Source organism: Rissa tridactyla, chromosome Z, assembly GCF_028500815.1.
Source record: "Rissa tridactyla isolate bRisTri1 chromosome Z, bRisTri1.patW.cur.20221130, whole genome shotgun sequence".
Taxonomy (NCBI): Eukaryota; Metazoa; Chordata; class Aves; order Charadriiformes; family Laridae; genus Rissa; species Rissa tridactyla.
The window spans coordinates 58,494,188-58,599,170 of NC_071497.1; the positions used below are offsets into that span (position 1 = coordinate 58,494,188).

General features: G+C 41.4%; 1 protein-coding gene across 1 annotated transcript; it reads left to right on the forward strand.

Annotated features, from left to right (window-relative positions):
* Window positions 1-17,718: 17,718 nt before the first annotated feature.
* On the forward strand, window positions 17,719-98,145 carry PGM5 (phosphoglucomutase 5). Its single transcript, XM_054184707.1, has 11 exons — window positions 17,719-18,066; window positions 26,828-26,990; window positions 29,505-29,651; window positions 32,541-32,666; window positions 35,566-35,756; window positions 36,666-36,820; window positions 66,750-66,865; window positions 75,969-76,104; window positions 77,064-77,247; window positions 84,804-84,938; window positions 96,543-98,145. The coding sequence occupies exons 1-11, from the start codon at window positions 17,806-17,808 to the stop codon at window positions 96,630-96,632; spliced, it is 1,704 nt and encodes a 567-aa protein (XP_054040682.1). The 5' UTR covers window positions 17,719-17,805; the 3' UTR covers window positions 96,633-98,145.
* The last annotated feature ends 6,838 nt before the right edge of the window (window positions 98,146-104,983 follow it).

A 104,983-nucleotide genomic window follows, 5' to 3' on the forward strand; every position in this document is an offset into this window, starting at 1 on the left:
AAACTTCTTTTTAATAGGAATGAGCAGCTGATAATGATTTTTGCACTCTTAAAATTACTAAAATATTGGTATTTTTATAATTTCATTTTCAGTTGAATGCAACAGGAAAGACTACAGTTCTCTATGTTTTGTCCAGTGGAGAGGTTCGTTTTAGTTCACAATAGATTGCTCAGAATCACAGTCACTGAACATTTCCTAATGGAGAAAGTAGTTTGAAAAAACCTGACGCTACAATTAGCTGCTCTCAATGTATAACAATGTAATGCGATTATCACGCTGTAACAGGGAGAAGGAAGGGGCCTGGTCATACAGCCAAACCCTGCGAGCGGCAGCAGGGCAGGGCAGCGCAGCCTGCGGGTGGAAGGGCTGGACTCCCGCACCAGCGGGTCTCCCGGATGATACTCCCCCTTCTCTCCCAGCAGATCCTTCCTCCCCCTTTCCTCTCAGCATGTTTTCTTAGGATGCACTGACATGGTCATTTCTAGGGGAAAAAAAACCCCAAAACGCTGTCATGGTGTGAATAGTTACTGCTGCCCTCCTGGAGATGCCCATCTTCCCTGCAGAAGGGATCCAGCCAGCGCTGCCAGGTCAGACCAGTGAGGTCAGGCCGTCCTGAACATCAGACTGGTCTGATACATGGCTGGAAAGGTAACATTTTCAGCCATGCTAGCTGGAAGAGGTGATCTACGTTACAATAGCTAAATTCACTACAACTGCACAATTCTCTCTGTGGCACTGTTAGCAGGTGCCGTTTTTTAAAACCAGCTTGTCTTCTGGAACCTCTCTTTGTCAGAAGAGAGCACAGAAAAATAAACTGGCCGATCAAAGGGAACATGTGAAAGTCGATTAAAATTCTTTCCGTTTGTTGGTACTAAAATATGCTTTGGAAAACTCTTCAATTCACTGGAGAAATGAGAACGTTTTGCCCCATGAGAAAGTGGAGGTTGCTGGTCTCTGTTTTTTCTGCCATGAACTAAGATGAACTCACAGCTCTAGAAATAACATTTAGCTGTCAGAATCACCTGAAGGCTTGTGCTATCTATATTTAGTTTGGTTTTCCCTTTTAATGCTATGCTTTTACTATTTTTTTTTGTCTGCACCATTTGTCAGTTATTTTAATCACCACTGTGAAAGACTTTTCACAGATTAAAGTGTTTTTAGTCTAGCAGCAGAGGTCACAATCAGAGCTGAAGACTACAGTTAGGTCTACACACATTGAGAACAGAATTAAAACTAAATGAAAACTTCAGCTTCAGATATTTAACTATTTGAAGCAACCTGGAGTCTCAGTTACCTGAGGTCCTTAAATCAAAGTAGGATATCATTGTAGAGTATACTTCATCATTTGTATTCCTTCTTTTCATATTCCTGGAGCTACTGGATGAAATGCAACAGGTTGCTTTACTCTGACACGCAGGAAAGTCAGATCAAATATCATATAACTCTGTTTTTTGACCTAAGAACTTACGACTTCTGGTTTTTTTCTGTCAAGTTTTTTTGGCCTATCAAGTCAGTAATCTTGCAAGAGAAGCAGCAGAGAACTAAAACTAAGTTGTAAAATTATGGTTTTCACTAAGTTGTAAAATCATGGTTTTCACACTTACTGTCTTTGACTTACATCATTAAATACCCCCAAAACCTCTTTCTCCAGCAGTCCAGAGGGACAATACGTGTTACAGTAATGTCCAGCATTACTAACATCCAGTAACATCCACGTCTCGTGCAGGGTGTGGATTTTGCACTGAGTAAAAAGAGCAGTTGTCCCATTGCCAGCCTAGGGCTCTTCCCTTCCTGGGGCAGCGAGCCCCAGCCAAGGACAGTAGCCAGCAGAGTTTAGGAATTTCAGCAGCATAGTTGCCTCTCTTGCTTTTTAGGGAGTGTCAAAACCACATCCCATTACAATGGCAAATGCTGCCAGGTCCAAAATTTATATTGCCTTTGAAGAAAACAGTATTGAAGGTGGGTACTCTGCCTGTACTGGAGGCAGAAGTGAGCCTAACTGGGAATGAGTGGCAAAAGCATCCCATTGTGACTGGCCCAGAGGCTCCATGCATCCTTGGTATAGATTACCTCAGGAGAGGGTATTTTAAGGACCCAAAAGGGTACCGCTGGGCCTTTGGCATAGCTGCTTTGGAGACAGAGGAAGTTAAACAGTTGTCTGCCTTGCCTGGTCTCTCAGAGGATTCTTCTGTTGTGGGGTTGTTGAGGGTCAAAGAACAACAGGTGCCGATTGCTACCACAACGGTGCATCGGCGGCAGTATCGCACTAACCGAGACTCTCTGATTCCCATCCATGAGCTGATTCGTCAACTAGAGGTTCAAGGAGTGATCAGCAAGACTCGCTCACCCTTTAACAGTCCCATATGGCCGGTGCGAAAATCTAATGGAGAGTGGAGGCTAACTGTAGACTATCGTGGTCTGAATGAAGTCACGCCACCGCTGAGTGCTGCTGTGCCGGACATGCTAGAACTCCAGTACGGACTGGAGTCCAAGGCAGCCAAGTGGTATGCCACGATTGATATAGCGAATGCATTTTTCTCAATCCCTTTGGCAGCAGAGTGCAGGCCACAGTTTGCTTTCACTTGGAGGGGCATCCAATACACCTGGAATCGACTGCCCCAGGGGTGGAAACACAGCCCCACCATTTGCCATGGACTGATCCAGACTGCACTGGAACAGGGTGAAGCTCCAGAACATCTGCAGTACATTGATGACATCATTGTATGGGGAAACACAGCAGAAGAAGTTTTTGAGAAAGGGAGTAAAATAGTCCAAATCCTTCTGAACGCTGGTTTTGCTATAAAGCGAAGTAAGGTCAAGGGACCTGCGCAGGAGATCCAGTTTTTAGGAATAAAATGGCAAGATGGACGCCGTCAGATTCCAATGGATGTGATCAACAAAATAGCAGCTATGTCTCCACCAACTAGTAAAAAGGAAACACAGGCTTTCTTAGGTATTGTGGGTTTTTGGAGAATGCATATCCCAGATTACAGTCAAATTGTAAGCCCTCTGTATCAAGTAACCCGGAAGAAGAATGATTTTAAATGGGGTCCTGAGCAACGACAAGCTTTTGAACAAATCAAACAGGAAATAGTCCATGCAGTGGCCCTGGGGCCAGTCCGGGCAGGACAAGATGTTAAAAATGTGCTCTACACCGCAGCCGGGGAGAACGGCCCTACCTGGAGCCTCTGGCAGAAAGCACCAGGGGAGACTCGAGGTCGACCCCTAGGGTTTTGGAGTCGTGGATACAGAGGATCCGAAGCCCGCTACACTCCAACAGAAAAAGAGATATTGGCAGCATATGAAGGGGTTCGAGCTGCTTCGGAAGTGGTTGGTACAGAAGCACAGCTCCTCTTAGCACCTCGACTGCCGGTGCTGGGTTGGATGTTCAAAGAAAGGGTCCCCACCACACATCATGCAACCGATGCTACATGGAGTAAGTGGATTGCACTGATCACGCAGCGAACTCGAATGGGAAACCCCAGTCGCCCGGGAATTCTGGAAGTGATCATGGACTGGCCAGAAGGCAAGGATTTCGGAATGTCACCAGAGGAGGAGGTGACGCGTGCAGAAGAGGCCCCACCATATAATAAACTGCCAGAAAATGAGAAGAAATATGCCCTGTTCACTGATGGGTCCTGCCGTATTGTGGGAAAGCATCGAAAGTGGAAGGCTGCTGTGTGGAGTCCTACACGACGGGTTGCAGAAGCCAGTGAGGGACAGGGTGAATCGAGCCAGTTTGCAGAGGTGAAGGCTATTCAGCTGGCTTTGGACATTGCTGAGCGAGAAAAATGGCCAGTACTTTATCTCTACACTGACTCATGGATGGTGGCAAATGCTCTGTGGGGATGGTTACAGCAGTGGAAGCAGGGCAACTGGCAGCGCAGAGGCAAACCCATCTGGGCTGCTGACCTATGGCAAGATATTGCTGCCCGGATAGAGAATCTGGTTGTGAAAGTACGCCATGTAGATGCCCACGTACCAAAGAATCGGGCCACGGAGGAACATCAGAACAACCAGCAGGTGGATCGGGCCGCTAGGATTGAAGTGGCTCAGGTGGATCTGGACTGGCAACATAAGGGTGAACTATTCATAGCTCGGTGGGCCCATGACTCCTCAGGCCATCAAGGGAGAGATGCGACATATAGATGGGCTCGTGACCGAGGGGTGGACTTGACCATGGACACTATTGCACAGGTCATCCATGAATGTGAGACATGCGCTGCGATCAAACAAGCCAAGCGTTTGAAGCCTCTTTGGTATGGAGGGCGATGGCTGAAATACAAATATGGGGAGGCCTGGCAGATTGATTATATCACGCTGCCACAAACCCGTCAAGGCAAGCGCTATGTGCTCACAATGGTGGAAGCAACCACTGGATGGCTGGAAACATACCCTGTGCCCCATGCCACTGCCCGGAACACTATCCTGGGCCTTGAAAAGCAAGTCCTGTGGCGACATGGTACCCCAGAGAGAATTGAGTCGGACAATGGGACTCATTTCCGAAACAGCCCCATAGACACCTGGGCCAAAGAGCATGGTATCGAGTGGGTGTATCACATCCCCTATCACGCCCCAGCCTCTGGGAAGATAGAACGATACAATGGACTGTTAAAAACTACACTGAGAGCAATGGGTGGTGGGACTTTCAAACACTGGGATACGCATTTAGCAAAAGCTACCTGGCTAGTTAACACCAGGGGATCTAACAATCGGGCTGGCCCTGCCCAATCAAAACTTCCACGTACTGTAGAAGGGGATAAAGTCCCCGTAGTGCACATGAAGAATATGCTAGGGAAGACAGTCTGGGTTAGTCCTGCCTCAGGCAAAGGCAAACCCATCCGTGGGATTGCTTTTGCCCAAGGACCTGGGTGCACTTGGTGGGTGATGCGGAAGGATGGGGAAGTCCGATGTGTACCTCATGGAGATCTGATTTTGGGCGAGAATAGCCAATGAATCAGATTGTGTGCTGTTAATTGCTAAGTAACACTGTCACTGTATGTCCTCATTGCTATCAGTTGTACTACAAGTAAGGCACAGGGGTGATGGGATAAGAACTGATCTCAGCAGCCGGCGCCCAGCAGTTTCCTCAAGATCTACATCTTCAGCCTACAGACTGCGTGCATGAGCCACACCAGGTGCACCAGTCACAAGCTCCGAAAAATACAGCATGCAACAGACCAGCACCACCCAGCATCTCACCTGCCCTGAGAGACTGTTCTAACAGATGGAGCCCAAAGCCGTGGATTAAAAGAACTCAACGGACACTTTGGAGGGATGACCCATAAACTAAGGGTATTATATGTGTGTATATATATATATATAACAGGGGAAAGTGGTGGCAATTCATTGGAACCTGCTGGGCATGGCATAGATGGTATGGAATAAGGGGTGGATAATGTCCTGGTTCCGGTGGGGATAGGGTTAACTTTTCCTGGTATTCCATGCCATGTGAGCCACGCCCACCCTGAGCTGCCGGGGGAGGGGGCAGGAAGTTGCTGCTTAAAAGCGGGCTGGGGCGGCCCGGGTCCGGCCGGCGAGCGGCGAGCGGCAGGGGGAGCGGCGGTTCCGTAATCGCGTTTGTATATTCCCCTATCCGTGTTGTTGTTGTTGTTTGCCTGTTCCCTTTGCTGTTCTATTAAACTGCCTTTGTCTCAACCCAAGAGTCTTGCCTTTTCTTACGATTCTTCCTGTGTTTGGAAGGCACGAGTGAGCGACACGTGGTTCTTTGTTGCCGTCTGAGGCTAAACCACGGCAGGGAGTAAGCTAGAGCTAGGAGCAGCATAATCGTTATAGGCGTTGTGCTAGCACTCAGAGGTAGGTGTCTTTTCTGCCTCCAGCATTTTCTTCTGCCCTTGCTCCATCCCTGGAAACATCCACTGTGTCTGCCCTCAATTTTGTAAGCCATAACTGACCACATTCATTGCTTCTGAAGGGTTTCGGGGTTTTATGGATTGAAGTCCTGGAGGTTTCAAACTTTGTTTCACTTACACATTTCTGTATTTTCCTCTACAATATTATCCAGAAAAGTCACATATGTTATACAGTACCTTTTAAAATTATGTGAGTGTCGATAATTCATGAGTTCCTTATTTTAGCTGCTGTCAAACTGATTAGTTTACAGGGCAGAGGAATGGATAGTCTCATACATGACGGCAGACTTTGGGGACAGGGTAAATATGAGCTTAAAAAATACCCATTTTTTACTTTCAGTTTTATTAGAAAACTATTCTTCAGAAATCCAGGTGTAAGGCAAATCCGCTTGTGTTAATTTACTCTGCTTTCCTAAGAATTAACTTTACTTTCCTAGGTTATAAATTGCGTTACACTTCCCTCTGCTGGGAACAACTTCTCTCTTTTTTGCAGAAGGCAAGTAGAGAAGGTTGCATCTTTGTGGATGACTCTTCCTGTTGCCAAAACTGTGCCAACCTTATAATAAGGCCTTATTCTGCAGTTTTTTTCTTTAAAAGGCCTTTCTTCTATGGACACCTTTAGTAGCAGTTCCTTCCCTAATACAAAGAAAGGTCTCTTAGCTGAAGTAAAGTCCCATTTCCTCTAGAATCTGAACTTAGGTAATATCCATTTACATTTGCTTGGTTTTTTTGAGAAACTCTGATGCCATCCTCACACTGATACAGCTGCCGTCAATTTATTGGGGGTTATCTGATCAAAGGCTGTGCTGATATGACATTAAAATAATGTTTTCCAGAAGGACCCAGACATACTCATAGAATTATAGAATTATTTGAGTTGGAAGAGACTTTCAAAGGTCATCTAGCCCAACCCCCCTGCAGGAAGCAGGGATGTCTTCAACTAACAAATAACAGCCTGAATAAACAAAGCTTCTTAATTGCAATATTTTTATTTGTTTCTTTGTAAAAATTCTGCTGCTTGTTCCTGAAAACATCATAGAATCATAGAATCCTCATGGTTGGAAAGGACCTTTGAGATCATCAAGTCCAACCATACATCCCTGTGGGATCAACAGCTGCCTTGAAGGAAATGAAGAAAGGTGAGTAAAAACCAAAACTGACAGTTTTTGGAGTTCTGCTTTGCAAACAAGAGCATCGAAAAGCCTAATATCTCACAGGACATCTCTTCACAGTTAGGACTATAAAGCAGCAACCTATTTGAGCTGAAATAAAGAATTTACAGCCCAGTAAGTGAATTTTACTCAATGAAGAACTCTGTTGTTATCTCCAGGGAGAGTAGAATTTGTTTCCAAATGGGGATTTATCCCAGCTCCTCCCTTAACACGGGATTTCTTTGCTTATTTTTGCCTTCTAACAGATGAGCAGATCTCATTAAAGAAAATGTCACAGAAAACGAGTATTTGCTGTCATCTAGTGGTAACATTTATTTTAGCAACTGTTTGTTCTGCAGCAACTCAGTTTTACTTTTCTCCTAGGAAATTCTATATCTGATTTTGGCTTTATGCTCTTTTCCAGGTACTAAAGGAGAGGATTTATGAAGAATAAAAAGCCTGTATCCTTTTACAGATGGTCCGGTCTAAAATCATACGGAGATTTTTTTCCTGTCAAATGCTTTTCTCTTTCTTCTAAAACTAATAGAATTCTGACCTCATTTTTTTGATGAAGGACTTCGCTGACATCATTGCAAGATCTAATGAAGATGTCAAAGGTGCCTGAGAAGATAAGCTGTAGCTTTCTGCCTCCACCACCATAGGAAGCGGGATAACTTTAATCATCTTCTTCAAACACAGTGGAGAGAGTGTTATCTTTATAGTTCATTTCTTTCCCCCACAGGTATTCCTGGTGCTACAGGATGGACAGTGATGCAGGAAATCTGGAGGTATCACTCACATCTATAATATACCATGCACGGTGCGCTGAGTTACAGCTCCTCTTGCTCAGTTGAGCTCTGTAGATATCAGTAAAGCTGCATCAATTTGTACTCTTTGAAGCACTGTCAAATAAGGCACCTCCGCTTTGCATCACTTAGAGGCAGTTACACTGATGGCTGTCAGAAGGCACACACTCTGGACAGGACTGTCCAAAAATGCAGCAGAAAACCAGGAAAACCATGTGAATCTGCGTTGTGCCCGAGGTTTGGCATGCAGGAACGGATGCACACAGTGCTGTTGGGAAAGGGTAGGATGGATGAGAAATGAGGCTACGCCACAGTACACACTTGGTTAAGCGATAACACTAAGTGATGTGGGGTTCACAAAGACCCGCTTCCAAGTTTATGTGAATGTCTTTTTAACTATCTGTGTTATAACCATGTGTACTATAAATGAGAAAGGTAAATTGTCATATGTTTTCAAGTATGCTTCCAGCCCTTTCCACTTCAGTGTGATCTTAGGAAGGCTGAAAGACAAGCTTGTAAACTTTGGACCAAGATCCCCCCAGAATAATTATTTTATTTTAAGGCAACACTGGAGAAAAGCTAAAAATACAGGTCTGGAAACCCCACGAAACTGCCACTTTGGTAGGGTGTTTGCTGGTTAGTCGTGTAGCCATGGGAGAGGCTGGAAGGGAATCACAGAATCACAGAATGACGGGGTTGGAAGGGACCTCTGGAAATCATCTAGTCCAACCCCCTGCCAGAGCAGGGTCACCTAGAGCAGGTTGCACAGGAACGTGTCCAGGCGGGTTTTGAATGTCTCCAGAGGGGCAGACTCCAACAGCACCATTGACACAACCTGATTCCAGGTAAAACCTGACAGGCAAATGCCAACAAGAGCAAGTCAAACCAGCACCCTTGGTAAAAGTGGTAGGTAGAAACAGTCCTCCACTTCTGTGCAAGGGGAGCCTCCTGGCAGAAGGAACTTGTAATTCTGGAGTAAAGAAATGAAGCGGCATGTTACTTTTCTAAAAGCATTGTGGTCTAGAGAAGACAGACTTGTTCAAGCCAGTTCCACGACAGATTCCTTTCTGCAGCAACAGACTCCAAAGACCTCAACCCAGATGCAGGCTGTGGGTATAAATAGATACATTAACCCAGTGTTTCTGTCAATCTTAAGGAAATGCCCTACTTAACACCTGCAGTTGATACTTTATTTTATCTAACTTTCTATTGCAACTGCCAAGAACAGCTATACTCATTTTACAGAGTGCATCAAATTTTTGTTCCACTTCTTACACTTTGACAGAACATAAATAGGAAAATCTGAAGTTACCCTGGATTTATCTGAGGCCAGAGAAAGGTCAGGCAAGACCAGGAGCAGAAGACACACCAAAACCAAAAGGCTACTTTGTCTGATTACCAGTGCCCGAAGACATACATCCAAATGGATGCCGGTAATTAAGAAGCTTTCCTGGCCTGCAGCTCACGAGAACCGAGAGCGAACTTCTCAGAGATGAGACAGAGGATACGGTAGGTTATGAAAGGGAAAAATAAATCAGTCTGCTCCTGCGGACAGGCGCTAAGATAGACCAGGCGTGCCCACAGAAGGAGGCGCTGCTCGATCACTTTCCACATGGCTGGTGGCACCTGCAGCTGGGCGGAGGTCTCAGCCGCAAATCAGGACTCAGACGCAGATGTCTTGAGGCGTCTTGAAACTATACCTTTCATTTTGTCTGATTTTTTTTTTATGGATCTTAAAGTCAATGGTTCTTTCTGGATTATTTTTGTCAATTTAAAGTACTGCTTTTATGTCTATCTGGCCTCACTGGTGGACAAAGAAACAACCAGAGCCACTTGAATATGGAGAGGCTGTTTAGCAGACACAGTATATTGCCATAAGATTTTTTTCTTTTTTTCATCAGCTACAGTCAGAAGATACAATAGGTTTCCTGGTAAATCAAGTTGTCAGCTAGAATTTAGAGCATGTATGCTGAAAAATTACTTGATCCTTGACATGTGATAGAGAGGAACTCTTAAAAAAAGAGAAAAATCCCAAGTGCTTTATCTAATAGTATTCTCCCAAATGGCAGGGCCAGAAACAGCGGACAGTGGAGAGTAATGTTAACAATGTCTTTTTCAGTGGGTGTAAAAACAAACAAAGGAAACCTTTAAGCAAATATGCAAAGTGATCTAAATCATGATATTGACACTTATTAAGGAATTGCTGGAATTCTGTCTGGGATCTTTCCTTGAAGTAGGGCTTTTTAATCCCTAGATCTCAAAGTACTTTCTAAAAGGAAAGTGAACTTGGTGGGTGAACTGTGGGACTTCAAATATATGTTGACTTCCCCAAAAACTCAGAAAGAAAACTGGCATTAAAATCCCTTTGGTTTTTTTTTTTTTTTCCCCCATATTCCAAGGAGCTATTTTTCCATGCTGATTTCTTCCATTTTTGTTGTATCCCTGAGTAGTTTCAGTCTTGAGTCCTTGTCAGAGATGCTGTGACTCAGAGCAGGGGCGATGATGGTTTGCTTTTCCTAACTTGATATATTGTTGTGGAAGCCAGTATATATAAGACAAGGAATGCTTGTACCAAACAGCTCTTTCTTCAAATGTGTATCTTCCTTCAGATATGTTTGTTGTCAGAAGGGGTGTCAGGGGAACACTTACCGCTCTGTAATTTTAAAATTTAGTACATGCTTTGACTTGATGTTAAAAATCCCGGGCTTTTAAAATGGATAGGCATTGTACTGTACTACAAATTCAGTCTCTTCTTCATGTACCAATCTGCTAGTTTGGCAAGAAACCCTGCATTTTCTCTTATTACCTTTACTGCCTGGCATCCCTGGGGCTGGCAGGCAGATTGCCAGGATGTATTTGAGAATGTATGCTTCACTTCTGTACTATCAGTGCCCATATCCCAGGACCAAACCATTGTGTCTCAGCTGAGATTTTAATTTTCCTCAGTAATTCCACCACTGAAAAGGGCAAACACACATAGAGAACGTGCTGGCTTGTAAGGAGTGGACTTGAGATCATGCAGTTAATTTGTCTGCCAGGATCCTGCTGCGCACAAGCAGGTGATCATGTGGAAGAGGCCATTCAGTTGGCAGTGTTTGTGAGGCGTATTTGGTCATGGTTATAGAACATGGTGCCACCTGAGCATCACAGCCTGGAGGGGCTGGTCTTGTGTCCCTCTCACCAGATGCAGCGGTAGCACCTATTTCTCACAACTCTGAAAATCAGACCTGAAGTCTGCAGGTCTGCGGCAGTACAAATGGTTTGTAGGTCGTGTTTTGCCCTTTGCGTATCGTGTGCCGGAATGCTGATCCTATGGGAAAAGTTTCCACCCTTAACTCATGACACAATTGGTAAACAGCCATAAATGGAAGTGCAAGGCTTCCACGGTGCCTATGGAGTAACCTCCTGCTAAATCAGGCCTTGACGACACGGTGCTTACTTGGCAGGGCAAACAGCTTCTTAAACAGACTATATCTATCTCCATCACACAGTCTGGCAACACTGCGGTGACTCCACACTTAATTTTACATACAGTAAGATTAATTACCTTGCTTATTTGCAGTTAGAAAAAAAGAGTATGTGTCTCCTGACAGTGAGCGAAACGAAGGGTGTGAAGCATCCTTCCATATTCAGTATTTCCACACTGAGCTTGTGTTGGACTCAGAGGATCTGTCACTTCCTGAGCAGCAATTTAATGAGTTAATTAAAAAATGTTAATATTTAAGAATTTTAGTATTTTAGGTGGCTTACATACATTTCCAGGGTTTGTGAAGGACTCACGTGGGATCCATGTAAGATGTCTGTTTTTTTGGGATTGCATCTCTGCTGCATTTGTTCTGGGCATTAACTACATTGAAGTATGTTTATAGGGTAGCAGAAGGGAATCGTATTGCAGTGTCCTCTCCAACTGCCTTCTCCTCCCATGAGAGTGGAGACCGTTAGACGGTGTAGCTCTTTCCTGTCCCCAGCCTTTCCCTTTTTCCCTTCCTCATGCCCATCACAGCTCTTTCCACCCTTGAGTCATGTTACTTCACAATCTGTACTTAATTAAATGACAGCAAGAAACATTGCATGTGCTTGACGGTTCATTGTTCGATGCTGAACTTTCTGGTATTAATTTATTTTAATTCCCCCACAGAAAAAAAATAATCCCACATCTGTATATAAACCCCAACATGAACTCAAGTGAAAAATACATACTTTCTTCCCAGAAGACGCCCTCTGCAGATGTCCTAACTCCTAATATTGGTGGTTAGCGTGTGTCCAAAGAATTGTACAAATTTTACAGCTTATTTGAATGATTGAATCTAGCAGCTGTTAAACAAGGGTAACTGAACAATACTGGGAAAAACTTGAATCATATATTACTTACAGCCTTTTTATCAATGCAGCATTTATACCACCCCTTGCTCCTCCCCCCCTGCCCCATGCCAGTCCAGACAGGCTGCCTAATGAGAAGTTGTAATTTGTGCAGAAGCATATCCATGATATCCTGAATTTCAGACACCGAGCAAAAGCCATTGCACAGCAGTGCCTGTTTTGGTCTACACAGCCATTTAGCAAACCTAGCACGTGGCGTAAGACTTTAACACATCTGTTATTATTTCCCTTAGTCTACAAGGAGCGTGTAACAGGTGACGGATCTAAGGAAGCTGTGTAAATAGGTAGAACGGTGCTCTCGCTACTGAGGTGACGTACTCAGAGGAGAAGCATTGCATAACCCCTTGCAGGACCAGAGGCTTCAACTCCCGGGAATTACATTTTGTTTCCTCTCCCATGGTGGTGAGTCGCATTCCGAACTGCTGTTAAGTCGATAGAAGAATTAGAGTCAGCTGCTTCCCCAGCTCCTTCCAGTCCTGGCAGCGGAGGCTAGACCAACAACTGAGCTGCGGAACTAACCGTGGCAGGACTAGAGCGGGGACCAAGACAGTTGCTTGGGTTCATGCTCAGGTTCTGCTGCTTCCCCACATTGGCAAGAACCATCACATGGTGACATTCACTTTGTTCACACACTTCGTAACACCTCGTGGCCTGGCATTCCATGTGTTTGCCTGGGTATTTCTATGGAATTACCTGTTGAAAAAAAGAGTGATATGGGACTGGTCTGTTGGTAAGACTGGAAAATGAAAAATTGCTAGTGATTTTAAGATATCCAAAGCACTAAATTGAGTAGGCATATTGCTAGAATTTTGAAAAGGATATTTATCTTGATTTACTCTGCTATGCACAAAACTATCTGAATAAACTTTCTGCAACTGAGTCTTTGGGCATTTTGGGGGGATGCTCTTTTCACAAAAGTTGCTCTCCCTGTTAGGTTAATGATCGGTGATCTTCCTTCCTTAGTCCTTGCCTTCCTTCCTTGTTTCTCTTGATTTGATGGATAGTAACAGGCAATTTTGTAAGTCAGACCTGATTTACACAACATCACAGTTGCTGATATAGCAGTAAATCAGTTGTCAATTATGAGAATTATGTTTTCAGGGAATGTGTCCTGTTTGGGCTTTGTAAATCCATTTGCATGTTAGTTTGTGTGAAAATGTTCCTTAGAACAATTGCCCTGTTTTACAGTAATTAGAGACTGCCAGCTGTAGTGAAATATAGCCTTTTCTGGTGATTAAGTATAATTTCCAGAAAACAACCTCACTGAGCTGTGATATCCACCAGACCATAAATACTACTTCTCAATAAAGCTCTGCTACAAGGGAACTAATTTTCCTGTAATAGTATAAAATATACTTTCTCTGCCTTTTCTAAACAGTATAGCAAAGCTTACATAGAAAAGCCTCCATCTGTGAACTGGAAGACAGGACATGCCAAGTCAGTCAAAACATCAAAAAAATTTTCAATTTTATTTTCTCTTTTAATTTTTTAAACTAAGTAATTTACACTTTGAAACAAAGTCATTGCAAGTCAAGGAAAACAAAGTATTCACAAGTAGGACACGCCTCAACTGGAAACACTGGGCTTTAAAACTATTTTTGCCTTTATTAGCAAAACAATATATTAATTGAAATTAGCCATTTTCTTTGAGTGGTTTTCATAGCCAACTTTTTATTTTTAGAACTTTTTTGCAAAATGCTTTTTTCAATACCTCAGGTTAACAATCTTCATCTTATAATAACACTACTGTATGCCATTCTTCATTAATATGATAACTACACTACAAGAGTAATTGGAAAATACAGTTCAGTACTAGAATGAGAATTTGAGCTGCAACATAGGGCACCATGGGGAATGGCTGAACTAATTTTGAGTATCCAGATTTCTATCACAAACACATACTGTATAAAACAACTGTAAAAATACATTTCCCTCTAAAACCCGGGCATTATACTAGCGCTGAGTTGCGAATTTAGTAGTGCAACCAAAGGAGCAAAGCTTGTTTAGTTAATGGTGCTGGTACAGTTCTGCCGCAACATTTGCAAGATTTTTCCTTAACAGAAAGTAAGCTTCAGGTCCACAGCAATTTCTTGTATATCAGCATCAAATCAGAGCTGGGCTGGGCTTCCATAATCTACTCTTCAGCAGATCCATATTAGTTTCTGCCATCTTGCAGAAGTGACACTTCTGGTCACCCGGTCAGATGAATTAGAAGTAATTGTGTGGCTACAGAGGGCTTCTGTTGTGGCAGGACAGGTTTCTTTCTTTCCAGTCAGCACAGACAACAGCCCAATGCCCAGCTCAGGGCATGAAAAAATTGGACCTAAAGGGACAAAGAAATGCACCAGTATAATGCTGGTAAAAAAGCTGCGCAAACACAAAAATTATGGCTCTTAAAGTGATTAACATTGACTCGGTCAACTGCACAAAACAAATGAGTTATGGTAAACATCTTAAGGCTTGGGTATTAAAAAGCTTTAAGAATCAAAGTAAGGGTTGAAAATGTTCCTGAACTAGATAGCATATGTCAAACCAAGCTTGCAAAATTGGCAGTCAGAAAGCTAGTTGTTTTACTTGGAAATGGAACAAATTAAACATGTATCCCATCACTCCATTAAGTTGTTTTTTATCTTAACAGCCTTGTAAAAACTAACTCACAACACACCATGGTAATACTAAGAATATATTTAGCTGTTGTTTCCCAAAAAGACATTCCAGGCTTTTAATATCATCCCATATTGTTAAGTATTCCTTTGTTAGAGATACATAGCAGTAATCATTTAATGCACTGCAACATTGGCCATTTACAGAGACCTCCACTTTTCAACGAAATCTGCTGAGAGCAGAACTGCTTGTGGGATTTGCGTTGGTATAAAATAGAATTTGAGGTGCATCCCCAGGTATAAATGTACCAACATAATGCTAACCCAGGTGCTTGAAAATGGAAGCATTTATTTTAAAAAGTAAAAAATTACTACTTTTCTTCAGCTTTTGTACTAGAATGTTCAGGCTCTCTACAATAACTTTTTCATGCTTTGCACTGCTACAGTGAAGGCTGCTGATTTTTTTTTTTTAAATAAAACCTGAGCTTCTCATGAAATAGCATGACTTTGGGAACCTGGATTTTGCAAAGTAGTACAGGAATCACAGTAAAAGAGGGGTCACATAAACTTTTGCTTGGACTTATCTCAAGCAGAGCCTGAGTTTGAACTAAAACATTTACAGTGCTCTTTACAACCCATTACAATCCTGATAGAGCCATTGTCAAGGTGAGGCTTGAAAAGACTGCAAAACACATTTTTTGTTTATTCTTCAGCACTGTTTATGTAAATGATATGGGTGAAGACAAAAACTTCTGGAAAATTGTCGCTGATTGTCCCTCTTGTGAGAATGTCAGTGTTTGCAGTGTTTTTAAAACTGATTTGAAATGAGATCTTTTCTTCCAAATGCAAAACAGTTCCCCCATCCATATGAAAAATGCAGCCAGTTCTCCATTTTGAAGGTTATTACCTTGGTTCTTATGTTGGTCATGTGCTTTCCTTTATTTTGCATTTGGAACTTGCCATACATTGTTTCTAACGCTTTCAACATTTGTGGCTATTTTCTTGATGGATGCTTGGTGTGGTAGATACCAGTTATCTGATTCCATTTCAGCTTTCACTAATGCAGACTGTATGTCATGGCTTCACTGCTGGCGGTGCCCCTAATTATTCAAGGTTAATTATTTAATTATGACCTCATCTATAGCCGTGCACATTTACATTAGGGATGTGAGAACTGGCATTTCCATACTGCAGAATTTTTCCTTTCACTATTTAAAATTCTCAATCAGTGCAGGAAGCCACAAATGGGACTACAGACTAGGAGGTCTAACAAAAGAGGAAGAAGAGATTACTGCTTCCCTGTACCTTTTCTGGCTCTCTGCCAGAGTATATGGCCCAGTATATAGGCGTTCCTTCAACAGCACTAGAATTCTTGTATCTGCTTCAGTGGACCAGTCTATTTACACAAAACTGTTGGCCCTTGCCTACTGTAGCATGTATAGTGTTCTACTGTGAAAGCAGCGGTCACTGCCAAAGAGATGGATGAGTAGCAGACAATCGCATCTTAAATCGTCATACTCCATCTGCTACAAACAACTAAAAAGTCTGCAGAGATAGCATTTTACCCCCGTTTGCCTGGCCACCTCCTGTCATGCAGCTAACACACACGTTGTCTTGTTGAGTCGTAACACTCCATCATGCTCCTGAGGAGATGCTTTATAAGCAGACTTCTTCGTAGAGACCTGAAGAATGCATTACAAAATTATTTTCGTCTGCTTAGACGCAGGTCTACACCAGGGATTTCTTAAGCACAAGAATGACATGTAGGTTAAATGACTATTTTTTCCAACTCTCCAGCCAACAGAGTTGCACGGCAAAATATTGCCGTGTGGGCCCAGTGTGAAACAAGCATTTGGATGGAAAATGTTCAGCTGATGTTTGACAGTCATAGGCATCTGTAAACACAGCCTTTATACTGGGAAATGTCAGACATCTTCGCAATTGCCAGTGCCACCACCTCTGCGGAATGAACTTAAGCAGAATGGACATGTATGTCAATGAACTCAGCCTCACCACATCCGTATGAAACACCTCACAGGGTTTCAAAGGGAAAGACACCTTCCGTTGGGTTGCTTGGCCCCACAGGGAGCAAGCTTGGACAGAAACCAGCACGATCCATCATCCTAGGGACCAGACCCTTCCTGTAGTATGCATCTCCTGCTGTGAAAGAAACAAACAAGCCCAAAACACCTCTGTAAGCTTGCTTACTACATAAAAAACTTGCTTTTGAGCAATAGAGTAAAATAAGTAAATAAATAAATAAACACAATAATAAAAAAACCCTATGCCCTTCGCTTAAGGTTTAGTAGGGCTTGTTCATTCTTTGGTTGCCTGTTCTTGGGTTTTCTCGCCTGCCAAGCGGGACGGTACCACCTCCCGGCCTCCCTCCGGCCCGGGGCCGGCTCTCTGCCCCCTGCGGGTGCTGCCCCGGCCTCCAGCCGGGAGCTGCTGCCGAGGGGCCGAGCCCGCCGGCCCCTTCCCTTCCCACGCCGGCCCCCGGGCGCCCCGGGGCTGCCCCTGTAGCTGGCCGGCGGGGAGGCGGCGGGCGGGGGTCCGTGGGGAGGGCTGCAGCGCTGACAGAGGGTGATCCCCCCGAGCAAGTGTGCCGCGCCGGCTCGCCCTCTCCCCCCTGCCTCCGGTTACATCCCTGGCAGGAGACCGCGATCCTCGGCTTCCCTTTCCAGGGTTATTTTTGGCCGGGGCCGCCGCATGCTGATGGCAGCGGACTGCCCAACCCCGGGGCGCCCTTGCGGGGCGGCAGGCGCCGGCGGGCCCCGGCCGGGCGGGGCGAGGAGTGGCCAGCGAGGGGGCCGAGCGAGCCCGCCTCCGGCCCCGCGGGGGGCCGGCCGTCGGGGAGCCCGACCCCGCGGCAGAGGAGCGCCCGCCCCTCCGCCCCCCCGTCCCCCGCCGCCCGTCGGCCAGGCAGCCGGTGTGAGGGGCTGCCGCTCCCCAGCGGAGCCACAGGCGGGCGGGCGGGCGGGCGGCCGCCGCCATGGAGAGGACCCCCATCCCGGTGCTGACGGTGCCCACGGCCCCCTACGAGGACCAGCGGCCGACGGGGGGCGGGGGGCTGCGGCGGCCGACGGCGCTCTTCGAGAGCCAGCGCAACTACCTGCCCAACTTCGTGCAGAGCCTCCTCTCCTCCGTCGACCTCCGCGACCGCCAGGGATGCACCATGGTGGTGGGCAGCGACGGCAGGTACTTCAGCAAGACGGCCATCGAGATCGTCGTCCAGATGGCCGCGGCCAACGGGGTAAGCGGGGCCCCTCGCCCTCCCCTTCGGGGCGGCCTTCCCGCCGACGGCCGCGGGCGGCGACCCCCGGGCGGGGAGCGCGGAGCCGCCCCGGAGGGTCCGGGGAGAACCTCGTCGTGGCATAAGGCGGGCCGTAAGGCTCTACAAATAAAAATGAGGGGAACTTCGCACCCGGCGGTCTGCACGGCCGGTGGCCGGTTGAGTCCCGTGCCGGGTCGTACGTCCTTTGGGCTGTAGCGCTTGGGTGGCTGTGGGCAGCGGAGGTGGTCGTGATAAGCTCAGGAGGCATCACACCTTATTTTAGTCCGAGGAGGGAACGGGAGCTGAGAAACGCGGTTGGCTCTGCGGGAGAAAATGTGGCACAATTAAAAATAAGTATGTGGGAAACGAAGGTATCAGATGCGCATCCGCTGCTGGGGATCTTCTAAAAATATTCAAGGAAAATGGTATTATTGAAGCAACAGGAACTCAGCATTTTGGCTGCATCTTAAGAAAATAGTCCTTCATTGTTCGCTTGCAGACACATTACAAAATGCAAGTAGACAACAGGGGCAATCACCTGTGGATCAGATGGGGTTACAGCTTTTCTTATGCAGTTTTGAAAATAGGAAAGAACTCGGGAAGAAAAACTGTCTTCTGATAGGTGCATGCACATTCATGTGTCGGTGTGTCTGTATGTACAGAGAGCCAGAAATACCAGCAAATGTAGGCTTGAAGTTTCTACTTCAAGACAGAGTTGAAGCTTCTGTCTTTCGTTATGATGGCTAAATTGATTCTCCAGACCTAGCAAAATAAGTGATATAATTTTATAGGTTTTTTTTTTGTGTAAAGTTACTTTTTCTTAATTTTGTTTTCAAAAGCTCCATTCCTTAAATGCAGTCCTGTTTTATACCCGGGAGATCATTCAACTTTGAAGCAAATCTCTGCACGTGTCTAAATTTTCCCTGTTGATTTTTTGTCGTGTACAAGCTGTGTGGTTTGGCCAGCCTGGTATAAATAATGAGCATTTAAAACTTATTTTTACTGCATATTCTCACCGCGCAGATGCTATCAAGCAGATGCTGAGTGATAACCTGAGATTTCAGAGAGACTGGCTGCGTCACATGCCGGCTCGCTTTTGCAAACTCGCCGTCCATGCAGGGGCTTGGTAGGGGCCAGGACTTACGGAGGGCTGTTGTGGGGGACACTGGCGAAGGTGGGGACACTGGCGAGCATAGCGCAGTCATGTTTCGTCTGCAGCGATGGGTGCAGAGCATCGTGAGCGGGGTGGTGTGTGGGCCCTGCGAGGAAGGTAGGACGGGGCCCGGAGGAGTGCTGCTCCGTAGCCCCTTCTCCCGCGTGGCTCGGTGGAGAAAGCCTCACTGCTGGAATTGCGCCTGTTGCTCAGGCGGGATAAAGCACAGCAACAGCTAAAGCAAGAGGTGCCCCGCCGAGGCTGAGGTCCTTGCTTGCCCTTGCACAGTTAGGAGCTACAGAGTGGGTTACAGCCACAAGGTGACCGCAAGGACGGAGGTGCTGAGGAAGGCAAGCAGTTTAGGGTTTGGAAGACCAGGGTCTTGTCAGCCAGGTTATGCTGTATTCAGGACTCCTTCCTGACTAATTTTTCCTGTCGGCTTGCCTCCTTCCTGCTGCATCTGTCGTGTTCCTCGTTTTGCTCCTTTTCCCCTGAAGATCAGGTCTTTTTGACCTCAGGAGATTTCCAGTTTCACATGTTTCTGGCACCTTGCTGTAGTAGTGCCTCCCCCCCTTTCTTAAGTTAACTGCAAGTTTCTTGGAAACACAGTTTCTCCCTAGTGTTTTCTTGGAAACACAGCTTCTCCCTAGTGTTTTCTGAAGCCAAAACCCAAGCTTTTCTGCTTACGGTTCCCACAAATGTCTGAATTCAAGCATGATACTCTTACTAACCATACAGTCCTCACAAATTCAGTAGGCCAGCTGGTAGGGTGCTACTGTCATCTTATTGCAGCCTTAATACTTAAAGGGGACCTACAGGAAAGATGGGGACAAACTTTTTAGCAGGGCCTGTTGCAATAGGACAAGGGGTATTGGCTTTAAACTGAAAGAGGGAAGATTTATACTAGATATACGGAAGAAATTTTTTAGGATGAGGGTGGTGAAACTACTGGAGCAGGTTGCCCAGAGAGGTGTTAGATGTCCCATCCCTGGAAACGTTCAAGGCCAGGTTGGGCTCTGAGCAACCTGGTCTAGTTGAAGATGTCCCTGCTTATTGCAGGGGGGTTGGACTAGACCTTTAAACATCCCTTCCAACCCAAACTATTCTGTGATTGTATACTGAAAAGGTTTCCCGTTTCCCTGTGCTAATTCACCATCCCCTCTCTGCCCACCCTCACCCTGCTCACCCTCACCCGTGTTTCTCTGAAGCACGCTGTAAATGCATAAACCTCACATTTACACATACACAAACAATGAATACTGTTTGTATGTTTTATTCTTTGGCTGTTAAAATACATCTGCTGGGAAAATACCAAACCTCTGTGAAGGCATTGTTTAGTGCTGCGCTATGTAAGTAAGGGGAGAGGAAGGGAATACTCCTGAGGGCAAAGATCTCTGCCTTTGGATGAGGTTAATGTCATTAGAAGGCATGTGGCCAGTATCACAAGGAAAAAAGCGAGCTGGTGTAGGCAGGATCGGATGAAATGTGTGGCAGCCTTGAAGTTGCATTCAAAACCTTTAGCCACCTCTGAGTGCCAGGAGAGGGATGGCCACATAGTGCTGATAAACTGAACTTGAATCTCCTTCCTGGAAGACACATACCATGTCTTATGGTTAATTGTGCCTGCCGAGTACAAAAATAAAAGGGATTTTCTATTATCAACTGTAAATGTATTGCCCTTTGGAGTCGCTAGGTTCCCCTTGTTCTAATTTGGTGACTCACCCTGCATTCCCCCTGCGTTAACGGCCTAGCACAGTTGGCATGGGCCCCAGTGCAAGGAATGAGATGAGGCCCCCTGCCCGGTCAGCTGCCGGTGCTTACCCTGCCTTCTTCTCATCTTCAGTCCCTCTGGCTCCTGCCCTCCAGCCGGGGGTTGCAGGTACACACTCCAGAGCTACAGCCCGCCTGGGCTTCCACTGGTGGCAACACCTACAGGCTGCTCCACGCTGGGCAGCCGCCATCAGCACGTGCTCCACCAGAACCTTCCGTTAAGAGCTGAGGGCTCCGAAGCCTCCTCCGAACCAGGGTGGCCCTTTGGTGGGTCACGCAGCTGGGGCAACAAGCAGTTTTGCCAAGTGGGGTGGTAGGAGGGTATCTGAGGCTTTGTTTCCCTTTTCACCCGTGTCCCGTCAGTAGTAGTGTCCTTGTACCTTAAAGTCTGGAAGAACTGAGGTAAAAGGCTCTATTGTTTATAACACAGTTCCACTACAAATTAAATGCAAATATTCCGCTCGACCAATCGACTGGATGTGGTATCTCATTTTTTCACGCGAAGTTTAGGATACATTTGAATGAGAAGCTGCTGTGTGTGGGTCTTGGTGGAGATCAGAAGCTGATGATCATATTCAGAACATGGAAAGTCATAGCAAGATCCTAGAGGGATCCCGGAGTATTGCTAGTAATGCTGTAGAAGTTTCAGATGGCAAGGAGTGTTCCAGTTGTCCTCTTTGTAATACCATCTTGTTTTTATTTTCCATGGTCTTCCAGGCAAATCTTGCCCTCCCTCCCTGGACCTGTATGATCGATATATTTGCTTCTACACTGAACATGGTGCTCGGTCATCTTTAAGATACTGTAGTAAAAGATAGGAAGGCACAGCCCCATGCTGTCCAGGATGTAATCTGCTTGCTTCATATTCTTCCAGGTTTAATTGACTGAGGCATGTGAGAGATTGCTGGGCAAAATAATAAAAAAAAGCATTAACTGACTCCATGGTAATCAGCTGAATTGTCTGAAAATGCACAGCTGCAAGTGGTAATATTGCATAAAAATGTTCTCGTGAAGTACTTGTCAGGGTGACTGCTCTTTCAGCTGTAACAGTTTGCTGAGGATCATGGTCTTTGTTTCTGCTGTTGCTGCTAAGAGCAGAGTGACAAAATAGAACGTGGCGTAGGGGCGCAGTATTAGAAGAGACATAACATGCCTGCGATCTCGTAGCCATGCAAGTTTTTGAATTCCAAAGATAATCTTTCCATGCTATGAAACTGTCCAAGATTTTCAGAAGGGTATTACTGGAACTTTAATTGTGAGTGGGGTACCTGGACTTTATTTGGTTACTGTTTTAGCCCAGAGTCTGAGAAGTCTGTAAATGTAAGAGTTCATTACTTAAAATTAATTAAATGTCAGTTTAGTATTTGGTTCAGAGACAAAATGAACAGCTTCTAGGCCAAGAGAGGATGAGGTTGTGTATTCTTGCCATGGAAATGAAGAAAGCAGAGGAAGATGAGTAGTGTGTATACACTTAGAAGGTGTGCACTATCCTCAGCACAGTTTTTGTAAAAGCACTGAAGACCTTCACATAAGGTGAAGCTCTTTGCAGTAGTCGCTGCAAATAAAACATCTGTGTATCATTAATGTAATTTCACTTTCAATATCCTTAATTTAGACTACTTAATTTAGAAATATTGTGTATTTCTATAGTATAGAAATTAGTATAATAAATAATATTTCTAAGTAGTACAGAAATAATAAGTAGCCTTTTCACAAATGCTGAAGGCAAAGCAGATTACTCCGGTTCATATTAATACTGGGCACCCAGAAAAATAGGAAAATTGGTTTGTGCAACATCTATTGAATGTGAAAAAAAATGAAGGTACGGTGAAGAGATAATGCCAGGTAATTTGTACATTCTGAATAATCTAAGTATTCTAGTTACTTTAAAAAAGCAGTTTCGGTGTGCATGAAGGCAAACCTCACTAGTTTAGATTTAGAAGTACAGAGAACATGTGCTCATGATAAGCCTGTATGCAAGTGCAAATGCATTTATACTTGAGTACCTCAAGATAGATTCAGTGTCGTTTTCAAGCATTTTGCAAAGTGTAATTCCTGTCGTCTTCCTTGTGCTTACCCACACACAATACTGTTTTAAGAGCTGGCACCCATTTCTGACAGCTGTATTTGGAAGACTGAGTCATTGCCCTAGCTTTCTACATGCTTCATAGTTTAAAAAAGCAAGAGACAATATTAAAAACAAACATTTTCAGTATTTATTTTCATCATGCTTTTCTTTCCATAATAAAGATACATGGGCAGACTGTTGTACAGACTGGAAAAAAGTTTGTTGAAGTCTATTTCCAATGTTCTGTGTTTTTTCTAATGCTTTGGTACAATTGGCAATAGTGATTAAATGACAGCATTAATACAACAGTCTTGGCAAGACATGGCACGTTGTCCAGAAGCTGATTCATGGACTGAAAAGAAGCCATAAAAGGACACGCTCAAATTCATAACAATTTGAAAAACCCCTCTATTTCTCTTTCAAATTATTTACATGGCATTGGTTTAAATAAAACAGTAAATTATGTGGCTAATGGAAAATTTTCTTTCTTGAGCTTGGTTCTAAAAGTGTATCAGGGCCTGTCATAGAGCTCCTGTTGACTTCAGTGCCTCTCACGATAGATGGAGTTTTACCCTGCACATTTTCTGAGGTAAATGTGTGTCTTTCAGTTGTCAACCCCCAACAACTGGAAATGCTTCTGCTTTAAAAAAAATAATCCCTTATTCCACAATGTAGGAATTGCACTTCTGTGGTAACGAGTAGGGTTGTATAGAAAGCACTTTTGAACCAATTTAGTATTCAAACCAGAAAATATAAATGTTGCATTTGGAGATTTAAAAGAGTTTTAAAAGACGGTAGGAACGTTACATAAATGTGAAGAAGTCTGATCAGTAAGAGAGAGACTGATTTTATTTTGTAATCAGTGGAATAAGATTTAATCAGCTGCTTCACTTGGCTTGGAGCTAGGAGTGGAGGAAATACACCTTTACTGTTGCTCCTCAGGTCTGCGAATTATTATAAATGGAGAGATTTACAAATACATGTGCTGTAAATTACTGCTTAATTTTACCTTCAGGGAGAAGCAAGAGTGGGAAGGCGGGAGAGACATAAAGTCAGAAAGTGTTACAGAGTCTCGCAAGTAAATGCTGTCACAGTGCACAAGCATAACATTTAATCCATTATTAAAGGAAAACTGTGTCCACTGTTATGCTTTGTTCTACAAATAATCAAAGTATTTACGTTATCATCGGCATCAGGAAGATGGTATTGCTCTTAATCATTCAAACATAAATTAATGAAACTGTATTGCTAGTCTTAAGTAGGAGATAAAATTGTTCCGTACCACTGGAGTGCGCAGAAATGAGTTTCAGCTGTGTGGTATATGTGTTAACTGTGTATACACTCCACCTTCACCAACTCACCATGTCAGTGGAAGCTCTGCTTTAAAATAATCTGTTGAAACAGAAGATGTGGCTTCTGCTGATTTGCATTATTTTTTCTCCTGGAAAGGACACTTATTTTCCCTGGAAAATATTTTCATTATAGTAGGAAAATGAGGAACCAAAGTTTTTTGTTTCGTACCTTTTTCTTTTTTCATTTCCTTCAGAATTGTTCAACCTGGGAGAAAAAAAGACAGTGAAAAAACCCCATTTTTCCAATAAAAGCAAGAGCATGTCAAAGCACTGAAGATTTTCCGTGACCTGTACTTATAATTTTTACAGCTTTCCTGTTTTCTAGCAACAATCCATAGGCTTCAAAATTGCCTGCAAAAACTGTGAAAAGAGAACCAGGTAGAAAAGCAATCATCCTATCATCAGATCTTGAGGTAGAAATCTCAGTTAATAGAATGCATTGGGTGAGGGTTAGCAAAAAAATAACTTGTGCGTGCTTTAGAAGTAGATAATTTCAGTGTTGAAATCTTGACTTTTTTTATTAAAATAGTTCACCAACAGGAAAAATCCAGATGTTGGATGTAGCAAACAGGCTAAATAAATCATCTATTAATCCTTTGCTTTTCTAAAATTATTTGGAACCTCACTTCTAAATAACTGTTAAGGGCCTCACACAAGCGCTGGACCCAGAAGAAGGTCATCTGTATAAGAAGGAACAGCTTTTTATAGAAAGGAGGCAGGTAGTGACACCTCCTCTGCTGTTGCTTTGCCACACAGACAATAGAGCTACCAAATCTTCCTCAAACTGGATAAGGAAATCTGAAGTTGAACTCCCTGTCTGCTTTTTAGGTAGGGAGCAGGAAGGATTCTGTGTTCTGCCTCTCCCTCCCCCCACCCCCTGCCACCTCTCTCCTTCTCTCTCCTTCCCAAACTACTAATCGATAGTCCTGGTTTTTTTTTGTTTTTGTTTTTTTTTTTAAAGTGAGGATATAAAAAAAACCCCAAACTTTGGTAATATCCTTTTAAGCTCTATATGCAGCTGCCTCAGTTCTCATCTGTGACACTAACCTTCTCTTCTCCCCTCTTTTTTTTGTGTCTGACTGTTTCCCAGGAACTGGAACTCTTTCATATTTCTTTGTAAATACATTTCTGGTTGGCTCCTAGATTATTTATGTTGAGCTGAAACTGTAGTAGCTGTGTAGGGGATGAAGGCAAGGTTTTGAAATTGGAACCTTGCAGTGGAACTGCGCATAATACCAAACACATTGAGTCAGTGTTTAATAACACCACCTGAAAGCTTTTTTTACTTTAAAGAATGGTGGGAACTTCCCCTGCTTGGCTGTGCCCTGGGAAACGCACCCCCTTCAGCAGGAATAGCCAGGGAGTCACTGATGGCTGGAGGACTAGCAATATTTTCTATAGGGCAGGACATCCAAGGGTCTCTTGGTGGAAGAGATGTGGCTCGCAGAGATTACAGGTCCTAGTATGTGGCGGTATTTGTGATTGCACTGAAAGGCAGCTCAGTGGAAGGCAATTTGCTTGCTGTTCTCTTTTATGCTAGTTAAAGCCCGAGCCTTGCAAACTGCATCTGCACAGTCAGCCCTAAACTGTACTGATATTTGAGGGGATTTGCTGGTTCATGGGGATACCTGCGAAAGTTTGATAGCAGGATCATAGCCCAGTGCTATGCTTGAGAGCTTTGTAAATCACTGCCACGGCAGTGCTCTTGCTTTGCCGTCCATACACAGGCCACTGGGGTTAAATGTGCCAGGTTACAATATTTTTTTGTCATCACTCCAGATTAGAATCATAGAATCATAGAGTTGGAAGGGACCTCTGGAGATCATCTAGTCCAACCCCCTGCCAGAGCAGGGTCACCTAGAGCAGGTTGCACAGGAACGCGTCCAGGTGGGTTCTGAATGTCTCCAGAGATGCAGACTCCACCACCTCTCTGGGCAGCCTGTTACAGTGCTCTGCCACCCTCAAAGTAAAGAAGTTCCTCCTCATGTTGAGATGGAACTTCCTATGGTCAAGTTTGTGCCTGTGACCTCTTGTCTGCTGGGCACCACTGAGGAGAGCCTGGCCCCATCCTCCTGACACCCACCCCTGAAGTATTTATAAGTGTTGATAAGATCCCCCCTCAGCTGTCTTTTTCCAGACTGGAGAGACCCAAATCCCTCAGCCTTTCTTCATAAGAGAGGTGCTCCAGTCCCCTAATCATCTCGGTAGCTCTCTGCTGCACAACATTAGCATGCCACCAAGTAGTGTACATGTATTTCTCTGCAAAAAAATAGGTTCCATACTAGGACTCACAATTTCTATCTTATACCCGTATACCTATATGTGTGTGTGTGTTTATTTATTAATTTTCAAAAGTTCAGTACCACTGAGAGTGCTTCATCTTCCTTTTCCACTTAGATCGGCAGATTGGTTATTGGACAGAATGGTATCTTATCCACACCTGCTGTTTCGTGTATCATCCGAAAGATCAAAGCAGCTGGTGGAATTATTCTAACAGCAAGCCACAGTCCTGGGGGACCTGGAGGAGAGTTTGGAGTCAAGTTTGAGGTTTCCAATGGAGGTAGGTTTTTTTTTTAATAACACATTAAAACATTGCATCTTGGTATGATGAAAATATACTGACAAGGATAACTGTCAGACTTCAACTATGTGTTTTTCATTTATTCTGTTAAAACTATGAAGAACATATGCATTTTTTTTCAGTAACAGGAGTCCATCTATTTACATGTTTATGTACAATAAGCATTAACTGTTCACCAAAGTCCTTGTGGTAGCTGTAAGATTTCTATAAACAAGATATTTGCCATCCCATTTTTATAGCATTTTATGTAGTCTGCCAGATCATTGTAACAGTTCTGATGTTTTTATAAAGATGCCTAGGAGGGAGCTCAGTTTTGCCCATATTTCTGTGTCGCTTGTCTTGGCATTTACTTTAAAGTGTATAATTTCAGAAGTGCTGTAAGCAGTATAACTCATTGTCTTGTATGGAAGAAAGCACTTCTCATGTTTGCCCAGGAAATAACTGCTCCTATCCAGGGAGAGGGTGGTACCATTTTAACTACTGCAATTCCACTGTTGAATAGTGGAATTTGTGTGTGTAGCAAGGTCTTGTTTTCCAAAACTGACAAACTAACACGTGTAGGTATGTTGTATTTTATGTATGTTTTATGTTATAAATCTGTGTACACCCATAAAACATCATGGTGACAGTTGCTGGCACCTTGCATACGTCACACATGTAGAGTGCTTTCCATCTGAAAAAAACTGAAAGTGCTTTTAAAAAGTTTCCTCCCTCATTTTGAAGGTGGGAGAACTTCAGAAGGGGATGCTTCCCCCTTGCCCGTTCTTTAATTGAAAAATGTGCATGGTTAAAGTAGTGTGATTTTATAAACAGAATAGGCTTGAATCCCAGAGAGGTTAAAGGGACTGCGTACGGTCAGGCGGTGAGAAAGCCAGGGTCACAGCACAAACATACCAAAGCCAAACCATTAGATGCATTAGCTCTCTATAAAACTTTAAAACACCATGTACACCTAAAATCTGTTTCATAAATGGGTAACAGTTGTTGGGGCATTCTTTTTGGTGTGCTTTGCCTTTTTAAAGAAAATTCGAACAGGCTGTAAAGCTTTAAATATGCAACAGTCCTTGAGCACAGGTCACAAGGTTCAATTATTTATGATAATCAGCAGGGACATAATGAAAAGTAGATGGTTTAAGTTGCAGCTGAGAAAATGTGGGTTAAGTATTAGGCGAGGCTTTTGAACTAAGAGCATGGTTAGGCACCACGACAAGCTGCTAGGGAAGGCTATTGTTGCTCTGCATTCTCGCTCAGTCTGTTTTGCAGATCCAGATCAGGCAGAAGCGGTTTGTTTCTGTTGCTATGGGAGAGAACGCAGAGGGACACTGTGGCATCTCCTTAGCTGCAAATAATCAGTAGACAATACATCCATCTATCAAGGATGATCTGGAACTAATGAAACCTGTCCTCAACCCTTGGATGAGTTTGGATTAGATGAGTAAGAAGTCATTTTCTAAACCAAATGAAGAGTTAAGTGGCTGTTACTTATTCTATTGCCTTGGACCATCTGGTACCATGCATCTGAGATGGAGCACGCTGATTTACATGGCAAAGCTGCACCGAATATAGCAGCATTGCTATGGGAATGGGAAGTTAACACTGAAAAGCCAGAGGCTTTGGATTAGGAGAGAGAGCACGTAAAAGAGAATAGAGGAAGTAATTTTTCAGATTGGAAGCGTGGCTTTAATATAAGCTATGAAGAGTCAAATAGCCAGAAAGGACTTTTGTTGTAACTCAGACTCAACTCTCGCACTACATATGGCATAGCTCATCCAGTAATTTTTGCACCAAGCTTGCAAATTTTAATTGGTGTTCAAAAATAGAGCAGGATTTGGCAATAAAAGAAATGCACAGGTGAGATGTGATTTCTGTTTCTGAATGACATAGCTGTTCCAGGTCATAATTACTTGTTAAACAATTAAGGTATTTTGAGTTCTAACAAAGATACATTTCATTAAGTCATTGGAGGAAAACTGGAAGAGAACACCACTCTCAAACTGGTAAGACTTTTAAAAATGATAACTGTGTCTAATGAAATAATGTGAAACACAAAGCTCTCTCACCTTCACAAGTGTGCATTTGCAGAAAGCCCTATGAAACACCAGAAACTGCTGATGGAGGCTTTCCTTTAATATATATGTTGAGATTCTGTGTAGAGTAATAAATGGCAGTTTTTGAGCAATAAACCCAAAGAAGACGGCGTTGTGTTTTTTGTTTGCCTTATCCGCTCTGCCCAGGATAATGATTGATTTAAATACTCTATGGGAATCAAAATGTTGTGAGTAATGCACTGTATTTCCATGTTACATTTTTTCAAAAAATGTTTTAAACCTGTGTTACACTGAGAGAAAAGACCTTATTTACTATAGTTCTTTGTTTGGGTTTGTTCCTTAATAACTCCAGTATATTGAGAAAAATGTTTGCTGTAGCACTCACTTTTTAAGTGAGGAACCTTAATTTCAGAGAAATGACCTACCACATTCCTTTTTCTTCTAGGACCTGCTCCAGATATAGTTTCAGACAAAATCTATCAAATCAGCAAAACCTTGGAGGAATATGCCATTTGTCCCGATCTCAGAGTTGATTTGTCACGCCTAGGAAGACAAGAATTTGATCTGGAGAACAAATTCAAACCTTTCCGAGGTATCAGTGTATGCTTTTATGCATGCTACATCCATGATTCTATATACTAGAATTGCTACAGAACAGAACTTTCATTCTTCAGAATGCCTTACTACAAGCTTGTGTGTCCAAAGAAGGGCAACGAAGCTGGTGAAGGGTCTGGAGGATAAGTCTTATGAGGAGCGGCTGAGGGAACTGGGGTTGTTCAGCCTGGAGAAAAGGAGGCTGAGGGGAGACCTTATCGCTCTCTACAGCTACCTGAAAGGAGGTTGTAGAGAGGCGGGGGTTGGTCTCTTCTCCCAAGTAACAGGCGACAAGACAAGAGGAAAGGGCCTCAAGTTGCATCAGGGGACGTTTAAATTGAATGTTAGGAAAAATGTCTTCACTAAAAGGGTTGTCAAGCATTGGAAGAGGCTGCTCAGGGAAGTGATTGAGTCACCATCCCGGTTCTTATTTAAAAGAAGTGTAGATGTGGTGCTTAGGGACATGGTTTAGTGGTGGACTTGGCAGTGTTATGTTAACAGTTGGACTTGATGATATTAAGGGTCTTTTCCAACCTAAATGATTCTATGATTCAAAACAGTAGGCAATATAGGTTAAGTGTTGTGTTTGTTTTACACATAAGGAAGCTGAATTGTGGACTTTAAGTGCACCAGGCCTCATCATTTAGCCAAATATCTTTGCCAAATATATATGCCTAGGTAGTTAAACACCAAACACAAACATTTTGGACTAGGAATGATTTGCTTGTGCAAGTCTAATTGACAAAAGAGTTCTTGAGAGTCTTAGTTTAATCATTCTTTGCTTGCACTTTCTGAAAGGTTGTGGGATGTGTAAGACACTACACATCCAGTGACTCCAAATGTAAAGGGACTGCTTAAACATGCATTTAATTTTAAGCACTTGAATACATTTTATGTCTACACTTGATTTAAAATAAGCTAACACAACCGTTTTGTCCTGAAGGAGTCAAAAGCAGTGGAAGGGGTCGAGGCAATATTTCAAATTCTGTAAAACTGTGTATGGCCTCAAGAACTGTTCCTCATTGCTGATGTCATAGAATTAAAGCCCGTTTATTTTCCAGCAAAACATTATTTTCTGAGACATTTTTTGAGATTGCAAAGAACATGTTTGACTTTTTAGGCAAAAAAAAAGCAAAGAAAATTCAGCTCCAGCGGCACTCTGGAATCATATGATTGCCACAGATTTACGTTTTGCTTTCTCAGCTTTTTAATATCTCCAAATTTTGTTTTTCTAAATTAAAATGGGACACCCCTTCCCCTCAACAGGTAGTATGAAAGTAGATTAAAAATAATTGCAATTTGCCTCTATGTTTTTCTAAGGAAAAATCACTTCCCAGTCATCTTACCAGAACACTTCATCCTGGGAGAGTAGAGTTCCCAGGGATCCCTGCTGAATGAATGTAACTCGCTTACAAGTGCATGATAAATACAGTTTACACAGGTATGAATGCAGAATGAAAGTGCAGAAAGAATGAAAATAATTTGAAAAGTATTTTAAGATACTCTCTGATGTATTTAAAACTTCTGCTTTTTCAATTGTGTCAACTAACTGCTGTGAATCAAGGCTACAGAGGTGTTGGAGGAACTGAGAGTTAACCCAGTTGGGTTTGGCAGGAGCTAAAATAATTTTTAGACTTTAATCCTACATACACATTGTCTTAACATGTGCGAGCGGCTCCACTGAAGTTGAGGCATTTGTTCATGTGTGTAAAGCTTAGAGCCTACTTAAACATCGTTAAGGAGCAGGGCATAGAAGATAGGCAGTAATGTAATTTTAAGGAATCCATGAGACTTTCAACATGTACCATAGAATGAACTTATTTTCAAATAGGTTTTACAGTTGTTTTTCAGTCTTGAGAATCTATTTTTTTTTTTTTTTTGGTTTCTTCATTCAAGTGTCTTTTCACGATCTTTTCTAAGTGTTATTCTCAGGCTCAAAAAATGTCTGTGTCATTTTCATGTTATCCTAAAGAAGAGCATTAGGGTGAGATCAGTGTGTCTGAGGAAACCTGGCTGATATTCTAAGTAATAATTTAACTTGTAACTAAAATATTTCAAGATACTCATTTAACCAGATAAAAAGACATTTGTGTAACATATGCTTTTTAATTTAATCAGGAAAAGTAATATGTTCCACGATGACTGAGGAGCATGGCTTTTCACAGTTGTTTGGTAACCGTTTTAATTATGACAGACTTAGTTTCATTAATTCATTTTAGTTTAATGTTTTACATCCAAAAGAACTAGAAAAAATATAGTGCTCTGCATTTATGAATTTAGAATTGAAATTAGCAAGACCTTAGCAAAAACCAGATGTATCTGAGGCTAACTTCCCTAAATCAGTGAGGTACAAAATGCCAAAGTGTAGTGGTAGATTGACAATAAACTGGAGGCAGATATTTCAGGTGCCCAAACCAAGAAGAACAGGCTGTATGTCTCTCCTGATGGAATGATGCAGTTAGATACTGCTGTCAGATAGAAGAATAGAATGTGTGGCTTCAACTCGGCATGGATGTCTTCCATCCTCTTGAGAAGAAACCTGCTTAGTTTGAAAAGCTGTTGAGTGATTTCAGGAATGATAAATAAAGAGTACTTCGATATAATTTACTGTCATGAATATTTGCAGTGAAATAGGAATTGTCAGCTTATGTTATCTCTACAGTCCTTTAGCAGGCAAACCTGTTGATCTTTGCAAGGCTTAAAGCTTGCCATGCTGAAATCAGCAGAAGTCTTTGGCTTTTCCTCTATGGGCTTCAGAACAAATCCATGTCATGTAGAGGTTGCGCACTCTGATTTTAGTTGAGGTGTGTGGCTGGTGGGAGTGTGCTGAAAGAGTTATTTTCCCATGTGTGAACTGTAGTGATTTTTTCCTACCTGTTTTTTCTAGTGGAAATCGTGGATTCTGTGGATATCTACCTCAATCTCCTTCGAAGTATCTTTGACTTCAATGCGATCAGAAATTTGCTGACCGGACCCAACCAGATTAAAATAAGGATTGATGCCATGAATGGAGGTATGAACTTAAGTTGCTATCAGGAATAAATTTCAGGTACACTGCAATAGTTTCCCAGTAAAGATGGTACACTGCAATAGTTCCCCAATAAAGGTACAGCATATAAAAGTCAGACTTTTAAGTAAGGTTAAGGGTAATAAGAAAGGATTTGAATATTATACTAGTAAAAAAGGCAATCTTAACAATGGGTTAGGTCCCTTGCTAACAAGCAAAGAGCTCTATCTTTCTTGATAAAGAAGTGAAAGCATATGTGTCCAATAAATGTTCTCTTTCTGCATTTGGAAGTATGCAGAATGAGGTAATCTTGCCATGAGAGGGTGATGAAGTATGTTGCAGTAACCAAGGAGGTTACAAGGCAGTCTCTACTAAGACTAAATTCTAAATGGTTTAAGATTAGTTAAGTCTGAATAAATTGCACCCAAGAGTCCTTAAAGAGTTGGCGGAGACCTTTGTCTCACTAATTTTAAATGTTAAAAAATTTCAGTGTACTGGGGGAAAGATGAAAGAAAATGACACAGAAGACAGCAAGGGGACCAGTTTTGTGCCAATATTAAAAATTTTAAGCTCTGTTACTTGGGGAAACATAGATCAGTATGAGATCTATTTTAGACTACATCATGAAAAAATAAATAAAGATTTCTACAGATAATGACATTCAACATTATCTTATGGAAAACAAATTCCATCAAACAAATCAGGTTTCATTCTTCAACGGGATTACAAAACCAGACTCATAAAGGGGGCTGGATAGACTTACAAATGTTTTGTAAAGCATTTTATCTAGTACAGTGTAATAGTCATTGTTCAGAAGATCATAGTGGGCATACAGTCAGTGTGAACACCCAGTTCACAGGCTGGGGCAAAAGATCATAGTGGGCATACAGCCAAGTGTGAACACTGGATTTGCCAGGCTGTGGCAAAAGAGGAGATGATGTCCTTGAACAATGCGGAGGGAGCAGTGAGGGAGGCACTGCCTCCTGGAGAACGTTACTCAACTAGTGTTTAGAGCTAGTTGAGTCCGGATCTACAACTAAGTGTTGAAAAATTTTACACGTGGTCAAAAAGATGCGTAGTCCGGCTCATGGTTAGAAAAACTGATGCGTCACAAAAAGTTTAAAGAACTGATTTTGTTTACTTTATTTACAAGGTGATAGAGAATTGCCTTTACGACTTTGTATCTTGGTGGAGAAGTAGCCATACAATAATACATAGTACACATACAATAAGTGTATACAAGAATATTTGTTTGTACAGACAAAGATGGGTTTTTTGACAAAAATTATTTCTCAGTCTTGTATTCCCAAAAATGCCAAAAAGAATCAACAATGAGAAGTTGAGGCCAGAGAAATTAAAATTGAAATGGGTAACGGTGAATAACCACTGGAGCAATCTACCAAAGACAGTTGGGATTTGTCCTTCTTTTGGTGGCATCAGATCAAAAGACTTTCTTGATGAGATGCATTAGCCAAAAGTAGTCACCAGCCACAATATTAGAACATTAGAGAGGACCACATGTGTACGTGGACAAACTGTCTTCTGAAGATTGTTTTAGCTCTGCAACTGTGGAATATGCTTTTAGACATCGGTAGTTTAACATTGGCATAGAAAAGAATAATTTGTCAGGAGTCTACTCTTGGTAAGAACTTTAATAATTGTTTACTGTGTATTTTACAGAATTAGCATCTAAATTTTCTTGAATGCAAGTTTCTCACATAGTTTTATCTTGGGTTATAGTTGCTACAGGTAGCAAGATTTGGGAGTAAGGCAGGAGAAAGAGAGAGCGAGCAATCACTCATGAATTTTTTACCTCTGAGTGACGTGTTCACACCTGCCTCGGGGATGCAGAGAGCTCAGTCAGTTGTGAGTGTCTGTTCAGCCGCCCAGTGCACAAGTGTAGATTTCATACACAGCGAGCATTGCAGTTTCTCCATGGAAGGAAAAGATTTGATTGTGGGGTTGAACAATGTTCTGGACGGTTTGATACTGACTGCATTTCAAGGTGCATATGTATTCAGGATCCTTTTATTTCTGGACTGAAATGATAGAAATTTGCTATTAATACTTAGAAAATATTCCGTACAGTTGTTTAAAATGAAAATTCATTGGTTAGAGGATAGAAGAGTACGTACTTTCATTCAGTGGTTAAAATAAGGATGGGAAGTTCCTGTCAGGACAGAAAGAAAAAGTCCAGATGTTAATCTGGAACGCAGGTGAAATAAGATGCTGCTCCAAAATGAACCTGTGTGATGTTTTGGGATACCCAACAGCTTTGCATATAATCCTTGTGATATATAATAGCATGAGCTGGGGTCTTAGTTGGCCATACCTTTAACAAAATAAAGAAGTTATTTTGAAGTTAGTTTTTGAGAAAGTTTTTATTTATTACCTACACGGTAGTAACCAAAATGTGATAAAATTCTTTGGTGGACAAACCAGTTATAATTTTAATATGAATTGGAATGTTGAGGTAAGTTTATTTGCCATTTGTATTCCCCTGTTGTTTACTTTCCTTGCTCTTATGTGTTAAACTGTTGTTTGCATTCCAGGACACATGGAACAGAATCTTATTTTTATTCCAGTGAAAAAAATACCCCCTATGTGTGTGATAATTTCTTTACTTAATAGTGCGTAAAGAAAACTTGTATCTTTCCTCATTCAGTGATTACCCTTTTCACTTCCACTAGTGAGAAACTGTTTTTTAGTGCTGAATTGCCAACTGGTTGTTTACTGAGGGACAATCACATACTTCTCTGTGAAATAATAGTTTGGGTTTTTTTGCTTGGACAGATGTATAGAATTGCTGAAAATATGTTTTGTATCAAGTCTCTATGGTGCTGTGAAAAATTTGGATGTCAAGCATACGCTTTTGTGATTGCACGGCAGATTTCTGTTTTTGCAGTTATGGGACCTTATGTGAGAAGAATCCTGTGTGATGAATTGGGAGCTCCTGCAAATTCTGCCATAAACTGTATTCCTCTGGAGGATTTTGGCGGACAGCCTCCTGATCCCAATTTAACATATGCAACTGCCTTACTGGAGGCTATGAGAGGCGGAGAGTATGGATTTGGAGCTGCTTTTGATGCTGACGGAGTAAGTATTTTGATCTGTCTGGAGGTTTCACCATAGTTGTTATTTTGTCTGGGGTCAGGTATGGGACACGTAAGTATAATTTATTTGCTTTTCAGTAAGCCCTCAAAGCATAAAGGATATTACTTTCAGGTACAGATGACAGCATTTGCAACGCATAAATCAGACACATATGTTGTAAGTTGTCTCTGCAGATGACTGCAAATTGAGCAGGATTTGGATCCAGAATGAGAATTCTTTAAATATTAGGCTGGTTTTATCTTGTACTGGTGTAACACTTTTATTCCCTGGTTAGGAAGAGACAGCATATATAGATGAAATGGACTTGTCACAGTAAGTATTAACTAAGTTAAGTCCCTTTTGGTCAACATTGTAAATTGAGGAATTTTTTTAGCTAAATAAAGCACTGGATCATAATCTCTGTTTGTTTAAAATTTGTTTTTAATGCCATATTATCAGCATTATAAACAGCAAAGTATTACAGAAACAGCTTTCTGCCCTGACAGGGTGGGAGAAAGATTAAAAGCTTCTGAGGAACAGAACAGAACAGTTTTCTGATGTCAGTAAACACAAAACACCCTCCTACTCCCTGCATAGTGTGTGTCATTGGCAAAAAGATTCTCCTACACAAGCATTCCCTGGCAGGAACAGACCTGCTGAAGTAGCATGTAGGAGGCTGACTGAAGCTACTACGGACTGATCTCGAACTTTGATTTGCAAGGCTGGAGGGAGGGCTGGTGTGACAGTGAGATTATATGCCTGCCAGGATGATGCCAATAAATTATTTTGCCTGAAGAGGGATGCGAGTAAACCCAAAGCCCGTTCTTTTTCCCTATCTGTGGTGGATCTAATAAAAGAAATTACCAAAACATAGGATTTAAAATGCCTTTTTTAATTTCTTGTCTTCTCCAGGACCGCTACATGATCCTTGGACAAAATGGTTTCTTTGTTAACGCATCAGATTCATTGGCTATAATTGCTGCCAATCTGTCTTGCATTCCATACTTCTGTCAGATGGGAGTCCGAGGATTTGGTAGGAGCATGCCTACCAGCACAGCCCTTGACAAGTAAGATTAAACATTTATTTGTATCACCTTGGCCATTACACTACTTATTTCCTTGTTTTGTTCTCCTTAGCAGTACCAAAATTGTGAAGTCATTTGATAAGAGCTTCTAATTTTCACAATCTTTATGTGCTTCGTTGTTTTAACTAGTTTCAACGATATTTGGATCTTACCTAGACCAATTTTACCAACCTTTACTTGGATGAAAATAGTTTAAGTCATCCTGGAAAAGAAATAAATAGGTTAAATCTTTTTAAGAGCACTAACGCTTGTCTGGTAATTCCTTTTGAAAATAACTTCACTCTTTTTCTTAGCATGGTTTACAGCCTAATCTAGCATCCCTTCTTAGGAAAGTCATGGAAGTTTAAAACAGATAAAGTATCAACTCAGTACTAAACCAGCATTAAAAAAAACCCAACAAACCCCCTCCCTTATTTTAGGCAGCTGAACTATATCATCTATTATGACAGAAAATGTCCCAGAAGGGACTGCAAGAAGTTATGAACTCCATTCCCAGTTCCAAGGCAGGTTAAAAGAATACCTAAGCTATTTCTGCCAAGTCCAGTCTGCTCTTAAAAGATTTGCTGAATGTGCATCCTGTGTTAGCAGCTGAATTTTGAACAAGCCTCAGCCAGGACTAAATGTTCTGTAAATATCAGCATAAAAGGATTAAGCTAAATGTTATTGCCTTATATATTCTGTGTGGAAAGAGCATTCCCTGAGACGACTGTGTTTCAGTGTTGATCTGATTGCATAGCTTTGCTAAAACAGGAATGATCTGCTGCCCCTATTAAATGTGTCTGATCAGGAAACAGTGATTTTAAAGTGAAATGTTCCTTGTATGAAAAGATTGATTGCTCTTTGAAAAGCAAGGATATTAGCGTGCTTCTCTATTCATGAAATTTCTAAAAGTTACTAAATTCGGAGCTAGAAGCTTCCTCTAATGATTGACAGAGTCTTTGGGGAAATACTCCTTACTTGTAGGTGGATGGTCTAGGTTAAGGAAATACTGTTAGATCAGAGTTTGCTGTATTTTGTTTATTCTGTTTAGAGATCCAAAAATCTCATTGTTTAAGTGAAAGTTGCTATTATATTGAAATACAAAAACAGAGGTTCGTTTTGGATATCTGGATTCCTGTAAGACTTGAAGAAACAGTGACATTTAAATATGTTTGTCTGTCTTCTTTCTTAAAGTTCGGTAAATATGTCAGAAAGTATGAACGTGCTGAAGTCCCCTTCAATAACACTGGGACTATTTGAATTATGTTTACTTGACCTTATGGGTCACAGATCGTCTGATGGTGATTACTTCCTTATTTAGTTCTGTGGAGCTAAGTCTGATTATTAAATAAAACTGAGCAATTGATAATGATGCAAGGATGTAAATATTTTCCCAGCCATTCTTACAAATATTTATTATTACGAAGTTTGCTCTCTGTATGCTGTCTGCACTTGTTTTTTTTTTCCTTTCATTTTGTGGTTGTCTTTGTTTTCTGGAAGATGTAAATTTTACATGTTTTTAGATTTTACATGTTTTCAAAGTTGCTCAGTTTTGTTTTGTGACTCATTTACATGCATGACAATCCCAGATACCCAAATTTTAATTTTCTGTAAAAATGCCATAATCTTGCCCAGGTATTCTCATGCTTTGGTGGCCAAAATTCTGTAACCTGTGTAACTTCTGAGTGCCAGTGCTGAACTCACTCACTAAGGAGCCCCACTTAGGCCTGAAATCACATGCAGTAGTTCATCTTAAGCAAGTCAATTTTCCTGTATAACGGCTAGCTACATGGATTGGATCACAGAAAGGAGTATAATAAATGACTTCCTTAGAGGTTCACTGCACAAATTATTCAGCCATCGTGTTTTCCAGGATTCCCAGTGAAGCCCACTATAAGGAACTGCTGAACTTCCAGGAAAGATGGTTGTCTATAAGAGGAATTTTCCAGTAAAATAGTAGAATGTCATTGCCTGAAATACAATATATTGCTTGAAGGAGCGGATAACAGAGAGGTTGATTCTCAGTATAGGTTTCATGTTGAACTGAATTCCAATTTCATGTATCTATAAACGTAAGGGACAGTTCCACTAGTGTCAGCAAAATCTTACAGTGGGGCAGTGGGTGTAAAAGAATATGTGTAAGGCATTCATGATTCCATTCCTATGAACTAACTAGCCAACCTGCAAGGAAAAAAAAAAAAGAGCCTTTTGGAAGAACAAGAATATTCCCAGTACAATGAGGGAAAAAGAAAAAAGCAAGAATAAGAACTTCTGTGTGAAATTAACACACCAGTATAGGGCTTAGTATAAAAATTCTAAAACCTCAATCTGCTCTTCTGCAATAGGAAGGGAATTCCATTCTTTTCCAGAATGTGATGTCTGATACTAGTCAGCATGTTGTTTAGGGATCCTCTCAGTGTTTGTTGCAGCATGTCTCACCTGCAGTATAGTGAAATCAGTAAGGAAAATATTTTGTGCTCTGAGGAGAAAATTCAGAAAAGAATGGAAAACACAGCTTGCTTAAGTCCTGCAGGAGGTTTCAGGTTACTGTTTACAAGTGTATGCTTTAAATCTATTGTCCTTTTTGTTTCTTGATCCCTTTTATTCCTTTCTGATGGACTAGTCTTATCTGCCCCAGGGACAATTGTCACAGAACCCCTTTGTATATCTGCCTATAAAGCTCATGCTTCAGGCTCATGCACTGGAAAGAAAGTGTTAAAAAGTTAATTTAAAAAGTGTACTAAAAATATTAATTCTTTCAGAAAAGAAGGAAGTAGTCACAGAGCAGCAGAGGCTGGAAAGGATGCTTGTACATCATCTAGTTCACCCTGGTTCAAAGCAGGGTGAACTATAGTGGGTTGCTAAGAGCCACGTCTGCTTGGGTTTTGCGTATATCCAAGGATGGAGACTCCACAGTCTTCCTGGGCAACTTGTGCCAGTATTTCACTCTCAGAGGAGAAAAGTATTTTCATAAGTAGAAACAAAATCTCCAGAATTTCAGTTCATGCCCATTGTGTCTTGTCCTGTCACTGGGCACCATTAGAAGACTGTCTCTATCTTCCTTCCTTCCTCCACCCCCCAATGGGTATTTATGTACATTGATAAGATTTATGTACATAAATTATCTTATCTTATGTACATAAGATAAGATAAGAATCTCTCTTTGAGATTTAGCATCCCATCTCTCTCAGCCTCTCCTACTGCTCCAATCCCCTAGTCATCTTTGTGGCCCTTTGCTAGAACTGCTCCAGTAGGTCCATATCTTTCTGGGGAGCCCAGAACTAGACTCAGGACGCCAGATTTTCTCATCAGTGATGAGTAGTGAGGAAGGATCAATTCCCTTTACCCATTAGCTATGCTTTTCTAATGCTACCCAGGATGTTGTTGGCCTTCTTTGACTTAAGAGCTTATTCCTGGTTTACAGTCAACTCATGGTCCGCCAGGACCTCACATCCTTTTCTGAAGAGCTGCTATCCAGCTGTTTGGTCCCCAGTATGTATTGGTGACAGGGATTATTCCTCCTCGTGTGTAGGGCTTGGCATCACCCTGTGTTGACTTCCATGAGGTTCCTGGTTGCCAATTTCTCCAGCCTGCTGAATGCCTCTAAATGGCAGCACAGCCATCTAGTATATCACTCCTTACAGTGTTGTATCATCTGTAAACTTGCTGAGGGTGTGCGCTGCCCTGTTGTCCAGGTCATTAATGAAGATGATAAACAATATTGGCCATAGTATCGACCTATGGGAGTCAATCCTGGTGACTGGCTTCCGGCTGGATTTTGTGCTGCTGATCACAACCGTTTGAGCCTTGTAATTCCGCCAGTTTTCAAACCACCTCACTGTCAACTTACCTATTCTATGTTTCATCATTTTGTCTGTGAGGGTGTTACAGGAGAGAAACTTGAAAACCTTGTTAAAGTCGATATAGACAATACCCACTGCTCTCCCCTCATTCAGTGAGCCAGTCACCTTGTTGTAGAAGGCAATCCGGTTGGTCAGGCATGATTTCCTCTTTGTAACTCCATGCCTTTCTACTCATGGAGGACCTTCTTGTCGTCCATGACTTTGGAATGATTTCCAGATTAGTTGCTTCGTCACCTTACCAGGGATTAAGGTGAGGCTGACTGGTTTGTAGTTGTTTAGATGTTTTCTATTGCTCTTCTTGAAGATAGGAATGGTATTTGCTTGCTTTCAGTCTGCAGAATGCTCCCTCAATTTCCAGAACCTTTTGAAGATAACCAAGAGTGGCCTTGCAAAGACTTTGGCGAGCTCTCTCAGCACCTGAGATCTCATGGACTTCTGTTTGTCTAGTTTAAGTGTTCCCCAATATGTTCCTTCTCTACTTAGGGTGAGTCTTCCTTGCTTGAGACTCTCACTGATCCCTCACCTCACTCTTGTCTGTAGAAGGCGGCTCTTGTGTTACATAGTGCTAGTTACAGTAGAAAGTATGAATTGTTAAGGTGAGTGAAACATGTGACAGTGAAAGCTTGTGGGTATTGGTTAAAATGGAATTAAATCCATTAAAAAAATCCTAAATAACTTCTGAATAGTGATTTTAATTAAATGAGTAAAAAGTTTTGAGTGAAATGTTACAGATTGTCATCTAATGTTAGCTGTAATCTATCCAGTTTGCATAACCTTCCAAAGCTGCTTTTTACTATTAACTATTTCTGACTAGTTATTAGTTAGAGTTATTGATTAGTTATTAGTTATTTCTGATTAGTTCTGATTCTGGGGGTTCTAATTGACAAGCGGCTGAACATGAGCCAGCAGTGTGTCCAGGTGGCCAAGAGGGCCAATGCCATCCTGGCTTGTATTAGAAATAGTGTGACCAGCAGAAGGAGGGAGGTGATCGTCCCCCTGTACTCAGCACTGGTGAGGCCACACCTTGAGTATTGTGTCCAGTTCTGGGCACCTCAATACAAGAGAGAGATTGAGGTGCTGGAGCAAGTGCAGAGGAGGGCAACGAAGCTGGTGAAGGGCCTGGAGAATAAATCTTATGAGGGGCGATTGGAGGAGCTGGGACTGTTTAGTTTAAGGAAGAGGAGGCTGAGGGGAGACCTCATCGCTCTCTACAGCTACTTGAAAGGACATTGTAGAGAGGTTGGTGCTGGTCTCTTCTCACAGGTAATTAGCGATAGAACAAGAGGGACTGGGTTCAAGCTGCAGCAGGGGAGGTTTAGGCTGGACATTAGGAAAAAATTCTTCACAGAAAGAGTGGTCAGACACTGGAATAGGCTGCCCAGGGAGGTGGTGGAGTCACCATCCCTGGATGTGTTTAAGAGTTGTTTAGATGTGGTGTTAAGGGATATGGTGTAGGGGAGAACTTTGTAGAGTGGGGTTGATGGTTGGACTCGATGATCCCAAGGGTCTTTTCCAACCTAAATGATTCTATGATTCTACGATTCTATGATTATACCAATGCTAAAGATTTTGTTTGAGGCTTCTAAAATGCACATCAAAACATGCATCCAAGTATTTATGGTGTGTTGATGTTGGCTATCTGTCTGGCTGCCAGACACCCACCGAGCCACTCTGTCACTCCCCATCCTCAACAGAATAGGGGGAGAAAATAGGATGAAAGAGCTCACGGGTTGAGATAAAGGCAGGGACATCACTTGCCAATTACAGTCATAGGCAAAAGACTTGACTTGAGAAAAATTAATTTAATTTATTGCTGATTAAAATAGATATGGATAGTGAGAAAAAGAAAACGGACAAATGAAACTAACACCTTATCCTCAGCCCTTTTTTCCCAGGTTCAACTTCACTCCTTAATTCTTCTTCTACTTCCTCTACCCTAAGTGGTGCAGGGGGATGAGGAATGGGGTTGGGGTTAGTCTGTAACAGCTCCTCTTTGCTACTCCTTCTTCCTCACACTGTTCCCCTGCTCCAGCGTGGGCTGTCGTCATGGGCTGCAGTCCTTCAGGAAAAAATCTGCTTTAGTGTGGGCTCTCCACTGGCTGCAGTTGCTGTCAGGAAGTATCCATCTGTTCCACTGTGGGTCCTGTACATGGGCTGCAGGGTAATCTCTGCTCCAGCACCTGAAGCAGCTCTTCCTCCCCCTCCTTCTTCTCTGACCTTGGTGTTTACAAGGCCATTTCTTCCTCAGTCCTCCCTGCTGGGCAGCTTTTTGACGTTTTTAAGTATGTTTTCCCAGAGGGGCCACCAGCGTGGCTGCTGGGCTCAGCTGTACCCTGTGGTGGGTCTGTTGGAGCTGATTGGAACTGGCTGTGTCCAGTATGGGGCAGCCCCCGCCTCTCCTCAAAGACGCGCCCCCTGCAGTCCCCCGCTGGCAACCCTGCCGTGTACACCCAGTACAACATCTAAAACATGTCCCTTAAATATTTAAATATTTCTCTCATCTAGACTGTCATTCAATCAAATCAGCATTTATTCCATTTGAGATAGATGCATAGCAGACCTTCTTATTTACAAAAATTAAGTGATAAGTTTTGTTCTTATTCATACCAGTCTACATCCATGGGTTTCTTAGACATGGCCCACTTATCTTGCTAGATTTAATCTTGAAGTATGATAGCTTGAGTTAGTCATGGTTTGGCCTTCAGTGCATGCATAGTACCATTCAATTCCATGGAAATGGTTGTCTAATAATACTTTGAAAAGTCTTTTTTGTTAGTCAGTTAGAAGAAATAAATAAAGAAAAAGGACATTCAGGGCCAACTGTTTTCTATGTCATAATAGTATGGGCAAGAACTTGAGAACAAGACTTGATTAACAAGGGAGGGAGAGTACACTTAACAGACAGAGTACTTAAAAATATTTATGTTGTGATGTTGAGTTCTGATATTCCTTATTTACTGTATTTCTAACACTAGAAATTGAGAAACTGTGTTAAAAGGTGATTGAAAAGGAAATGGCAACATTTGTAATAGTAGATGAGTGTGATAGGAGAAATAGTGCCTAGGAAAAGAAAAGAAACTTGTATTCTACTTGATAGGTCTCAATATTCTTAGAAGTTAAGAAATACTAACTTCAGGCACATCTAGCTAGGATTTAATAATACTGTCACTACTCTATAAAAAATTGAAATGCTTAGGAATCTTTTCCCAATGGTGGTTAACAGAGTAGGGAAACAAAGATAATGATGGTGAAAAGGATCTTGTATATGAGCATGCCTTAATTATTTTTCATGAGAGAAAGATAGATTTTGCTAGGCATAGAATCATAGAATGGTTTGGGTTGGAAGTGACCTTAAAGATCACCTAGTTCCAACCTAGTTCCATGGGCAGGGAAACCTTCCACTAGACCTGCTCAAAGCCCCATCCAGCCTTGCCTTGAACACCTCCAGGGATGGGGCATCCACAACGTCTCTGGGCAACCTGTTCCAGTGCCTCACCACCCTCATAGTGAAAAATGTCTTCCTAATATCTAATCTAAATCTACCTTCTTCCCCTTTGAAGCCATTAGCCCTTGTCCTATCACCACATGCTCTTGTAAAAAGTCCCTCTCTGGCTTTCTTGTAGGCCTCCTTCAGATACCGAAGGGCCGCTATTAGGTCTCCCTGGAGTCCTCCCTTCTCCAGGCTGAACAACCCCAACTCTCTCAGCCTGTCCTCATAGAAGAGGTGCTCTAACCCTCTGATCATCTTCCTGGCTCTCCTGCTTCATTGTATTTGATGTTGTGATCACAATGTCTCTGGAACAGCGCTTCTTTGGTCCTCAGAGCCCCACTGTTGTCCGAAAGGTGTAATTTGGTTTGTGTCTACAAAGTGAATCTTTTTATTGTAGTGTACCCAACTGTCTCTTTTGGGCTGCATCTGGACCTTGGTAATAAGAGTAACTGTCATGTGGGGGAATTGGATCAATTCCTGTCCACTTGGCCACTGTCTTCTGAGGTCATGGGCCTCTCTCCTGAAGTCTATGCTGGAGAGCAAAGGCACCTCTTCTTATGGTGCCTCCATATTGTGTGGCCACAGTTTAACCTAAATCATTGTACTAGAACTTTTCCTTAGCTATAAAAAAAAAATCATTCTTAGTACTTGAAAGAAAGGATTTAGAAAATCTGATGCTTTGTTCACTTGTGTGCATTATGATGGTGTGTTGTTTAATAGTTTTTCACAGTGCATTATTAAACAGAAGGAAGCAATAATGCAGATGATTTAAATTTTGCTTAGAAATACAACATTAACAAATGGAGTGGTGGGTTACGAGAGAATTCACTCAAGATGTTTAGCATTTACATGTGTTTGCTTGAAGTGACTCCTGGAATACACTAGTATGCACTGTAGGGAGAGTGTAAAACTTGACAGGAAACATCTGCTTTAATATGCTCCAACATCAACAGGATTGTGGCAGTACGTCCCCAGACTTCAATTCTTTGGCAATATGTACCCTTAGGTTGGTGTTCTTTTTCTTGTGGGGAAAGCAAAGGAATGTTCAACAAACTATTATTTTTCATATCCTTGTATTCTGATTTATCTGATGCCTGCATAACAGGAAAGGAAATTAAATACTGAGATGTTAGCTAATGGTCTATGATATGAGAATCACAAGGCCGAATAAAGACTGTTTCTGTAGGAATTATGAAGCTGGATGGGTGTGGAAGATAGCAGTCAAGTTGGTACGGGAAAAGAGGGCTGTTTAGAGAATTGTACTGTGTCTAGCATTATCTAATACCTTGTTTCTACATGTAGGTGCTCTGATTGTACTTACCCTTAGCAAAGCTAAGCACTTTACCAGGCAGCACCCTGTTACTTTACAGCTGGTAGCCCATCTTTTATTGCAGCTTTGACACATCGATGTTCTGTCTGCTGATTGTCCATTCACTCATTGGTCAGCTAGAGGAAGGTTTTAAGGGGGCCTGCAGTGACAGTGACTGTTCTGACTTGTTTGAAGAAATGTCTTCATGCAGTGAAGGGTAGAGGTGTGAGCAGCTGTCAACAGGCTGGCTTGGGTGCAGGAGGGAGGCCGACCATGGCAGCCAGAAACTCTTAAATTGACAGTGCTGTTTTAGAGTGGGGTCGATTTTGTCTGAAGCCCAACCAGAAGCTTTGCTCGTTTCTTTAAGACAGGAGCCCCAGACATTATGAGCAGCAATGAATGACACAAAGATAGGATGAAAAATATTAATTCAGCTAACTGTCTTCTTGCAACTATTTTGCCCAGCTACTTAGCGAAGTTTGCCCAGTTATGGCAAATGTTGAATTTCTGCTTACTCATTAGTATCAGATGAGTTCCTCTCTCTTACTGCTTAGAGAGGAGCAACATCACTTCAGGTGTTTCGATCTCATTGTGAAAATTAGGAAACAAGGAATTGGCTGGTTGGTAGGAATTACCCAAGAAGAGGTCCTCTCTTCATTCTCAGCTTAGGTCAATTTGCTTTTGTCTCTCACTCCTACCTGGAAGCACTAGAGGAGCAAATTATCTACGCTAACAAATAATGAACATTTCTCTTTGCCATTTAATAAAATGCAGTTATAATAGAAAGAAACCACAAGGGCATAACGAAGCTTGAATAGTGGGCTAGTGCATACTGTGCTATGTCAAATTCAAGCAATGCACAAAAATTGATACAGACTGATGGGAAGGTGAAGAAAGAAGGGCTGACTGTTCCTCTGCAGATGGTACCGAAGGCCTGCTACCAGCAAGGACAGTGCTGTTGTGAGTTAATGGTCTAAACGCAGGTCTCAACAAGGGAATACAAACCCAAGAAGACCTGCATTCCTCTTGAAGCACTTGACCCTTCCTGTATGTTTTTGTTGAGTGGTATATCGTCCAATACAAGTGCTTCTGCTGCATCTTCCTATAAAGCTTAGTCTTTCCTCTGTGAACACACTGAAAAAAGTTTTTGCATGAATTAGTAGGTGGGGCCTTTTGTCAGTGTTTAACAAGCAGTAATGGTTAAAGAAACTCTGTCCATGGAGAACAGCACACCACATTCCACTTGTGCCTTTGTGATTTTTTCCCTTGTATTCTTAATTTACAAATACTGCATGGGTTCTTCTGTGTGTGTCTGTCTTTTCTTGTGAATCTGTACTTTATTGTTTCTTTTCATCCATCTGCTTTCTTCTGTATTGTTGATCATCTGTTTTAATGAAGAAATTTGTGCCAGAAGCGGGATAGGCTCTGTGTATTTCTTTCTCTACATGAATGTCCTTTACTGTTGAGTTGTAAGAGATTCTTCCAACATAAAGACATCTCCAAGATATAAATACGTCTTTCTACAGGGTTGATACTGCATTCACTCTGACTGTGATTTGTTCAAGTTATGCTAGTCGTGACCTCGCTCGTTTTATCTTCCTTCAGTAGGATAAGTCAGTCTCACTTGCTCTTATCTGGAATAGGCTTGCTGTGAATTTTTTAGGACACCTCTGTCAAACTGAGTCCATGTCATGTACAAGCAGTTTTTAAATTAGGTGGAGCAGAAGAACAAGTTCTGTTCTGGAATGCTGCAGAAGGACAACTGCGTAAAACCTTAATGAATATAATTTAACGTGTTTGAAGCATAATACAAAGTTCTTGAGCTCTGTGATGGGAAATTTGTTCAGGATTTGTTATTTTTAAAATTACATCACAATATTAAAAATAGGCATTTGTGGCCTCTGTATACTTGTATATCTAGTGAAGAACGGTAGTTTTTCTCTAACAGCTTTCAAATACGTTATGCAGCTAAATGTTTTATTTACACAGTTATGACATGTTTAAAAAGCTTTTTGGAGGGAAAAAACCCAACTGTCATTACAAGGCATTGATGTCCTTTCATTAGCTGTGCCTCTTAGATTTATTTCTACAATGTGCTTGTAATCTAGCTGTTACGCTTTCATCTCTGTATGTTTTTTTAAGCAGTGGAGGTGACCGGTCATTGCAAATATTTTGAAGGATATCTTTAAGGAGATGTCTTCCTCTGCTTTGTATTTTCCTTGATGCTGGATTTGGTATGCTTTAGTACAGTGTAGTGTATTTCACTGTTGCAAGCCCATCGTATTCTTGGCTATCCAGTGTTTCACTATCCTAGCCTGCCCTGGTGAAAAAGTGCTGCTCACTGTGGTCATGGCAGGCCACATTTTGTATGTATGTGGGGTAAGTGTTTATTCTTAACACTTTTAACAGGACAGCAGCAGCCAGACTCTCAGATACTTTCTTAGTCAAAGATGAGAATGAACCTCTCTCAATGCGTTGCATACTTTTGAACTTTCCAGATGAGAATGAATAGATATGAATAGGTATGCATCTTAAGAATGACAGGCTGCAGAGCAGCCTTACACAACATACAACTCTTACTCTCCTTCATAGTTGGTTGCACTCTGGCCAGTGCCTGGAGTAGACAGGTAGAGCTGCTTACCCTAAAATGAGCAGGTTCATTGTTTGTGCCATCTGCAGCTTTCAGGACTGAGGGCAGAAAGGTGTATTGAAAGCTCTCTTCATTTAAAAGGAAGAGGTGAGTTGAAAACTATGCAGTGCTCCGTTTGCAGCTTAAGCTTTGGCTGTACATGAGGTCGGTTTGTCCACCAAAATTAGACAGAGCAAGATTTGGTGCTTGGAACATAAATATATCCTGTAAACTTGCTTGACTCTTATTAAGAAATATGTTTATTTGCAGTTCTCACTAACAAGACTTTTTTCTGGTCTTAATGTGCCACATGTGAAAAACTACCTGAGAAAAATAAACTTTTTGCAAAACGTCCTGAGCAGGCCTTGCACTGTGCAATACACAGATGTTGGGTAACAGAAGGTCCACAGTTTTCTTAGTGCTGCATCTGTTATATCTCAGAAAGTATGCAGCTGTGAATAAACAACAGGAATTCCTACAAATGTCCTGATAAAAAAGTCCAAAAGTGTTTTACATAAAACAATCTGAGGAAGTTTACAGCAAGCTGGTTACAGAAGACTTTGTGACTGCTAAAAGAACATTTAAAATAAAGGCTCCTTTTCTTTCAAGGGCTTATGCAGTCTTATTTTGGGCTTCGACCTAGAAATGCTCCCACGTGGATTAGCATGTCTGAACATGTTTTGGCAGTTCTGAACAGCACAGCTGGTATCAGCCCAGGAGCAACCTCTCCCATCAAGGGATTTTTTGTACATGGGTGACCCTCATGGAGAAGTCTTCCTGCTGATTTCAAAGAAAACCTTTCCGGCACAGAATTTCAAACCAAAATGTATAAAATTCTAATTCTTATGTGTACAAAAGTATAATCGTCTGCTAAATTACTTAGTTTGTTTACAAATTGAGAAGACATGAGATTGTTCTTTACATTCTAGGTGTTTTGAAGAAGATCTCTCTAAGACTGTGATAGAGCCAGGGTACTTAGCATTATTTGAAGAAGTTTGAGAGTCCTGTTAGAACAGATCTTACTTTATGTCATAGTCACATGAATTGTCAAATTAATCTTGGAGGAGCAGAAACATTGTCTTCTGTTCCCTTTTGTGGGGAAACAAAAGAGACCTAAGATTTTTCCAGCCTCAAACATTCTGTGATTCTGTAGTAACAGTCTATTTCTATAGCATATTATGGTTTCTTCTTCCTTTTAAGTTTTCTCTATTTCTACGAACGCTATCATAAAGTTGTGAAACTGTTTTCTTCTTTCCCAGCCCAGCCAAGTATCACAATCTCACAGAGTGCTTACGAATTCTCGCTCACCAAAATCCACAGAACAGTTTGCAAGAGAGACAAAGCAGAACTAGTGTAAGGAAGGAAATCCGAATCTAAATGCATCATTAGGGAGCTACTCGAATAAATCATGCCTAACCAGCCTGATTGCCTGAGTGATAAAACGATTGAATCTGTTGATGAGGTTAGGCGGCAGAAGTAATTTACTTCTATTTTAGTAAGGCTTTTGACAATGTGCCCCACAATATTCTTGTATCCATCTCAGGACTTTATCATTGGGATGGGTGGACAAGTAGATATGCAAAAGTCTGGCTTGGTGGTCAGGCTGAAGGACCTGGTTAGGTTAATGAGCTGGTACTGCAAGGGTCTGTTCTGTGACCTGTCCTGTTTAACATCTTTATCAGTGGTCTGGAGGAGGGAATGCAGGGCACTCTAGCCAAGCTTGCAGGTGACACCAAATTGGGGGGGTACCTGTTGGTATGCTGGCAGGCAGAGCTGCCAGTCAGGGGAGTCTGGATAGCTGGGAGGGATGGATGGACAGGGACCTGGTGAAATTCAGCAAGGACAAATTTTAAGTCCTGCCCCTAAAAAGGCAGAGCCCTGCAGTGATGCAGGCTGGGGACAGAAGGGCTGAAGAGAAGCTCTGCAGAGACCACCCGGGGCCATGGTGGGCAGTGAGCTGGGCAAGGGCCAGCTGTGTGCTCTGGAATCAGAGAGGGCCAACGGCACCCTGGGCTGTATGAGTAAGAGCATGGCACAGAGAGTGAGGGAAGTGATTATTCTCCTTTGTGCAGCACTTATGAAACCACTTCCAGATACTGTGTCTGGTTTGGGGATCCCTAGTACAGGAAAGACATCAATAAACTGGAGTGAGTTCAGCATAAGATCACCAAGACAGATAGGGGCTGGTGCACAGACCATATGAGAAGAGGCTGGGGACTGGGCTTGTTTAGCCTGCAGAAGGATGGCTTTGGTGGGACCTAACAGCAGCCACCTGTAACTACAGAGAGGCTGTCAAGAAGGTAGAGCCAGGCACCTCACAGCTATGCATGGTGGGAGGACAAGAGGCAACGATAATAATTTGAAACAAGGAAGTTGTTCAGTGTGCAACTGGATAAAGCCATGAACAACCTGGTCTTACCTCATAGCTGACCCTGCTTTTGTCAGGGTGTTGGACTAGAGACCTCCCATGGTCACGTCCTATCTGAATTATTTTATAATGCTGTGGTGCTATGAAGAGACCTTTGCTGGAAAGTCCTCGTGCTACCAAGACTGTTCAGCTTGTCTGCACTCTTGTAGTCTTTTAGTTACCATGATTAACAGCAAGGTGATGTATAGAAAACCTTGATGTTGCCTTAAACTACTTACTTTTTTAGTTTCTTCTAAACCAAAGAATTATCCAACTGGAGAAACCTGCAGTGTTTTTTTCCTGATCATTTTCTGAGCTATCCTGCTGATTCTGTGTGAGAGGATGTATGTAGTGTTACAGTACGTGCGAGGTGAAGAAGAGGCTGTGGAAGCTACCAGTAACTTCTAATAGGTACCTAAAGCTGTTTTTTTCTCTATTATTCAGACAATTCACAGTACGGAAACCCCAATTTGAATCGCCGTCAATACAGAATTTTGTACCGCATGTTGTGGTTATATTCACATCTGTTTTGTGTCTTTGTCAGTGAACATAGGAATAGTGCCTTTTGAACCATCTGACCTCACTGTAATAGGCCTAGAAAAGCTAATGATTATGGGCCATGTGTACTCCTGAGTTAATGGAGAGCCTTTTCCCTGTGCTTAGTTCATAGGATTATTGCCTTTCCTGTAAAAGACCACAGGTCTTGCCAGTCATTGGTGATGACATTACTGAGGCTCACCTCAGTAAGTATCAACAGAAGGATGCAAGGATAATACTTCTCCCTTTTCTATATTTATTACATGTCTTCTCTTTTCTGGTATAATAAAATCTCCCTCACATTTCCTATAGAGTAAGAGAACTTATAAAACATTTCCCCCCTGCCTTCATAGATCACTTTTATTGCTGGAAAACGCACAGGTTTTGTATGCAGCAGTGACCGTGCAGGACTTGAGGCTAGAACAGAAAATGTCCCTGTTTGAGGATGGAGAAGTGTGGAAGCTTTGAGAGTTTATTATTCCTTTTTCAAGCAAGCTTTGTTTTTTTTCCCCATAGTATGCACGCATTACAGACCCTTCTGACATTTCATTGTTGCACTAATATTAAGCTTTTGCCAAATCCTTAATGGGACAAAGTCCAGACAGAAATTGGGACAGAAATTGACTTGTGTCATTTTGTGCTTAAGTGTTTTATATTGGTAGGTGAATTTGCATTTCCGGGAACAGTCTTGCTTTAAGCAACCTGAGTCTTTTTGTTTGTTTCTGTTCTTTCCATGCATTAAGAAGGTTGTCCTCCTACCTGCCGTGCTCAAGAAGGCAGTAACAAGACAGGCTGTTAATACAGCATACTGCAGTGTGTTAGTGACAGCTGTTTTTCTGGATGTATATACCAAAAAACTTGCCTTTGCTCGTAGAGATTAATGAGTCAGAGGCCATGCTGTTGGGAATGGGACAGACACAGACTATCTATCTAATACGGTCAGCTGCAGTCATAAAAAAAGTGGACAGTATCTTTCCTAGAATAAGTCATAATCTTTCTGCTGAGCCATGGCAGAATTCGGAGGCTATAACAAGCTTGTAATCTTGAAAGGAGTTATATCTATTATGTAAAAGTTCACTGAAAGTGCTAGAAATCATACCTGATTGCTATCCATTCCCTTCGTCCTTTAATTTACTGTCAAGGAGGAGTTAACTTACTCTATAGACACATGAATGCTGAAATAGTAAGGAAAACTGATTCTTGTGTCTTAGCCAGGAAGGGCATGAATATCCTTGGGGATTATTGCAGTACATCTGGAGAGCATGGCCACATGCTTGCCAGATGGTTGAACTTTTCTTCATTAGTACTACGAACTCTGCAATCAAACCACAGATTCTGTGTGGATCTACAGTACATATGTGTGCAATTTGTCACTGGAACAGGCTCCCCAGGGAAGTGGTCACGGCACCAAGCCTGACAGAATTCAAGGGGCGTCTGGACGACGCTCTGAGTCATATGGTTTAGGTTTAGGTAGTCCTGCGAGGAGCAGGGAGTTGGACTCAGTGATCCCTATGGGTTCCTTCCAACTTGCAATATTCTATGATTCTATGATTCTAATTTCACCTCACAGGGACTCTGAGCACTGTGCCAGCTGGTTTTATTATGTGAAAGACAAAATTCTGCTGGGGTATGTTGCTGCCAAAGCACATCTCTCCCTCATTGTATACTCATAGAAACGCTTGTGTTTGCTAGTTGTCTTTAGCAAAGCAGCTTTTGTCTCTTGCCTTTAGCCTTACTTTTAGCACAGGCATATCTAGATACTGTATATGTAAACAGCTGTTTCTAGTCATTCTATTAGAGCTTGTGTGAAGGGGACAATGAAGTTTTCACAAGGCAGGGAGTCACAGGCACTCTGTCCTGAATGTTATACTTCCTTTGGGAGTTGACTCTTGAAACATTTGCAAAAGAGGGTGCGAAGTTATGCATTTTGGATTTGAATCTTGAACTGATGACTAAAGCAACATGAGAACAGCATTTGGTGTGGAACATTATGATGAGTACACCTGTTAGCATCCCACACACTGAAGAAAACAAGCCCATAATAAGAAAGAGTTACACAGACTGCATCTCATGCAAAGCTTTCCAATACATTTGTAACCAAGAGAAACACTTGAAAACAACATTAGTTACTCTAATACTTCTTGTTAGAAGTTTTCAAACTCATAAGTTTGGGTTCCTGGAAATGCCATCGAAGGCAGTGATGGCATTTTCATGAACTTGCATATTATACGTGGGGGATGTGTGTTTATTAAAGAGAAGAAGAGTAATTTCCTACATATATAGCTTGTGACTGTAATGCATAAATAGTTTTTTATCCTAGTTGATTTGGCTGGGTGACCAGTGAGAATTTTTCACGTTTTCATCACTTATATCAGTTATATCACTCATTTGAGTTTCTGAGAAGTATGGGCTTTGTTGTTGATGAAACTCACTAGGGTTTTGCTGTCTGAGTAGCATTTATTATCACTAAAACAACATCATGTCAAAATGTTACAGTGTGGACCAAGCCACAGCCTGTAGATTTCCTTTAAGGATTGCTCTGTTTTATTTATTTTGTTTGGTAGTGTGGATCTCAGGTGCGGTATGTGTAGGACTACAGCATCGTGGGAACCTGTGGTCTGTCTGTGTGTGATCTAGAAGGTGTTTATTTCCATGTCTAACTACCAAAGTTCAGCAGTATCTTCCTGGTACTCCACTATGTCCTTCTATTGAAATGTCATAAACATTACTAATCATTATAGGTAGTCTAGGTTAAGAGACATCCATAATCACTGTAATTCATATTGTTTAAGGAATTTTCAGTGCCCTGACTGTCGTTTGCTCCTTGCTTCCATTTTCTTCAAGTTTTTCACATTTCCTTTTAACTTTTAGTGTGTACTTTCCATCTAGGAAGAATGAGAGAGCAGCCCCACACTTTATCTATTTTCGACCACCAAGCACCACAATGCTGTGGCAAAATTTGCTTCCCCCCTGCCCAAGACTGACAGAACCCTATCTATGGATAGACTTCCAGGTGGCATGATAAAGGTGACACTCCCTGTCTCTTTTCCACAGTAACTCTTATTGTTACTCTGACAGGTAGGCTCACAGCATGCTAGGAGTCTCCCGTAAGATGCTAGAGAGCCTCCTTACCTAATGTCAATGTGCAGTCATTACAGGTGGTTTGGCTGGCCTGCAGAGTCTTTCTGTGATTCTGGAGAGGAATAATATAGATAGAGCAAATGTCTCCGTACACTTACTGCTGCATTGTGTTAGGAAATTAGCTTAGTCATAGATCTATTTGTAAACTGGAGAATTAAGTTCTTTAGCAGCTGCTCCTGACTGGCTGATCACTCACTGCTGGGGTAGTCTGCTGGATTGTTTTACCTCTGCAATCATCCAGTGTCATGTTTTTCTCAGTATCTTTCTTCCTGTATGAAGATTGATTTCTTAGGGAAGATTGGGCGTGATGTGATCATAAGGATAGCTCCTTCGTGGGCCAGACAGCATTGGTTGTTAGCCCTTGTGCACTGGTCCACACCAGCTCTTGGTTCTTGAGTCTTCCAGAATCAAGAGTTAATTCTACACCCCTCCTAGTTTCCTGAATCCTGCTTAAATAGTTCTTCAGGAACACAAGAAATTGTGTTGTAAAATCATATGAGTCCGTATGTTCTCAGGAGGCCTACTGTGAGCTGATAGATTGACAAGATTACTTCATCGTGTTCAAGTGAATCAGCTCCCCATAAAGTACACTTAAAGCTCACTTAGCTTCTTTTTGTCAAAGCTCTGTACAAACATGGTTTGTTTTTCTCTTTCTCCCATCATTTAGAGATGCTGAAGAGGCCTGATTCATGCTTCCCTTGCCAATCCTAGGATCTTACTGACATTGTTACCAGTCTGTGAGCTGCATGCTCCTCATCCAGTTTAAATCTTACTTTGGTCCTTTGCAAAAATTGTCTTTGTGGTGGGTATTGCTCAGCAGTAAGTTCTTGTAACTCACTGGAATGAAGTGTTTGTAGAATGTCCTGGTGAGTTTACCGTAATAATTAACTGCAGCTTTCTTTTATTCCATCCGACCTTCCTTTTCTGTCCTTACAGCGACCATCAGATGCAGGATGAATCAAGCTCCACGTGTCATATGTTTTCAGAGCACTTTGTTATTTGAACCAGACAAGTCAATTCTTTGTTTCACTGGGAAGAGTTGTGGATAGCCTGGCAATGTTGTTTTGGAAATTCTTCACAGGGATGATCCAGCACATTAAAAGTTTCTTACTAATGAATGGGTGAGAGTCTTGGCAACACTTCAGCATACCTAAGAGTATTCCCATACCTGAGATAAAATGGGCAAGGAGTCTGCTGAGTTCCTCCTGTGCCTGCTCTCATGCCCCAATTTAAGGAGAGCTGTTTTACACACTTCTTATTTAACCAGCTATCTTGAGGATCTTTTAAACGTCACACTGTGACTTGGGAGACTGCAGGAAAGTCACCATGAGTGAGCTCGATCCATATGGGCAGAGATTCAGAGAAGACAAATAACTTCTTAACATTCAGTAACTGTTTATTCTAAGTGGTTTTCTTCCCCCATGTGGATCTGACAGACTGGCCTTGCTCCCGTGAGCTCTGGAGGTGTCTCAGCTACAATTTGTGACAAATTGAAAATGAAAACATCTCAGTTAGCTTTAGTTATACGAAAGAATCATTGGGCTTCTTTACAGGGTGTGTCCGCAGCATCCTGTTTTTCTATATAGATGTACACAATGAGGAGAAATCAGAAGCAAGAGGATGAACACGTCCATTTTTGCACATTGAAATTACTTCTTCCCTCCCTCTAAAAAAATAAACCGTCCAACTTATCTTTATTTACACAGACCTATCCACCTTGGCATCAATTTTTTTTTCTCTTCATAAGGAGCAGTATTTCTGTCTGCGAGGTACTGGATTTGTTAGCATATTTCTTGGAAACAGGTCTTACTTTATCGTAGTCTTGCTTTATAATGGGCTTTTAATACACAATAAAGCAAGTTAGTTGACTTTTGTCTCTTGGCACCAGTTCAGCAAAATACTTGAGCACAGTTAACTTCTGAACTCATGAGAACCAGAGATTTGGATGGAAAAGCCTTTTGTAACAGTTTATTTAAAAAATGAATGTAGAATATAGAAAAAGAAACTCTGCACAAAAGTACTAGTTTTTCTATGACTTCAATGTTTTATGTTTTCCCCCATTTTATTATGTATTACCCTCATTACTTTTTGGCACTGAGCCCTTGCATAAAACACTTGTTGTCCTGTAAAGGAGAAATGAAGTTGTGCTGTGACTGAGTCACCATACCCTAGCACGAACCTCCTAGGTTGCTTCTCTTCATAAATCTCAGCATGGGTGGCCTGCTGGAGCAGGGCTGAAAAGACGTAAGAAGGCATGGAAATGGAAGGGGCTGGAGGAACACAACTCAGAAGACTGGGTTGTGTGTCCACAGGCAATACTGTAGTTTGAAATTGTATAAAGCATGTGGCCATTCTGGACACTGTTCCAGCTAAGGAAAATCCAGTGCAGTAACCCAGCAAAGCCTGAATCATGCCTACCTCACACAGTGCAGTACGTTTCAGGGAAGCCTGGATAAGCTGAAATGTCTACACGGCACAATACAGAGCAGTGCAGAGATACTATCTCAAGTCCCACTGCCTGCGTGTTTGTGCTAACAAAGCACGAAACTTGTCTTCTGAAGCAGACCAACCAACAGGCGCACAGTGCCACACTGATGGGACCAGACTGCTACCTGCTTAACAGATAGCTTCTTTGCCATGAGGTTAGGGATCCCTGGACCATGCTCAGTTGCACAATATGGCATATGTTTTACTGCCATTTGCACCTTCACAGCTGCCTAAAGTTTATGAGTGTCCAGCAGGACTTAAATCACTGTACTCCTCTCCTCCCACAAAAATTTGGACTATGAATTTTGTGGAGCTGCACCTGAGAAATACTGCTGACTTGTTCCTGGTCTCCTTTCTTGTTTCTTCTCACCCCGTCACTTCTCTGTTTTCCTTCACACACAGCAGAAAAGGACACTAGTATAAATACTGTACTTAGAATAAACTCTTGCTCTTAGCAAACTCAGTCCAGCTACAGGCATTCAGGTTGAGAGTCTGGGTTAGTTTTAAACACAGTGGATTCATTCTGACTCCTATCATTCAATGGGAGAGAACAAAAAGAGAAGTGTTGGCCATGTGAGGAGTTCAAATGGGTAAAATTATTAATAGTTTGGAAACAGAATTTTACACTCAACTAATTCCTTGTAAAAAGTAAGTGAGAATAATTTCTAGCAATTAGATGTGAATTCATGTAGGACCTGGTTCCACTGCCTGTAATAAGAGCGCAAATACTGCTTCTGGAATTAAGCGTTTGTCTTATTATTAAATTAATTTTTCTTTTAAAAAAAGGGAGAAAGAATTTTTTTTATTTCTCTTGGCCTACTAATGTACTTATTACAGGAGAATTCCAATGTTAAAAGCAATTTCAAGAAAGTGCTCCTTAGTAGCTCAACTCACAGCAAACACCACTGAGTCAGTGCTTCATTACTGTGCTAAAGTCAAGTGTTCTAGCGGTTGTGTCCATTTCTGATTCTTTTCTGAACATCTGCTCTACGCTAAAATCTGTCAAAGTGCTGAGATTTTTTTAAAAGCTGGCAGGGAGGATTTAATTTATTTTTTTTTCTGGAGACTGCAAAGAATTGTGTGTTTTGTAGTCTGACCTCCAGTGCTTTCATGCTGACAGCACTGCTCATACCATGATAGTCAGGCTGAGCAGAAGTAGATGTTGCAGGCTCATTCCTATCTGAAGGAGAGATTTCTGATACAGTTTTTCATGGCGGGATTTCTTTAGTGCTTTATTTCCTTGAAAAGAAGGAAAGTTCTTAGTTTCCGTATGTGCAAACTTCACTTAAATTGAATTAAGCACTTAGGTCTTCAGAGAACGTTTTTCTCCCATGGAATCTCGTTGCTAGGACTCTGTGTTATCTTCCAGACTTCAGAGAGAAATTTATAAGCCAAAGCTGTATTCAAGACCTTAAAACCTAAACCTGTGAATGAAGTCTCCTCCTGTGTAACTTCTTAAATGTGATTGAACTTCTCAGAAAAAGATTCTTCAATGCCTCATAGTGCCCACAAATTGGGGATGGAAACAATCTCAACAATGCAATAATACATACCTAACTTGCATGCTATTGATAGTTCTAACATTGGCAGTAATTTCATATCTTGATCACTACGAAAATAACCTACTTGCACCACCTGCAAATATGGGGTGAAAAATTCCAGCTTTGCGTGCCATCTGCTCCGTATATTTGTTAAAGGTGCGTTCATTGTCCCTGTTCACCAGTGAATTCTGCATCAGTGGCAGTTCACTCCACAGCAAATTAGGAACACTGGGGTAAAGTACAGTGTCCATAAAAAGTAGCCTTACACCTCCTGCCAATAGTAGACAGGATTATCACATTAGGTTTGGAGGCAAGGGCAGACTCAGCAAGGAGCTGTGCTGGCTATTTTTACTTTGACCACTTACTCCCTGAAGAGCAGGGAAGAGGCAGAAGCATTCTGCAGCCCTTTCTCAGAGATTTGAAGCAGAGCTGTGCTGCAGCTGTTGGCCTACTTAAAAATGCGTTTCAGTTCTGCACTGTTCCCCTGGGTCTGTAGCTGCCTATAAAGTTAGGCACATGAATTTGCTTTTACCCGCTGGGATTGAATCAGAAAGTTGCCTGTTGGGATTGGGACACAAATTAGTTTACCATTATCTTTTAAAGTGTCTCAAGTACTTGAAAAAGTGCTGTCTTTTTGGTATGTTGCCCAAGGCTCTTGTAACATTTGACTGAGATACTACAGAGTCTGTGTGCAGGAAAACAGAATGGTGTGGAGCATTGAGCTGTGTGTTCACGCCGAAGCCTGTAGGTGGCAACAAGGAGTGAAAATGCCTTCAGGGCATCACTGGGTGTGTGTTGTGGAGCCTGAGTTCCCCGATCCTGTGTGTTTTAACTGTCCTTGTGATGGTGCAAGCCTTTTCAAGTCTGCCCCTGCAGGAGACAGGAAAGCTCCAATGAACTTGAAGGGTCCAAAGGGAGAATCTAAGTTTTTAATTTATTTGTTTTAGGAATTTAAAGCCAAGGGTCTGACCTTCCACACGTTATTAGTTCACGCCCTTGGAGTATAGTAGAGATTGTGCTGTGTTCTGTGTAGCTCAAATAAGTTTCTAGTATGTATGGTTGCTGTGTGTTACATGGCATGAGCAAGGTAGGTTGTGTTTGTAGGACACTGCCTTTCGTGCTGGGATAATTTTAAGTTTTTGCTGTTGAAAGGTTTCAAACATGGGGAAATGCCAGTGTGAGACTGAGAGGCAGGAGAGAATACTGGAACAGTTAGTTGGCACTGCAGTTACGTTGCATGAGTGCCAGGAGGCTCCATTGACAGAAAGGGAATTCAAACTGTCCTGAATAGAATTAACAAGGAGATGACCTCTGCAGTTATTAGCAAGCCATAACCGTCCTCAGAATAATTGTCAGCCCCAAAAATACACCTGAAGTTACCAGTTTTCAAGATAGAAACTACCCCTGAACACCAGACCTTGGCTCAGTGTACCTTTAGTCCACCAGCAGAAGCATTTTAGAGTTAAAACTTTGCAGGGGTGGAGAGGAAGCAAAACCAAGAAAGCTAAATGGTTTTAGATCCTTTGTAGCTAAAGTGTCTTCAGATGTTTTTGGTTTATTGATTTCTGTTACTATGATCTTTCTCTGTGAGATGTAGCATACTAGAAAGCAAAAAGAAAAGGAACTTGTTGTCTACTAACCATTTTTCTTTCTGCCTTGTGCTCCTGACAGCCTCTCTGCCAGACATGGCAGTTTACATCTTATCTTAGCGAAATGTCGTGGTTATCTGTGTTGTGTGCAAGGGCTTAGCATTCCACTGCTTTTTGCTTAATAAATTAAAGACTGGGAAGGAGTAACACTGTAATACTTGACCATATAAGGGGGGGTGACTGTTGTTTTAGTTCTGCTCCTTGCACAATATGCAGTTGAAGCCTTTTAAGGGAAGGTGGTGCAGACAGAGTGAAAACATCCAGAAGCAGAACATCCATTTCACATTATAGTTGGTGCCAGTGCTGGTGCTGTCATTGCTACTGCTGTGAATTTCTCACAGGCGGTTGGAGCTGCATAGTTAAAAAGAAGGAGAGACTTACAGATGAGACTGAAGAAAAAAGTTAAAACCATTTAGTTCGTGGCTCCTGCATCTTATGAAGTAATAAGAATGAAGGGGGAACCGACCAAAGGTGAGCAGAATTAGACTTCTGAAGTTGAGAAACAAGTAGCAAAGAGCTCTTCAGAGCACCAACAAGAAGAGACCATAGAAAGAACAAGTGGAAACATCGTGCAGTGAGAATGGGACAGGGACTGGGTGACTAAAAAGGCAGTGAATATTGTGTCTAAATTTTCAATAAAGTTTAAAAAAAATTCTTTGCAAAAGAAATTTGAGTGTTGGAGAGGGAATGAGATAATTAATGCCCGTGATTGCAGGGAAAAGAAACTGTAGCAGCATGGTAGAAGTTCAGTCCTGGATGTCATCTTAACACTCCAAAGAAGTGAACCCATGCAATTACAGGTCTGGTTGCAAGTACACTTCAGTAAGTCCATCAAGGCAAAGACTGTATGATATGGTTAGAGAATGGCAAAAGCAGGATTTCTAATAAAGGGATGGCAAAATGGCTGTAGGCAAACATAAGTCAGTTATTTTGTTCACAGAAGTGTCCAGAGTGTTACAAAAATTTTGAAACATCTCAGGCAGTAAAATATCAAATAAAACACATTTTTATGCCAAGGTTAGATTGTGTGAAGACTTACTTTGAGCTAGGGAAATGATTTTCTTGATAAATCAGGTACAGATCCTTACCTGAGATATTTTTAATTCTTTGTGTGCGGGAAGACTACAGAAGTGGGAAGAAAAACCATTTTTCTTAGTTTCAGTCAAACCATAGTCTTGTCTTTAAAATAAAATATGCTTCAGGTCTTAAATCAATGACTCTTTTATCAGCTAGACATTAGATAACACAGTCAACTTCAGTGGCTAGGTAGAGATTTAGAAGACCCAGTGTCAAACCTTTTTCTTCTATAGCCAGTAACTCTGAAAGAAACATGTACAGACGTTTGATCTCTTGTGAAATGCTGCTACCACAGACTACCCTAGAGTAGCCCACATGTGTCCCACAAATGCCTTCAATTCCTGTTTGTTAGGGCCCAAGAGTGCTTACCCTTCTGCAGAATCAGGCTTGTTGCACTCTAAATTACAGCACCTTGTCTACTTCAGCCCTGGCTCCACAGAGAGGAGTAGGACTGAAAAAAAAAAATGCGTCCATGAAACACCAGCCTGTGTTTTGAAACGCCCAAGTGTCTGTGAGCATCTTTTACACGTGCAGCTGATACCTACAGATGGTAGAAGACAACAGAGACAAAGACATGCAATTGCAGCTTCTTTAGTGATTCTTTCATTAATATCTCTTTCTTTCTCCAAGTTAAGACTCCAGAATGAATGCAATGCTGCAGTTTACCCTAGCCAGCATTTCACCCACAATGCAAAACTCTAGACAGTCATTTACAACAGTTCTTCAGGCCTGTCAAAGAAAGCCCTTCCCCCAGTGTTGTGACCTTTATCTTTGTGGTGAACAGGCATCACAACTTTGGCAGGATAATTTTGTTTGATTGACTGGTCTATTCTCAGAAGTTATAGAAGTTGCACTGGGCACAAGAAAGTCAGCTTGACGCAGGCCATTTGTTGTATCTGAATGACGTGTATTCATCAGGACTTTTTGCGGCATTGTAGAGAATAGGTTGGAGCTGACTTCTCTCTCATTTTGGTTAAAGGAAGTCAGGGTAATTCTGCTTACGTCAGTGGTGTTTTGCTAGTGCAAAACCACAGTGACTGGGAAATACCGTCAAGGACCACTTTGCTTTATTGATTAGCCCATCTGTCAGAAATAGTCTGTTGTCTCTACTGGGTGGAAAACTGAAAGAAGGATAACACAAGGATACTGCTTTAACCCTTTTAAATAAAAGAATATTTTTTTTTATCCAATGGAAAGTTATCTATTTGCAGAGTTTAAGCAGGATAATATTTTTACTGTAGTTTCAAGGAAAATCATTTGGACTATCAAGAGTCCTGTACCCTCTGTTCTCCTAGTTAGGTGACATGCATATGGCTATGAAGTATAAGGAAGAAGACCTGGGATATTCAGATGTGCAACTGTACAATACGTAGCCCAGTTTCCTGGCACAGAACAGATATTTTTTCCACATTAGTCTGTTAAGGCTTTCAGGAAGAATTTTAGAATTAGCTGTTAATTTTTTTTTCTGACAGGAAAATTTCAAAAATCCTGATCTTCATTATGAAGATTATTATTAAGTTCATTATTACCTTTATTATGAACTGAACAGCTCATGCTTTGCTGAGACTTATTGTAGAGCTCACAAATTGGCTTAACAGTGCTGTGTTGGATTCTAAACTTTCCAATAATTCAAACTGCAAAATAGTAACCCAAACTGGTTCTCATGGTTGCATTATATGTGTTCTCCTTATGTTTTAATAAAAAGTGGGTGGTCAGTATAGATAGTGTGAGACTAGCTCTTCAAAATAAAAATGAGAATGAAGTTGTACAGTAGAAGGGTGAATTTAACTATATAATCTCCCAGTACTTTATATTCTTATTTTAACTCACTTTATTATCTCCCCATTTAAAAACAGCTGCTCCTGCTTTTTTTAAATTCACAAAATATAGTTTTAAATAATGTGTGTAATTGCAAAAAGTACAGTCCACTCTGATTTTTTTTCCTCCTTAATTAGTATTTTAGCATACTGGGAACATAAATACCCTTAGCTCTGATATGGGCAAAATAACTAAGGTGACTGCCCTTCAGTTTAGGTCCAAGTGTAAACACCCTGTTTCCTGGTCTAGCAAGAGCTAAATAGCGCTACACACAGACAGAAGAAACTTTATTGTATAATCTCATTGATGTAGTGAGCACTTAACGCTGAAAGAAGGCAAGCAAGAATACTGTTTGAAGTCAGTCCCATTAGATGTCTGAGGTGACAAGAACCAGAATGTCCATGGTTTGTTGTATTCCTTCTACATAGTTCATACTCATAGAACATATAAACACAGGTATATCAACTGTGTGGTTAGACATAAATAGAATGCCTTTACTTCAAATAGACCAGGAAGATGAACCTATTCATGTGGCATATTTTTTTCCAGTTTTTATTTTGAATTGCTCTGGAAGTATATTTCATCCATCAAGTTGGGCCTTTTGACAGCTAACACCTTCACCCAGAGAACTCAGAGACTGAGGTATTGCCCTTACAAGAGCACTGCTGCATCAGTATCTTGATAATGATGCATTATACATATGTATAAGGACAAATAAAATTTACTCTGATGAGTGAGACCTCTGCAAGATATAAACTCTTTGCAGCACCAGTTCCAAAACTCACTTTCTGAGAGAAGTAGTATCCTGTTTGACCAAGAGATCTCATATAGGCAACAAAACCACTTGACTTTCCATTTCTAACTTCCCAAATTTAAAGACTCAGTGTAAACGTACAGAAAGAAGAGAAACTTATAAAGCTGTGTATATACAGACTTGTTTGAACTGTCCTGTGAAGGTACATTGCTAAAACTTCATAGATTATAATTAATGGATATGTGATTTGTAATAGGTAAACCAAAAACCTTTACCATGACTCACCAGCAATTGTTCTTGCAGGATTACAAGTTCTAGAAACCCTCATCCTAAGCTTTTATTTGCCTAGCAGAATAAAATATTTCCTTAGTGTCTTTCAAGCTTGTCATGAATTCATATGCTGCATTAGGTAGTGCTGGAAAACTTCAGTGATGCATAGAAACTAATTTGCAAATTGTGGTCCACAAGGGATGCTACTCTCATGTCTCGGCTGGGACTTCGTTTTTTAAAAATGTGGCTACTTGGTGTAGGAGTGAGTGAAAGCTCTCATTTTGTCATTTTGCCTACAAGACAGCAGATGGGTGAATGTAAAGTGAAAAAAAAGTTGTTTTTTTTTTTTAAAAACTTTCTCCGCACTGAGGTCATACCCGTCATATTTCTTGTTTAGAAAGATGTAGATGTGGGAGCATAAAAAATCCCTCCCCCTTCCTGCATTTAATCTCTGTTTTCCCTGGCTTTGAAGACCTAGTAATTTCCCAATTACAGAATATTAGTTTCCTTCCTCTAAGGGTATTTTCCTGTAGTTTGCATTGTTATTTGTCTGATCTGATGCAGCACATTATTTCTCTGAGTCTGCAGCATTTAGAATTATTTGCTACTTCCTGTGGGAACCCCTCTCATGTTTCCTGGGGTGATCATTCACCTTAAGCGTCTGTAGGTTGCGTAAGGGCACATTCTTCATTTGTTGAGACTTCCAGTGTTGATTCTTTATTTCAGTAAAATTGCAATTACAAGAGTATGCTTAATTTTCAGTGTTTCTACTTATTTACTCTGTTGAAGTCTTAAGAGTCAAGAACAAAAAAATATTGCAAGAAACAATCTTGTCATATTTCACTATAAACTTCTTGCGTGTGTATGTTTATATGTATATTATGTTTGTTTGTTTGAAAGGCTTAGTTTAAAGTCTTAAACAACAGAATCAACATCTGTATTTTCAGTGCTAGCCTAGTGCATAGAAATCTTTGAAAACCAGTACGGCCCCTGGAAGCCTGTGGTGCTGGTCAAGATAGGTCCAACCAAGGCTGTTTGTCCGCAGGCTAGAGGAATACAGAAAAGTGAAAGGGAAAGGATTTCCTTCTCCAAAAACAGTACCAGGATATGGGAACATTTCTGCAAGCAGAGATATTCCTGCTGTATTGTTAGGCTACCTCAAGAGAATTGGTTTTGCTCTTCCAGCCTGTTAGCCATTGTTTTCTGGTTGATTGTTTTCTACTTTTTGGCAGTACGGTCCTGGTCCCAGCCTGCAGTTACTGTCACGCAGGGATTAAATCCTTTTATGTTCTTGATTTTTTGCAGAGCCAGCCAGAAACCTGTTCAGCTCAGCACTGTATAATCTCCCTTATGCAGCAGCATTTCTAAGGGCCAATAATTTAGCTGGTGCTGTATAAACACAAGGAGGTATACGCTTGCCTTTACCTCTAAACTGGAGACATGAAAATGGAGTTTAGTATTAAACATTTTGATCGTATTTTTTTCTCCACGTCCCACTTCAGCTCTTTTCAAAGAAGTATCAGCAATTCTTACTCTATCTCATTTAAAAATCAGTCTTTTTAGGTGTAGAATATTAGTACAAAAATGAACAACTAGGCTCAATAGAGGGAGACTTAGATAACAATGGATAAAAAAAGTGGATTTGGAGACTTAATACCAGTGGTAATTAACAATGTAAAGATTTCAGTACCTGTAATTTAGGTACATGTATGTACCAGGTTTTGAAAGGGTCAGTATTTGCATATTTGGACAGTTCATCTCATCTACTTTACATGCCTACTTTCAGACAGAGTGATGGACTGTCTGAAAACAGGTGTCTCTGTTGATCAGAGAGGTGACTGCTTTCACCTTGACATAAATTCTGCGTGGATTGTATGAAGCGCCTTGATTGATCTGCTTTGCCTGGGCTTGACTGTAGTTAAAATTACATAAATCATCTCACATCGAGTATTCTTCTGTGGGGGTGGAATTAAGGAAATGTTTGTTAGGTGTGATTGCTGCAGCAATCCTAGGGAGATCGTAAGGTCCTTTCTAATTAGTCAGTCAGATTGCTTGACTGTATCTCAAGTTTTATTTTTCGTACTAAAAAGCAGTTGGCTCTGAAAATCCTAGGCACACAATGGAAATGAGCAAATATAATTAGAAACAAGAAGAATGGTAATATTAATTCTACATAAATCCCAGCTTGGTAGTGAGTTCCTTAGAGGATTTGGTGGTTTGTTTTTTATTTTTCCTTTCTTAGTTCAAGAAAGGATTTTTTCATTATAGTTTATAACAGGAATAATTACCGGTTAACAACCTGGGGAGGAGAAAGTGCATCCAGCTTATATGGTGGTTTATGTTGGCTCTTGAAAATACTGTCAGTTCAGCCAGCTAGTGGGAGTGTTTCATTTAGGTGTGTCAGAGGAGACAGGGAAAGTAAGTTCAGACTCAGGTTGAGACTGGGAAAGCTGTTTTTAGAGGAGATGCTGCATCGTGGAAACATTCCTGTATTGTCTTGGCTTTGAACACATGAACAGAAGTAAAAGTGTCTTTCAAGCATATCAGCGTTGGCCACTTGTGTTTTGTAAAGGAAGGTACTTCAACATGATGCTTTAACTTGCATTAAAATATTAGCATAACAAAGCTGTGTATCTCTAGGTATAACTGTTTCTTGCTCAGCAAAGGTACTGGTAAAGCCTATTGAGCTGAGGTCCTACGTTTTCCAAAATACTACACTTACTCTATGAATATACCTGGGTTCTGGTTGAAGTCAGGTTCTGAAACAAGGATTGGTTTTGAATGCTGCTGTTGATCTGTTCTCTTTTTTTCTGGTTTGTTTTTTTTTTTTTTCCTTTTTTTACTTATAGCCCAGCTGTCAGGAGACGTAGCAAGACCTAGAATGCTCCTCAACTGATCTCAGGCCATATGTAAAAAAAGCACTGTCTTAATTGTATGATGTTTTATTGTGTCTTTTCCAGAGTGGCGAAAGTAATGAAGGTTCCTGTGTATGAGACACCAACAGGTTGGAGATATTTTTCCAATCTCATGGACTCTGGACGTTGCTCGCTTTGTGGAGAGGAAAGCTTTGGCACTGGTAAGTAACACTTAATCAAAAATTTCCACAGACTTTTAATGACAACTTTTAATTTTCCTGGATGACTCAAGTCAAATCCAAGAGAATCAGCGAATTATCTCTATCTTGAGCTGGAACAGAGAACTGACAGTTGTTCACATCTTGAGGGTCTTCTTGCAACTCTGGAGTCTAGTTACTTGAGGTATGAAAATTGTGAAAGATGGACATTCAGAAACCAGAGGCAATCTTATCATTGCCCAAACAGCTTTTGGAGGTGCCCAGCACTCTCTTCTGATTTGAACATGTTGCAGGAAGGTGTCACTGGTTCCACTGTAATAGTCTTTCCACAGGCTGCAGCAGCATTTGGGGGGATTTTGCCTGTTTGGAGAAACCACGTCGTTTTTTTCCTAATGTGTGTGGTTCAGTGTGCAAAGTATGAGGATTGGTTTGTCTAATGGTGTGTCTAATCAAACCTGTTGCACGCATCTCTTTTGAGAACATCACAATTGCTCAAAAGTCATATAAAATTGTCATTAGACGAAATTCAGTTACATGTCAGCATCTGTGTTTTCCCTAAGTATTTCTCCCTTATCTGTCCCAAGAACCAGTCAAACAATAGAATGCAGAATGAAAGACAAATTTGAGCCCTCATGAATTCAGTACTGACAGGAAACATTACAGCGAACAATTAAAATATGTAGTCTGTAAATCTGCACAAACATGTTTTTTGTTTAGGAGAAAAACTGAATAAATTTCACAGTGTTTCTTTTTTTTCTTTCCTGAATTCTGCCTGAGAAATTATTTCTTCTTTCTATTTATTAGTAGGGTTATGTTACAAGTGTTTTTGAATACACACATATCAGAATGACTTAACCATTTGCCTGGCTAATAATTTTATCTGTATTTTGATGTGAGTTCCGCGGAGTTCTTTATTTTGGCATATAATTAATTGGCCACAGCTTTCCATGGAAAATAATTTATCATGCAGTGAAACCTGGTTACAAATTTCTTTTTGCTTTGAGTTAAGTCTAGTATTAAGTTTGTTGGTTGAGGTCAATTAGAGCAGAATGCTGTTTTTTTAGAAATGAGGATACCTTTAAGCCACAGACGTGCCACTTTATGTGTTAGCCTGTCATTAACCTTTCTGTAAGTATCTGAATGGACTATGATGGAAGAACCAAAAACGTGTTAGATTTCTTTGGGTGTCTATCTGTAAAAAGAGAATTTAAATTAATAATGAATGTTCATTTTCTTTCTATTGTGAGTGGGAACCAATGTCCCATGATTAGCAACCTGAATGTCTTGGCTTAATTGCTGTGACTGGCACAGATTTGTATTGCCTTGGATATATCTTTTGAATAGATATTTTCAAAGGCTGTTTTGCAATCTTATTGAGTGAGTTCTAACTTGGAGATAGGGGCAGGAAAGTCTTGTACCTATCAGAATGTACTGCCATTTGTTGTGGTGTGTTGTTAGACTGCGTCTCCATTTGCCCATGAGAAATCTGGACCGGACAGTTTTCAACTCTCACTGCTTTTTGATGCTTTTTCACCAGGCCAGTTCTGTACCCTTCTCATCTAAATATTGAAGTTCCTCCTGCTCATCCAAAACCAGATATTTCCATGAAACTTGGGTGGGTCTTTAGACATCAATATGACCCCATTAGCACCCAGATTATTTGGAAAAAAACTCCTGCCTTCATCATCAGGCTGAAGAAGGGGAAGTGTGGGGTTTGACTGAAAGGAGTTTGTAGGAATTTGATGGTGAGTTCCCATAGGCTTAGGTACATCTGGGTACCTTAGCCCATGGAGCACAGCATCTGCTACTGCATGCACTTTTATCTGCAGAGGTATGTAGAGAAAGAAGGGTTGGCCTCTATGTGCCATATGCCATGACAAAGCACTGCATCAGGGCCTGTTTCTGCTTGGGAAGTAAGGTTCCTAGACCATCGTCATCTGGTGATGTTGAGTACAACTCCTACAAATACTTTCTTTCCCAGGGAGAAGGGAAGAATCTTTGGTTGCTTAGTAGAAGCCTTGTCTCCTGTCAGGAGACTTGTCATTAAAATTTTATGTTGCAGTTATAAAAAAATGCCAAACATCAGATTTCTCTGGCACATTGAAAAGGCACGTTCAGGTCTTGCTAAGCAGGCTGTCCCAAGCATTGCTGGACTTTGGCCCTGCAGAGCAGTTATATAGGAATCAAGAGAAGTGATTTCAGGGCTTGATCTACTGAAATGCTGAGGGCATTGGCCTAACTTTATTACCCTGAGTATCAGATGGTTGTTGAAGTTGGAAAAGAGGGACAGGTGTCTCTTAGAGGTCAAGGAAGGGCCTCTGGAGTTTGTCTGTTCTTCGAGGTAGGCAAGATAATTCCTCTGACTTCTTTCTGGTTTTGCGCTTGACTTTTATCCTTCATTTACATCCTTCTGTAGGGCCCTAGAGCAATTGCATTTTGTACTATAGCCTCTCTCCCGATTTTGCAGCTCCCGTCTCCTGACTTCAGACCAGTCTCCGTGTTCCTAGCATTCTTTGTGTTCCTGTCTGAATCTGGTTCTCTTATCCTACCATTAATTCTGCAGATTCCTGATAAATTCTGTCTCTTGTGAATTCTGAGGGTGTTTGAACAACATATTGCTGGCCAGCGTGGAGAGCTGCTCTACAGCTGTATTTAATCTGTGCATCTTTGTATGTTCTGGTCAGATGAGCGTTGTAGTACCTGCAGCACTTCAGTGCAGAAAGCCTCCTGACCTCCCATTTAAGCCAATGCCATCTAAAGACTAGTCTGAACCCTCAAGATTCAGTCACGTGGGCATCTAGACAACTTGAGCACTGGGTTTAAATTCCTCAGTGCATGTGTAGCTGCTGTGTAAATTAATTGTGACAGTGCCTGCAGGACAATTATGCAATGACTGTGATACCTAAAGTTTGCTTTTCTCCCTACCTCAGTTTCCTTATCACCTTTCAGTTCAATGCAGCTGTCTGAAAATATCTCATATGCCAGGAGGTTTATTTGTAAAACGCAGGCTGGTCTGTAGGTGACCAATACTTTAGCGATGCAAGCTGTTTTTAGCAATAAATATTTACCTTATTGCGAATCTTTTAGTAATTTTCTAAGCTGCGTGACCCTCACAAATTTCTGCCAGTATTGGGCATTTGAATCAATTTTACAGCTTTCCCCTCCATCATATCTATTTAGGGCACTTAAACTTGGCACTTCTTTAGCTTTCAGCGTGGAATATTTAAAGAAATCTACCGTATAGCTGATCAGAGTGGGAAACTTGCTGTTCTGTGCAAGAGAAAGGGGTTTTCTGTAAAAAAAAGGTACATTCTATCATCATCTACATTCTATCATCAATAGAATCAGATATCTATCTACATTCTATCATCAAACTAACCGAACAGCACTGGAGACCCATTGCTTGTGCACCCAGGTAATCCAGCCCAGCTCTAATTTCCAAATAATACAGAGCCTTGGTTTTATAACATAAGGGATTTTGCTCTGGCAAGTAAATAAAAGCAAATTTTCTGCTATAAAAGGACAAAAGATTTTGAAAACATCCCATAGGGCTGTGTTTCCCAGACTTGTTTTCTGGCAGCTGATCTTGGAGCTCAACCAATGCTTTAAAAACTTCTTCCATTTTTGTAGCAGTGTGGGGAGCTTGTCAGATGAGGTTAGTAGCTTTCTAGTTCTATGACTAATGCCCAGGACACAGTTCAGAGAAGGGCGTCAGCAGCAGCAACTAGTTTCTAAATTTCATCAGCAAACTATTAATCAGGATTAGGAGAGCTGTGTGGCTGATTTATCTTTCTGCAGTTTAAGCCACTTCAGTAATTGCTACACCTTTCATAAATTTGCATGGTTCATCTCCACATTTCCAGATGCCATTAACACCAACCACCTTCTCCTGCAAGATTATGTGGAAAAAGAACTAGTGGAGACTTTAAAGATGTGCTGCTGAGATTAATGAAAGCCTTAGAAGAGCTGTTTGGTGGTATCTGTTACAGTAACACAAATCTAAAATAATCCCATTAACTTGAATAAAGGAACAGATCAGACTGACCCTAAATCTCCATTTGCCTAAAATATTGTCGAGTTTCAGACTGCTGGGTGATAAATTTATAAGACTCAATGTGTGTGCAAACAGAATGATTTACTGTGATTTTGTATAGTCGCTGAAGTCAGATTTTTGTTTTAAAATCACATTTACAGGATTCAATATGGTCGATAGAGTTAACTAATTTAGGGAAAAGCAATTACATTTTCTTCATGCATATGACCCTCAGGGCTCACTGTCTTGGAACTGGAAATCTTCTCAGATACAGAATAAATTAGATATGTAAAAGGCAGCATGCATGCCCAACAGATTTACAGTATCATAAGAAAAATCATAATATGAACATTTTTACATGATTTTACTTTGTTTCTCAGGCTACTGGCACTCAAGACTTTACTTCAATTTAAGCCTGTATAAGCTGAGTGCTTCTTTATGAATGGGAACATGCTCTGAGAGTTTGTCCCAGATTGTTTACTCTGAGTCAGGCCACAACAATTGACTGTTGCAGTAGTAAAAAATAACTTTTGCTACTGTTATATGGAGAAATATTTGACAAATTAACTTAAAAATAAGCTGTCGAAGTAGTTGCCGTTGTTATAATTTCCCTTACCGATGGCAAATTAAATATGATGGGATAATCAGAAAAATAGTTGTTGACTCCACTGTTCTGTTGCCTCTTTCTGCTTCAGCTCCTTAAAGAGGTGCTGGAATTCATGAATGCCTTGGATATTTCCTTGGAATTAAATTCCTTGGAATTAAAAGTATTACTGAGAAGTACCCTAAGATTGCTGAGAGCTCCCAGCAAGCCAGTAGGACTGTTAGTATTGCAATTGCAACAATACATTAGTTGTGAGGCACCTTTTACTGGATCCCTTTGCATAGGGCAGTTCTGCCTCTGCAGATTCATAGCAGCAGATACTGCGTCTGTAAAGAAAACAAGCATTCTGTTAGCTGAACAGAGGCAGCAGAACGAGCTCCCTCCCTAGAGTTTCTACCAAGTGAGCTGGGCAGTAGCAGTAAGTGAGAGAGAGCAAAGCCACCACCAAAGGTACAGTAGGTGAAAAACAGAGTTGACTAACAGAGTTTTGGTAATGGGTTTTAATTTGCAATAAAGAAAACAACATATATGCATATAGTAACCCAGTTGGTGGATATGCTGGTGAAATAAAAGAGCTGGAACAAATGTGTTCTGAGAAATCCCAGTTGTCAGTTTTCCTCCTATTAAGAATAGCAAGCTGAGACACTTAGTGGGCACACAGGATTATTGTACTCACATCAGGCTAGCATTTTTAATCAGTGATTTTCAATTCTGGAACAGCTGGTTTTTTTCCAGCTTTTCCATCCAGGGTTTTTCCTCTGGGTTATTTCTTCCAATGCTTTCTCTTTCCAGAGAAGCAACAATCTGTATTGTCATCCTGAAGGACACAGAAGGACACAACACATGCCAAAGCTGCTAAATGGATCAGAAGAATGATACGTGTATACACTCATCCCTCTTCATAGAGATTTATGAGCTAAGTCATGCCAGAACAGGGCTCAGAGCACAACAGAGACCTTTCCAAAAATTCTTCTGTCCATGTTTCACTGGACCATTTTAGTTCAATGAAACACACTCGAAGTGTTTGTTAAATCAAAACACATCTCTTCTTTGGTGTTCAGTTCAGACCATTGCACAGTTGTCATGATGTATAGGCCATTTTGCTGAATGAATGCTGTGCCTTTCACCGTACGAGTTGATGGATTGCAGTCTGCAGAGTGTTACACAACAGGAGAATAAACGATTGTTTGCATTGGAACAGATTGCTGAGGTGTTTAGCTCCATACCATGCCTCCACTTCTTGCTGGTGTCTGTTGAGGCGCTTAAGCAGTTTAAGTTGCCGGTAATATCAGCAGCAGGGGTGGCTTTTCAGGTGAAATTGAATTTTTCAGTGCTATGGCTGAAAGGAGGGGCAGACAGGTTAAGAAGGGAAGGAACAGCCATGGTGGGGTGAGCTTGCTGTTTACCAGGGTCCTGCCCACCCCCTGGGGCTCCACCACCCTGCCCATGGGCCCAGGACCCCATGTCACCCCCCGGGGGATGCCGCAGCAGGGCTGGTCTCCAGCTCCCCACAGCCATGCCCACAGGCCCACATCCTGGCCCCGTCCCCAGGGAGGTGCCCGAGGCCGGGGTCTGGGGCTGCCCTGGTGCTCCCCCATCCGCCTGCTCGGGGCTGGGGCTGGGACAGGCCCTGGCTGCCAGGCCCGGCCCTGACGGACACCAGGGATCCCCCACTGCTCCTGGTCCCCAGGGATCCCCCAGCCCCTTGGGTGACCTGTCAACTCTTGCTGCTGCTGCCAGGGGAACGAACGATGGACACTAGTGGGAAGTGACAGTTCTGTTCTAGGTCTCTCATTCGGTGGCGGTGGCAGAAACCTGCACCGGCACTGTTATCTGGGAACAGACTCTTGGCTACAATGGCAGTGATTGTGACCATGCCTTTTGTGAGCAAAGCTAACTTTATTATTCATAGGTCTTATTGCTGGTGTTTCTGTGGAAAACATCCTTCAGCTGATCTAGCCTGTTATCACGACAGGGGAGTAGAAGAGGTGAGGACCTGGTTGTCCTAAGGGCTGACTTCCTGTGGTTTGTTTTCCGTTCTTATCTGAAGCTCTGTCCGGGATCTCATAAATAACCCTGGCCTTTCTTTTTCTGATTAGTGTGTGCTCCATGCTTTGGCAGCAATGGGCACTCTGGAGAGGGGAGCAGAGTGAGCTGCTGCTCCTTCTACAGCAGCTCCTGGAGGACCAGCCCATAGCTCTGAGCACTGTAGTGGGAGACTGCCCTTGTTGCAGAGAGTTTGCAGATCACAGATCAAGGCAGATAAAAAGTGTCAGAAAGTAGGTATTCTTACTATTATGACAGCTACTTTGCAAATGCAAAGGAACATTACTTTCTCTTAGCTCTTAAATCTGTCTACAGTATTTTATGTCCTTGTTTTCCTCATTAGCTAACTTAAGACACAAACCTAATCTTCATGTAAGTCTTCTTCCTCTCCGCAAGTCTTCAGTCATCATTCCTATACAACTTAGATATTGTGCTGAAATAGTAATTTGCATTTAGTTAACTTTGTGGTATCTAACTTGCTTAATGTTAGATTCAGGTTGTTGGAGGTCTCCACCCACAGGGTTGAACATAACACAAGAAGTGTAAGTGTCAGGTGGAGCTGTGGCAGGACCAGGACCATGGGCTCTTAGCGGATACGTATGAGGAGCAACTGCTACTGTGACCATTACCCTCTCCCAAGAATAGGGACTACAAGTCCAAGGCAGCAGGAGTGACTGGAAGATGGATGTCAAGACTGAACTCTAGGAATCACTGTGGCTCTCTGCACATCTTGCCATTTTCCTTATATGTCTTTAATTTTCTGTTGACAGTTTTTCACAGGATTAACAGCTTCAGTGCATCAATTTATGTTGTGGGAACCATATCTTCTGCCAGTAGCAAACCACAGCCATTTGACAGATGGCTGTGTAGACCTTGCAGGCTGTTATGTAAAACCACAGCACTACGAAGCAGTCTCACTGACACAGGATTTTTGTGTTTGATGAAGGAGAGTATTTCAAAAAACAGATTTTCAACGTAAAACTTCGTAGTTAGATTCCTCTCTGGAAGATTTTGCTAAGTACCTTCTAAGCACACAGTTCTACTGGTTGCTTCCCTGATCAGTACGTAATTCATGGAGGAAAGAAAACTTGTGAATTACTGCACTTGTTTTGTACTCGGAGTTTCAGTAATGTGCGACTAGACAGAAAATGATAAGGTGGCAGCTAACAAACTTCAACCAAATCTAGTACTATTAAGCCAGAGCAATGGTGATATATTTGATTTATCTTCAATTTTTTTGAGTTTGTTGCCTTACGTAGTCATCATCAGCATCTACTGAGTGTTAGGTGTCTTGGAACTTAATTTGTGTTAATTCTCGTGCATGCTTCCTTGTGATTTATTGGTAATCTGGGTTAGATACATATTGCCACAAAAGCTTCTTCTAAATTATCCAAAAGGAGAGGGCACTTGCTGACCAAGAACCTTCCCGTGAAACAGTCTTCTGTTAGAGAATACTGATTTTATTGAAACTTTTTGCTGATTGATACATTCCAGTTTTAACAGGCAGAGCTTAACTTCATAGAAATTTTTCTGGTTAAGATACATTATGGTTAAGATACATTAGGTGTCTATTGCAGAGCAGTCTGTTACTCCAAGTTGGCATTTTGGCTTTGGACTTGGGAACTGCAAGATCAAATCTGTGCTCTTTTGAATTCAGATAATAGACTTGAACTTGTGCCTTCCATATCTGAGAGTATGTGCAAAGTCCTGTGGGGTATTCCAAAATTGTTCTTGATCTCCATTGTTGGATCAATTTCTCTCTTCATAAATACAAACCTCGGAAGGGATTTAGATCTGAACATCCAAACGTCTTTACCACTGAGAGGTATGAAAAAATATAGAAAGGGGATAAAGTGCTATTCTTGGGTTTGGGTTTTTTTTTCCAGAAACATTTTCAGGCTCTTGTTTTTTGTCCTGATGGGAGGTCATTAACATTCTGGAAGTCTTAATTTTTTCATGGAATGGGAAAATTCTTTCTCTGCAGCTTGACGGATGAACATCTGCAGAGATAAGGTGATGCTGTTGAACTAGACTAACGTTAACTCAGAAAATTCTGGTTCATGGCCAGGGGTTTGCCTATCTAGCCCAGTTCTGGGAAACAGTACCAGAGGTGTGAAAACACCCTCTATGTCAGTGAGCAGGAACATGACTAAAAATGTTTTCCTACTACTACCATTTCTATTCAAGTACTTGTACATATTTTTATTTAACCTAGGAGTACGGACTTTGTCATATATAAATAAATCACATTTTAAACATTAGCTCTGGTTGTCCGTCTGGAAGATATCAGAGTTGTGGAGGTTAGTACTGTTGATTCCTGCTGTGTGACACACAAAGTTAAATGAGACATTTTCCCAGCCTCTTTACCTTGTTTTCTGAGTTGTGGTGATACCAAATAATGTGTTTTACATTTGTCTCTCTAGGGTCTGATCACCTTCGAGAGAAAGATGGACTGTGGGCTGTGCTAGTTTGGCTTTCAATCCTAGCAGCTCGAAAGCAAAGCGTGGAGGAGATTGTCAGGGATCACTGGGCAAAATTTGGCCGGCACTACTACTGCAGGTGAGAAAAATTAGAAAACCACACAGGAAGTTATGCAGTTGATACGACAATCCTGCTACAACCATGGCTTGTTTAGTTGTGCTCAGCTGCATATAGGTGTGCATTTACTGTGTCCACAGAATGATAATTTGCCACAGATTTCCACTGTTCTGTAGACAGGTTTTTTTCTGATGAGTAAGTGGCAGCGGAATTTACTTACTGAAGGAGCGTTGTGTATATGTCACTTATGGTATATGAGTAATTGATGTCGAATGGCAGAAAGATTTGAACTATTTACTTGTGGAATCTGTAAGCATAGCAAAATCAAAATTGCAGCAAGATTTACTCCTGCATTTGTTTCTGTATGTGCTTCCTGTTGAGAAGAGAACTTCTGCTTTTAGTGAGAACTGGAACTATGCCTACTTCTAATTCAGGAGAACTCCTCCAAAGATCTGAACATTTGCTCATTTTTATTAAGGTCTCAAAGGGTGAATTCTAATTGTCATTTACATCTTACCTTCTGTCTCTTTTTCTATTAGAATAGACTTAATCCAGAGGAGTTCACATACATGTAAGATCTTTTGCACAAAGCTGTTCCTCAAAACTTGTAGCAAAGTTTTCTGTTTCACTTGGCTGTTGGGCACTGTACTGATTGTGTCCTCAACTGTGGAAAGCTAGCTCTGTATTGATGAAGTTTTCTATGCTACTTTAGAAACCATTAATTTTCTAAATTATTTCTGTTGACTGAGAGTGAGGTGGCCAGTGTACAACCGTGGTGCACACACACAATTCCGCAGGTCTTGCATGTGTGCCCTGGTTTAATTTGCAATCAGTACTTCAGAGGTCCACCTCTGATTTTTGAAGTAAGTAGTAAATTGCTAATTGTGAGTACATGGAGTTCTATGAAAGCAGAACTCTTTTCTCAGCTGTGGGGGACTTACTTCTTGGTTCTATTTTTTTATTTTTTTCATGTGTGCAAGGTTTGATTATGAAGCACTGGAACCCAGAACAGCATATTTCATAATGAGAGACCTGGAAGCTTTGATCACTGACAAATCATTCAGCCATCAGCAGTTTGCTGTGGGTAACAATATCTACAGTGTGGAAAGAACAGACAGTTTTGAGTACATAGATCCTGTGGATGGCACTGTGACCAAAAGACAGGTATGGCTGTGGTGATGGAGTAGCAAAGTTTTGCAACTGTCATATTGTCTCTAACAGTGTTGTTTCTAACATTCAGCTGGCAAGCCTCTCCATTTATTTATAGGATGGTGTTTTCTTTGCTCTGATAGATACCGCATTTCCTACTTAAGATTAGCTCGGACTGGATAAGATAATCCGCCTCTGGTTTAGCTTGCACTTGCTATGCATAACCGGAGGCAGTAGTGTCACAGAGAATGTAGGAGGGGATGGAATCCCTGTTGACAGCAATGCACGTATAGGGAGGGTTCCCTTTCCTGAGCAATGCAAAGTGTCATGTGGAAAGACAGACGTTCCTTTTTCTAGTCTCCATCTGAAATGTCCACTTGCTGTACATTACAAAAAAAGTGAAAATGTTCTTGATCTTGGTGACCCACAGGGTTTGCATAATTAAGGCACATTATCTGTTGTAGCCAATAGCCTGCAGAAGACTTTAGTGGATTGTACCATATGTGGGCACATTTGGCTTCTCTAGCCCAAATGACCTGTTCTGTGTTCCTTCTGGGCTGTGTCCATAATGAGATTCCTTAGCTATCAAGAACTGCAGTTCAAACTGGGCCTTCAGTGTTTTGAAATTCATGATGTGCTCAAAACTAACCATGTGCTTTTGCCAGGTGTAAATGCATATTCAAACATCTTGAATATGCCCTATGACTCATATTAAAATGTGTTCTGATTTTATGCTGTTTATTCTTACTGTCCAAGTTTCTCTGGTTCGTAAATTACTTGACCTGACCAGACCCTAGCAAATGATATTACAATCCATTAAAACTATTGTCATGCCATTCTTCTCAGAGTCTTTATAGTTTCCATTCATCATTGCATCCAGATAATATAAGCAGCCCACCTGCCACTGAGCTGCTCTCTTTGTGCATATTACTGCTGAGACAAGATATGAGGATGTTGTCGTATCCAAGTCCACTGGAAAATTACAGGCATGGCAGACTTGTGGCCCTTGTACTACTAAAAAGCACCTTGTGAATTTTCAGTGTTCTGTTCTTTCCCTTAATTTTCATGCAAGGCCCTCATCCTAAATTGGAGTATAATATCACCATGTAACACAAACAGAGAAACATGACTTGGCCTATTTTCAGATGAGCTATGAAAGTGAGGCCGTAAAACCAGAAAGCATGTATTTTCAAAGGCAGAAGCATGTATTTATTGAGAGTTCAGTTCAACCAGTTTCTCTTTCGGCAAGGACACACATTCCCAGCTCTGCATGTCTGCAGCCTTGGTGGGATTTTCCATGCACAATAAAATAAGAGAGGACATTGATCCATGCAAATGAAACATCAGTTCACTTCTGCCATTCTCCTCAGGTAGCTTGCTCTTCATGTAAATGCAGATGTCTCTTTCTGACTGTCATGAGCTTCATGCAGATTTTCCAGCTATGTTTTCAGGAACCTGTTCAGAGTTTTGTTCCCCAGTAGGTAGGGGAGAGAGATTTATATTCAGTGTATGTCTCATAAATGAGAAGCTGGCTGCATGATAATGAATCAATGTTAATAAGCACCAGGTTCAGAAAACAAACGCAGCAACAACAAGCAAGCAGCAAACAATATGCCCTGACCGTGGCTTCTAATTCGTTCTAACTGTTGCAACCCATGAATATTGTTTATCACAGAGCAATAATAAGACATGAAATTAAATGAAGCATTCTGTTTTCATTTTTAAAGTCCTGTTGTGCTAGCCTTTGCACACATGAGCACGTTACAGTGCTGCTCCTGAAGATCCTGCAAGCCAGAAATGGGATCAGTTGCATTTTTGTGTGAAATTTGAATTGGAAGAATGAGAAGTACAAGTTGCCCATTATAATGGTTAACTTTGAGCTCATTAATTAAGGTCTCTTATGTTCTGAGGTTCACAGAATAAAACTCTGGAGCTTTGTTATGAAAAGTTCATTGATGTTTTCTGGCTCCTTTGTTAGATGTGGGATGCAGAGGGCTCTGCATGTGGTCTTTGGGTTTTTTGCATTTTAGTTTGAGCAAGAATCAGGAAACAGGCATTGGAAAAGCTTGAAAAAAGTTATTTCAGATAACTGTCCAGAGATAAGGCAAAAATTCTTCTCTGTTCAGAGTGATATTTCAATCGTTTATCAGCAATAAGGTATTTCCTGTCAAGAGTAGTGAGTGTGGCCTGCTATACCAAGGGGACACTCAAAGGTCCATAAAGGAGCAAATAAAAATTTTGATAATCTCAGTATTTTGAAGTAAAAATATAGCCATTTTATGTGCTCCTAATCTATGTATATTTTGCTGTGTCCAGTATGTTGCTGGTAGGCTGGATTTTCTACTGGTGTTAGTCCCTACTCTTATACTTTAATAATGTTTTTTGAAAACATAAGAGATTTTGCTCTAAGTTTGCTGCTTAGTCTTGTTTGTGCTAACTTACTATGACAATTATTTATTTATTTAATTATGAAATTGGTAACTGAAAAAAAAACCCAAACCACTGGAAACCAGTATGTAATAGATTTAGTTTTCTGAGTGCTTCGTAGGTACTAATACATCAGCAAGCTGTTTAACTGGATTGTAATGTACAAGAAGGAAATCCCTGTGAAGCTCCATCTCCATCACATCAGCTTCAAAGTCAGTGGGTTAACCATGGAACATAATTTTGTTTCAGAGTTTCCACACAGCTCATTAATGTCCACTAGCAGGCCCAATTTGCCTAAAATAAATATCTGCAGATGTTCAGTGTGGGAGCTGTACTTTTCATGTGCTTCCTCCAAGAAAAGAAAAAAAGAAATCTGTTCCCATAAGAAAACATTATTCTTGTGACAAATACCGTGTCCTGTTTTATTAAAACTGGAAGTTACTCTGTTCTGTGGGCTTTTCAGTGTGCTACTCTTTTTTTTTTACCTTTTGTGTCGATCTATAAGTACGGCATATAAGATTTTGTGTTTCATGGAGCTGACACCCTCTATATAATAAATAGCAAATAGGTGGCTTAAATTAACAGAGCTTGTGTCAGGTGAAAAAATGCCATCACGACAAACAGTATGCAGGCTGCTTGCAATTTCACCAGCTTGCTTTGACCTTGATGACCACAAAAGCTCAAAAATGTCAAAAAGGAAAACTTCTATATGTTAGACTGGGTATTTTGTAAGAAGTGGGGAAAACCTGTTTGGTTTTGTCTGTACAAAAGATGCAGAGTTGCAGGGTATTCTCCAGGCAATACTTTTTCATAATTTTTTGGTAACAGTGTTTTTGGCTGGGTTTTTTGTCTTTAACAAATGTTTGTAACTCACAGCTTTTAGGCGTAATTTCCAGAAAACAGTGAGGAATATAAAAATTTAACAGCTGTCATTAATTTCTGTGCCCTTCACGAGTTAAATTCTTTGCTACTGCTTAAATCACTGTTTCTAAGGGACAGTCAAACGTCAGATTTTTTGCTGCTGGGCTCTCTGAAAAATGAATTAAACTAGATCTTCAGGTGCAAATATTGTGACTTTAAAAGTTGACTTTGACAATCCAGCTCTGAAGGCCATAGCATATGATTTCTCCCTGGCATTTAGGATTATTGTTTTGAAGGAGTATAGCCACTGTGTCTCTGTAATTCCCTTTTACAGACTATTTTCAGCTGTACGGCAGGAATCCTAGTCCTACGTACAAACATTAGCTATAATCACGTTTGTAAAAATCAATACTGGCAGTCATGTGTCCCTGAGAAATGCAAAATGAAGAAAATAATAAGCTCAGGAATAGTACTGTGAACTGTCTGAATAGCGGTCGTGTGTCTATATACATTGCATAAACATTCCAAGTGCCATTAACTGAAGCATCAAACTGGCTACAGGTGCTGTAGTTTGGTGGAGTCTTGTTGCATCAAGAAATTACGGGAAGAGTTATGGGGAGTGTTTATAAATCCTTTTTATTCTGAAGACCATAATTTAATGCACGGTGAGACTTCAGATGTGCTAAAGCCTGGTAACAAAGTGTTATTGTTACTATTGCCAGATAAACATGTAGTATGTGAAGAGTATTCAAGTGGTCTTGTTAGTTGTATCATGGTGGGAGTTCCTCAGCCTGGCAGGAGCATGTAAAATCCCAGTTTAGTCTTTGGAGAGGAAGACAATCACATGCTGTGATGTTCACAGTTCCATTTTGTGCAGATATGTTAGACTCCCTTCCTCTTCTCTTAAAGCTGATTGACATTAATATTCCATACTTTGAGCTGCTGGTTGACAACCATTCAAAACATGCTATACCCAGAACTGCAAAACTCTTCAATTTGTCTTCTTTCTTTTCACTGTCATAAAAGTTAAGTCTAATGAGCAATCAGCAAGAGACAACCCCTTGCTTACAGAATCAGATGGTAACAAACTGTCTGTAATTCTAGGCATCCAAGATGAAATCTTGATTCCATTGAAATCAACAGCAAAACTCACATCAGCATCAACTGAATAATCTCATTACAAAGTTGGCTTAATAGCAAACATTAGAAAAACAAGCTCTAAAGCTGAGTCTTCTGAGTGTAACTATTTCTGTTTGTCACTTATGCTATACATATTGAGACTACTTGATAAATTTATGTTGCCAATACATGTTATAACTAATACATAATACCATACTAGCAGCTGAAAAAAGTTTCATAGTATCACCAAAGTTAGAGATGGGAAAATATTTCTTAGACCATCTAATCCAACCCTTTATCCACGTGGGCTATTTTCCTGTTGTGTATTTTCTAGTATTTATGGACATTACACAGGAGAGACATGGACCTGTTGGAGCGGGTCCAGAGGAAGGCCACAAAAATGATCAGAGGGCTGGAGCACCTCTCCTGTGAAGACAAGCTGAGAATTGGAGTTGTTCAGCCTGGAGAAAAGAAAGCTCCGGGGAGACCTTATTGCAGCCTTTCAGTACTTAGAGGGGGCTTATAAGAAAGATGGAGAGAGACTTTTTTTAGTAGGGCCTGTGGTGATAGGACAAGATTTTAAACTAAAGGAGGGTAGATTCAGACTAGATATAAGGAAGAACTATTTTATAATGAGGGTGACGAAACACTGGACCAGGTTGCCCAGAGAGGTAGTAGATGCCCCATCCCTGGAAACATTCAAGGTCAGGTTTGTCAGGGCTCTGAGCAACCTCATCTAGTGGAAGATGCCCTTGCTTATTGCAGGGGGGTTGGACTAGACCTTAAAAGGTCCAACCCAAACCATTCTACAATTCTGGGATTGTCAACCAAGCACTGCTTTACATGGTGCCAAAGATGTTTTGGCATATACACAAGTTAACAAAGGCTTCTAATTATAGTTTAGAATATTGAAGCGCTGTTTTGCTAACATCAGTGTCTTCTCAAGCTGCTGATAAAACTGGAAGAATAAAATGCTTCTCTCTTAATTCTCTCATTTTTAATGGTTTACTGCCCCTTAAACAAAAGTAGCAAGGTTCTCAGTTTGTGCACTAGGCATTTGCCAACAGCAGGACTAAAAGGGGAAATAAAGTTCAGTGGCATAGTAAAGGTGGCACTTAGCCTAAGGGTAGCACTTACAAAAATGGAACTAGACTGCGTGTTAGTGCAGAATTGGTAAAGTATTGAAGCACTACAACTATTTAACTGTGCAATTTAGTCCTTTGGCCTTAATGTCCTTCCTGTACAGAAAGGCTGTCGAATGTGGATCCAAGTCTGTGGTCAATAGAAGAATGTGTTCGTATATACATTATGAAAGGGGGGACGAGGAAAGAAAAAAGAGGGGAAGATGGGAGCAAAGAGCAAATTCACTTGAAATTAGTTAACACCTTAAGTTAAGTTTCCCAAGTTAAGGGAAATGGAAAGTTAAGGCACATGGAAAATAAGAAGGTGGTTGGTGACAGCCAGCATGGCTTCTCTAAGGGCAAATCATGCCTTACAAATTGATGGCCTTTTACAGTGATGTTACAGTGTTGGTGGATAAGGGAAGATTAACTGATGTCATCTATCTGGACTTGTCTATATTGTCCCACACAATATCCTTGTCTCTAAATTGGGGAGACATGGATTTGATGGATGGATAAGGAATTGGCTGGATGGCCACACTGAAAGAGTTGCAGTCAACAGCTTGATGTCCAAGTGTCAACCAGTGACGCGTGGTGTTCCTCAGGGGTCAGTACTGGGACCAGTGCTGTTTAACATCTTTGTCAGTGATATGGACAGTGGGATTGAGTGCACCTTCAGATAGTTTGCCGATCAAACTGTGTGGTACAGTTGACATGCTGAAGGGAAGGGATGCCACCAGAGGTACCTGGACAGGCTTGAGAGGTGGGCCTGTGTGAACCTCATGAAGTTCATCAAGGCCAAGTGCAAGGTCCAGCACATGGGTTGAGGCAATCCCAAGCACAAATACAGGCTGGTCGGAGAATGAATTGAGAGCAACCCTGAGGAGAAGGACTTGGGGGTCTTGGTTGATGAGAAGCTCAGCATGAGCCAGCAATGTGCGCTTGCAGCCCGGAAGGCCAACCATATCCTGGGCTGCATCACAAGCAGCTTGGCCAGCAGGTCGAGGGAGGTGATTCTGCCCCTCTGCTCTGCTCTTGTGAGACCCCACCTGGAATACTGCATCCAGCCCTGGAGTTCTCAGCACAAGAAGGACATGGACTTTTTGGAGCAAGTCTAGAGGAGGGCCACGAAGATGCTCAGAGGGCTGGAGCATCTCTCCTATGAAGACAGGCTGAGAGAGCTGGGGTTGTTCAGCCTGGAGAAGAGAAGGCTCCAGGGGGACCTTATAGCGGCCTTCCGGTATCTGAAGGGGGCCTACAGGAAAGACGGTGAGGGACTTTTTATCAGGGACTGAAGGGATAGGGCAAGGAGTAATGGTTTTAAACTGAAAGAGGGTATATTTTTATTAGATATTAGAAGAAATTCTTTACTCTGAGGGTGGTGAAACACTGGAACAGGTTTTCCAGGGAAGTTGTAGATGTCCCACCCCTGGAAGTGTTCAAGGCCAGGCTGGATGGGGCTTTGAGCAGCCTGGTCTAGTGGGAGGTGTCCCTGCCCATGGCAGGGGGATTGGAATTAGATAATCTTTAAGGTTGGAACTAGATAATCTAATTCCTTCCAAATCTAAACATTCTATGATTCTATGATTCTAAGTTGTACTACAGACTGTTGTTGAAATCCTTGTAATCAGATATTGATGCATGATCTATGAGGAGTAGCAACTGATCCTATCTTTTGTATTAACTACTGACAACTGTTTTTTGTTCCTGTAGCTATTTCTTAGGCCACTGATCCTTGCTGATCTTATAACTATTTCTCAGCCCATTGATTTTGTGCTCTGCCACACACAAGAACAAATCCGCTAAAGAAAATAAAAACAGCAGTAAGAGAGTCCTTGTTAGGAGGAGTGGGAGGGAATACACATGGTAATTTCTAGTCTTTAGAGAGGAAAAAAAGAGTAATAAAAGACTTGTCCAAAGTTACAGGAAAAAAGGAATTGCATCCAAATGAGTCTTACTTTCACTTTTTATTTTAAAGCAGTGAACTGTGATTTGTAAATGTACTACCACCTTACATACATGTTGCTCCTTCTTTTCCCATAGGGGCTGCGGATTATTTTTTCAGATGCATCCAGGCTCATCTTTAGAATGAGTGCTTCTAGCCATGTAAGAGCTACTCTCCGAATCTATGCAGAGAGTTATGAAAAGGATCCTAGCCAACACAATAAGGAACCACAGGTAATGCAAAACCGTTGTAAAACATCGATAAGTGATTTGCTTCCTCTGTAAAAACCATGGCTACAGGTTTTCATTTTTAATCAGAAGGAACGCTCAGCACTTTGACCCCTTTTTACGGTGTTTGTGGATGATTTTCCTAATCATGTGATTGTACACATTTTGAGGCAGGACCAGCAGTTTAACGTATGTTTATGCAATGTCTAACACAACAGGAATGTCAAGGGCTCAGATGCCTGGTGATAAATGGTGGGCAAAGACTTTTAGTTTGTTAAGAGAAGCCATGCTAGTTTATTTTTCACTCATTTTTCTGTAGGTGTTGTAAGGTGTCTGTAGGGGTCTGAGTTATAGAACAATATTGAAAAAAAGCGGGTTATCTGAGGAACACTTAGTTAATGGCATCCCAGGGATTCCTCGCGATGAGAGTGCAGTTAGGAAATACAGATGCCAGAGTCTAAATAATGCAGGAATTCCTTGTAAGGGAAAAACTTGCAGCTGTCTAAGAATTAATTATATCATAACCAGACTCTTCCCTAAGAAGAGTGAAGGTTGAGAGCAAGTTGTGGTATAGTCCAGCACATGCCTAAAACAATTCATAATATAAATCACATTTTGAACTCTCAGGTTTTTTCCCAGTAAAACACCTTCATGCTGTGATATACAACAAGAAGGGACTGAGGATGTTTCATGGAAGAGAGGATAAGCATTTGGTTTGTAGTAAATCAAAACACTGTAGTTTGAAGTCCCATGGAGTTGTATATTCATGACTGGAATGCAAATCCAAATTTCCTGAAACATAAATTCTGTCAAGTGCATTTGAACCCTAGGTAAATGTTTGACATTGTTTTTTCACCAGATTCCCACCATAAACTTAGCAAGTTTCTTCTTGTGCTAGTAAACAATTGTCTATCAGTCATAAGTTTTTCCAGAAATGTTGCAGATTCCATTCCTGAAGATATGATCTATTAATTTTATTTGATTTTTCTCAAAGTAACAGTTTGCATCCTCAGTAACTTCTTGCGTGGAATATGTATAATGTTAAGCTTCCAACAGAGTAAAGGACCATTTTTTAGAAATTTTATTGTTTTTCTGTGCAGCCAGGTTTAACCACCTAGCAGGGTAATAAATATATTTTGAACAAGGAAGAACATTGCTATAAACCCATTTGCACTTGCTCTTGTATTGGGTTTATGTGGCAAGGTTTGGGTAGAAGGGGTGCTGCAGGGATGGCTTCTGTGAAAAGACACCAGAAGCTGCCCCTATGTGGAACAGAGCCAGTTCCAGTTGGCTCCTAGGTGGACCCACCACTGGCCAAAGCTGAGCCAATCAGCGATGTTGGTAGCCCCTCTGTGATAACAGAAGGGTACAAAACACAGCAGCAGGGAAGTAGGAGTGAGAATATGTGGGAGAAGCAACTATGGAGACATCAAGGTCAGTGAAGAATGTAGGGGGAGTGACAGAGCAGCTTGGTGGGCACCTGGCTGCTAGCCAAGGTCAATGCACCACAGCTATGTCAAATTTTGTTACAGCACAAATTGTTTATCAGTTGCAACTAAGCTGACCAATTTTAAATATGGTTCTTTGTGCTATGTAGGCAAGGCATAGATGAAATTAAAATAAGTCATGGGAGGAGATAGACTAAGAGTTCATTTTAGAGGTTTGCAGTGGACTTACAGTACCCTTATGGGATGTGACACAAAAAGTATGATCTGAACATGTTTCCCGTCAAACGAATCCCAACAAAAATACTAGAAAACAGTAGAGCATATACTTGCAGCATTCGTCTAGGTAAACTTTTGACTATTACAAATGAGGACGTCCGTTTTAAAATGGAATCCTTTTTGCGTCAATGGATTATTCTACTTTACTTGTTACAAGGTATGCAATACAAGATAAGTGACGTGCTGGCAGAGTTTAGGCTTGTGTGTCTCCTAAAGTAATCAATGCCCAGTATTTAACACATGTTTTTTTAAATGAGTGGCAAATAGCAAATTCTCAGTGAATTTTCCACTTGTGAAGAGACTAGATTGAGAGAGAAGAGGTTATCCTCAGAAAATGAGGAATGTGCTGCCCAGCTGTTACATTTCATCTCTGTTCTGCATGGATTTGCTTGAGAGAGGTGCAACTCCACTGCAAGATCTGGTGACCTCATCAGCAACACAGACCGTGTCCAGGGAGCAGCGAGAATGGGGCTGCTGCAGAAGGTGATGGGAGCCAGGCACCCAGAGCAGCTACAGCACAGGCAGTGCCCTCATTGTCCAGGGGACATTCCCACAGCGTGCAAAGTGGAGCAGGCAGAGCAAGGCTCTGGTAGCAAGCTCCATTGACCATCCCACCTAAGGCAAGTGATGGGTCAGGTTCAGGGTCCATTTGGAGCAGCAGGAGATGGGACCAGAGAGAGGGCTGGAGACAAGGCAACAGTGCGGCTGTGTTAGAACTGGAGAGAAGCTATAATGTACATCCAAGGGGTCCTTCAGGGAGCGAAGCTACCTATAGCACAGATCTGAGGTGACCCAGGCAGCAGAGCCAGAGATGAGTCTGAAGACAAGTGCTCCTACAGCACAGCTCAGGCAGGGACTAACACCCCTGGGTCAGGCTGAAATGGGCCATGTGAGTCCATGGACAGGGTGCAGGGGGAAGTCCTTAGGGGACAATGGGTCGGGCCAGTAGGCTTCCGGGCTGTGCCCTCAGGGCTTTCAGAGTCTGGTCGTTTATTCTAGACACCAAAAGGATCTGTTATTCTTAGGGACAGAAAAAAGGCTGGAAAGTTTTTTTCCTATACATGTACCAAAGCCTGTCTAATTGTTACAGACTGTAACAATCTTGGCTGTTTATCAAGGATATTTACTAGTGAACAGATAATCCCAGGGGTAGAAATGTTATTGCCTTGAAACTTGTAGCAGGGACTTTCCTGTGTTCGTGCAATGCAGACAGACATTTTAACATCCAGACTGTCTCAGGAATTACATAGTACTGTAAACAACCTCCTCATCTCTTGCCATGTGCACAAAATCTGGGACAAACTGCAGTTTCATGTTGATTAACGCAATAAATTCTTTCTCTGGTTTCTCATTGGACAGTATTGCACAGTTCCCACTGCTCCTCTTTCCTTGCCCTGGCTGGATACGTTGCCAGCAACATGAGGGCATTAGGAACTGCAAGGTCATAGATTGTGTCCTGCAGGCAGCTGGTGGATTTCAAGGGAGGACATAAATTTGATTTCAGGAGACCCTCATTTTAGTACAAAAATAGCTAAAAAATTCTCAGGAGAACATTTGATAATCTTCAGTGGAATATGTGGAAGAGAGAGAATAGTAAATCCCTTTTTCAGAAAATAGCCTTGCTAGGGAGGGGCTGCAGAGTTTTCCTGATGTTGTGTTTCCTTTATTGTTTAGTTTGCTTTGAGATTCATACTGACATGTTTACGTCTAGGAAAACTGTGACAGACTTGAAGTTTTAAGTACTTTGTTGCCTATTTACTTTCGGTAATAAGGGCATAGCCAACATACGTGAACAGTTATTCAAAGAGCACTGACATAAAGGAAGTGTGTAAAGTATATACCTAATATATAGTATTTAAGGAAATAGTAGCATTTGGGATTAATGCTTATTTTTCTTTAAATGTAGTTGATCTCTGTAGTTGGGTAGGTGACTATATGTAGCTTCTGTATCATTGCACTCTGCCTAGAATATCTGATCAGGAAAAACTCTCTTCCATACTTTTTATATCATAGACCAAGACAATATTATTTGATGATTGGTTGCTTAAGTAAATACTTGGTTGCTTCTGCATTGTTGGACCACCTCCTTCCAGTATGTTCATTTTTTACATAGTCGAATGAAAGATGAATGCTTTGCATTGCTCCATGTTTTTGCCTGGTGAGAATTCCAGTCAATACCTGAAACAAAGGGCAAAAGTACCTCGAGACATCTTTTTGGCTCTTTTTCATGAGAAATAAATCTCGCTGTCTTGATAGAGAACTCACTTATATTGGAAGTTACAGTGCCATTTTGTGGAATCATTATGGTAAATACCTTGAGTTTGTCTCATATCAGCATCCTTTTTTTCCCCTCTTTCCTTTCAGACAAAGCCTTTTCCAAAATTAATCAGCCAACTTTTCAGCAGTTTTCAGGTTTGCTTGTGTTCTCTTTGAGACATGCATATTGTCTTGAAACACCAGTATGACATTATGGCACTTTCTGAGGTAAGCGTTAACTGAGGCATATTGTAAAGACAAATGTACATTTCTTTTAAAATAACTGGTCACTTGAGGTGGGCAGAATTAATCATTCACATTAGAGGTGCTGTACTTCTCCACAAAAGACTGGACCAGATGATCTTTCAAGGTCCCTTTGAACCTAGGCTGTTCTATGATGAACACTTGTCCAGAATAAAATTTGGACACAGGTCTGTAACAATGCTCAATATCATCCAGGTTCAACTACCGTGAGAGTGATAGCTTATGCCCTACTTTGGTTCGATACCCAACAGAAAGCCTGACAAACTTTGAAGCAGTATTGGGGCTGCTCAAAGCTGTGCCTTCTAATTTTGGCCCCGGGGAGCCACTCAAGTGAGTGATGCTCAAGTGGAGCCCATCTCATACCTTGTTGTGCTTCACTTCTGTGTAACTCTTCATGAGTCTTATGGGAAGAGCTGATTTTCAGGCCTTATTGCTTTTAAGTGTGTATTTTCCTTCAGAGACATTAGAGCTTCCATAAGAGCATTCCGGTAACCAGACCGAATTAAGGTTCGTAATGACTTTTTATTCCAGTTTGTATGCAGGGCAAATAGTAGCTATTAATGAATGTAAGCGTCACCCAAATCTTATTTTAGTAGTGTCTTTTGTACAATTAATTAGTAATACTTTCCACCTAGAATAAAATAAGCATGGACAACTATGTGATCAACAACATAAGTATTCCAAGAGAAAGCAGTAAAATATGCCAGTAATTAGAAGTCTGAGGTCATGGATGGATGTCAATAGCAGTGCCTTCTGTCTGTTGAACAATTCGTTGAAGGAAATTGACAGAAACAGCTTAATGATCACCTGGGAGATAAGGAGTGGCTACTTTTTTTCTGTAAGTAGTTTAGTTCTTCCTATAAGCTGGTATCAACAGGAGTGAAAATCTGGAGCAATAAAGAAAAACGACCATCATGCTCTGTGCAAAGTATATTTAAAAAAATACAATGTAAGCATTTTAAAATTATGTAATTTATAGTGGTGATGCAATCTAGTTCCAAAGAGGCTAAAACAAAGTCTTGAAAACAATACCCAACACTTTTCTAAAACTGGAATGTTGCCCTTAGAATGGAAGACCACTCTGTTGGTGCTCCTTGTCACTAGTGATGACCCTCATCACTGTGCATTCCCAAGGAAGATACTTACCCAGATAACTTGGAAGATTTCCTTAAAGAGACAATTTCTTTGGTTTCTACTAGTCAAATAGGCATCCAAGTAGCATTGACAGACTTCTATTTGAAGTCTTGGACCTTTATGCATTGGCACGTATCTTTTCCTAAAGTTAATAGAGTTATTAGCTGTGCTAATTTTAACACAGATAGAAAATATAGAGATATGTTCAATGGTCATGAAGTACTAAAATAAGAGTTTATTGACCTCTAGGCTCATTTGTAGCCTCATTTAATAGATCAACTTGTTACTTGTTGATTGCAGATCCCGACACATGATTAATATCTTCTTGTCCTTTGTGTAGTCACCTGGATATATTATCAAATTGGACAAGATTCAAATAGGAAGTTTTGTATACCAAGGAAGAAATGACTCATTATCCAGAGTGGTTTTGAATTGCTTTATTTGTAAATCCAGTGTGTTCTTCAGTAACATGGTTGTGCTGCTGTTGCAGGATAAGTGCCCTGAGAATTGAATAATCTGGATCGTTCTGAATATAGGCTGTTTACAGTATGTCATTATTCATTATGTGAATTGCAGCAGCAATAAATAGGTGTTGTAATAGACCTGTGTAGTCTGTATCAGGTACTCTTTAAGTGGGATGCAGTGAATCACAAACCACCACTTTTGCCAAAGAGTAGTGAACTACATGCTAGATAGCTACAGAATCATTAAATTAGCAGCAGCCAAGCAAAGATTTTGCGGCAGGAGTTGTTTCTTTGTGGTTTTGTCCAAAAAGGCACGTCAATTAAAAAAAATTAAAATCATTGGGATCATCAAAGACTGAATTTCTGAAAGAAATGTTGAATGGCAAGTAACAGAGGAAAAAACAAACCTTTTCAGGTGGACCTGTGTCAGTTTATGAAAGGATTGTGATTATATATTATTGTATATATATATAGTGATTACGTTTAAGTGATTTTTTTATGGTGTGAGTTTGTCCAAGAGCAGGGAATTGAAATCAGTACCAAGAAGTCTTTGTGTCTGATATCACTTAATAGGGATAAAATGAAAGATTTCTATATTTTTCTGCCAAGACACAACCCTGAGCACAAGTGCAATTTGCTAGAGAATTATTGCCTCTTCATTTATTTTTGAAGCATTGCGTCTTTTAGCATGACTCTGGTTGGCTATTAAAACATACAGTATGGTCCAGAGAAATCATATAAAGTTTTGCCTTTACTATTAAAATTCATAACATTTTCTTTGAGGAGAGATGGGATATGGAGATTTCCATCTGTTTGATCACATTCTTAGGTAACAGCATGTGTGTGCTATTCAGGTAATTTAGCTTCTGATTCTGCCCAAAGCCATACAGTGAAGAAATTTTAAATCATCTGGAACTGGAAAGGAAAGTCTGTTTTCCTGTTACATAGGAAAAATACTTCATGTGCCAGTAATTATAAAATATTTCAGGAATCAAGAAAATGAGTTCATTAAACCTAATCTTCACTCAAAGCTCTTTGGATGTACTAGAAAAGAACTAATCTGTTGCAAACATATATGTTGCCATGCACCACTCAGCTTACATTTTCCTCCTGTCTTTTTCACCCCTCATGCCTGCCCTTCTCTATTGCTAGGGGCAGAACAGCTGGCCTCCTGACCTTTATTGTAATTTTATTTGACTTAGCAGGCAGACCATACGCAAGACGAGAGAGGTCAGTTTCCTTTTTCCTGGAGCAAGCATACTGCTTCATGGCAATAAAGTGAACACCACCAGTGCTGTGGATGTTACAGCGCCAGTCCAGCTTGCTCCATGATGAACCAGGTTATCCACATTGCTTAGATCTTCTAGGATAGGTGGCTGTAGCATAAACCTTTCCAAAGACTTCTGTTGTTTGGAATGCAAGACGCACGCAGGCAGGCTGAGCTGAGCTGTGTGTTGAGCCCTTATGGCAGAAGCCCTGCAGGAGATACAGCTGTGGTGCCAGACTGTGTGATCTCAGTGCTGAGCTCACTTTGTGGTTGTTTCATTCCATTCTTTGTGTCTCTTCCATCACTTTAGCATTGCTTTGTAAGTGTATTGGCTTGGCTTTTAAAGTACTTTACAGCCAAAGGAAAAGCTCCTTCTAACAGGTAAGGCCATCAAAACATGTTCTGGGGGATTTGCCCCTCTCTTCTGCCTTTCTTTTTATTTCCCTTAGTTCATGTGGTAGTGATTCTGTTGCCCAGGTTACAAAGGGCTAACAGCAGCTCTAAGCAGCCTTATGAAAGAGGGAAAATGACATGGGAGCAGGAAGAGGTATGAAAGGAAGGAGTTATTTCTCAATTCCGCTATGTCCTTGTTCCAGGACTTCCAGCTGTTTCAGTTACCCTGACATCTCTGAGCAACCTTCTGTGTAATATTTAAATGATAAGAAGAGAAGGACTGAGAATGAATTTAAGTGTCAGGAGAGGAAAAAGATGCACATGCCTGAAACCTATGATTTGTACAATAATAATAATAACGTCACGTAGAAATTACACCTTTTGGTGACTTTAAAGCGTTATGCAAGCATGTTTTTCTCAAGGCTACCTTTATGAACGGGAAAACTACTTTAACTGATACTAAATTCGGTAGACAAGCAGCTGAAGAGGTAGGATTTGGCGTTTGACAGCAGTTTTTAGAGAGGGAAGATGCAGAGTTGGAATATACTTGGCACATCTTCTATGTTTACAGAGCTCCTAAAATTAAACTATAGCCCTTCTTTGACGACTTCATGCAGTACTAACCAACTTGTTTATCACTCTTTAATTTTGAGGAATTAACAATTGTTCTAGGGAAGTGTATTCTTCTGGAACATGTACTATGCCAGCTCTGCTTAGAAATCTAGCAAGGTCTGAATGTTTGTTCTGAAATAATTACTGTCTGAAGTGTCATTTTAATTATTAGTACTTCAGGTGCCTAAATGCCTATCTAACAGTCATACAAGGTTTAGCCGATTGATGCTGGATCTTTGTCCCCAGTAGGACATTCTTCTAATGACTGGCTAATTTGTGTGGCCTTACATTACCTCTCCCTGTGATCCCAGAATCGGGTGCAAACGGTTTACTGTCTAATGTTTTACAAATACTGATATATATGCAAATAATTGACCCTGTGTTCCTAGTGTTCCACCCTGTTCATTCACTTGGGTGTATGTAAAGCTGAGAGAGCCCAAAATAACACTGGTGGACATGATGCTGGATGCAAAATGCAGAACTGTCAAAGAGAGTTCTAGTTACTTGGTGTTCACTAAAATGTTTAGATCCTATTTGAGGATTCTCTTTGTTTTTTCTTTGGATTCTCTTTGAGGATTCTCTGAGGGTTTTTCTTTGCTTTATTTGTCCCAGATAAATTCTGGAGAATTCTTTTCACTGGTGAGACCGATGGGGCATCTTGGTCTTGACACTTAGCTTGGACTGGGGGAAATGAACTTGAGACCTATGGAAAATGTCCATGCCTAGGCTGTGTAAAACTCACCTACATTTGGTTTTGCTAACAAGATTAAAATTCAGTGCAGGCTAGAGGAGAGACGGAAGAGAAAAGATTCACGGGCTTTCCAGGCGAAGTCTGGACAGGTGACTTTACATCAGAACTGCATGAATTTTTCATGAAAGTTGGCAAGTTTTAGTGTAAGTGCGACACGTAATAGGTTTTCACAAGGTGTTTCTTGACATACAGATGGCGTTTGTCCATCTATTCTGAGAAAAATATTTTCTAAAGCCAAACTCCAGACACATGCTGAGCTTTTAACCTGCAGGCAGGTACATTTTGGCCCTGCCTGAGCCTTTGATAAACAGATGCATCATGGGGCAAATATTACCTGAGAACTTGGCTGGACGAAAGGGAGTTGTATGGAGTTTTCCTGCAAGGTCACAGATGGAAAAAATGCTACATGAGACAAACAGGAGTCATACAGCTCTGACAGTTCTGGTACAGATTACTGCCAAGCAAAGGGCTTTTGATCTTTATTTGCCTTATGTTAGATACCTACTTGTTTGATGTATTTCCTGGTATGAATAATCATTGCTACAAGTTATTTTTTTAGAGGTATAACTTCTATCTGTTATTACTAAAGCAAAATTCGGATTTAAGTCAGTTCTATGAGTTTCCAGTTCTTAATTTTTATTTAACAAATAACATGCCATATCTCCCAAACAGTTTCCAAGAGATAAATTCGTTGTTCATGTACAGTCATTGCAGTTGCCATTTTGAGTTGACATGTCAATAGTAAAGTTTTACAATTTCTTAAGTAGAAAGAACCATTTGAAAAATATTTTTAAATCAAGATCTTTGTAAGATATAGAAGTCTTTCTAGAGTCATACTAACTATAAATGATTACTGGCTAGGATTTATCTTTTGCGACTGAAATGTAAACCATTCATTGCAGAGATAAAGGAGTTTTTAAAGGGCTCTAGTTCCTTACTCTAGTTTCTTGTTATTCTGCTCTGCTCTTGCTGTTCCAAAAAGAATCCACTTTTGGGTTTTTCACATCTGCAGGACGAAGAAAGTGTACTAAAATTGAAGTGAGAAAGGACAGAACTCAAATAGGACTTTCTCTGTTGAGAAGCGTGATTTTAACAAGGAGAATATTAAGTAGTAATTGGAATGACTTGGCAAAAGAGCAGCAGCTAAATCGTTTATGTAAATGGATGTCACATAAACTCATTTGATTTTGTGTTTTGTTCAAAGCATTGTGTAGAGCTTTTTTGTTTCTGTTTTTTTTTTCTTCAGAGTGCATTTATTGCTTAAGAAAGCAGGGTCAAGTAAAGCTGGTCAGTAGGGTTGCTTTTGGCAACTCTAATTTTCCTGTGCTTTTTAGATTTTTAGATTAAATAAGGAAGAGGTTTCTCTGGGGGAGTGCCAGAGGGAATTCGGATGCTTTGGTCTTCTTTCAGTTCTCCTTAATCCATGTTGCTGAAAGGAAGGAATGATATGGTCCAGACCTTATAAATTAGCACATTTCAGTATTTACTTTTGCAGCATTTGCCCACAGATGTGAATTTGTGCTCCGCATATTAATCTCCTCTAAGCATGTTTGACTTTAAGGGACTTGTATTCTGCTTCAGTGATTATTCAGTAGATAGATATCTACAAATATGGAGCTTTTTGAACAATAACATGTCAGACTGCTCACACTTGTGCATAATTAAATTTGATCATAAACTCATTTGACATCAGTGGCATTCATGGTGTTACTCTGTGACTCTGCTTGTTCCATTAGTTTGTCTCCTCACTCTTGATTTAACTGTCTATAATTTCTATAAATAAAGCAAACACCTCGTACTGTCAGAAACTATTAGGTGGCTGAAACAGATTCGAAGTCTTGATTATGTTAAGGTTATTAAAAAGTTATGTGTACTTTTAAAGCAGTTCTGTTTGATATTATTTGATTTTTAAACCTCATAGGTTTAAAGCCAGAATGTAGTTTATTTGAAAGAGGTGGTAGGGTGAAATCTCTGAGGGTCAGAAAATTACCTTACTAGTTTGGTAATCAAATATTCTCTGAAAAGAAGGTTTTCACACAAAACTCATTTTTGCCAGTTTGTCTTTGCATATCATTTAACTGAGAGAAGATTCACTTGCCATTTGAAAAATTATAATTCTTGATTTTCGTATGGTACTATCATAGTTGTTATCTGCACCCACCCATCTGGGCAGTTTCATATATATGGGCATTTAATAAGGTCTGTAGCCTAAAACTTGAGAGTTCATGCTGCTTCTGTTGGAATTTTTCCTATTTAATACACTTGCAGGTGGTATTACTAAAAACACACTTTTGTGATTTCTGTTAAACAGGTTATTGTTACAGTACTTCTGACCCTAAGCCTCACAGATTAAGTGTGCATGGGAAGAAAATCTCATCTACATGGCTTCCAGTCATCGGAATAGAAATAATTCTACTTTTGTGATATCTAGGCTGTTTTGTACAGCAGATTTCACAAGAGCTCCACAACTCCTGTTACGTAGAGATATTGTCAGTGTAGTGTATTTACTGGTATCTTTTTTCTGCATAGTTTAGGCATACTCAGTGTAAGATTACACGAAACATATGCTCAGCATGACACTTCATTGTGTCAGGTATGACAGTATAGACACTGTAACTGTGTCAGTGTTTATTATTAAATTATTTACTATTATATTATACTACAGTTAAAGGGGGGGATTTATAAATATAAGATGTCTGTTGATATTTCTGCTTTGTGTAATTCAGTGTATTTCTTCCTCTTCAGGCTGTGCTGAGTCCTCTTATAGCAATCGCACTGAAAATATCTCAGATTCATGAGAGGACAGGGCGGAAGGGACCCACTGTCATCACCTGAAGCCACGGAAGACTGTTAAATCAGGGCCAAAAGAGAAACAGCAAGGAAGAGACAAGACCTTGCTGAAACACGTTAGCCATTTGTGCCTTGTATGATTTTAAAAGTTTTCTTGGGGATAGAGGTAGGGTGGGAAGAAAAATTCAATATAATATCGAGCATATTCATTTGCATTGATCTCCAAATACAATAGTGTATTGAATTCTTTGTTTTACCTGCAATATCTTAATTTCAGATAACAGTATAACCAAAGAAAGAGTCCTTAACCTTCAAGTGTTGTCAGCAACGTGACAGGAAAGGAAAACTGCTTGGTTTTGAATGCTGTGATAAAGGTTGGGGAAATTTCAGTTAGGGAGAGAGGGGGAGGAGTTGCAAAGCAAAGACATGCTTGGTGAATATTGTTTGGGATCCTTGTCACCTAGTTGGTTTACGAAGACGTATACAGAGCATGTCTGAGGCATAAGGGCTGTATACTAAGCTTTGCAGAAGGTGTATTTCCTCACGTGACACCACTCCTCCTCTCCAGTCTCTCCTGTCACTCACAGATGCACGCTGGCAGCAGTGTTGTATACACACTTGCACATGCTCCCAAAGAAGGGGTTATCCCATAATTTTTTTTACCCCTGCTTTTAAAGCATACCAATGTGACTTGTGCCTTTAGATTTTCCTGATTTTTTGACTCTTTGTGGATTTTTCCTCCAAAGGGAGGCATTTGTGCTATGGAAGCTGATTGTGTCCTTCCAGCAGTATGTCGGGTGTGGAATCTGGCTGTCTTTTGCTATATTCCTCATATCAGCAGGTGATATTGGTGCTTACTGTGTTTGAAAGGTAATCATTGCAAGTTCAGCAATTTTTCATGAAGGTGTTAATATGGAAGTTTTTTAAGTTATACTTAAAAAATGAATACTCATGCTCCACTTAGCACAAAGTGGTAAGTGAAGTGTGTAGTGAAGAGGAAATGAAAACAAATGCTAATGAATTGAATAGAAATACTTGTCTGGTTCACCAGCTGGATGCAGTTTCTGTTAGATTCTTTGTAACAGTGGATCATGGAATAAAAATCTGGGGAGTGCAAAGGGAGAAAAGGATGTCCCGGCATAGATCTGAGAAGGATATTGGGGATATGGACATCAGCATTTTTCTGCTTGTGAAATGATACTGCAGTTCTAGCTACAATACTGTGCTCTGAAGAACACAAACACTTTATGCATGTGACTTGTTTGAAAGTTTTGCTTCCTTGGGAACAGTGTGGTCACTTGTATGGTGTCAAGGTGGCTTTGTGCAACTTGCCTCTTTGCAGTGTGTTTCAGTTCATTGTGGTTGTCAAATTTTAGTGCAATTTATATAATACCGCAGCAAAGGAGATTGTTTTGGTTTCTTTCAACACTTCTGTCAAAAAACTGCCATGGCACTTAGTACACAATAAAGAGTAATGCTGTATTTCTGTCTTAATATGTAATTGTTGACAAGACACACTGCACTTTCAAGCATCCTAATAAAACTGCCTTTAATAAAACTACATTATCTACTTAATTGACTCTAAACAGACGAGGTAGTAATGTTCTCACATAGTATTCTACCTTAGCATTAAGTATTCACATAAACCAAAAGAGATTTTAAGGCTTTAGTTCTATTTATAAAGACTTTTTTTTTGTGGCAGCCATGGCATTCTCACACAGTTTGGACATCTACTTTTGAGTGTATGAATATTTATCCTTACAGAAACCTTGTTTATCTAATTTTTCATTTTTCTTAATAGACTCCTCAAGGTGCAGGATAGTAAGCTTTTAACTAGTGGATCACACACAGTCAAGCATAGACATACTCTGGATTATCACATTTACTTAGTTCAAATTACTGGGCTCCATGAAAGAACGTTCTGAACAGCAGTCCAAGAACTTCTAAAATCTCTTACACACACTCCCATTTGCCTAGCTTCTGGGACTTGCACTTTGAAAAGTAAGATGTACTGAAGCCAGGTGTCTTTCAAGATGTGGTGGGAAGACTCATGAGAAACAAATCAGGACTGTGAAGGAACATACTTGTGCTTTTGTCAGAAAGTCACCAGAGCATTACCTGATGTAGATGGCAGTCTGCTTTTGTGAAGGCAGTTTTTGTGATCAAAGGATATATTTTAAAATCCGAGTACTGGCTTCATCCTGCACTTCAGGAACAATAGTTTTGCCTCTGCACTGAAATGGAGAAAAGGGCTGTTTGTGTGTTGTTTTGAATAGCTGTCAAACAGCAGTCATCACCATCCCTTTTTTATGATGACTGGTGATATTGATAAAATGTAACAACTGGTAGTTCCCACCAGTTAATTACGAGAAGATGAATAAAACTTTGTAAGGCTGAAGTACAGTGTATATCTTTATATCTGATGTATTTGGGGAAGGACTGTAGCCATAATCCCATAAAGTGTGCTGCATTTCCTGAGGTCTTTTACTTATTAACATGAGAGATGAATGCTTGGAGAAGAGCAACATATATGAACTTATGCAAAGATGCAAGGCTTTGAAAACCAGGCCATATATCTAGTAGAGGGAAAACTATTACTAATACTGTTTGTCTTATCACGGCGTCTAGGCGCTATGACAGAGACACAGACCCTTTTGTGGCTATTGTTGGATTAGCAGTTTTATCGAGTCTAGAAATTGCAAGATTCCTGTGTTGTTCAGCTATGATTGCACTAACATTTACTTGGACAGTAATTCTGTTTCCCAAAAATCTCAGATTTTTCTGTACCCAGCGATACAAAGACATACTCCCAAGCACACCGGAGGAAAAGGAGAAAGAAGAATTCAGAGACCAGAGAGAGAACAATTTCAAGGTACATTAGCAGAGGGCTTAAGTGGGTCCCAGGAACAGAGGAAGAGGCAGCAGGTGGCAGAGAGGATTAGGAGAGGACAAATTGCTGGATTCAGATGGAAAGAGAGAGATGTGCTAAAAGAATGCTAATAGGACAACAATGGATTTGAGAGAGGGAAAGAGAGAAAAAGGAATTAAAGGTGGGAAGGGAGCGTAGTCTAAGAAGGATTTAATGGTGTTCAATATTAAAGAAAACTGTCTATAATCTTATCTGTTTAATGGCAGTGTACTTTAGTAACTGCTGTCATGATCTGAGATAGTCTACACTGAAGGGAAATAAAGGCAAATTTGGAGCCGTATGAATTGGTGTCTCTGACATAACTTCCTTTAACAGTTTACAAGAACACAACAGCTGAGACCGAATTACTGAAAACGGGAGAAGAGTAGTGCCAATGTGACAAGAAGCCACAAGATGTTTGGCGTAGTCTTGTTGGGGAACACGATTGGGGCTTTTTACCACACATGCTTCAAGCATCTGCTCTTCAGCATAAAGTGGTTTGAGCTAAGTCAAAACACCAGCGAATTCACCTGTCAGCACAGCTGAATGGTTGTTACCTTGGGAGAAGTCCCCTTCTGTAAGAGAGTTAGTGGCAGGATCAGAAGCACATTGTGTTCAGAGACAATTTGGAAGGCAGCAGTACTCACCTGAACCATGGAATCACAGAATCCTTCAGGTTGGAAGGGACCCCCTAGTCCCTGAGGACTAGAATCACCTAGTCCATCCCTCAGCTCAAAGCAGGGTCAGGTAGAGGAGGTAGTCCAGGACCATGTCCATCTGGGTTTTGATTATCTCCAAGGGTGCAGACTCCAAAACTTCTCTGGGCAAACTGTTCAAGTGCTTGACTAGTCCCCATAGTGAAAAAAACCCCAAGTGTCTTGAGTGTTCAGATGAAATTTCAGCTTGTGCCTATTGTGTATTGTCCTGTCACTGGGCATGGCTGAGAAGAGCCCAGCTCCATCTTTTTCTCTCCCATCAGGTGTTTATAGAAATCAATAAGATCCCTCCCAAGCCTTCTCTTCTCTAGGCTAAACACTTCCATCTCTCTCAACCTCTTGTCATATGACAAATGCTCCAGTACCTTGATCTTTGTGGCCTTTAGCTGGAGGGACTCCAGTATGTCCATGTCTCTCTTGTACTGGAGAGCCCAGACCTGGTCCCAGCACTTCAGATACATCTCATTAGTGCTGTGCAGAGGGAAGGATCACTTCCCTCCAGCTGCTGGTGATGCTTTTCCTAATGCAGCCCAGGATGCCCATATTTGCTGTGCAGGTGAATTGCTGGCGAGTGGTCAACTTTTTGTCTAGCATGCGATCCCCAGGTCCTCCTCTGTGGAGCTGCTTTCCAGCCCACTGGCTCCAGTGTGTATTGATGCCTTTGTTTATTCCTCCCCAAGAGCAGTACTTTGCATTTCTCTTTGCTGAACTTCACAAGGTTCCTGTTGGCCCGTTTCTCCAGCCCATACAGGTCCCTCTGAATAGCAGCAAAATCCTTTGGTGTGTCAGCTCTTCCTTCCAGTGTTGCATCATCTGCAAAACTGCTGAGGGTGCGCTCTGCCCCATCATCCAGATGGTTAAAGAAAATGTTAAGAGCATTGGCTCCAATATGACCCCTGGGGCACACTGCTGGTAACTGGCCTCCAGCTGGACTTTGTGACAGTGATCACAACCCTGAGGGCCCAGCTGTTTAGCCACTTTTCAATCCACCTCACCGTCCACTTATCTAAAGCATATTTTGTCAGCTTGTCTATGAGGATGTTATGGGAGATGGTGTCAAAAGCCTTGCTAAAGTCGAAGCAAACAACATCCACTGCTCTCACCTCATCCACTGAGTGAGTCATCTCATTGTAGAACATTATCAAGTTGGCTAAGCATTGTTTCCTCTTCATAAATCCATACTGACTACTCCCAGTCACCTTGTTGTCCTTTCTGGGTTTCACAAGGGTTTCCGTAATTAGTTGCCCCATCACTTCCCCAGGGACTGAGATGAGGCTCACCAGCCTGTACGTCCCCAGATACTGCTTCTTCTCTTGAAGACAGGAGTGACATTTGCTCTCTTCCAGTCCGAAGGAACCTCTCCCAGTCACCACAATCTTTCAAAGATAATGGAGGGTGGCCTTGCAATGGCATGGTCCAGCTTCTTCAGCACTGTGCATACATCCCAAATCATCCCATGGACTTGTGTATATCCAGTTTAAGTGCTCCCTAAGCTCATCCTGCTCCAGCCAGGGTAAGTCTTCCTTGCTCCAGACTTTTCCTCACGTCTCAAGGGCTGAGATCCCTGAAGGCTGGTTTTACCAGAAAAGATAGAGGCAAAGAAAGTATGGAATACCTCAGCCTTTTCCATGTCCTCTTTCATCTAAAGTACCTATAGAAATTTTTCTTGTTACCCTTCATGTTCCTCACCAGATTCAACTCCAGGTGGGCTTTGGCTTTCCTAATCTCATCCCTGCATAATTGGACAGTGTCTCTATATTCCTCCTGGGTCACCTGCCCCTGCTTCCACTTTTTGTACACTTCCTGTTCATATCTCAGTTTAGTCAGGAGCTCCCTGGTCATCCGTGCAGGGCTCCTGCTGCCTTTGTTTGATTTCTGTGGGTCAGGATGAACCATTCCTGAGCTTGAAGGAGGTGATCCTTGAACATCAAACAGCTGTCCTGGACTTATCTTCTCTCCAGGGCCATAACCCATGGGGTTCTTCCAAGCATATTTCTAAAGAGATTAAGCTTTGCTCTGATAACTCTGATAACTGGGCTACCACTGTTTTTGCCAATCAGTTGGAAAGGGCCAACTGATTGTCCTCCACCTCACTGTGAAGCAGTTCGCAGAGAGGCTGAGGCCACAGCAGCACTGACAGCATAGGGTGCTGGTGTGGGCACAGGCAGCAGGGAGTTATTTCCCAGTGCGACCACTTTCGCTGCACCCTTCACGGAGGAGGCTACGGGCGGACAACCCAGGCAAGCGTTATGTTGAGTTAACGCTGCAGGTAAGGCCCCTGTATTGCTCAGCATTTCAGCAGAGTGTAGATACGCAGAGGAGCCGAACCTGTTTATTTGTCTAAGGAGTTCGGCACTTTATTCTAGTGTGCACTGTGCTACTTCTTGTGGAATAATAATAAAAAAATATTACCTTGAAATTTGAACTAAGAATGCACCTTAACTGAACGCCAAGTTAATTGTCTGATCCTTATGATAAGAAAAAAAACCTCTGAATCTTGCACGTGCATATTTTGTTATGAGCGATAAAATTTTTATCTTGGAGTAGAAGTTTACAGTCAATCTTGTTCGCACTGAGCTGTCCTGTACTGTGTTTCCTTCATAGACAAATGGGAGTGAATATTGTGTATTGGTACTTTTAATGGGTTTTATTTCTTTTATAATGAAGGCTTCCTATAGAGAAGATGTATTCTGCCTATCCCACAGTAAAGGCATGACTTCATGTGATGGAAATGGCTGCAAGTGTGACAAGTTCATTTTCTGTGTCCTGTCTTTTCACATGCCTGCACTGCAGGCAGGCTTCGGGCTGCTTTCAAGGGGGTACCTACCAGTTGTTAACCCTCCGTGGTGCAAGCTTGAGCATTTTCTGAAAGATGCGTTCCAGCAGCCCTCAAGGATGAGCCAAGATGGACATATAGAGGCATATATGACAGATACATACCTATACATATGCCTACATAGAGATATTGGCATGGGAAGAAAATGGGCATACATAGATAATAACTGCTGCTCTCTGAGAGGGGGTTTCATGTCACTTTTTCCCTCTGTCTTGTCAAGATAATAGAGCCATAGAATCGTTATGGTTGGATCATCAAGTCCAACCACTAACCTAGCACTACCAAGTTACCACTAAACCATGTCCCTCAGCACCACATCTACACATCTTTTAAATACCTCCAGGGATCAACCACTTCCCTGGGCAACCTCTTCCAATGCTTGACAACGCTTTCAGTGAAGAAATTTTTCCTAACATCCAATTTAAACCTCCCCTGATGGAACTTGAGGCCCTTTCCTCTTTTCCTTACACTTGCTACTTGGGAGAAGAGACCAACCCCCACCTCGCTACAACCATATTTCAGGTAGTTGTAGAGAGCGATAAGGTCTCCCCTCAGCCTCCTTTTCTCCAGGCCAAACAACCCAGCTCCCTCAGCTGCTCCTCATAAAACTTGTGCTCTAGACCCCTCACCAGCTTCATTGCCCTTCTCTGGACACACTCCAGCACCTCAATGGCTTTCTTGTAGTGAGGGGCCCAAAACTGGACACAGTACTCGAGGTGGGGCCTCACCAGGGCCAAGTACAAAGGGACGATCACTTCCCTAGTCCTGCTGGCCACATTATTTCTGACACATGCCAGGAAGCTGTTGGCCTTCTTGGCCACCTGGGCACACTGCTGGATCATATTCAGCCAGCAGTTGACCAAGATCCCTAGGTCCTTTTCCACTGAGTAGCTTTCCAGCCACTCTTCCCCAAGCCTGTAGTGGTGCATGGTGTTGTTGTGACCCAAGTGCAGGACCTGGCACTTGGCCCTGTTGAACCTCACACCGTTGGCCTCGGCCCAACGATCCAGCCTGTCCAGATCCCTCTGCAAAGCCTTTCTACCCTCGAGCGTATCAACACTCCCACCCAACTTGGTGTCATCTGCAAACTTACTGAGGGTGCACTCGATCCCCTCATCCAGATTTTTGATAAAGGTATTAAACAGAACTGGCCCCAGTAATGGGCCCTTGGGAACACCACTTGTGTCTGGCCATAAACTGGATTTAACTCTATTCATCACATCTCCTTGGGCTCGGTCTTCCAGACAGTTTTTCACCCAGTGAAGTGTACGCCCATCCAGCCACGGGCAGCCAGTTCTCCAGGAGAATGCTGTGGGAAACATTGTCAAAGGCTTTCCTAAAGTCTAGGTAGACAACATCCACAGCCTTTCCCCCATCCACGAAGCAGGTCACCTTGTCATAGAAGAAGATCAGGTTAGTCAAGCTGGACCTGCCTTTCATAAACCTGTGTGACTGTGCCTGCTTACCTGGTTGTCCTGTATGTGCCACATGATGGCGCTCAAGATGATCGGCTCCATCATCAGATAAGGCAGCACTGAAGAATATCAGTGTCTGACAGGTATCAGGCTAGATTCAACAAAGGATTTACAAGCCTATGCACTATGTGTTTCCATCCATAACACTGGTCCAGCAAGCCTAGGAAGCTGACATTAAGCACTTGTGTGCCCTGAGCAGTCCATAAAGGAGTCGAGCAACTCAGACTGGGACCCAGGGCAGCCTGGAGAGGTGTCCAGGAGCTCCCAGAAGAGGCCTTACATCTCTTAGCGAGCAGGTGAAAGTACCCCAAAGCTATGATAGGCTCTGAATACCACTCACAGGTTGCTCCCTGGCTGCTTAACCTGGGGCCGATGGGTATTACAACATGCAGCTCAAACCTCCCTATGCTGCTTAGTAAGGTTCGAGCTGCAAAATACAGCCAAAATTCAGCTGCAAAAGC

Bases quoted from the DNA above. Each gene is read 5' to 3' on its own strand.
- PGM5 (XM_054184707.1), top strand. From the start codon at position 17,806: ATGGAGAGGACCCCCATCCCGGTGCTGACGGTGCCCACGGCCCCCTAC. The intron at 29,652-32,540 runs GTATCAGTGTAT...TGTTTTTTCTAG, and splicing joins CAAATTCAAACCTTTCCGAG to TGGAAATCGTGGATTCTGTG. The intron at 35,757-36,665 runs GTAAGTATTTTG...TGTCTTCTCCAG, and splicing joins CTGCTTTTGATGCTGACGGA to GACCGCTACATGATCCTTGG.